The following is a 144179-nucleotide window of genomic DNA, read 5'->3' as shown; positions in this document are numbered from 1 at the left end:
TGTGATGCTGAGCTCAGTGGCACTGCCCTTTTGATCCTCCCAGCAGTGGCCCCAGGTAAGTGTGAGGGCTTCTTGTTACAGGAACGCTGGACACAATGTGACTTTGGTTAATTCCCCATAATACTTACTTGATAATATATACAATAAAATACAATACTTCAAAAATGTGTCTCATTTGTGATGTTCATGGGGTTTTATGAACTCAAATGAACATTAAAATGTACCAAGTTTGTGGTAAGGCCCACACTTGACAATTTTCATCTAAGAGTTGAAATCTATATGCAAGCACTTGGTGTGTGTCCAGGACTCAGATTTAGCATCTAAGTGAATGGGAAGGGAGGAAAGTCCCATGATTCAGGATTTCACATGTTAGAACAGCATGTGAATGAGCTACAGCTCACGAATGCTGTAGCCACAAATATGTTTCCTGAGCACCTATAAATAAATAAAGGAATTTTTAAAATCTCTCTATATATTCTTCCTCTTCAGACCCACAGAATTGAAACAAACAGGATGAAGTCCAGCTGCCTAAGCATCAGTCCAGAGCCATCTGAGACGTTTACAGGTGTCCAAGATATCTGGTTCAGGCTGGCATATATGACATAATACTTATTAAAGTCTCATTTTTTTTCTAGCTGCTAGATGCCAGGGGAAGTAATCCACAGCACCTAAAATAGCACTGAGCCCTGTCAGTAAAGTCACTCCCTCTGGTGAGTACTGCAGGAGAGGCTTAGGTTTGTCCATTTATATCCATTACCATTTATATCTGCCTAATTATGTGAAGAGAGGAAGAAATTGTTTTGACATTAGGAAACTGCAGAAGACAAAGGCAAATCTAGTGATACTGAGACATGCTAGAAAAAAAAATCTACTTGAAAACATTTTCTGAGCTGCTGTCCAGAAAGTCATCAAAAGAATAATTATCCAGTCTGCAAGCTACATTGAAAAATCATTCAAGTCAATTAATTTGTCATGAATGACATAAAAACAGAGAGGCAGTCTCTTCTGCCAGGTAACAAATGACAGAATGAGAGGAAATGGCCTCAAACTGTGCCAGGAGTGGTTCAGATTGGATATCAGGAAAAACTTCTTCCCTGAAAGGATTGTCAAGCACTGAAACAGGCTGCCCAGGTAATGGTGAAGTCACCATCCCTAGAGGTATTTAAAAGATGTGTAGATGGGACACTTAGGGACATGGTTTAGTGGTGCCAGATTAATAGCTGGACTCAATGATCTTAGAGGTCTTTTCCAACCTAAATAATTCTAAAATTTTATTATTTTAAGAGGGGTTTCTTTGCAATTGTTTTTTTTTCCCCTTTACTTTGCTCTTGAGGTGAGGTCATGGACAGGTTCCCTAGTGCCATTTACACCAAGACACAAGGTACTTCCCAGTAGTACCTGATTTTTTCTTGTTGTGAATTGTATTAAACAGGACATATTCCACAGAGTTAAGTCAAGTTTTCCTTTAAGCTAACACCCTCTACTGTTCACTCCTGCATATTATTCATAAACAAAACATAGCCACAATTAAAGGGACTACTGACTTTGGTGTGGTACAGCAATTTCCAAAGTACTGCCCTAATTTTAGTTTTGTTATTCTTTGAAATGAGTGCAGCAGTGACTTAGTCACCTGACCTCCCTACATCTTTCAGAAAAAGAAACAGGCTGCAATGTCCCTTTTCAATAGTTTTGATGTAGTACACATATTTGTGATTTATTTTTGAAAATAACTGTGAGTCTGCAGTGCCAAGAACAGCCTGATCACAATTTGATGTTGTTGAATGCTGGGGCTTTACTTTAGCAATCAGAAGTTTCTGAAGTTGACTTCTGTCATTTTTATGGTGTATTTTTGACATAGTTATGAAAATTGAATGGAGTTTCCTTGTGAATGATGATAACTCACATTTCAAGGTTTTGATTTTGGAGAGGACAGTCCTCTTCTGTCTTTAGAGTCCATGTGAAGGAGTTATCTGACTCAGAATTGCCATGCAAACCAGATATCTGGCTTGCCTATCTCTCAATAGCAGCCACATGTCAGTCACCAGCTGTTTCTATACTGATCAGTCCCAGAATTAAATATTATTTGTCACTCAAAGAAGGGTTCTAATGCCAAAAGGACTCTTAGCTCTTCTCTAGAAAAGACAGTTGCATGGCAATGGAAGGGGCAGAAGAAACTGCAGAGCTCTCCTTGCCAGTCTCTCAGTAGCGTGACACAAGTGTCTGAAGCTCAGTTTTAATCTCCTTCTTTCTGTATAAAACACCTAGCACATCATGCTTTCTAACAATCCCCACCTCTCTTGGCAAGAAAAGGGTTTAAGGATAAACTTTAGGAATGCTGCTTGCTAAGCTCATGAAACTCGTCCTTCAGGCTATTCTTTATATGTAAGGCAATAAATGGGAAGCAAATCTTAATGAATATATTCAGTGAAATCATTCCTTCCCCTCTAACCATTATCAGCATCAAATCAGCCCCTATCTGTTGTTCTGTGCATGGGAAAGTGCAAGCATTGTTAAGTCTTATTAGCCACTCAGGATTTTAGCAGTGTTAATCTCATAAATTCTTCTGTTTTACTGCCAGCCTCTGAAGCTTTTCCCAAAAACTCTCTGGGTCTGTCTATAGCCCTCAGGAAAACCACTCAGAGTATTCCTTGAGTTTCCTCTGTGCTGAAAAGAAGGCACCATTCTGGAAGATCCCAATGGCAGATGTGCTGCCATGTCTCATTTGACTTTCAAGTGACATCAGAAGATTAGTTGCAATCTCTTTGCAGGCTGCTAATCCAGACTGCTGCATTACACTGCCTTGATGTCCCTCTGAACATGACATTATTTGACAAGAAACAGAATAGTGTTCATAGGTGCTACAGAGATATTGGCAAAGACATCTTGATACACCTGAGGCCTCAAAAAATTAGCTGTAACACCCCCCAGGCAATTCCACAGGTCTGCCTGGGCAAAGAGGCACAACTTGAGGCTGTTGAGGCTGTTTTGTCTTGTTCTGTCACTGGCTGCCTGGGAGAAGAGGCCACCCCCCCACCTGGCTGCACCATCCCCTCAAGTGGCTGTAGACACCAATAAGGTGCCCCCCGAGCTTCCTCTTCTCCAGGATAAACAACTCCAGCTCCCTCAGCTCCTCCTCAAAAGTCCTCCTCATTCCTCATGCACAGGCAGCACCAACTTTGAAACTTAGGTTTTGCTGGTAGTTACTGCATGGAAGGTCTTTGAGCACTGTAACAGTGCTTTCAAGTGTGTTATTAGTTTGCTGAAATAAAAGTCCTGTTGATGTGGAACTAGGACAAGCTGGCTTGGAACCAAGATGATTTCACTGTCTGGAGGAATATCTGCATTCTGGTCATCTCTGATGGGCTGTGCCAGGTCATGGTAAGCTATCATGCTGTAGCCGTGTGTGTGTGTAAGCCAAAAGGGGACAGGGCATGGATAGCCTGGCACTCACTCTACAAAAGAAGGCATCTCCCCCAAAGACAGACAAGAGTATCCAGCAGGAACCTGTCTCTGCTGCCAGGATTAGAGTGAGAGCCAGTAACCTGCTCAGATCAGGTACATCAGCAGGGCAGCACAGCAGTCACTGACCCCAGCCTTCAGACAGCTTGTTTGTTTAAGCAAAGCCTGTATACAGAACGTTCCCATTGGCAAAGATTTCCTGAGTCTTTGCCTTTGTTGTCTGTGGTTGTTTCCACTTCATAAGACAACAGTTCTCACCTGTCCCAGCCAGTGATATTTGCTCTTTAAAAGCGATTTTTATTTCAGCATTTCACCTTTGCCTTATCTAACTTGTATGAGGTGGACTGCTCCTGCCCTGCTTTAATCTCTGGTCCACAGAAACCTTAGAGAGACATTTAACAGTGCCAGATAAATATTCAGCAGAACTCAGCACTCTACTGCAACATTGAACTTTCTGTCACATTTTCAAATGCTTGCTTTTTATGACTATGAAGACATATCTTACACCTTGAGCCTTGTATACAGCAGATGGAAATAAAGGGTGTTGCCTAAAAAACTCCAAGACCAATCATAGAATCATAGAATAGCTTGGGTTGAACCTTACAGATCATTTAGTTGCAACCCCTAAAATGAAGTTTGGATAGGATAGGATTGTCACTGATATCTGCAAGACAGCAAGAGGCATTTGACTACTCAAACTGCTGTTGAAATGAAGGTCAGAACAATGAGGGTCGGAACAAGGACACTTGGAGCTGTTAGTTCCCAGTAGCCCTCCTATACATATTTTTTAGTTCTTTCATTTCTGTAGTTCTAAGTTTACAACTTGACACAGTGCTTACAGACAGCAGTCAGAGATCTACCACTCATCATTTGTATCCTCTATCTCAGAACAATCCATCACAAAGCCTGTGCAGGCTGCTGTTAGATCCAAGTAAAGATATTTCTGTGTTCATGAAAGAGAGGTCTTTAATCTGTGATTACCAACATTTGGCTGCAGACTTGTCAGCTGGCTTTCCTCAGACTCATTAGTGAGGCCCAGCAATGGCAGTGACTGCCATCATACAGCACAATGGGAAAGGTTTTTAAGCCCTAATTTATATTTCACATAAGTGTCTCTCTTTCCTGTGTTTGCTGCTAATGGACCACCATTATGTGAAATGGAATTCACAAAAATGGAAATGTCAATTCATTCTGTTTGCAGGAGCTGGGCTGTCTCCCAGCCTGTGCCTCAGGCCTGACTAGCATTTTGCTGAAATTCCCCTGAGAGACAGCAGGATAGTTTTATTTTCATTAAGTGATAGGATTGTCCTGAGAACCATAATAACAAAAGAAGTGCTATTGTGTATACTTATTATCTGCAGCTAGCCACCTGGGGAACACTAACAAGGCTGCATGTGCAAAGGGGTTTGTTTAAATAAAGGAGCATGAAACTCCACGGGAGAATTCCACAGCTCCCTCCTTGTCTGCGGGAGCCGGTGTCTTCAGGCAGTGTGATTCACACAGGATGGTGAGGGAGCTCACAGGTCGGCTTGCAGTCAGCAGGAATTTCCACACCTCTCCTGGGCCAGGAGCCAGTGTCCCTGCTGACAGGTGACCCTGTGCTCCCCATCCCTCGGGGCTCTCTTGTGACAGAGAGCGGGCTTGGGCACCTGGGAAACGCTGTGTGACAAAACTGCTCCAGCTGAGCAGCGCTGCTGGGACGGCAGGGGGGAAGGATCCTCACCTGACCCTGCCCTGCTCTGCTCTTGGGCAATGCCTCCGTTTACTGTGGCAGGAACACCAAGCAAAGTTAGAGGGTGACCATTCATTCCTTGCAGAGATTGTACTGTGATTTTGCTTGAAAAAATGACTGGTTTTAGGTGGATGCTCAGGCTTTTGTGTGTGTAACAAGGACCCAACCCTGTTACACCAAAACCTGGGGGATGCTTTTCATTGATTTCACAGGGACACAGCAGCTACTTGCATTCCGCATTTTTTTTTACTCAAGCCCGGTAAAAGCTCATTAATTTTGGTTAAAAAAGAATACCAGACTCCTATCTTGCCCCCTTACCGTACCTCACCCCAGTGGTGCAGAGTAAGGTAGAATAAACAGAGCTTGTTCACTTATACTTAGGACAACATGGAGATTCCAGCGTAGGACACTACACAGGTATGTGTGACCATTTCCCTTTATTTATCAGGACATCCTTGGCTCTGGTGAGGCTAGTCTGTGAAAGAGGCTTGGCTATGTTCAGTTTTCTACAGTAGTTAGTTCCTCACAGGATCAGGCTGTTCAAAAACTGTGAAAATACCTATGATGTGGATTTCACATGCCTCATTTGGATGTTTCTATTGTTTGTTTCTATTTATTCTGTCTTTTGAATCTTTTTGTCTTGCATTTGCACATGTTGATGTCACAGTTTTGTTCACTGGAGCTCCAATCCTGCAGGCTCTCTCCGAATCATAACTCACATTGTTCAAATGAGAATGGCTTTCTAAGGCAGATCTAATCAGTGTTTCTCTTGGGAACAAAACCAAATGAGCTTTTCTAAGGTTGGCAATTCAGTCCAATTATTTCACAGATCTTTGTTCATTTAATTCCTCTGAAGTGGAACAATCAGGAGAAACAGGGCAGAGCTGCAATGCAAACAGGAAATTATGGTTTCTCAATTTGAAGAAAATGAGATTTTATAACACATTCCTCTATTTATTTATTTATTTATTACACCTTACTCTTTTGTCATGCATCCTGGCAGCGCTTCACTGCAGAGCACAGCGGTCTTGAGAGAACTACCAGAGTAATGCCAGCGCTCCTCAAAATGGAGCTGTGTAGACAAAGCCACAGGTACTGTAAATAAACTCAACTCCATTGATTACCTGGGACCTATATCAGTTTACAGCAACTGAGAACTTGCAGTTTACTGCAGTGAAAGGATGCTTTTTTCACTCCTTTCTATCATTATACACAATCATAAAATATCCTGAGCTGGAAGGGACCCACAAGGATCACTGAAGTCCAACTGTGCTGGAACTCCAGATTTTCCTTTTCTTATTAATTATAATTTCCAGTCACAAGCTATCATGGAGGCTTTGCTTAATTGCATACACCATGGTACAAAATTAATCTTTAGTTTGCATATAAAACTGAAAAATGCTTTGTTGAAATTAGACATGGTAATTCATGGTTGTGTTTTAAAGAAGTGTCTATCTAAGACCAATAACTTTAGGCCACTGAGATAAATCATCAGTAGTGCCTTGATGAACATAATAATTTTGATGGATGATACCTCACAGCTGTCAGCAGGCTGAACATACTTGTTGATGGCTCTCAGGGGACTGGCTTAATGATTCTACAAATGAAGCAAGAACTAAACTTGGAAAGAAAATTTCATGGAAATTATGAATATGTTGGAAAGAAGCAACATTTTCTCCCTGAATAGGCATGTTTTAATTTATACTTAACAACTCAGAAAATGGTAAAGGAAAACAGAATTTTTTATTCCTGTCATCTTCAATTCCCAGGCAACTGCTTTAGAGGTACCGTGAAGATGTATTACAACTTTAACACAATCTTTTCTCCAGAATTCCCTTGCAGCAGTACTACTGAATACAACAAAAACACACTTTGGACAGTGATGCCATTCTGGATGTGGACATTCATTTTTGTTGGTTCAGCCTGATCCTCTTAATGTCCATATCTGGGACCTTCTGGAAGTCTCCATAGCTTTTCCTGTGCTCTACTCACAGGCTTTCTTCATGTAGCAACCAGAACATAAGAGCAAGATGTAAAACCTTGTCTAAGGAGGAAGCCAGGCCCTGCACGGATCTACATGGAACACCTGGGAAGTGCAACCAGTGTTTGAGCCTTCAGAGGGACAACAGCAGCCAGGCACTTGGTGCACACCTGGCTGGTTAGATGCATTCCCAGTGCTTCCAAAATGCTGCCTGGAGAACTCCTGAGGAGTCAGCCCAGCAGCACAAGACATGAAAAAGGATGCTCTTCAAATGCTTCCTGCCTTCTGCTTTTCTGCCTAGGGTTTATGTTCTAATCCTTAAAAACCCTGTTACTCTGAAGACTGGTGTGACAGCTATAGGAGACAGACACCTCGAGATTCTGATGGGATTTTAAGAGTTTTAGCCATGGTCTTTTCCTCTCCTCAGTCCTTTCTGTGTGATGTGGTTCATCTTTCTTGACAAGCACGATAATAACCCGAGCACTCAGAATGCTTTTCTAATGTCCCGTTGTGTTCAATGTAGCTCAATTGACATGCAGCAAAGTGCAGCAGCCTTTCAGTTAGGAATGACATGGCTTCTGCTGACATTTCCCAGCTGAAGAATCATTTTATGAATCATACACACTCTTTGTTTCCAGCTCTTCTGAACCCTGTGAAAAGCAGAATCAGAACTAAACAGATGGAGTTCGGGGGAGTGTGAAAGCCTGGAGGTAACTCCAGCACAGGAAAATGAGGGTCAGCACCCTCAAGGAGGTCAGGCAGCGAGGGCCAGAGAGCTGCAGAAGAAACCTATCCATCGGTGCGGCGAGGAGAAGCGCCTCTCACGATGGAGAGGGTGTCGGTACCAGCAGCAGTGCCGGGAGCGGCTGTGGGGCTCCATCCGTCCCCTCGTGGCTCCCCTCGGGCAGGACCCAGAGGGACAGTGGAGGCAGAGCCCGGAAAATGCACTCCCCGATGGCTGCCGACGGGGAAGCGCTTCGAGCGGCAGCGGCACGTCCCCAGCCGCCCTCCTGAGCACCCCCGCTGCCTCCGGCCCCTCCGCCGGCGGCAGATGCAGGAGCCGCGGGCGGTGTGTGCGAGGGGAGGGCGGCGGGGAGCTGGCTCTCCGTGCCGGCCCCGAGCTCTCCTGCCTCCCGCTCCGCACGGGCTCTCCCGGCAGCACGGCCCGCGGCGGCTGAGGCGCGGCAGGGGCGGATGGCGGCAGCCGGACCCTGCCCGGCCCAGGGGCGCTGGGGCCGCGGCCCCCGCCCCGGCGAGCAGGGGTGAGGGCCGGCCGGGCACGGGGAACAGGGGTGAGGGCCGGCCCGGCACGGCTCCGCCCCGCCGGGGCACAGCGGCTGCCGCGGGCAGGGGCGTGTGGCCGCCCTTCACGGCCTCGCCGCTCCTCGTCTCGCCGCCCGGGGCTGCGGCTCCTCGCTCCGCCGGCGGCCCCGGGCCGGCCCTGCCCTGCCCTGCCCTGCCCGCGCCGGGCTCCCAACTTTCCTCGGCGTGGCACGAAATGTGCCGGGGCGCCGCCGAGCCCCTTTGACGTCTTGATCCTCTCCGAGAACTTAACAGGATCGCAAAGCCCTTCGAGCGGCTTTTCCCGGTGAGCCGAGCTTAGGCGCTCGGGCTGCGGCCGTAATCCGCCCGCGCCGCGCGGAGGGGCGGCTCGGCGGGCCCTGCCCTGCCCCGGCGGGCCCTGCCCTGCGCCGCTGCCCCCGCCGGGCCGGGCGGGCTGCGCTGCCCTGCGCGGCTCCCGGCGCGGCCCCAGCGCGTCCGGGCCGGCCAGGACGGCGCTGCCCGCAGCGAGAGCGCCCCGGGGCCCGCATCCAGGCACGCGGACCGACAGACGGACGGACGGACGGACGGACGGAGGGAGCTGCAGAGTTCGGGTGCTGCGGAGGAGAGCGTGGGCAGGTGAGTGTGAAGCAGGGGACAGTAAGCCTTCTGTCATGCCTGTGAGAGTGGCATCATGTCCTGCACTAGACTTCAAGCCTTAGCTCAAAAGCTTGAAATGGAAACGTAAACTTTGTTTATTTATTTAATTGTAAAGAAACGTGTTGATTTGATTAATTGATGCAGTGATTTGCGTAGTTACAATTAAATTGGGTTCAGGACACAAATCTGAACAGAAGTGGGGCTGATGGGACTTATTCCGCTCCTGCTGACTGATAATTATACTAGCTTGATCCATGTGTCTCTTCACTTTTCCAGTGTCTGGTGCCTGTGGTTTCAGCATGAGGCTATCAAACCCTGTATTAAAAAAATGCTTGCAAATACTACAAGCAGTGAAAGAGAATAATTTTCCAGTGATTCCTGGTGCTTCCCATAAATTGACCTTGGTTCTAGAAATATGACATCTCTTGCAAAAATCCTGTACTGTAATTCAGGCCGTAGTCTGCCTAAGAATGTGGAAGATGCAGTAATAATCAGTGTCTTTCTGTCGTGCAAGGTCCCCTCACTTGCCAAGAGGAAAAGCCTAAAGAAGATAAGAATAAGGGAAAATGACGTGAACATTACTTTAGATCTCTGAAGAAATTATGTTGGTACCTGTTGATCTACCTGTTTTAACTATATTTTGTTTTCCAGATTCATAGTTGCTGCATTCAAAGCAAATAGTTAAAGGATTGTTGTATTTAAAATGTGTAATTTTCATTTTTACTACTGAGTAAAACTACATCTGCAGTTTCAGATGTTACAGATTTTGGAATAGCATAACTGTGTGTCTTCAGTCAGCACAGTCTTTGGTTTTTTCCCTCTGGTATTTTTCATGTTGTTTTTCTTGAGTATGCATGCTAAAACCATCTGATTAGAAAAATACACGTTTCAAATGAAAGTGGGACTGTCGGGATGTTGAATCAGCAAGGGTAATCATGGTAAACAAGTAGTGAATGACTTGAGGGAAGAACACATCAGCTTTAAAAAATTATACCTCATCCTTCCATATCAGCATGTGTCAGCTTTGCCTTCTGTGTGTCCCAGCCTTGCCATCCAATCTGCACCCAAGCTCAGTCATTTCGGTTCAGCACGTTGTCCGGCAGCCTTCTCCAGAGCTGCCATCTCTTTTCATTAGCATCTCTGAAATCCTCTTCGGTAGGATGCCTCCTTACGGCTTGTGAAACGTGACACGATTTACCAACCCCTCGTGTTTCCCTTCCCCAGGCAAATGGGGTGGCTCCGATGGTTTGCATAAAGTGGGCAGGGAGGGAATTTAAGTGGGTGACAGTCACACGTATGCAAACATACAGATTTATTTTATACATTCAGGACTGCAAACCTGCTGTGTTCATGCTGCATTCATGCCCCTGCTATGCTCACTTTTAAGAGTTACCTTGAAATATGAATGCACTGACAGGAGACATTGGCAGAACCGGTGAATTTTAGGCAGTGGCTTCAGAAGCCTTGCACAGAGCTTATTTGCTGTATAGAAATATGGACACCTGTGCTGTGTTAACCATAGTGGCAGCAGAAACAACATGATGTGACTTGCTTGTCCAGCTGTACTTTTCAATTTTCTGTTTTAATTTACAATATTAAATTCAATGTCCGCAGCTAGTTTCTCCTGAAAATCTTCCAGTCTAAAAAAGAATTCATCTGCAGAAAATGGTCTGCAGATGAATTCTTTTTTAGGCTGGAAGATTTTAAAGAAAACTTTAGTAAATCTTAGAAAATTGAACTATATTGCCAGTAGTTCATAGTTACAGAAGGAAAACTCTGTCCCAATAATTCAGTTTATTTGAATGATTATTTTGGTACTAAAAGGTGCCAGAGACTCAGCCATCAAATGGATCAAAGGTAATCATGTGCATTTCATTGTAAAACTATAAATTATCCATACATGAATAATGCAATGCTTTATGAAGTGCATGCACATTTAAAGTACCTGTGAAAGGTAGAGTATTTGAAATCCTTGGTTGGTCCTGAGGCTACTGGGCTATGCATATAAATTATGTGCATTCTCAGGAGATGTCAGTGCTCATAGACTGTAGAAAATGCAATATGATGTAGCAGAGAGTAATAAATTTTGAAAAGTGAGCTTTTAAAAGAGGCCCTAGAATTTAAGAATTGTTGATTTAAACTGTAATGAATTCATGAGGGTACGTTGGTACTGCTGATTGTTTTTTCCAACTCCCTGAGTTTGATCTAATAGCCTTCATGCAAAGCTGATTTCCAGATGAGTGTGCCAGAGTCCAGTGTGCAGGTGAATTTGCAAACCTCCAAATCCTTGAAGAAAAGGATTTTGTGCCTTGTCTTCAAACCATGTTGTGATTTAGAAGTTCCAGTGTGCAGTGTTTGATGTCCTTTTGTTGCCATTAGGGGTTGCATCACTGGAGCTGCAGCCTGTCACACAGAACACACACAAGATACATAATGCACAGCTGAGCCACAACTATTAGCAAGTGATATAACAAGGATCATGTAGGTGGAGGTCAAATCCCAGAATAAATCCCAAAAGCTTATCAGGGTTGGACCTGAGAGGCTGTGTGAGGATTTGGAATGTGTCTTAACTAAAATGATGTTAGTGATCCTATGCAGCTTATCACTGCTTCTACAGCAATAACATGCTGAAAGCTTCAAGAACAACAGTGTTTTAACTACACAAACACACAGGATGCATTATAAAATCATATGTAAAGTCATCTTTTACTTTGTGGCGGTGATACATATTTCACCTTGAAAAACTCTTTTTTGAATTCTGCCATATTTTCTTTCTGTAGTCCTTTTACTCTAAACAAATAAGCATTAAGAATACTAAGTGGTGGTATAAATAGCTTGATCTGTCATTATTACTTGATGAACAAATACATTTAGTTTGTATCAGGTGTATTCATTCTTGGTTGGTTAACAATTTTGGATTAAGTTAGGTTGGGTTGGCATATTCTGCCCCAGAAGGGAACTGCTGGAGTAGCCCAAACATGAACTCTCAGTGCTCTTGAGAGGGAGACTACAGTCATTCAAAGATCCTTCACAGATATTAGACAGGCTGCAGAGCTTTCTTTGATGGCTTAGTGGATAGCTATCAACTTCCTAAATTTGTTATAATTTGTAATATTAAAGTGTGTGCCTGTGTGTTGGATTTTCTTTCCTGCTGAGATGGTGCAAAATTGTCTGAAACTCAGGCCACAAAGCTGCTCAGAGGCCTTGACTGTGTCCAGATTGCAGTGGGTGCTGAAAACAGGTACTGCTGCTGCCATAGGTGTTCTAGAGTGCTGAAAACCCATAAGAAAGCTATTTGGAGCCCTTAATCTACAGGTAGCAGGCTCAGGAAAAAGGAGGAAAATTGGTTTTTTTCTTGCTTAATTTGAAGCAGACTTGCAAAGGTTTCTCATTTTTTGAGGTGCAGCTGCTCAGCACAATGCCATTTGCTGCCAGCAGTTGAATTGACTTGAGAAATAGGGGAGTTGTGGCTGTGAATTGGGTGCCAGTGCTTTGGGCCTGGAGTTAGAAGTCCAGTTATTCTCCATATCCCAGTTTGGTTTCAGTCATTTCACATAGGTAGCTTCCTTCTTAGTGCCATGTTCCTGCTCACCTGCATTTCTGCATTCCTACTTCAGGAAATTCACTGGATGGCAGAGCTCCTAAAATTTAGATATACTGCAGCCTTCGTAGCTCTACTTCTAGGTCTTTCATGATGTAGCCCTGAAGAGACAAGTAGAACTTGATATTCAAAACTAGGAAATACGTAAGTGAATCCAAAATTTTCATATGTTACTTGAACTCATACTTGTTGCAAAAACAACTGGCTGTCTTGTTAAAAATGCTTCTTTTATACCAGAGAGTGTCTTTAAAATAGTTTGACACAAAACCTCAGTTGCTATTGAATCCAAAAGGAAGAGGATAAAAGACCCTGACAATTTACATTTCGAGTAGGGAGTGCTATCATGTATGTAATAATTACATGTATGTAAATTGTTACATTTATTGGATAATACATCTGTTTAGCTGTTGTTTCAGTCTCAGTGATTTAGGCACTGAAAAGCAATATTCTTGAGTGTGGGGTTATTAATCTCTTTCAGTCCTACCCAATAGGTGGCAAGGAAGAAAAGACTAGGTGAGAAAGCATGTTAAAATTCTGCTTAAGGCATTGGTAAGGGTGCCAATCTTTCATGAGCTAGGAGAGATTCAAGTTTTATTTTGCTGGGTGAGGCTGACTGAGGCTCAGAGGACAATGTGTCTGTCTGTCTATCTATGTTTTTGTTAAATGACTTGTAAGCTAAATACCTAAGTGCCTAACATGGATTTACCAGACTTGTCAGCCTTTAGTTAATCAAGTTTTACCCTCAGTGTAATTATTAGCATTAAATATTCAGAGCAGAGAGTGTAGTTCCCAGGTAGTTGTTATTTATAAAAGGCAGGTACCAGGGTGGGTGCAGTGCCAGGGGCTGGCAGGGGTTGAGGGGCTGATGTGAGCAGCAGCCAGGGCTGCCTGTGCTGGACCCAAATGGCTCCAGCCAGCTCCAGCTCATCCCCTGTGGCCAAGAGGGTGGCACTTCAGGGAAAAAGCACTTAAATAAGGGTAGGATGCCACAAAGGCAGTGTGAGGGGACTGAGGAGAAAAAATGGGTGAAAACCATCTCTGCAGAAAGTAAGGTCAGAGAAGAAGGAGCAGAGGTGGTGTTGTGGGCACTGGAGCAGGATTGCCTTGCAAGTCTTGGAGGGCTCCATAATGGAGCAGACATCCACTGTGGAGCACCCTTTGGTGGAGCCATTCCTGAAGCAGACTGCAGCCAGTGAAGAGGAGCCTGTGCAGGAGCAGGCTCTCCTGACAAGCACTGTGGTCCATGGAGGATCCACAGTGAAGCAGGTTTGTCCTGCAGGACTGCAGCCTGTGGAGCAGGTTGTGAAGGACTGCAGCCTGCAGCAAGGACCCAGCCTGGCTCAGGGACACGGTGTGAGGAGGCAGGAGTGGCAGGGAGGGAACAGGGACTGACTGCAGCCTCCCATTCCCAGCCCCTGTGCTGCTGGGTAGGGTAGAGGAGCTGGAGGAGTTGGGAATGTAGGGGTAAAATTGAATCTGGGGAAAATAAGTGGTAGAGAGAGTGTTTTGCCTTTGTTTCCTGCCATCCAACTCCATTTTAATTTGCACTAAATTGAGTTTTCTCCAGTTTGAGCCCATTTTCCTGTGATGACAATTGGTCTTCCAATGTCCTTTTTCTTAATGTTTTTTCCTCTTGACCCATGGTGAGCTTCCTCCCACTGGGCTGCTGAAGAGGAAAAGTGCAATAGCAGCTGTGTGGGCATCTGGCAGCCAGCCAAGGCCAACCCATCATTCCACCTGGTTTTAAATATGAAACTGAGCTCTACTCACTTCTTAAAACTGCCTTGTGAGAACCAGTGTTTAGTGGCAGTTTTGGGATTGCAGGTCCCAGATGGTTGGAGCTGTCTCTCTGTGTCCTTGCAAAAGGTGTTTGTGGAGCCTCCTGACTCTTCAGGACTTTCCTGCTGGCTGACTCCTGTTAAGCTGCTCCTCAGTTAATTACTTGCCATATTTTGGATCCAATGCTGAAATGTCAATCTCCTCCCTAGACTAGTAAAAACATTTGTCATTAGGGTTCTTAGAGGCCTGTAAGGAACAAATATTTCTTCTTCATCAGATAGTTAGTAATTTGTCAGAGCTTTATGGGCTTTATACAGTGCCAAAACATATTGCTTCAGGAGGTCTCAGCACCTGCACTGTACCCAAATTACCTCAGTGTTTATTTGTATCTGTCCTGTGTTCAGTCTCTCTCTGCCACAGCTGGGCACAGGTAACACACTTTCATCCACTCCTCCTACCTTCTTCCAAAAATATATTAATGTATTTTATTGCTTAGAGTTGTATTTCTGTGAAATTTCCCCCCCCCCCCCTTTCCTCCAGTATAGGGCAGAATAAGAGTTCAGACCCCACTGTATATTAAACATGAATTTTGCAGCTGAAATGATTGTAAGGGATCTGAAATGACCTGAAATTTTACCTACATATTTTTATTTTATAACTTTATAGTCTTCACCTTTTAGGGTGAGCAGGCCCCATTTTCCTTTCTCTCCCTTTTCCAGGTCTTTAATCATTCTTGCCATGCTGTTATTCTGCTTTATCTTTCTGATTAAGAGAAGGACTTGGAGTGCTCCAGATAAGTCTGCACTGTTGTTTATGGAGCAGTTTTAGTGGTTTTTGTGTCATTAACCTGTTCCATGTATACATTGTCAGTTGTGTCAGCAAGGCTGCCCTGCAGTGAGCACACTGTTTCTCTGAGCTGTACCTGTGTGTAAGCTCATAAATTGGTTTGGTTTGGAAGGGACCATAAGGACCATGTAATTCCAACTCCTCTTCCACCAAACCAGTTTGCTCAAAGCCTCATCCAACCTGGCCTTGGACACTTGCAGGGGTGGGGAATATCCAGCTTCTCCAGGCAAACATGGTCCAGTGTTTCAACACCATCATAGTGAAGAATTTCTCCCTCATATTTAATCCAAAACTAGCCTTTCATGTTCCCTTTCTGAGTGCATATGGTTCATTTGGAAGCATGTAGGGCATTAGTTTCACCTGCTTTTCACCTGTATTCATCTATTTCCATTTGCCTGTGTTGCACATCACTTACCATCAAATTGAGAAATTGCTGTAGTTGATGTTGGCCACCCTGAGGTTCCCTGCAGTCCTTTTCTTTCTCTTGCCTATACGATTTTTTGCCATCCTGAGATCTTACTGTATCACCACTTCATCTTTCCATCAGCATTACTAACAGCAGGTTTTCCAACAGAGCCCTGAGGAATACTGTTAATAAACATCTGCAGTGGTGAAGGTGACTATTTAGTCCTGTTCTTGCTTTCTGTCTTCTTGTTTTTTTTAATTCACTATAGTGTTTGGCTTCATTTGCCATTATTTTTTCTTTTTTAGTGGCATAGCTTTTGAAAGTATGAATAAGGTTTCCTGTATTCAGTGCTCCACTGGCATACTCAAGCCTTTCAGGAGGTTTGGAGTATTTAATTCCAATATCTGTTAAAAGTGTTTAATTCCAGATTAGTAATATGCAATTTCAGCCATTTCAGTTTTAAGTGTAAAGAAATGCTGTACTTCATGTTTTTTAACCAAACTTTTGGTAACTGATGCACAAATGCACCTGGAAATCCATGTGCCACACCTACAGCATTTGAAACGTAGAAAGGCATTGTTCACTCTTCTCCAGTTTCAGAAGCAATGTGCCTTATCAGTGAGGGAATCCCTGGTGTTAGCAGCAAATTATCCACATCACCCCAAGACTTCAGAAGGGTTTCATTATCTCGTGCTTTTATTGTTTTAACAGTTTTACTTTTTTAACAGAGTTGCTTACTTTGTTGGAGGTTATAAACCAGGTGACCCTTGTTTTTAAGAACTGCTGTAGGTAGACATCAATCTGATTGTGAATCACCAGAACTGATAAGTGGAACTAAGTGTCAGAACTAGTCAAGAGCTTCACTCAGTGCTAAATTTGCTCTGAAATTACAACTTTAGAAAAAAGGTTAATGCTTTGTTACTTATGAATAATTCTTCCCACTATCAAGCTTTTAAAACTGAGTTTTGTTTTTTAACATAAATTATCTGCACTTTAGAAGTTAATTCTTCTGAGTGAGCATTCCAATCTGAGAGTGGGTTGAAAGAGTTGAATTTTTTCATTTCAATGTGTAATAAAAATGCCCATTTTTTTCCCCAGTTAAACTTCAGTTAATCAGCAAGAACAAGGCTCAGTTTAAGGTGAGACACAGACAGTAACTGATTTAAATTAAGGCAAAATTAGGGATGAGGAGTACTAATAAAATTTTTGAATATTAAGTGATGCCCAAGGCTGTTTCTAGAGTAATTTCATTATTTCTGGATTTAAAAAAAAAACACTTTAAAATATATGAAATAATTTTTGAAGTTATGTATTACTTTCTTTAATTGTCTGGGAATTGAGTGGAGGGTAAGTCAGGTATGTTGTTTTCAAGAAAGTGGGTGCATAATATTCTAACCATGGGTAATAACCTGAATTATTCAGGTCACAAAGTTTCTGAAAGATCTGTATTTCATTTGGTGTTGAAGGTAGATCTTGTGTGGTCAGTGACACAGAGGATTCCAGGTGAAAAATGGGCACAACCTAGTGTGAGGGAGTTGATTGATCCTGAGGGAATTTCATTCTAGTCATATTTCAAACAAAAAAGGTTCCTGAATGGAGTTTCTAAATCTTTTTTTTTCTTGTTGAAAAATTCAAAGCTTTCACTGAAATTCTTTCAGTCCTTCATTTGTAAGACACTTGTCTTGAGTCTTAAAACTCATTTTGTAAGTAGTAGATGTGATATGAATTTGGAAAGGCATTGAAGATCCAATCTGGAAAGGAATTTAGACAAATCTTTTAAAACTTGTAGGAGATAAGCTGCTAAATATCTTAACAGAGACTGTTTTGAAGCATTGTGATAAAACCCCCTAGTGTGTGTTTACTGCAGAATTTTAATAATACAGAATTATAGCATGGCCTGCATTAAACTAAGGGGTAAATGTCATTAATTATCTGCTTGGTTAATATGGATTTTTGGAATAAAAGTCTTAATCATAAAATAGATAAATGAGCACAGGGAAATCAATCTAAAGTGGAATAGGTTGTTCTAGCACATGTATTACCTGGCTTTTTTTAGTTAACTTTCTTACTAACCTTCTTTTAATGAGATTTTAAATGCAATTTCAGTATGGATAATAGGTATGACAGTGTAGGTAGTCCATAAAGCCCAGAGACTAAAAGAATATGATGTCATGTAACCCTTTTGCTTTGGTCATGATGAATTTTTACTAACACTTTTTCTTCTGTCTACTGCAAATAAATTGAGAAACACATGTCATATGTGTGTGTAAATATCACAGACTGTCCTTCAGATGGTTGAAATTGCTTTTTGCTGTTCCACTGTTTTAATAAAGAACTCTTTTTGAGTACTGAGCACGTTCCTTTTGAAGCCTTCATAATTTTTTTCCCATTTCAGCTGTCATTTAGATGTTGATATGTAAAGCAAAATGGCAAAAATCAACACCCAGCACTCCTACCCTGGTGTACACAGCCTGTCTGTCAGAACTGCTGATGAAGATATCGAAAGGATTGAAAATGGCTATATCAGGTAATATTTTCCTTTCATCACAGCCAAGAGAACAGGTTGCTGCATAGTTTGTGGAACTTCTGTAGCTCTGGGAATGGCATGGAATATTATGGGAATATTGTGTTGTGGTATTGTTGGCCCAGTGCACTTTACAGACTTGACAACATCTATCCAAAGCATTGAAGAGACAGACACAGGGAGGTTGCACTAACTCATCAAAGACAAACCTCTTTCTCAAGTCACCACACAGATAGCACACAGGGTCTATGCTTTCAACAAGGTATGTAGGATATGGGCAAGAAAAAGATCCTTTGAGCACCATGCAGTGAGAAGCCTTGGGAACGTTTGGTTTTCTTAAAGCAGCCTCTGCAAATTGCCTAATTCCAGTGATAGGGAAAATCTGTAGTGTATAAAGAGTATCAGCATTTTTGTGCTGGATTTTTGGAGTGTCCCACTGTACAGAGGAAATGTAATAGTTTCTTTACATTCACCTTTCTCTAGTTTTGATAGTTTTAAAGTGGCTGTTTGAAACATGCCAGGGGGCTTGCACTTAACCTGTTGCACAGTAGGAGTCATTCCTCTAGACTGGGCAAAGCCTGCTGGGCCTGTGGAAAGATGCCTGATGATCCATAGCATCTCTAGAGGCTGGAAGTTGTTTTCTGCTTTTGGCTTGTTATGGCCAACCACCTCCTCTATTCGGATCTTGTCTGGCTGTCTCTTGCTGTTCAAGTGCACACCCAGACCAGAGCACCCAGAATCCTGATGGGCTGATGGGACTCCCTTTGTTATGGTGATTTTTGGATTGCATGTCACTAGCAGCTGCTATGGATGCTCTGTTTGAATTGGTCCTTTATTTCTTCTTGCTTTGCTTTCACGGTACCTTCTGTCACATAGATGTACCTACAGTAGTGAAAATGGATCTGATTTGTTCTGCACAGTAAGGCTTGCTTGCTGTTGTTGCACTACCTCATGGTCTCCTTAGGGAGATTTAAAAAAGCCCTGTCCCTTTCCCTCCATTAACAGTGATGTGTTAGAAAAAGTGAAAACACAGATTGAAATGAGCCTCTTCCTTTCCTTTTTTTAGTGTCCTATTTGTAGTGGATGTCAGTGATTGGCAGCTCACAGAAGGGAATTACTGGCTGGGATGTGAGGGGGGGTTATAAGGGTTTAAATGTAGAATTAAATCCCTACAGTCATCTGCAATTTCAGAGGTAATGACTTTGACAGATAGAGGGACTGAAATATGAATTGCACTTTATCATCATGGTGATGGTCTTGAAGAGTCATTTTTTTAAAAGAACATTCGATATTATCAACATTAATTGCAGGACTTCATAGATGGGTAGGAAGATACAGTCTTGCTCTGTAAAAGAGATCTCCTATTTAAGATTTTTGGATTCTTGAAATGAGTGCTGCTAAGTATATACAATAATTTTATAATACCATTAAAAATTTTGTTGGTTTTTTATTTAATTTTTTTAGAATTTTTTTAAAACTCTATTACTGGAAGATGAATTTAAATTCAGATTTGCTTTAGAATATGTCTGTACCCAAAGATAAAAGCCATCCATGATTTTAGGTTTTCTCTCTCTTACATCAGAATACGCAACTATAGATGTTGGGAAGAAAAGCACGTTTGCTAGAGCAGCAGCATTTCTTCTTTGCCTTTGCTTTCCTCCAGCTCCTATTTGCTGTAGTTCAACAGAGCAATTAAACACATTACTTAGTTCTTAATAAAGTCTGTGGGTGTTAAATTTATGGTTAATGCTAAGGATGTGCTTAAGCACTTTTCTGCTGTGGAATGAGGTGTCACCAAAAAAAAGCATTCATTGCAACACTTAACAGAAAGAAAGTTTTGCTACTGATCTTTAAAATGCTGTGCTCATTTTTGCTGCAGTGATTCATGTTCCCATAGTCTTACTCTGTAGTGTGTTATAAAGTTGGTTCATTTTGTTAAAACAAAAATCAAAAAAACTTCAAAAATAACAAATTAATCTCAATTTTTAAAACCCAGTCTGTATAGAAACAGCTCAAATAGGAGAGGCAGCCCATCAGCTTATATACACAGGTTGGCTATCTAAAGTTGAAAGTAGGATTCAGCTGTGCCCTGTAGACATCTGGATTTCAATGTCTCTGTGTGAGCAGGTGCCTGCATTCCTGCTGTCCTGAGTGGAGATGTAGTCAGTACTGGTGGTCAGCAGCACCCAGGGAACTGCTCAGCTTACCCTCAAACTCAGAAACTCTCCAGCCTCCTTTGGCTCTCTTGATTATGAGAGGTATTTAGTTGCCTGAAATAGGCATCTAATGCTATTTGAGATACTACAGAGTATTTGAAGCGTTTAGCTGGCACTAGTGGATGTGAGGAGAGAGCTATGTGCTCTAGAGAAGTCCAGTAAAGTATTCTGAGGTGTTACAGATTGTACCAGACTCAATTCTGAAGCAGCTGAATCAAGCCCTGAGATGGCCATTGGTTGTAATGGGAACTTAGATACTTCTTAGGCATTGCCATTAACAATATTAGAATTTATTGCTAAGATCACACAAAATGTACATTACTCGGTAGACGGGAATAAAATACTTAAAGGCAGCCATGGTAGTGCAGTCTAAAACACTAACTAGTCCAGTATCCTTTCTCCAGCAGGTCTGTAGGCAATTTCTCCAGGAAATAGTAAAAAAGGTGGACAAACTCTACTATTCTCTCAGCATTCAGCTCAAGAGAGTTCTTGGGCTGAGTGTGGGCTCTGTGAATCTGGTAATCTGTGATGAATGCCTGTGCCATGAGTTTGTTAATTGTCCCTTAGAAGGACGTTAACTTTGGCAACCACAATATTCTCAGCACTGGCAACATAAACTAGGTTATAAAAATTTTTCAATACTAAATGGTGTTTTGTTAATGGAGAAGAAGTAGAAAACAGTTAACAAGTTGAGAATCCTGGGACTGTCAGGATCTATTTTAGCTTTGTTCTTTGGGTAGAAATAATAATGTTTTAATTCTTTGTTTGTTAGTTTCTGAGCTGTGAGTGCACATAAAATTGAGCTGCTGATTATCCTTTTGTGGGCATTCACAATGCTGCTGCCAACTCTTATGAAGATACTACAAGTATCATTTTTGTCAGTGTTTTCCTGGCATATAGATTAGCAGACCCATATTAGAATTCTTGTTTCCATTACAAGGGGGGAAGAAAGTGATTCTTAATGGATGTAAAAAAGTCTTGTAAAAGTGAATGCTAAAGACTGAAAAACACAGAGAAAACCAAGGAGTACTATAAAAAAATCTGGAGTGAACCCTCATAAAGTCCAGCTTCCAGTGAAATCAGTTTCAAAACTCTGTTTCTGAAAGATGAGGCTAAAATTTAATCTTTTTTTTCCTCAAATAATAATTTTTAAAGTGCTAATAAGTCGTCTTTAGTTTCTGAGCTTGCTGGAATGTATGGCAGAGCCTCCACTGACTTCAGTTCATATTGGAAGGCCCCAGAAGAATAGGAGCCCAGGCTTAGCAACAAGGTTATCAAATGCTGTATTACTAGGGAGAGGGCAATGTGCTGGACTGTTTCCTGATGCAGTGGTGGAGAGAACCAGGTTGGGGAAAGTCTGGTGAAGGCTGCATGGAATTCTTTAAAAAAAAAAATGTTTTTGCAGAGCCCATTCATTGCATGAGGATGCATCTTCAGAACTTCAGGGAGTCATTTCTGTGGAGGGAGGACATGTACCCGAGTCCCAGACGAGCTCCTTCACTGGCAGGGGAGCAATGGCAAGGTAACATAATAACTAATAGAATGTTAACTAACTAATAGAATTTCCAGTATTAATTCAATTTGCTGGAAAAGAATGGTCACAATTTGGAGGTAAAGAAAGAAGAGCCATCACTTTCCAAAGAAAGTGGATGGAGTCCAGCTGAAGAATGTCTCTAAGAAGCAACAGAAGTTGCATTTGACCTTGATTCATCACTTACTAATAGAAGTCTTAGAATCTGAGAGAGGCTGACTAAGCCCAAAGAAATTTTTCAAATATAAAAGAATAAATAATTTTTACGTAACTGTATCTGAAAATACATTGAATGCCTGGGAAATGCATGAAGTGAGGCCAGGCTGTAAAATAAATGGGTAAGTGTTTGGCTCAGGCTGATAGCTGATGCAGTGTTTGTTTCCTATCAAATAAAACATAATTATTGTCTCCTTTTGGTAGATGGCTCTGGAAAAGGAGGAGACAGGGAGTCTTTGTGTTCTGAGTGCAAGAATTTCTCTCACTTTTTAGAATCCAGTTATGTTTATAATGGATTTGGAGCCCTAGTCAGCAAGATTGAAGCTGAACATTGTCTTAAGTTGTTTATATTACTGGGACTTAAGTGAAAACCTGAAGTGGAGGTTCAAAACTTTATTGTGTCTGCTTTGTGTCTGAGACAGTCGAGCTCTGCCTTCAGATACCATTGTTCCACGTAACACAGACCACAGTTTCTTTAAGCACAGTGTATTTCAAAGAGCAAAGAAAAAAATTACTGTAAAACTATTGTAATTTAAAGAGTATTGTTCACATTTCATCATTTTGGATAGTGGAGAATAAACTGGGATTTTCCTGCTTGGTTTTCAGATAATGACATCACCAAATGTAGATGACAAAGTCTTCAAGAAGTTGAGTTTAGATGAGGAAAGATTATAGTTGTGTGTTTTGTGTAAACATAATGCACATGAATATATAAATTCATACTGAGAGCTTCCTTTTTAATCTTTGTTTATAATTTCTTTACCTTTTTTCAGGATAGATTGGATGATGTATGTGTAGCTACAGTTATGTATGCTCTGAATATACAGGGAAGTTTGTGATGTAATGTAAACATGAATGCCTAGCAATTTAAATATTAGGGTAACACAGCGTGACTCTTGAATGGAAATTTTCAAGGATCTAAAAAACCTGCATCTGATGGACTTCACTGAGTATCTCACTTTGTAATGCAAAGGCCCCCACTCAGCAAGAATATTCTGTTGCTCCTGCAGTGGGGATACAGTAGAGTAGGAACTGATGTGTGAGGTATTTTCCTGATCCAGTGCAGAAGGTGATCTACAAAATTGTGGCAAGTGACTGGGTTCATACTGTTACTCCATCAAATTTAATTTCATCACAGGTGGAGGTGTGGAGGAGAATCCTGGCTGGTGTTTGTGGGGATGTTTTAAGGCACCTCCTGTTTCTGCCTGGTTCAGTCCATTTTGTGTGTGTGCTCCATGCAGGCTGTCACGGTTTGTGTTGTCCGTGAGGTCCTGGGCCACAAGGCACTCGCACCGTGAGGACCAAAGGCCTGACTCTTTCCTGGAGCGCATCCGGGGCCCGGAGCTCGTGGAGGTGTCCACCAGGCAGAGCAACATCCGCTCCTTCCTGGGTGCCCGCGAGCGGCCCGGGGCAGCCAGCAGGTAAGAGGACATGTTTGTACTTGAAATGGCTGAGGTTATCATGTTTTCTTGGTGATTAGGATGTAAGTTGTATTTTAAGTAGAGAGTAAGGAGCTTAGCGTGGAAGATGAGCAGAGTATCTAATGCTGCCCAGGAATCTTCACATAACTAAAGTATTGCACTTTCAACAGATTTTCTTCCTCAAACACGCTGTGACCAAAATCTTGAGGTAAAGGATTTTTGGTCATGCAGAGTGATTTCTCAGAACTGGAATTTTACAATATGCAACTTGACATTGCTAAACTGCTCTCTGCTGAGGAGAATGCAATTTCTATCTCAGGATTCTAAGATGTTTCTACTTTTGGCTTTTCAGGATCTTAATGTGCATAATCTGCAAGTGTTGGGAAACTCTAAAGAAGCAGTTGTGCAAAATTGCTTTGTTATATTTACTCAGAAGTCCATCTGATAACATTACAGAAAGCTTCTGAAATGACAAAGTCATTTGGATGCTGACTTCAGTTATTAGCACATACACAGTCTTTGGTATGGAAGGCAGGTTCAGTCTTAATTTTTTTCAGTAAAATGAAAGTGAAACCTTTATGTGTTTACAGTTCTTTGACTTGATGACTTATTATTACTCTATAAATGTATAATACAGTGTTTTAATTTTAACTCCATCTAAAATGGGAAAATGAAATCCCAAGACAAAAGCTGTCTTTCTGTTTGGCCTTAGGCTTTGAAACAGAGACTCCTATATTTTTTTGCATAATTAAAGACTGGTAGGTAAGCAAGTAATTAGTTTCAAAAATCTCAGTAAGCAATTCAGATTAAAGCAAGAACCTTTGAATATCTGTGCATTACACAGGTTGCTTTGATTTGTTGTAGTCCAGCACAGCCTTATTATCTTCACTTGATCTGCTTCTTAGATATTCATCTCAAGAGCACATTTTATTGAATTAGTGAGACTGTTGCCTGATTTCTCAGGTGTCTGGATCAGTAGCATCTGCAGATGGCAAGTAATTAGAGAGAAAAACATTGATCATAGGCCAACAAACCTCTCCATAAGGCTATTTGAAATTAATTTGAGGGCACCCATCCTTGCCTTCTCACTTCTATGCTGTTGGACAGGAACTCTAGTTGTTGGAACATGAAGGCTTAATTCTGCAGCAATGGGTAGGTATGCTCATTACTTATCCACAAGCCTTGACACTGCATCTGTGAAGAGGACTTGAAAGGATTGAAGAAAGCTTGAAATAGTAGCCCAATGAATACAGGGCTAAAAATAGTGAGGTGCATCTTGCCATGCACTAATACGCCTAAGAACTGGCTTCAGACATCAGATGTGGTCACAAATGTGTATGCCAGGCACATGACAGAAAGGATCTGGTGCCTTGAAGCAGTTATGCAAAGGGGCTTATCACAACAGTCAAAATTGACCTTGCTAATCTTATCAGTGCCTATGTGAGAAGCTCGTGAGTCCGTCTGTCGTGTCGGCAAACACGTGCGTGAAGCACCAGCAGCCTTTACTGACACTCTTTAATGTGTTTTATTTAACTTGCTTGCAGTCACTGGCCCTTGGCCAGGTTCAATGTCAACTTCAGCAACAACACTAATGAAGAGTAAGTACTGTTTACTCCAAAGACCTTTCTACTACCAGCACCTTCTCTTTTTCCCTATCCAGCTTAGTAACATTTGTAGTATAAACTCCTTAGTTCTTGCTAAGCCTTTCCTAGGAGCATAGTTTTATTATAGAGAAAGGTCTAGTTTTCTTAGTATGAAAAGCATCCTTTGTGCTCCCTGTGAACTTCTTTTTGTCTGAAGTTACCCCTTCCTCTCAAGGGGTAACTTCACTTGAGAGGAAGGGGTACTTCACTTGAGGAGTGAATTTGACTAAGCATTTAGTCCCTACCTTCTGTAGTTCAGCTGGCTGATTTTACTACATTACCAATTGATGCATTCATTTTTCAGTTTTTAAGTGAGATTCATGTGTAAATTTTCTAATAGTGGTTTCCCTCTTTTAACACACTGGTCCCTTTTTGCAAATCAAGTGTCCCAAAAATTTCAGGTTGTCACATTAGAAGTGGATACTGATGAGGGCACCAAAACCCATTTATATGTCTGTCTTTTAAAAGTGTGTGTTTCAGTTCAGCAGGTGCTGTTGTCTTAGAGAGAGTGACAGGCACCATAATAAGGCTGGTATTGCCACAGTGTCTGACAGAAGCTGTCCTTTTGAGTTTATTTCATATAATTGACAAGCTATTTCACAGTGTTGCACCAAAGAGAAATTTATTAAACAGTGTGTAGAGCTCCTGTAATTTAAAATCACCCAACATCAATGTTTTTTGCTTGTCTTAGACCACAGCAGTCTGAAGACATATCTGCTCTTTAGTATCCAGCAGCAGATATGTTCTCATGCATAATGATAGTAGGTTTTTTTCATTGCTTCCCAGATGAAAACAAAACAAATAAAAGTAATCAGTACATCTTTTGATTGTGTCAGAAAGTAATCAGTACATCTTTTGATTGTGTCAGAAATACTTCTAGAAAACTCTTGGTTTTTTTTTTTCTCCAAATAATTCCATCATAGGCAAGTTTGAACTGTACATTTTAAATGGTGCTGCAAAACCTTTTTGCACATAGCTGCACAAGAGATCTTCCTTCTCCTAAAGCAACTTTTTGGTTTGGTTTGCGTAACTTTTATTCAAAAGGAAAATCTGTGTGCAGTGAACAGTGACAGAAATATGCAGGTTTTTATTCAGACTGATATAAAAGAAGTGCTATAAGCTTGGAGCCAAGCCTGCTAGATGGAGCCCAAAGGACTGGTTAAGACAGAAATACTTCTGCCTTACTATGTTTCTGACAGTGACTCAGGTACCTTGGGCAAAACTTTCATCCTTTCACTGTTTCATTATTTTTAAATGGAGACAAGACCTGTCTGTCTACCTGCCCAACAGTCTGAAACATACTTGATTTGCAAAGTACTTGACAGATGAGAAATGCAAATATTTGAGTCACTCAAAGACTATGACAGTGTTTTTAGAAGGGTGATGAAGTAGATTTCTAAGTCTAAAGCTGCACACAGCTTAAAAACAGCATGGATTCTGCTGTGTTGGGGTCAAAGAGGACAGACACAAACTGTTTTACTAGTTACTGGATTCCAGTTGACTCAGTGTTACTGGTAAAGAAAAAGAAATGTGGACTTTTCGTTATGTTAAAGAGCTAAGTGTGCTGTGTCTTGGGGAACTGTACATGATGCTTTCAAGTCTTTGATTATGGCCAGCCTTTTGCTCTGAGCAACTTCCAGTCAGACTGCAAGTAGATGTGAGTATGATAAATTGGGAGTTACCATAACAGAAAAATAAACAGAGGTAACATGAATGGAAGAAACTCATTTACAAAAGGTACCTGTAGTTGACAGATGAGTTTGTAGGAGAACTCAGGCCAGGGAAAAATAGGTGCTATTTTTAAAAAATAGGGAAAAATTAGATACTCTGTGAAATTAAAGTTTCTTCATTTTTAAAAAATAAAACACAAACTTGGGAGGGAGTTGGAATTGTCAGAATTGTCAAATTGTCCCTCCAAAGTTCACCACCACTGAGACTTTTTGGCTGATTCTCAATCTCAGCCTACTTTTCCCTGCATAACAGGATCCAGAAATGTACAGGCAGCCCTACCCTTTGAAAATTCTACTTATTGGTAATTCTTCCTTTCTGGTGAGAATGCCAGGCATTTGAAGTATTGAGGATCTACATTAATGCTAACAACAGCAACTGAGCATTTCCCTTTAGATCAGACACCGTGCATGGTAATCTGAAGTGAAATCCTTACATGTTTTTTCAACAGGAAGGAGTTTTGGGGGCAGATTGGAAAATGAAGAGGTAAAGTTCTCGACAGTCAGTCCAGAGAAATAAATTCTTGAGAAGCAGTTCCCACTGCTGTGTAGGAATCTTCTTTGGTAAATGAAAAGCTCTTTCTTTGATTTGAGATGCAAGTAGAAATAGAAGATCAGTCAAGCCAAAGGTTCTTTTCCCCTCCAGTTCTGTTCCCTTTTACTGTGTAATTTTGAAGGTGTCAGTGGTGTTGATCAGCTTGGTAGGTATTTCCCTGGATGTGGCAGAGTGTGGGATCTTGGCATTTTTTAGCAAATGAGTCTTGGCTTTTCCAAAGTACACTGTGGTGGTGCATCACTGTGGAAATGTTTAAGTGTAAGGACTGGAACAGGTGCTCATTGCTGATTGGTGAAAGCTGCTACTGTCTTAAAATTGGTGGCTGTCATCTCCTTTGGAGCACTTCTTTCTCCCTGTATCAAGCACTTTCCTAGATGTGACTGCCATTCACAGCACAGAGCTTTCTGTCTGAGCAGTATGAGCTGGTGTGCACAGAAAGCACAAGTCCTGCAAGCAGCACTGTTATACACTCTGTCCTTGCTGTGGGGTGTTGCTGTCATTAAACTAATTTATCCTTTCTTGACACCAGTGCAAAGGGAGCCTCAGACCCACTCTTGGCAGTTCAGAGGAGAAAACAGAGCTCCCATGAGAGCAGGAATCCATGGCTTTCAATCAAACCAGACATTATGTGTGGGGAGTTTTGTGATCCACATACACTGCAGTGTGAGGAACACTCGTAGGCTTTTCTGTCTGGGGGGGATGTTTTCTGCTTCAAGGACTAGAAGTGTTCAAATAAAAAAGAAGGAGATCTTGGATCATGGATTTTCTGCTTGTGCAAGTGAGCACCAATCTTCACAACACATTGCATGATTGATGACCAAGGCATGTAGCAGATCTAGCTTTAGGTATTGTCAGAATCTTGTGAAAGATGTTAACTTCCTGTAGGTTTGAAAAGTATTTGTGGGCCTGTCTGCCTAAGTTAACATATTTCAGGACTCTTATGTTCAGACAAACCTAAGAATGGGGCAATTGAGATCCAGGGCAATTAATGAATTAAAATTTTTCTAGGTTTTAAAGAACCATGAGAGGAGATTCATCCTGATTTTTTATAATTACTATGAAAGCTTCAGACAGTCACATTGAGGTTTTAGCTGTGCAAAGAACGCTGACAGTTTGTTAAACCATTTCACATTCTGTCATCATTTGATAGGTTTCTTTTTAAGAAGCCTGGGTTCTTAAGAGTCAATCAAACTGAAAGCATTTACTTAAAATCAGCCTGGTACACTGATGTCTGAAAAGGTCAAGAAGCTGTGGGTGACTAATGCAGAGAATCAGCCAGCTGGTTACCTGATGTGATGGTGTGGTGGTGTCAGGGTGAGAGATCTCAGCCTGAGAACCCTTTTTTCCAATTGGATCCCTGTCCTATTCTGTCTGGAGTTTAGAATAGTTCCCAAACCTCCACCCTCTCCCTTTACTGTTCAGTAGTGGTAATACTGCTAAGCCTTGCATTATGTTGTACAGCAAAAAGGAAGAAAAGAAAGAGGTAAAAGAGGAGAAAAAAGAGGAAAAGAAGGAAGAGAAAAAAGAGGAAAAGAAAGATGACAAAAAAGATGACAAAAAAGATGATAAAAAAAAGGAAGAGTAAGTATAAAGAATGAATGTGTGATTGTAGCACGTCTCTTACACTACAAAACATGGTATAGCATTTCATTATAATGCTACAATTGTTCTGTAGACTGCAGATTCTTAGTCTGTCAAATCTTTAATACATTTTCCCCTTTGGGAAGGTTTCAGTTGCTCAGCAAAGTTGTATCTTAGAGACCTCTATTTAGGTCTTTGAGAAACAGCTGCCTATGTCAGTAAAAGGGAATTGAGCTACCTCTGGTCACTTTGAACTGAAGATCACTTTTCAATTATGACAACACTTTAGGACAGCAGCCTGCTTTGCAGAGCTGCAGACTTTTCATTGTTCCAGAATTTCCATAATGATTCAGAGCAGATGAACCAAAAGTCTGGTTCATCTTACCATGTAGAAATATCTTACATGAAGAAAATTAAAGATTTGCTAATAAGTTTACTTATTTCACTGACTAGTTATTTAATTACTTAATATAGTGCAGTTCATTGCTAGTGATCACTAAATTTGTTTCTGTTAGTTAAGGGATGGTGTATTTCTGCAACAAAATAAGATAATTTGAATGCTTTTGACATAAATGGATCGTGTTGTTGCTTTGTTCCCCTAAAGCTGACCCAAATACAGTGCAATTTACTATTACCAGTGATTAAAAGTAACAATGATGGCTGATAAAGAGAATGCATTTGAGTGCATTTCACAGTTAAGGAGTATGTTACAGGAATATACTCTAGGTTTATATGTATGTATGTGGTGCTATATAGACATGAGGGCATTCCAAATGGAATCTGATGGATTCCAAGATCTTTATTAATCAAAGCTTTTAATTTTTTTTCCAATTACAAAGCCTTTGTTCTAAACAGTCTCTTTTGTCTTTAATTACTATGTAGTGAAAGTGTGAGCTTTGCAGTAGCCAAGAGTGTTTTAATACATTTTCTCAAAGAAAATTGATGTTTTAATGTGTACAAGGTAGTACTGATGTATAATGGCCATATTTCATGGTCACCAGTTTTGAGGTGGTGATCAGTTTTCTAGAAGAAATGGTTTAAAATCAGTAGTGAAGATAGTAAAGTAAATACATTTTAGAATAAAGCTGCTTCCTTTACTCACATTCCTGGGTATTCAGCTGACAGCAATGGCAATGCCAGAAATACACACAGATTTGAAATAAATTACCATTATATTTTAATATATTTGCATTCTTGGAGATTAGGAAAAGTCCCACAAATACGTATTCAAGCATTGCCTTGCCACATATTCTGCACATTATTATACAGTCCACATATCACAGTTTTACAGTTGAATTAATTTTGCAGCTGTGGACCTCAAATCCACTGATTACAAGCCTAATTGCTCTCTATTCCATATTAACCTTTCTCATGCTGGAGGTGGGCACTTCTGAGCATATCCTGTGCCATTAGCCATGCTGTTCTTCAAATCTTTACATTCCAGGCCTGTATGCTTCCTTTAGCATCACTTCCTTGTTGTGAGGCTGAGCCAGGACTGTGAATGTTTGAAATTTGCCTTTGACAAAGACATATTTCAGCTCTAGTCACACACACTGTATGTGCATATGCACACAGAGTTTCTTACTTGTACAGACATGTATTTGAATACATACATGTTTTACTTGTTCAAATGCGTGCTTATACAGTCATTTCCATAATAGAATTTGCTAAAAATCAATAATTAGCCTGCAAAGGAAGGCTCTTTCTCTAGCAATGAAATGTAACCTTCTAATCTGAGTGACAATAAGAAATATTTAACAATTAAGGGGTTTTTTTTTCAGTGTGGGGCTTAATACAGAAGGCTGTGGGTTTCAGCCTGGGAGATATGAATGTCTGTGTTTTCTTTCCACTCTTACTTTTTCCAAAGCTGTGTCAAACAAAGTAAAGCTTGTCAGATGGGATGCCTGGTATCTCATCTGCACTGCCTGCATGGATACATTCTCTTCTTGGGCAGCTGTGAGTTCATGGTGAAATGAGCAGCCTCAAGAAGAGGGAAATCCAGCAGGTTGCTTTCTTAAATTTCCACAGTAAATCTGCATGTTTTACTTTCCAGGCAGAAAAAGGAGGTATTTGTGATAGATCCTTCAAGCAATCTGTACTACAACTGGCTGACTGTAATTGCAGCACCCGTGTTCTATAACTGGTGTATGCTAGTGTGCAGGTATGGATTGAAGTTAATAACAATTTTACATTTCAATCATTATCTTTCCTATGTAAATCACCCTCTTACCTCCCTGCAGTATCTTTTGAGTGACTTGCCTAGAAGATTTACAGTTCATACCCCATTAGGGATGTATAATATGCCTACCACTGGGAATAGATTGCCAGTGTTTGGTTTTTTTTCCTTTTTGTCTAAAAGCAGGTGGATGTAGCTTGCAGTGAGTGTCCCCACGAGCGCTGGTGTGGCCTTTGTGTGCCACCTGCCGGCTGAGCTGTGTCCTGGCCGCTGCATCCCAGGGCACTGCCAGGGATGAGGGCTTCCCACCTCCCAGGAGAGAACAGAAAGGAGGGATGTGGGCAGTGGTGGGGCCTCTCAAATTCATATAATACATCTTTTGGATGCTCGAAGGCCAGGAAGATGTAACTCAAGTATTTATTTTCCATGGTAGAATATAGAAATCAGTTTCAGTGAAAGTGATGGTGAGCTGAAGAAAGAAAGGGTTTCCTTACACTGTGTAAGATGGTAGGGAGAGATGAGGATGGCTTGCCACTGAGAAACAAATCTTTTATTTGGGAATTATCTTCATGGAGATATGTATCCCATGAAATCTGGTGCACTTTTAATTGGAGGGATATGTGTAATCCTGCATAACTGGGGCATTTATGTGTTTGAGTTTATTCCTGTCCAGAACACCTTTGAATTCTGAAAGATCTTGGTGTCTGTTTGGACATAGCTCTAGTATGCAGATGTCTGCACAGGGAGATATTCTGTAATATTTTGGGAACAGAAATGTGCACTAACATGCTGCTAGGGCATGTAATGCAAGTACTCTGCTTATGCAGTTGGTGTAATTATTTTTTTAAATTTTTGTTTCTTTAGAGCCTGCTTTGATGAGCTACAAATGGACCATATTAAAATGTGGCTGTTCTTGGATTATCTCTCTGACATTATCTATGTTATTGACATGTTTGTCAGGTTCAGAACAGGTGAGTCTTTCTGGGATTTGTTTTCTAATACTGCATGTATTTAAAGGCTGGAAACAAAATTCCCCTGTGGGGTGTTTCCACTGTAATGTCCTGTCAGAGTGCAACAGTGGAGGCTTTTGGAAGATGAGGTGTCTGATCAGCTTGGATTTTTGAAGGCCATACATTCCAACACTTGCTCTTCACTTGTCTCTGAATTCAGTTCTGTCAGTAATAGGCATGCCAGATACTGAGTGCATAGCTGTGTGGGGAAGGGACAATAGGGCACCTGGGGCTGGAAACCAACTGCACCCCACAAATGCTGTTTTCTTTACTAAGCAGTGCAGCATCCTGCTCAGAAGTAGTTATTGAGTTGGTCAAGTGCAAGACCTGGCACCTGTCCCAGCCTTCAGTCTGTGCTCCTATGCCTGGAACAGGCAGTGTGGTCCCTCTGCCACCATCTGCCACCCTCTGTGCTTCCTGCAGGCTCTGCGAGGTCCTGCCAGGGTTTCCCACTGCCTGGTGACGGGACAGGGTTAACCCAGGAACCCATGCTTAGGTCCTGCCTTCCTGGAGGAAGTGTGAGCCCAGAGGATTTGTGAGGGCTGTGCCATGCTATGTGTGAAGTGATTCTCTTCAACTTCTTGTAGTGTTCCTGTAATCCAGCAGGCTGAGATTCCAGCCTTAAAATGGTATCTGTTTTAAACTGAGCAAGGTCATAATATAATATAATATAATATAATATAATATAATATAATATAATATAATATAAGCCTAAGCAATGGCATACAGTGATCCATGTCACCAAGCTACTGAATAGTCCTCAATGCACTTTGGTGCTTGCACTTTGGTCCATGCCAGAGAGCCCCCAGTGTCTGGGGACAGCGAGGAGGACAGCAGAGGTTGGGTGTTTTTGGAGGGGCCTGGGAAAACTTACATGTGAATAGAAGCTGTCATGATAGCTGGTCTGGGGCCACAAAACATCTCCTGTCTCATTCTCTTCACTGGTACAGACACAGCTTCAAAATGTCCCTTCAAAGGGTCCAAAACAACACTGATAATTTAAAAGTGAGAGTAATTTTAGATCTTTCATTTTAACATCTTACCCATTTTTATCTATTTATTTATTTAAAGTTGTGCTGACAGCTTGATGTTAATTATGGCCTATGAGAAGTTGTAAACATAATTACAAGATGGGCTAAAAATGCTCTCATGTGGGAAGCACACAACCCATGGCAAGCCAAATTCTTAAACTTAGCAAGTACTTTGTTCAACAGGAAAGTCAGTTTCAGGTACCAGCCAAAATCACAAGAGTGCTGTATTTGGGGCAGGATGGGCAGGGGTGTTCATCTTCTTTATGCAGTTAAAACGTCAGCTATGCCAACTAAATTTACTTTCTGCAGTTATGTCTGTTAATGTAATGGGAAAGAACAGAGCAGAAATTATGCATGTCCAGGCAAAGCAAGTTATAAATTTCCATGGGCTGTCCTGATAATGATTATATGGCTGTTAAAACCTGACTGGAATTCGAATTTTCAGGCCTGGCTTGCAACTGCAGAATTGCTGGAGCTGTCTCCCAAATGCTTCAGTGCAGGTGTCAGCTGTAGTTCCAGGCACTCCAAGAAAGAAGTTGCTTCTTTTAGGTGGCAAAATCTTTGTCAGCTCTCTTAACAGTTCCTTCTGGCTCTGCCTTTGCCTGCTGCCTTTTCATGTGGGTCCACAAGGCCCATCTTCCCTGGGGATGGAGGTCCTGGACGCCTTTGGGGAAGAGTGAGACTTTGCTGTCTGAGGGCAGGGTCTGCCTTGGAACTGAGATCTAGGTAGCCTCACAACTACTCTGATCAGCAGCTTCTCCATGGTGCATTTCTGTCTAGCTGCAGAGCCAGTTGGGCTGCATTTCACCTGTTTGGTGACTGTGCATTGTGAAACAGAAAAGATTCATGTCTCAGCAGCTGGTTGTGTTTAGCATACCCTGTGTTCTAATGCTTTCAGAAGATTTTACTGTAAGACTTCAGTTCTATAAGAGAACAAAAAGCCAAGAGATTTTATCTCCTTTCAGGAGGAAGGTGTTTTCAAAGTTATTTTTCATCACTGTGTATCAGAAATTGATCAGTCTGGCCAGCTTTTCTGTTTAGTTGTACAACCAAAGGGCATATTTGACCTGCTTTTTCAGCAGTGTTCTGGGAGGCAGCACATGCATGGCACAGGAACTACTTCCATTAGTAATCGCTGTTAGTTTGCAGATCCAAAGCCAGATACACACAAATAGATGTGGCATTTTCAGATGAGCCACACATTCCAGAAATACCGTGCTGTGTAGGGCACAAAGAAATGCAGCTTGGTGTTCCTCAGCAGAGGCTTCCCTGAGAAAGCTATAGGTGCCTTGTAGATTGCTAAGGGGTTAGTAAAATGTGATAATCCAGGATACACCGGGAATGTTTTGTTTTTGCCTCAGTGGACATTTTCTCCGGAGTGGCCCAGTGGGCCGACAGTTGGATATCTTCAATTGCAGCAAGTATTTGATATCTATCAATTATATAGGCTGTTCCTTGTGGAACATTTTTAATGCTCTCAGAGGTACAAAAGAGCTGTGCTCTTGTCTCTCACTGCAGTTTATATCTATTTGTAATTTTTTTAAATCTAATACTTTTCAAAGTCTTTGGAATGAAGAAATTTTGATGTGTGAAAGTCTGCTTAGTAGCTCTCTCACTAGAAATGCAAAGTGCAAACCAAGGAAAATCACGTCAGCTTTAACACTGGACACAAGAAGAAAAGCATGACTTAGGGAGGGGGATGACTGCATTTCTTTATCTCAGGGGTATCTATATTGTTTGAAAAAGGTTTCCAACAATCTATTATGCCTGCTTATTCTTGGTATTTATTTTAAAATATTCCACTGCTATTTTATATACACTTGCTTAACTTTAGTTATGACTCATGCCAATGATTCATGAAAAATTAGACACTTGAATATCCCTCTTTTTTTTGCAAAGATACTTAAAAGAAAAAGATACAGCTGTCGCAGGAAGGAGTAGAAGGCCTCAGGGAGCACTGTGGTGATAATAGAATCATTGTTCTTAGCCATTATATATCAGCTTTGAAAGCTGATTGAAATATTTAAATATGCAATTAAATGACCTCAGTATCTGTAGGCATAACAGTAAAAATTTTAACTTCCTTAAGCCTGAAATGTTAAGTTACTCACTACTGTTGATGGTATTTTTATTCTAATGTAAAATCTTTTTATTCTCTGAAGGCTTCCTTGAACAAGGCTTGCTAGTTCAGGATGAGAAGAAGTTACGAGAACATTATACCAAAACTGTGCAGTTCAAACTGGACGTGCTGTCTCTTGTGCCAACAGACCTGGCATATTTCAAGCTTGGTTTGAACTACCCCGAGCTCCGGTTTAACCGCCTGCTGAGGATCGCTCGGCTCTTTGAGTTTTTTGATCGTACCGAGACCAGGACAAATTATCCAAACATGTTCCGCATTGGCAATCTGGTGTTGTACATTCTCATCATCATCCACTGGAACGCCTGCATCTACTTTGCCATATCGAAGGTGATCGGGTTCGGAACCGACACCTGGGTGTATCCCAACGTGTCCGTGCCGGAGTACGCGCGCCTGTCCCGGAAGTACATTTACAGCCTGTACTGGTCGACGCTCACGCTGACCACCATCGGGGAGACACCGCCCCCGGTGAAGGATGAGGAGTATCTCTTCGTGGTCATCGACTTCCTGGTGGGCGTGCTCATCTTTGCCACCATTGTCGGGAACGTCGGCTCCATGATTTCCAACATGAATGCTTCCAGGGCAGAGTTCCAGGCCAAAGTGGATTCCATTAAACAGTACATGCAGTTCCGAAAGGTGACTAAGGATTTGGAAGCCAGGGTTATTAAGTGGTTTGATTACCTCTGGACCAACAAGAAAACGGTAGATGAGAAGGAAGTTCTCAAAAATCTGCCTGACAAGTTGAAGGCTGAAATTGCCATCAACGTCCATTTGGACACACTGAGGAAGGTGCGTATATTCCAGGATTGTGAAGCTGGACTTCTCATTGAGCTGGTGCTGAAACTGAAACCTACGGTCTTCAGTCCTGGTGACTACATTTGCAAAAAAGGAGATATTGGAAGAGAAATGTACATTATTAAAGAGGGAAAATTGGCTGTGGTGGCGGATGACGGCATAACCCAATTTGTAGTCCTAAGCGATGGCAGCTACTTCGGTGAAATCAGCATCCTAAACATCAAAGGTAGCAAATCTGGCAACAGGAGGACAGCCAACATTAGGAGTATTGGTTATTCTGATTTGTTCTGCTTGTCTAAGGATGATTTAATGGAAGCCCTCACAGAATATCCAGAAGCCAAAAAGGCTCTGGAAGAGAAAGGACGTCAAATTCTGATGAAAGACAATTTAATAGATGAGGAGGCAGCAAAAGCGGGAGCTGACCCAAAAGACTTGGAAGAAAAAATAGGACGACTTGAAGTAGCTCTGGATACGCTGCAGACTAGGTTTGCAAGGCTCATGGCAGAATACACTGCATCTCAACAAAAGGTGAAACAGAGACTTGCCAGAGTAGAAACCCGAGTAAAAAAATACGGTAGTGGCAGCTTATCAATTGCAGAAGCAGAGGCTGAAAAACCTGAGGAGGAGAAAAAGTAATGGAGTATTTGTATTTCCTCATTTATTGGAGAAGGTTGAAGCACTGAAAGCCATAAATGTATGTAAATATGTGTGTGCATACATAGACATAATTATTTTTATATGAACTCAAGAGAATGGTTTTTAGCATTTTTAACTGAAGCAGTATTTTCTTGTAAACAGAACACTGTCACCTTCTTCTTGGGGGGAGATTTGGTCCAACACTTGGTACTTTTTTGTACTGAGAGTGGGCTTCTTACAAGTCATGCTCAGAATGTCTGCTGTGTTTGGTACCTGTAGGTCTTGACACATTGTCTCTTCCTGCACCTCATGCGTTAAGAAGGCATTGTACTTGAAGTAGAAGAGATTAAATTTTTCCTTTTTAAGAGCTTAAAAAATGTTCATAGGGTACCCTGCTCTAACTTGCTACTTTTCGTAGCTGATTAAATGCATGGATGGATGTCTGGGTTTCTCAAAATTTTTGTTCTTTCACAGTCTGTGCAGACAGTTGGACGACAGCTAAGCAGTGTCAGGTACCTGGCCTTTGCGGTGCACCCTGCACGTGTCTGAAACAGCCGTGTGCTCGATGCTTTAGTGTGATTCTCTCTAATGAGCTGGGCTCTGCACAAAGGACCATGCTGACAGAGTAGCAGTGCTCATTCATGTCCCTTCTGGCAGGGTCTGTGACAGCCTTTGCTGCTCTGCAACTGCTTCACCAGGGGAGAGAGCAGGGGATGCTCCCTTCTGATTTTTAGCCCAGTTCCATCAGCACTGCTAAAACTCTCGCTTGGAAAGGAGTCCCCCTAAGGGTAATACAGTTTCACCAAACCTGGGAGGAGAAAAGAGGGCTCTGGTGTGTGCAGCTCCCCTGTGTAGGGTGCTGAGTGAACTCCCTGGCAAGTGGGCAGTCCCGAGGGACTGCCTGAGCTACTGAGAAATCGCATGGGCTGGCAGGGCAGGCTGTCACTGCCTGCCAGGCAGCTTGCTCCCACAACAGGTTTTCTGCAAGGCAAGGATAACAAGCCCTGTGTTGCAAAGTCATTCTGGTCACTTAGGCCTATGTTTTCTTCCTTTTTATTTTTTCTGAGGATGTCTACTCCATCTCCCTCTGCTGTTTGCTGCCATCTTTTCTCCAAAGTAGTTGTCACACTACCTTGTTTCTATTAGTTAGGGAGAATGCAGAAGGTACTAGCTTTCATTTTTTGCTGTACAGTATTTTGCTGTCATGCAACTTCCCCAATGTTACTTTAATCCTCCTGTATCTCACCGGCTTTTGGAAAGTGTGGAATAGCAGAGGCTGTTCAGCATGTATGGCGTGGGATCCTCCAGTGGCATTAGGTATTACTATGGGCAGTGCTCTGACTTTAGTTGTCCTCAGGCCTGAGTTATGACAGCATCTGGGATCAATGGCCTGTTGGAAGATTGGTGAGGAGCCCGCTGAGAAGAGGATGGTTTAACTGGATGACAGCGGAATGAAAAGTGACAGTTTTGCTAAACTGAGTACAACTGCTCAGAGTAAGTCCCCGTCTCCAGGCAAGCAGCTGTTCCCTTCTATTGACACTTTTGAGCCTGGTGAGGGAGACAAATCTGTCAGTGATTAAGGAATGGAGCTTTGCCAGCAACTCTGGCAAAGGGACAACTGGGTGGTAATGTCCACACATGGCCCTTGTCTAAACTCCTGTTAGTGTTAGCCTAGAAGCCAGCTATGCTTATGGATCTTCCCTAGATTGGGTTTAACCTCTATTATCAATATATCCACTGATTGTAATAAGTAGTTTGGAAAATAGTCAGTATCTCTTTGTGGCCAGTGGCACTCAGGAGTATTGGTTCATCAGCTGAATCTTGGCCTTATCTTCTTTAAGGGCTTGAGAGAAATGGGGGAGCTCTGAGAGGCTGGTTTTGGCAGGGTGTAGTGCCCTTGGTCCCAGCCAGGGGCAGGCAGGGCTGAAATGGAGCTGGGCTCACTGCAGGGTGCCCCTGTGAGCACAGACAGGGCTGTCACAGGCTGCTCAACTTCCCCCTTGTGACAGAGCCGGGTACCACACTCGCCTTGGCTGACATTCGCTGGTGTGACTCAAACCCACTGTATGTGGTAGGGGTTTCATGCATATTGACGTGTTCTCCATCATTCTCTGTAAATACCCAACAGAGCACAGCTGTTCCAGCCCACTAGGTATGCATGAGTAAAACTGTTCAAAGTACCCTTTATACCAAATTTATACCTGTTTAAAAACCCTAAAAACCACAGGACTGCATCTTTACCTGGTGGATCAGAACAGCCTCATCTATCAGTTAAATACATGTTTGCTCTTCCCTTTCCGTGCCTCTTGATCTGGTTTTCATACACCAGAAAAAGAGCATTTTGATGCTATTGGCTTCAGTCACTCTGAAACATACAGCTTCTGGCATGATGAAATCACATCCTTTGGCATCTTTCATCTCTGTAAGATGTTTTTTTCCTCTTCTTTAATGTGGCTAAAGCATGTACATTAAAATATTTTGAGTAATGTTCAAGCAAATCTGTGTTTTCTCTTACCCATATCCCTCTAGATTTTAGTGTTTCAGACAGACTTTGATCACATCACCATTACATGGCCTGGAAAATTGCTAGCTGGAACAGAGATCTGAAGTGACAGAAAGCTGTGTGGGAATGGTGTCTCCCCTAACTGCAGGGCAGCTGGCACACAGCTTTGGTCCTGGGCCCAGTTTTGACACCATCCCTGTGTTTGCAGGTACCACACAGGCACAAGAGCCTGACCATTATGCCACTGCCCAAGGGGTTCCATCTCCATGGGGCACAGAGCCTGCCAGGCTGCTGCCACCTGTCTCCTGCCTTCCCTTCCCAGCTCCAGGCAGGGTGGCACAGCAGGGACAGTGGCTTGTCTAGCAGAAATTGTGTGCAGCTTTCTGCAGCTTGCACACAGGTCACACAGGTACCAAAAATTGCCTGGCACAGGCTGGGCTGGTTCTTTAACCCTGCCACAAGAGAAAGCAAGGCGCAGGGCAGTGCTTACAGAGCATTTGAACATCGGCCTGAATCTAGAAATAGATTTAATGGCCACAGCACTCACTTCACATGGGCCTAGGCAGGTAGCCATGGGTGGCACTGCTGCTCCAAACTGCCTGTGCTGAGTGAGACATCAGATGGGCAAGTCTGAGAGGTTTGAACATCTGCTCCACATGCAAAAGGAGAGGAGAGGTGGTGGAGTGGCACACCATGCTCCAGCTGCTGCTTGGAGCAAGCTTTTCCAGGGAAAGGGCCTGAAGCTGTGGACCCTGTATCCTGACAGCAAATGATTTCAGCCTTGCTCCTCTCTGAAGTTCTCTCAGGGCTTTCCCCATCCTTTTACCCTCATCCCCTATTATTTTAATTTACAGTTTTTACAGCAGAAAACTGCCCTGGCAAATTCAATGAACTGGACTTCAGAAGCAGAAGTAACAGCAAAACAGGTCATGTATTTGTACAGCCAAGGATTGGGGTTTTCTTTACAGTGCAGTTCTTTCTTCAAAAACAGCCCAGGGAAAGTACAATCATGCTTTTAAAACTCTTTTCTCCAAGGCATTGGCCTCAGAGTTTCCTGCCAAATATTTATTAACATACACTAAGGGCTCTACTTTACATTAGAAACCAAACTGCTCGTTGTCCTTGCCCCCACAAAAGCATTGGTGCTTTCTCTGAGCTGCTCCGTGTGTTGGTGGCTTTGAAAGACACACTTGTGTCTGTATCACTGCTGGCACCAAGGATGAGACATTCACAGGCCAAACCTGGCCAGGCTGTCCAGTGAGGTGACACAGGCAGACTAAAGGAGAGCTACTCTTCACCCTCAAGACTTGCAAGGTGACAGCATTTGCACTTGGCTTCAAGGTCCCCCAGCTCTTCTGTTAATGTTTCCAACCTGGAACAAACAGAATGAATCAAACCCTTCTCTACATAATTCATTATTTGCAAAAACATCTCATGTATCCCTGAGAGCAAAACGAATTGTGCACTAAATGGATCTGGCAACTGTACAGGCAGTTAAAGCACAAGATTTCAGCTGTGGCAGCTTTCCTGAGGGAAGCCATCAATCTGGGACTCCCCTCTCCTCCCCAGTCCCATTCATAGCCCAGAGCATGAGAAGGATGCCTGAGGGGGGAAAACCACACAAGCTCTAAGGAACAAGCTCTAGGGTGAAGATGGTCAGGTCTTTTGTTTCTGAAATTCAGATTTTGCAATCATTTCCAGCTCACGAGTGCTGAGGCTTGCTGCTGCCAGCTGCTGTTGCAGCCTCACTGCAGCAGATACAGTTCTGCTGGTCTGTGTTGGCAATCCTCCCCCTTCCACACCCTAGGAGCAAAGGGAGGAGGAAAGGCTTGCACTCTTTAAGCAGTTATTTAAGGATAAACACAAACAGTAGCTTTACTCCAGAAGCAGCAGCAGTTCTCACAGATTTCCTTCATCAGAAGCTGGGAGATCACCTGGGCTCCTGCTGGGAGAGTGCAGGTTGCAGTGCCAATGGCTCAGCTTCCATGGGCTGTCTTCCCAAGAGGCTGAGGACACTGGCCAGCTCTAACAGACACCTCTCTTATTTGTACAGGTAAATCAGGGGTAGAGTACTAAAACCAGAAGTGCAGAAATATGGAAGGAATTTACTAATGGATGCTATTCCATTTTTCTTTCCTTAGCATTTGTGGTGCCTGGTACCAGCCTTCGTGTAAGAGGGCAACTGAAGAACACTAACATGGAAAATCAGGGAAAGCATGGCTGTATTCTAAAACAATGGGCAGCTTGATAAAGAACTTATAATTTCTCAGCTTTTTAATACGTAATTTCTTTAGCTTTCTGACAAGTAAAAAACCCCACACCATTCTGTTCTTACAGCCAACAGTAACAGCCCCTCATTGTCCTGGAAGGGGAACCACCTCCACGTGGTCACACGAGCAGCCCCTTCAGGTGAGTAGCATGGCAAGAACCCATGGGCACTACTTGCTTTTCCAGAGAAGACAGAGAAGCACAAAACCTTTTTTTTTTTGTGTGTAGCCTGCTGCCAGGTCTGATGAATCAATCCAACCATGCTGTAAAGATCTACTCTTTTTAGGAGAACCAATTGCCAGTTCCTCATCAAAGTACAAATATTTCACTTGCAGAGTAGTGCAGATAATTAACCCAGCTTCCTGCAGTGGGATTCCCACTGTTATCAGATTATTGTAGATTTAGGCTGTTTTAAGCAAGTCCTTAGGCTGCTTGTTTACAGGTCCAATGTTTGGCATAGGAAACCTTCTCTTACAGCAGCAGCTTTGGGTACTATCAGTGAAGGAAATTATCCAGAGGTGTGAATTTTAAGTTCTGACTACTGAAAACCCAATGCCTCATCTCCTAGCAATAAAAACTGCCTCTGACCACACTTGGATCGAGGTTAAGAGAAAAGCTTATGTCTGGCAGCACAAAGCTGCAGAGCTTTTCTAGCAAAGCACCTCATGCCTTTCCAAACACATTGGTTGCCTCCACAGCTCATTTAGCCTGTCAGTCAAAGCCAGGCTTGGTTCACAGATGCATGGTTCAGTCTGAGCAGTGACAGCACAAGGAAGGCTCATGGCTCAAGGCAGATTGACAAAGGAGCTGTCCCAGGCAGAAACACTTTCAATTCAAGGCTTCAAGGCTGGCAGCTTCATTGCCATAACCTGGCAGCACCAGCTGTGAGCACCGGCAGCCCAAGAAGGGTAAGGGTGGTGAGGAAGAAGAGGAGCAAGAGCAGAGCCAAGCAGCACCTCCGGCAGCTGGTGGCAGTCCAAAGCTGCAGCCAGCCTGGAGCAGGGGTGACAGATGTGCTGGACAAGGGAGACACCCCAAGCTGCTCAGCTTCCTGCCACCAGGGAAGGGAGGTTAGTACAGAAGGGATGCTGCAATCTGGAGCCAGAGAGAGAAAGCAGACAGAGGAGCAGAGTTTTCTAAACTGATTTACACTTAGGTGGCCAGAAGGGGCCCAAGCCAGACCAATGGGTGACAGGAATGACTCCAGAAGGGCAGGTTCCCCCTCTCCAGCCACTGCCACTGCTGAGGGCAAACCTGCTGTGCAGCATAGCAGTGCTGCCTGCTCCATATAGGGTTCAGTCCTACACAGCTTCACTCTGACTTAGGGCAAAGGGAAAATTTCAGAACAAACTCAGGAGGTGCTGAGACCAATTGATGTTACCAGCAGCCACTAGGAGACTCCAGAGGCTGCAATCATCCTCAGGACCCAAGGTTCCCAGAGGAAAGGTAAAAACCAGCAGAGTATGGCTGCTGGAGGCCCCCACCTTGCAGACACTGGGAAGAAACTGCTGGAAGAGCCTGTTTTTACCACCCACAGCCCTGCAGCAGTGGCTTGGAAGCAGCAGGCAAATCATTGCCACCAACTGCCCCAAGGGTCACTGCTGGGCTGCAGCAGGACATGGTGTCCAAAAGCACTGGCTCCAGGCCAGCCCTTGTTCTGGAGAAGCCAAGAGCACCAAAGAGAAAGAAGGGACTAAACCATCCTCTGAAGGTGGCAACAGAGGGCAGGTCCCATAGAGAGTCCCAAACCCAGGAAATTTTTCCTAAGGCTTACACACTGAGAAATCCTCTCCTCCAAAATCAAAGCTAGCACGCAAGCTGTTTGGGATGACAAAACTTCTTGTCCAAAGTGCTGCAAGTCTGAAGCGGGATTGCTTCTGAAAGGCCTGAGGATGTTGTCTGGAACAACTCCTGGCACAGGAGCAATGCTCTCACCCAGGCTGGCTGCTGGCTACTACAGCTAGGGCAGAAAGCAGAGGCTGGGCTCCAGCCCTTACACCACATGAGCCAGACAAGAATTTTGTTAGAAGGGATATCCTCTTGGGGATTTTAGTTTGGGAATGAGACACTCTCCAGAGAGAGTCAAGGTGTAAAACAAACAGTGCAAGAGCAACCCTTATCAGATGCTCACAAAGAGGTCTGTGTTGTGCTTTTGAAGGAAATACCCATATTGGAGAAACAAAATGTCATGTTTTATTTCAGGTGCCTTGCTAAAAAATTCATAGTATTCTTCATGCATAGATGACAAAAATTAAAATTCTGTGTGCATGGCTCACTGATTTTTCTTTTGGAAACACCCTTTCATCTAGAAAATATTCTTGTGCTGCATTTCCAATTTTTATTAAAATCAGTTATATTAGGAAACAAAACCCCTTCAATAGTAATATATTGGCTTACCTGATCTTTATCCCTTGCTGCTCAAACACAGAGTGCTTGAAAAGGGAAATATTAAATCAAAGGTAGCAACACAGGATGTGTGGCAGCTCAACAGGGAAGTTCAGCTAGTTGCCATTCCATGGCCACTTAGTTTTGAGCACTGTTACTCCCTCTGCTGTCCTATACAGGTCTGGAAGCAGGAGGTTGCAGTGGGAAGACAGCTCTAAAGGAATTTCTCTGTACATGACCCCAGTGGTTCAGAAGATAGACCAGAACCTTTGGTGATATTAAGAAAGGCTTCACATCAGCTTTGCATGCAGTAGTTGAGCCACAAATCTCTGCAGTTTTCATCTTCACTTGACATTGGTCAGTCCAAGCTGTGAGCCAAGGCTGCAGGAGCAGCAGGATCCCTGCACATGCAGTTGTTTGCTTTGAGCCGTGCTGCCTGTCCTTCAAAGGGCAGAAGTCTAACTCCAGCAATTGGCTGGCTGACTTTCACAGTCACCACACTCTCGTCTCAATTTTGAAGTCTCAAAACTATGCACTGACCCACCCAGCAAAATAATGTAGGAGTTCCTAATGCAATCTCATTGTCCTAAAACAGAATAATGATTCCCACCCTCCACTTACATCTCCAATGTCTTTGTCTCTTAGACATTTCCCCACACACAAATCCCAACACAGGATCTATATCGAGCAAGACATCCATGAACACAAGCACACTAGGGAAACTTCAGCTATTTATCAGAATCACTCTACTGATGTATCCTACAACTATATTTGTATATTTGCAATTAAAACCAACTTTCCACACACTTTTTAATTGGGTTAATGAAGAAGAACAATAAGAACCAACAGCTGAAGACATCTTCAGATGGAGCACTAGAGAAAAATACTGACATTTCATGGTTTTCCAAATGAATTCATCTGGGTAGGAAATGACCTTAAGACTAAGGCGAGTGTCAGCTCTTATTTCCAAAGCAGCATCCCTTCCATGATTCAGTATAAATCTGAATTTTTAAAAATTAATTTTATTAATGGTCTTATGAATTTTATGATACTTTTATTAAACTTTCAACTATGAACAAGAACTGTAACTTATTACAAACCCTTGTGACTCAGACTAAGCACTATAAACTCAGCTCTTGTTAGGAAAGGCTTGATTTTGAATAGCTTAACTTGGAAGAAATTGGAAGAATTGCTGCTCCATCTTGCAAGTAGAAATGATGGAGTTTTTCTGCATAATAAATAAAGCATAGCTCAAACATTCCACCTGATTCATAAAAACTCTTGAGGGAACCAGGAAATTCTTAATCCTCTTGTGAGAATAAAAATTTACCTGGAGGTAACTGGCTACGACAGTGCGATGGAAACACCTTAAAGCTGATGATGTGGGGATTGTCCTCTTCCAGAACACCAGCATGGAAACCTGTGTCCTGGAAACATCCAGCAGCATGGAAACCTGTGTCCAACGCCCTGCTTCACAGAGCAGAAGCCCAGGCAGGCACCTGGGCAGCTCCCTGGAGGCTGAGCCCACCAGGTCCATGACACCTGTGTGGTGTCAGATGGGACAGGAAACTCCTGCTTCAGCAGTGAAGCCACTGTTGGATGAGTGGACTGACTGCTGTAACACAGAGTTCCTTGGAGCCCTGGGCCCATTTCAGCATCAGCCCTCCTCAGAATGCAGGGTTGGAGGGGGTCCCCTTGGCTGCCATCATCCTGTCTCAGCCTGCTGCCTGCCAAATGGAAGACAAGCCCAGTGAGAAGTTCACAAAACTATTCCTTAGTTAACTGAACTATCTCACTGCTGACAGCTGTTCCTGAAATCTCTTTAGCAAGAAGCAAAAGCTTTGATCTTTCAAAAGGTGATGCTCTGTTTATGCAGCATTATGTGCTAACATACTTCCAGAGCTAAACAAAACCATTTCTTCACTCCTAATTAAATCTGAACCAGTGCCACATTAAGATGATTCTCTTCAGGGCATTACTTCTCTTGCACTACTATCATTTTTGAAGCACGTGATGGTACAATACACAGAAGCCTGATGGCCCCTTTGCACTGAGGTTGGAAACATTCAGGCAGTCTGTTAGGGTGCAGAAGGAGATATTTGAAGAGGTATTTTTCATTTGCCAAATGACGCAGTGTTGAGATGACCGAAATATTTTCTTGTCAACATATCCTGAAGGCACCCTGTGGAGAGAACACCACCACACTGGCATCAGACTACTGCCTTGGAAGAGGGATCTTCGATCTCACTGAAGAGAGGTATTTCCATGGCACATAAGTACATTTAAATCTCCAAGTTTTGTAGATCTAAACTTTGTTAGACACTGTGAAAGACATTCCAGGTGTGCCAGGAGCCCAAGAAAAAACCCCAAACCAAGCCCAACTTAAAATGATATTTTCCCCTTCAAACAGAATACTGGCTGAAACTTCTGCAGGACAGGAATGCAGCCTGCAGCTATAAGACTTCAAGATTTATTTCTTTTAAACCTTATCAACTGGTGCTGCTGAACAACTAGTGCACTTACACCAGTCCTAAGGAGATAAGGTTTCAATGGAGTGGTATTTGGGGAGGCAGTATATATTTACATGAGAAATCAGTCAAATATTAAGCACTTATATCTTACCTGAAAAGGATTCCTTGAAAAACAACTTATGCTTTTGAAGGCCAATGCCATTATGTATTATTTTAATCTTAATGCTAAAGGAAAACAGAAAGAGCATATTTACAATGTCAACAGTTAAGAGAACTTTGTATTGCTATCCAGTTATGCTGTCTGCAGTTTTTAGACCCATATAAAAAAAACCCCAACATGAATCACATACATCTGCCAGCTGGGTGCAACTACAAACCACAGCTAAATTAGTGTAAGAAGAGTTACAGGGAGAGAGCTTAACACACCAGACTGTGAACACAGTACATACCACACAGCAGTGTCACGATGTGTTCATGCTTGCAGTGAATAACCTTAAGGCACTTGGCAAACGTTCTTACCACCTACAGTAAGAGTTGCTCCAGACTTGAAGGGCTCAGCAGGCACTGTTGTCACTCTACACTGAGAGGTATCTTGTGTTTTCCTCCTCTGGGACATACAGCAGGGTGGACACAAGCGGGCCACCTCTGAGATCACAGGCCAGAAGACAGGCAGCACCTTTCCCTCCCCAGTACATTTCAGTCCCGTGTGTCCGGGCCATCTGGCCTTGGCTTGAATTTGAGAGGGGAACATGGCTGGACCCACATCACTACAGTTCACTTGTGGAGAGCTTTCCATACCTGCAACCTTCAAATTATTCAGTACTACAACAACGTCTAATCAAACCATTTAATATCTAATTTATCAAAGTAAGAAAGTAACTTGTTTTCTTTTTCACTGAACCATGGTGAAAAAAGGTCATTGTTTTATTCATCAGCATCATAGTTACATAACAGTTGTCTGTTTCTATTACTAGAAAGAATTTATTAAAATAGTCCTGAAAGACATCTTTTCTTTTTCCAATGATTTCAAAACTAAGCCTTTTAATGCCAATTCCACACAGTCACGGGTTTGATCGGTAGTAGCCAGTTATAGCAACTGTCAAGGCACAAGCTCAGCTCTGCACACCCGCTGCAGCTTGTATTGGGAAAGAGATATGCCAGTTCCATCTGCACTCACAAATGCAGAATCCCTTCATCACATATTGCAACAGGAGAAATTAACATTAAACACAGACTAAGAAAGGCAAAGGATTTATTTCTGATATGATTTGTAGAGTTAAATTAAAAACCTACTGAATACTTTATGTAGTAGATGAACATAACCTTAGTACTTACTTTCTAACAGTTTATTTAATGGTTGGAAGTGTACAACATGAAGTAGGCCTCACGTTTAATATTGTTCAATTTTGCTTATTGTTAGATGAGATTAAAATACAGTAGCCATCCCTTTAGACTATGGTGCAACACTGATCATGTGCCTTGATAGGTAGGAAAAATGATTCATTAAATAAATGATGACATAACATGTAGGGAAGACTTTGGATTGTCTATTTTAAATGTCAACATAATAGGCAATTAAGAATAGAACTTCATTTTAAGTGCACTTCCACATGCTTTGTTTATAATATAGCAAAAACTTCCTATCTTTTTTTCCAGACACTTCACTCCCTACTCTAAAGCTGTTCAGTTGAAAATGCACTTTCCCCAGTAAACTTCTTTTTTTAAAAAAGTAACTAAAATTTCTACCCTTTCATATGCTAAGAAATGTTTCCTAATTAAAAACACAGTTTATTACAAGACATGTGAAGACAACATATAGTGAAATGAATTTTAATTGTTGTGCTGTGACTAAAGTAAAGTTCTCAAGGCTGCAATTTAACATTCCAAGTTCTCCCTTCCATCTTTATTGATTCTTAAGATTTTGCACAGAAACTCTTTGGGGGCTAGAACAGCAGTAATTGCATCACACTGTTTTTCAAGACTTCAAGTTTCAAAAGCAAACTCTTCAAAAAGTACAGTTCTTGATTTGATTAGATACAGGGACAAAAATATAGCACATACTTGAAGGTTACATGGTCTACAAATGATGGCAATATTTTCCTTGGGAGAGTACAGTTTGTTTTCTTGTAAATACTCAAAAAGGCTCAACTTCAAGCAGTAATAAACACAAGCAAAAGTGATTTAACCCTTAAAATAAATATTCAGGAAAACCTCTCTGTACATACAAGTGAAAGAATATGTAACACTTTCACGCTAAAAGAAAAAATAAAGATTTTGTTCATATAAGCAGCTGAAATCTGCTGTTCCAGCCCAATGTCCCCAGTAAAGAAGGGAGGCACAAACACAGGTGACTACTGTAGCTCACTATCTTATGGCCTTTTTGGACAGGGACATCATCACCATCATTTTTAAATCCCTTTTGTTATACTTATTACAGCATGCCAAATCCTTTGGCATATGTGATGGCCTTCAATAATCTTTCTTTAAGCTTTTCTTTGCTTGAGTACTCCGGAAGCAAAAGTACATTAAAGCATGTGTGAGATGTAGGTAACCTGTGGGACAAAAAATACAAGAATTCAGATCTTGGAACATGCAAAAGAAATACATCTCTATTTTACAAGTCGAAAAATAATGAATTTGAAGAAAATAAACTTTCCTTATAGATTCAACTTTCAGATTTAACAAGGTTAATAATGTAAAAGCACATAATTAATTTCCATTTATAAAAAAACAAGCAAAATGTAGAATTTATTTTTTTTACCTCTCTGTATCTGGGCCATTTTTGGCTATGATCATCTTTAACTTTCCAAGTCCTCCCACAGGGGCTCTGTCTGTGCCTGTTGTAAACTGTAAGAAGAGTCTTTTCTGTTCATCTGTAAATGAATGGACTATTTCCCAGAATTCCCTATTAAAGAAGAAATTAAAAGATAAATAAACTGTAAACTTTCTTTGGTATAAATAAGAACTTCAAAAGTAATTGAGCTTTGAAGGTATAATAATTCTAATCAGTCTTAACATCAAGTTTACAAGTTGCATTCATTAACCAAAACTCTCAGAATGTATTTACCAATAAATGAGATTCAGAAATAGAAATCAGAACTATTACTAAACACTGCAGTTTAACTGTCTTTAAACATTATATGGCTGTGTCCTGCAGCTATTTTATTATTCCTATTTCCTAAGGAATTGTACTGATTCAACAATGCTTATACCATCTCCTCTTCTGTAATGACAATACTTGAGAAAAGTGAAATTCCACATAAGACATTTGCATCTCCAGTACTACAAAAATACTAAATCTTACAATATTAAAATCATTATGAAGAAACAAGCAGATGAAGTACTTTTATCTTTACAAGATTAGAAAGAATTACCTAATAATAAGAGAGTCTCTTGTATAGCCACCATCATATTCTGTAGTTTCTTCTAGTGCTTGAAAATCTAAATTCTGTAAGAAGATGATATTTTTAAAAATGACCACTAATTATACACTCAGTTTCAAAAAAAGCTCCACTCTTCTAGTGTATATTGAAAATTCTTACCCTACTTCCACAAATAAGTAATTCAATTTCCTCTGGTCTAAATAAATATTTCAAAGGAGATTCATTGGTCACCATGTGGAATCCTCTCCGAAAGGCCTTGAACTGCTTTTCTACTGATTTATTGAGTATATAGTCAGCATACAGATTGACAAATTCCTGCAAGGAAATAAACCACAAAAAACCTTAGTGTTTCAACACATGCCACTTGAAGTACCTCCCAAAAAACAAGACCCCAAAATACATGTAATTCTATGTAAATTATCTGAGCTCAGTTTTTATTCAGCAACACAAAAGAACAAGTCTCAAATACTACTCAAACAGGTCAAACATCCCCCCCAGTAGCTATGTATCCATGTACAAATGCTTTCTTTAAGATAAACCTTTTCTGTTCACAACCACACTGTGCTATTTTAAAAGCCTTTTAAACTTAAAAATTATAAATGAGACCAAACCTTTGTAGGGTTCTACATAATTCTACACACAGTATATTAAAGAACTCCAGATGCTGTTTAAAAAGCTGAATGTACCTTTCTGTTCTCATTTGTAATAGGAATTTTATCACCGTTTTCCTTTAAATCATGCATCATTGGATTGCCAAAGAGATCCGTGTGAGATATTTGAAACGTTATCATCATATCATCTTCCACACTTCCTTCATACTCCAGTAAGTCTCTCAAACTCTGATACAGAACCTAACAGAATAAGAAATACATGTCTGTCAAAAATAAGCTTTGAAAAATTCCACTGAGTAATACATGAAGACATGAAACCACCCTTCTCAAAAAAGGGTTGTTATATTCTATGACACAAGTCACCTAAACATCTCTCCAAACAATCACTTATTAAGCTCAGTATCTGTAAAGAGAAACAACAGAAGATATTAAGGTAAAAAAGATAAAAAAGAAACATGGTAATCAGTGATAACTCCCTTAAAAGAGCCTTTTAGTACCTACAAATCTTCCAAAATGCAACGGTCAAACTTGCAGCTTAAGAGCCTTTAATAACATCTCAAGTCTTTTGAATCTGTCTTTACTTTAGGCATCTAGAATATGTTACACGAGTAAGGGGAACATTTATGAGTTAAAAATCAAAGAAACCCCAGTATTTTGTATCAGATAAAATTCAGACAGCAGGCTTTTATCTTCTTATTTAAAACTGAAACCAACTAGGAAGTAATCCTGACGCAACACAGATTGGGCACTTTTAACATAAGGACATTTATGAACCAAAAAATCACAGGTTTGATCAGAATTTACCAAGTGGAATCTGAAATAACCTGTAGGAGTTTGCTCTATGTTAAGGAGCAACCAGGTTTCCTCGCTGCTATGCCTTAGGAAAAGCCCAAGACTCTCTTGGAAACCAAAGCCTATGCAGCAAAGGAACAATTATTTGGCTGTAATAGAGGCAAAGGGGCTAAAGAATACAAAGCAAAGGTGGAAGCGACAACTGTGCACAACTGTATTTTTATAGTGAAGTAGAAAAATTAATTTCCCCCAAATGTTCAAACTGAAATATGAAAGTTTACATGTAAGCCTCAACCTCTCACTATCTGTGTGTTTTTGATTCTTCCACAGAACCTTTAAAAAGGATCTTGCACTGAAAAATCACTGGACTTGGAACCATTGGTGATGATGGCTGGTGAACATCCTATTCTCCATGCTTTACAGCATTAGTAAAAACACTGGGAGAAATTCACTATTGTGAATTTTATTTCAGGCTTGAGAAGCTCTGAAGTTTGAGTCATATGAGAATACAAAGAGTTAAAAAAGGATTATTTTAAAATAAATCACCATAGGTATTAGAGGAGAAACATAAGAACAGGGGAGAAAAATTAGGAAAAACACTGACTGCCCTGTTCCATAGAAATAGATTCACTTTTTTTTTGGTCACAAAAAGTTTTGAGTATGTAATAAAAGTTAGAGGAAACTCAGGGCACTATTTCTCAACATTATACAGAGAAACTGGTCAAATCTGGCATGCTGTTGTATGTAGCTATCCAAAGCAGACAAGATAACATATTGATTAGACACACCTCATTTTCAAACATGAAAGCCAAGTTCTTCTTAGACACTATCATTTTACTAATCTTTTTTTAAAAGATGAAGATTTTGTATAACTGCTTATAATAGGGAAGCATCCATGGTTTGAAACTAATGAAGCTTGCTAACAATTCCTACCAGCACCATGAGGAGAAGCCACTGGTGATCTCTGATTGCAGGTGGAGCAGGGCCAAGACATCCTGCACACACACATGTGTGCTCTATCTAAAAAAGCACATGCACAGCTCAGTGCTTGTGTACAGCCACTGGCTGTGTGAAAATGGAGACTGATCACTGGATATTCATTAACTATAGGGATATTCATAAACTGCCTCATCTGTCTCTTGCTTTAGACAAAAACCAGTAAGAACATCACACCTTTGCATATTTATTCTTACTTGCACTTTTTTTTGGATAGAAATTTATTTCTACAAATAGCTATAAACAGCCTAATTTTACTAGTCTCTTTGGGAAGAGACATGCTTGTTTATGCTGAATGATTCTTAGTAACATTTGGAAGTTTATGTAGCAAAAAACCCCAAACTTTATTGATACTGAGCCCTATTCATTGATGTTACAATTTTGCCTCCTCCAAACCAAAGGTAGCAAGAAGTTTTCTTGCTTATGAATTTATTTTAACAAATACAGACTGGGAATGCAAGTCACTGGTTATTTCACTTTCATTTCTGAGAGTGATCCCGTGTTTAAATGAAATACAGATTAAATTATTGCATGGAAAATGCACTATTTAACTCGAAGAACAGAAGGAACTTACAGGATGAGAGTCCGCCAGATCACGGAAAGTTCCTTTTTTGCCCATTAGCTTCCTGTAGACAACCATGGGGAAATGTACATCCAGTATACAGTTGTTGTAAATAGCCAGGCCCAGTACTATGCCAATCAGGGTAAACTGACCCTCAGTTTCAAAAGAGGACGGATTAAACCAAAACAGTTTTGTAGACTCATCATATGTGAACATCCCTGTTAAAAAAAAATAAATTAAAAACAATTATGGTTACAATTCAATAAAAATGGCACATAAAACATACCATTATAAACCCATTTGCACTAGTCTTTAAGCAATATTTAACTTAACATTATACTGAATTGAATGGCAAAGAGAAATTACTTAGGGTAAGGGGAGCTGCTCAAAATACTGTTACATGACCACTAAAAGCCCACAAGAGACCTGTGATACAGTATCTGCAACACTCACTGGAGCTGCATGTACACAAGCTTTCATCCCCTCCTCTACTGAGGAACCAGCAGCACACTGATAACAGTGATTCTGACTTTGATAAATACAGCAGTACAAGAAAAGAACACAGTTAAAGACATGTGGATGAAACAATCCCGAAGGACTCTAATTACTAAGAAGTGAGAGCCTTTCCTCAAAGGCCAGTTCCAGCAAAGGAACAGGACTAGATGCAGCCCTACTACTTCATTGGAAGCTATGATGATGGAGCAGGGATTGACCATCACCCATGATTTTAGAGTTAGATGCCTGAGAGATTTGTTTGCTTGTTTCAAGGACCGTTGTTACTGCAGCTATTAAACACATCTTAACTTGAGAGGAAAATGGACCTTGGCCTCACAGAAGGATCTGCAGTTTTAGCAGCTTGTGACTGTCTAAAGAGAGTGGTTTTGCTTCTCTCATTCACTTCACTATTTCAGGAGACCGATTTCCTGCCTAGCTCATGAGCTGAGCACTGAAGACTTCAACAAACAGTTGAACTGGCACATGCCAGAAGTTGCAGGGAGAAAATGTGAAGACAAGAGACAGGCAGAGTGTCTTACCCTTTTGGCTGTAGCAAGACACAAGATAGCTCTTGTTTATGAAACTGGAGCGCACAGGCTATAAATTATTTATATAAATATTATTTATATATGAGTAACATCCACAAAATCTTTGGCTGTAGCAGGACACAAGATAGCTCTTGTTTATGAAACTGGATGCACAGGCTATAAATTATTTATATAAATATTATTTATATGTAAATAACATCCACAATAAAATCCATAGCTTACCTGACCAGATACTGAGACAAAATAAATGCAAACCCCATAGACTTCAGGTGAGAGAGAGACCACCCTGGACAGGCACAGTCGCAATAACCTGTTGCTTGTACAGCTGTCACAATTTTCTGGCAGAGCCTAAGAAAAACTGCCCCAGGCTCCTTACTCTTAACACACCATGTCAGATCCATGTGAAGAATATCAACTACATTTGCCACAAGGATTTATCTTGTCAGCTCTTAAAAGATACTCTTGTTTACAACCTATGCAGATGTACAAACTGATTACAAAGCCACATGAACACAAAATTATTCTGAAGACTGAAAATATTATCTTCAGCTGAGAGATAAAGACTCTTTCCTCATTCCATGTAAGGCAATAAACTGCAAGCTCATTCAGTCTCTGGGTCCCCAGAATGGATTATGTATCTCAGTAAGTGACATAGCCTGGGTCAGCCATTAGAGGAGCACACAAATAGCAGACTGACCCACCAGATAAGGCAACTGGAAACCAGAAATGGATGAGCAACCCAGGCATATACACGCCAAACATTATATAGAATCCTGTATGCCATTTTCTGAACCAACTGAAGTAACTTCTAGATTACTGGTACATAAAGCAATGACTTGAACCTTTTGGAATATGATGGAAAAGTTAAACTGTCAAAACCAACAACTCCAGCAAATGTCTAATAAGGAAGCATCAACAATTTACTCAGATCTGGATACCCTTTCAGGTGCAATACAGTATTTTACTCCCTTACCAAAATGAAGACTACAGTACATTAAAATCATAATGAAACACCAGAAGAAACTGGAATCTGCAAGAAGGGTAAAAACAATTTCCCTTGAAGTTATAGGAAGTTATCACTTATTCCTTTACCAGTACTCTTCTGAGTTATTGCCTCCTTTGAGTAAAATTTTAAGGTAGTTTATTATCAAAATACTCAAAAAGTCAAAGAAACTATAATAACAATACACATCTCTCCAAATATACCTATTGAAGACAGACATTTTAAATTCCACTTAAAGGATCCCCTCTGTTTTCTCAGGCAAAGAAAGCATTTATAATCAACAAAAGTCACTCATGGTATATCTGGTGCATACATGAACTGCTATACTGCACACATTTCTGCCAAAAGCCACTAAAAAGCTCCCCCCCCCCTCCCCAAATTACTATAAATACAAAATATGTGCATACTTTCATACTTTTTTACATTTTTAATACAGAAGTGAAACTTAACACATGCATACATTTCTAATATATTACCTACCTTTAAATGCAAGGAGTATATACACACTGCTTGGATCTTAGCTTAAGCACACTTTAGCACTACTAAATAAAGAGTAATTCAAAACACCCACACAACTTCTGTTTAGATAAACTCAAGTTGAAAATGTATTTATTTTGTGTTGAAAATAAAATTTCATCAATCAAAGTACTAAAAGTTCTTTATTTTATCACACTTCAAAGTAAGCTAATTCAGATTACAAATCTCTAAGTTAGCATTTTTCAGAGGGAGTAAGACTTGTCTATGATTCTGTACCACTTGTTATAAGAACTGGTTTGCATATGGCAAAGAGCAAGTGCCAAGGTTCAGATTTTTGCTACTGATTCTGGGTACTTGATACTGATACCTCCTTTCTAATCCAGTCAAAATAGATTTCTGTGTATTTTCATCAATCTTCTAAGCTACAAAGCCAAGAACAGCAGCTTTATCTTTTAAAATAGTACAGTGAAACCAAATTAACAGCCATGAGCTGTTAGGCTTCTTTAATGGAACCCATTACAGGAAATACAATGTAACATCATATTTCACATAAAATGCAGAATTAGTATAGGAACCTGGCAGGTCTCATTGCTGTTCTAACATGAATATAACATTTTCATCTTTTCAGAGTAGCAGACAAGTTGCACACTAAAAGAGGCATGTCCTTGCATAAATGATTGGTACAGGGAGCAAGAATATGATGGAAGTATGACTGCCAAAACACAAATGTAAAATTTTGGCTCTAAAATATCAAATTACTGTTGGTTCTTTAACTACAATCAAATTTGACACTGCTGTGACACTTTGGATCTGCAGAACTGAGACTATGAGATTTATTAAGCTGGAGGAAGTGAAGGAAGTAACTCAAAAACTCCCACAGTCCGACTCTTGCTTTATTGCAGAAGCTCTTCCTTTTTCACTTGATTACTAATTCTAGAAGCTAATTACAAAGCAAAGGGAGGAGAAATGTGAGAGAACAAACAAAGGAGCCCAGCAAAGAAACCCTGTACTACTGATTTGTATCCAAACAAGTAATGATGGTTCCCCATTAACTATACACAGTTACTGCTTCCATCATTCCTCCTTTAGAAGGATGACTGCTGCCAACACAGTGAGCCTCAATGTCTAGCAAATACTCTGCTGACCATCAATGAACCTGGAGAGCTTCAGAGAGAAACAGCAGTGGACATAAAAAGCATAAACATAGAACAATCCAGTCTGGAAGATCATTCAGGTCAACCTTTTGTGAGAAAAATCTATTAAACCAGAAAATTATTAAAACACATACCGATATCTGGATTGAAGATTTCTTCCACAACCAGTTGGAAAAATTCTTTGGAAACACCTCCTTCATCTACCCCTTGCTCTCCTTCAAATTCAACATACAATTGCTTCTTCAAGTCTGCAGGATTTTCCATGGCAATCATCTCTAGCTATTGAGTGAAGAGACAGAAAAATTTAATTAGTAAATCTGTTTACTAGAATAGTTTAGTAACAAATAATGAAACCAAAAGTACCCGCCAAATTTAAGAAGAAAGCGAGCACAAATCTCAACAGTAAAATAAGAGAAATCAATAGTAACCCTAAACCACTCTAAACATGTTTTACAATCTAGGGATAAACAGCAAGAAACTTACCACAGAACTGATCTGTCAGCCCATTAAAGCTCACTGGCTGTTAGCATTCTCTATTTCTATTCTTTTAAGCAGTTATTTAAAACAAGCTATCATTGTGTTGCACACAATTCACAGAAAAAAGAAGAAAAGAAGACGTATTACTGGGATAATTAAATTCATCTGACAATGAAGATTCTGCAATATGATCTACATGTTTGACAATAAACGGCTTTGTGAAGGGATTACACAGATATGTTTTCAGAGGGGGAGACAGAAAACAAGCCTTTGATGAGTACTTGCATCTCTCAAACAAAGAGCTGGGGAAAAAAACTAAGAACAAAAAGGACACTAGTATTACAGTCAAATCAACTCCCTCTTCTTGATCCTAATGAAGTCTCAAAACTCTCTTGCTCTTATTTCTTCAGCGCCTTTAAACAGGTCTACTGCACTGCTGCTGTGAAATTGAAAATTCAGTTCAGACCAAATTGAAAGTCTGACATTTTACAAGGGTTTCAAGTCTATATAAAGGCCATTAGAGGCCACAGAATCACAAAATAGTTTGGGTTGGAAGGGACCTGGAAAGATCATTAGTTGCAACCCTTCTGCCATGGGCTGGGACACATTCCAGTAAACCAGCTTGCTCAAAGCCCCATCTAGCATGGCCATAAATAGTTCCAGGGATGGGACATTGCCAACCTTCCTGGGCAAGCTGCTGCAGTGCCTCTCCACCTTCGCAGCAAGGAATTTCTTCTGAATATCTAATCTAAACCTCTCCTCTATCATACGAGGTCATTTGCCATTGTCCCATCACTACATGCCTTTGTAAAACTTCCTCTCCAGTTCTCATCAGCACCTTTAGGTGCTGGAAGTTTCTACAGGGTCTCCCAGGAGCCTTCTCTTTGGCTGAGCAACCCCAACTCTCCCAGCCTGTCTCTATAGGAGAGGTGCTCCAGCCCTCTGATCATTTTTGCATCCCTCCTCTGGACTCAACCCAACAGGTCCACATCCTTCTTATGCTGAGGACCCAGAGCTGGATGCAGCACTCCACGGGGGAGTCTCACAAGGGTAGAGCAGAAGGGAACAGTCACCTCCCTTGACCTGCTGGCCATGCTGCTTTTGATGCAGCCCAGGGTATGGCTGGATTTCTGGGCTGTAAGTGCATATTGCCAGGTCCTTCACTTGTTTACACCAGAAATGTATCCTTTCAGTAAATCAGAAGTTAAGCAAGGATATTTTGCATCTGGTAAGAAATATGCTACTTAAAAGCATAACCTCACTGGTTACACATATGCGGCACAATTAGCCTAAACATGCCTATGTGGTAAAGAAAACTCAACAGCAGTAAATTAAGGCACAGATGGACCTGTATACTCCTCTTATCAAGACCATACTACTTGTGAGATTTGCCTCTGATAGGGGCTACTGCAAATTGGACTTATCAGTAGGTGTCCTTAACATGATAAACTTTACTTTTTAATTTCACTCCCCTACCTTATCCACACATGCCAACTCTCTTTACAGCCCAGCATTTTACTACAGAAGTGTAAAGTAAAAAAGGAACAGAACAGAGAAGGTAAAGGCAGCAGCAATGACACTATGGACTCCACAAAATCACACCAAAGCAAGACACATTTTCTCCTGCTAGCTACCAAGTCAGCCAGACATGATCCAAGCAGCGCAGCAGGGCAGGATGGTACAGATTTAGGGGGGTTATCATAATGGGCTTGAAGACTTTGAAGCACCCCATGCAAAAGGAGTATGTGGAGAAAAAATTCCACTGCCTGGTATTGACAACTGAATTTGGAAAGAGAGGGAGTGTAACTTCATAGCATATAAATCTCAGTTAAAAAACCACAAAGGCAAGCTATGAAGACCCCAATAATGACAGCAAGTGAGATTAATCTATATTTCAATCAGTAAACCACAACATCTTCAGAAAAACTTAGTTATGTGCCACCTGAGCCATTTGTACAAAAATTTCTTTTCCTAAGGCAACTGGAGCTCAATCCACGTTCCAAGTAAAACTTGCAACTTTTGAAAAACAGAGAACCAGCATTTCTTTTAAAACTGTAAATACAGGTTAAATGTTCAAGCTGGACAGACAGAAATTCTCTTATTTGGATCCCTTCCACTTACAACCAACAGCAATAAAGCTGTGGTTTTTTTCCTCCCCAGCCAAGACTTTGTTGGCTTTGTAGTCTTTACCACCAGTAATTTAATATATTGCATGATTTATGAATTTTCATGAGTTCTGAGAAAGCATATGCTGTCTCTGCATTTCTTCTGGGACAGCAAAACTATGTCATAGTGTGAAGGCTCTATCATGTCATGGAAATTACACTAAGGAAGGTGTTCATAATTATACATATACAGCAGTTAAAGAAATTTCAAAATTATTTCTTGGCTGACAAAAACAGCCTATAAAAAGAGGAAGGAAACAGTCTTAGTTGAGCAATGCTAGCTAGGCAGATTAAAACAGTGCACTGGATGTCTGCAAGGGAGTCAGATAAAGGATTATCAAAAATCCAGTATTTTGAGCAAAGCCTGATGCTCCTTGAAGTAGATTCTATAAGCAGGAAAATGCTGCTAAGCTGCTCAACTCAAAGTTGTGGGTTTAGCTGCTCCTTTGAGTATCTGTGTCAACACTGATGCTTCACAATAAAAACTGGATGCAGTGGGAAACAGCAGCAAACACAACTGTAAGGAGGCACTGGATTTAAGCAGAACTGCAGCAGTGTTTCTATAGGAGGGAATTATGAACTTCAGTTATTGCTCTCTGGTTCCTAGATGTTTTGGGGCCTGCCTTTGTTTGTTTTTAATAATCATAACTATCTCAACCTTGTCAAGATAGATGCTGTGAGGGAAACACAATCATCTGTGTGGATTACTGAAGTTTTAGAAGTTGTTTTCTGTCATGATGGTTTGATTGGCCACGTCATTGAAATAATCACGACATTTTCCAGGGACTTCCTAAAAAGCAGGGACTGCCTAAAATTCCTAAAAATGTCAAAAGCAGCAGAAGAATGTATGACCTGAAAAGCTGAAAGCTGAGAGATGACGTTATAAAGAGTATCGGTATTTTTGTTTGCTGAAACACAACAATGTTCCACAACTTAAGACACTGGGTGATTTTACTTTGTTTACAGAATTACACTGCTTTCCTGAAAGACAGGAATGTGACAGGAATGACAGAAATATGAAATTTAAAAAGTTAATGTAACACCTGTGTGCAGTGTTTGGCAATCTGCTTAAAATTGACAGCAATGGAACTAATTTCTATTCAGTTAAAAATGATCACAAACCACCTTAAGATCTATCATAACATAAAGGTGCTCTTTAAGGCAGAGACAGGAATGCTTGCCACCCTAGACAGAAAAATGACAGAACACAGCTAATTTAAGCTTGAAAGTACCAGTGACACATCATGACACAAGTCGGTCAACACATTTTTCCAAAAAGCAGCATGGAAAGTAATAGTTACAGTGACAAAGCAGCCTTTGCTCCAGCTGGTTTTTTTTACAGTTCATGCATATGGCGTCTGCACACATCAACAGCCACATGCTCTGCACCCAACCAGTGCATACCAGGGCTCACATTTTCATCTGAACACACAAACTTCAATGTGGTCTGAAACGTCAAATCTCCTGAAGTACTTTGCTGCTAATACAGGAGAGAATCTGCCTACTGGGTTCAGGTGTCACAGAAGAGTTTTGGTCATCAAAACACTCAGCAGAGACATTTTCAAGCAGGAGAGGGTTGCTGCCCACTAGCTGTCTGCATTCCATGTGCAATTTGTCAAAGTGAGTTTCTAATTTGCAAGCCAAGTACAAGCCTGATTCTGCTGAAGGAATCCACCACGTTTTCACTTGCAGAAGTTGTGTGTCATAACTCACACCCTTTAAATTACTGCTACCTGAGAAGAATGCCACATTTAACCTGGGCCATGGGGGTGGGAGAAAGAGCAAACTCTGAAGAAAAGGACAGAAGGAATAGTTCTTGGGGAATGAAAAGGCAGAAGAGAAGATTTAAGGAGGTATTTCCTTTCATTGCTACCACACTCACACAAGGTGACTCAGCAGTGCAGCTAACCTATTAAATCTGCTAGACAGTAAAAAGAATGCTAACTACCTTCAGGAACTGCAAACTGACCTACCAAGTCCCAAATACCAGACTTCCTTAAAAAAAGTGGGGACTAAAGTGTTACAAATTCTAACATTCCACCCCTGTCCCCAGGTGACTTTTCAGACTAACATACATACAAGTAAGTATACAATAAGTATATACTACAAAGAAAGAGGTTTCATTAAATCATTTCCAATAAAAAAGAAAAAATAAATTTCTGAGGCAAGTTTCATATATGCAAAGAAACTGAACAAGAAATTTGTAAGTAAAATTTTTCCTTAGATGTATGTGTTTTAGGGAACTAAGGTTCTCTCAACAAGCAACTTTAAACAAGATAATGCCTTCAAGGTATTTAAAAAGTATTGCTTCAAATACTTAGTAGAAGGAAAAAAGTCCTATGTTGTTAACAGTAACAATAAAATCACTTACCAGTGCTCCTATTTGCCTTACTGAAGTCCAAGAAGTGAGAATATATACATATTGAATTCTAAAAGCTAAAATATTAAGTATTGATAGGAGAAAAATAGCTTGGTAATGACTTTATCAGCTCAACTGATCAGCAGAAAGCCAGTATTTAGTGTGTTTGCAAGAAATTGCAAAGGCTGATCAAAGTATTTGTTTGAAAAATATTCAACATCAATAAGGAAAATATGAATAAAACTATCTCAACCTCATTTTCATCAATATTTTTGAAAATGCTTTTATCAGGAAGTTAGCAGTTATTCCATAGATACTCAAAAAAGTTTCACTGACTTTTCTGTCAAGACACAGGTCTAGTGACACAAATAGTAGTTACAAGTCTGTAAATATTCAAACCTTTGACGTTCAAAACATATTAAATTCGAGGGTAAATATGTTGGTACTCGTAATTAATTACCTGTATGTTAAGCATGTTCAGAAATATTTGTCACTGAACAGATATAAGAACATACTTTCACTAAAGAATATTATTATCTTTGAAAGATCTTTCTGGTATTTTTCAGTGAGACTCATCCTAAGGTCAATACTGTACACCCAAAACAGCAGCCAACCCTGATGCAAAGTGATCCAGTGCAGCTTTCACTTAGATTTGATGCTGTCAGTACTGCTACAGAAGCCCATGGTACCCATCTCAGATTCCCATCAGAGCCAGAGCAAACTGTTTTAAGGCTTAGGACATAAGACTGAAGAGCCTCCTCCAGAGCTATTTCAGACCAATTAGGAAGTAATTGTGAAAATTACTAAAATCACTTCTGAACCAATTGCAAAGACTCCCAGTAACAACAGCATGGAATTCTTGAACAGATTGGCACTTTCTGACAAAAGACAACAGTGTGGAGCAGTATCTCCCCTGGAATAACTTTCCAGCTACCAGCACAATTGCAGCTTAGAGATTTCCTGAGGTTTGTGTGGGGCTCACACCAAAATGCCCATAATGTCCATTAGCTTTTGATGGATCTTTCTTTCATGAAGAGTTACAAGTCCTGGGCAAAAACACCCACCCTTTTGAGGTACACAGTGGGGAAAACAAAATGTCGTTTTGCTTATGTTAAGCCTGATTCCTGATAATAAAACTAGGGGCTACCAGTTGTAAAAACCAGTATTTCTCATTCAACTCCATCATTGTTTTTACCCTTAAGAGGATTTCACATTTTCTTTGAAGAGACTCTGAGCTTTCCAAAATGTATTTCTACTGCATCTTTTCTGATATTAAAATGAGAAGAAACAAATGAAAGAGAATAGGCACACTGTGGCAAACAGCAACATTAGAGCATTCCATTCACTAACACTTCCTGGGGAATATTTAAAATATATTCACTGAGCTGTGATACTTTGTATCATCAGTTAAAACATATCAGTAGTTAAAAGGTGGATTCTGTATCCACTTCATACAATACAATAAAATTTTCCCTACTTCCACATCATCCCACAACAGCTACCTTGTAACATCTCTGAAACAGCACAAACTCCCTTCCTCCACTTTGGATGGCACCTCTGTGCTTCATCTCCATTTTACGGAATATAACCCATTTTCCACTTCTGAGAAATGCCTGGGCTGCACTTGGTCTTTTTGGCTCCCACTACAGTTTAGTTCAGACTACCTGAATTTAGAACAATTTTATCTTTTCCCTTTATTTTCTGTCCCCAAATAAACGGTTTAAAATCCTTACTGTCCTTGTGGCTCTGACAGTCAGGTCACCATAATTTAGCATGCTCTGACAGCTTAAATTAACAGCCATAGGAGGATCCACGGCAACTGCCCAGGCATGCAACTCAGGCTGCTAGGCTGAGCAAGAGCTGCTGCAAGTGCATCATAATTTAGATTAGTATGTTTGAGCTTAATCTAATTTAAATTTTCTGAACTTCCTACAGGCCAAGAATGTGCACAGCAGTGACTGCTGTGGCCTTGCTGCAACTTGATGTTGCCCACAAACTTTTTAACCTAAACATATATTTTTTTGTCCTCAAAGATTTCCACTTCTACAACAAGCAATATGTAAAAGAATGCCTTTTCTCATATTTATGGATTTTCTTTCTTATTATCGGATAAAGAGGAAGGTTTGCTCTTGCTCTGCTTAAATTGACATTGAAAAGAACATACTAAAACTAGCTTATATGCTCTTTTACCTCTTCATTTCCTAAAGAGAATGAATTATCCCTCCCTTTTTTCCAGAATTTATGTGTCCAAAGCTGAACATCCAAGGAATAAACTCCATTGCAGTAATATGACAAAATTTAACTGGACAGAACTTTAAGTCTGATAGGTAGAGAAACTACAGAGAGTATTCTTATAAAAAAAAAAAACCTGGTACACAGTATTTTTATATTTATTTGCCTAATAGAAAGTTGAGTTTACAGACAGAAGCCACTTCTACACTGCAATTTCATTTTTTCTTCTGGTACAGAAGACAAATGTTTTCCCTGACAAATCATAATATCAGCAATTCCCATGAAGCAGCTAACTGAGGTGGAAATTCCTAGGCATACAGAAAAATCAAGGTAGGAGTTCATTTAGGGTTCTCACAATTGACTTTCACTGGCAGTTACACCCATTCAATTTAAGTACAAGTAACAGCTGGGCTGAGAGGCAAAATGAGGTAATTTCCCCAAACTCTCTCTAAACACCTCTCTAGGTCTTCAGTAACAAGTTTTAAAGCTGTTGGTAAATTTAAAAATTTTCAAACCTTGTGCTTTTATAACAAAACACAGGAAAATGAGTTTTTGAAAATTACCAGCTTTAACAAAAAAAAAAAAAAAAGGTCCTAAAATAAAGAACATATTAAGGTTCCTATATGGACCTATTTACTGTAAAATAGTTTGTATCCTGTATGATTCCCCTCTTCAAAAAATGCATAAACAAATGGCATTAAGTTTTAATTGAAGAAGTCAGCAGATTCAAAAACAGGCTGCTCTCACACTTCCTTGGTATTAACAGGTCTCTCTACCTTCATCAGTCATATCAGTATTTGCACCAAATTAAAATAATGCTTTATTTCTAGGAATTTTTATGTCCACAAGAAGATTACACAACTAAAATGTTTTAATTTTAACTTCCATCTGAAAATCCCTACCCATCAGAAGACCATTCAGGACAGTGCAGAGGACAAGGAGACAGAAGCTGGTTACTCTCACCATCAAGATCTGTGCAGGATCTGATAATGGGGAATAAGAGCTATTTGATACTTTACGACATCTAAATCTGCAGAAGTAGTTCTGACGAATATAAAAATCTCCAACATCATGCTTAGAATTCAAACAATAAAGCTACCTGAGATTCTTCTGGAGGAAATCTAGTCTATGTGCACTCACAGAGTCCTTTCCAGTGACTCCAAGCCCACGCAGTTTGCACGGTCAGAGCCAAGAAGCCCCGTTGCTGCTGACTTACCCGCACGAGCGCGTCGTCGATGATGTGATCGCGCCGCACCTTGAGCCGCAGGTAGGGGTTGAGCTGCTGCCCCTGAACCAAGCTGTAGAGCACAGTTATGCGTCTCTCACTGTACATCCGGATCCTATTGTCATAATACAATCCCAGGTTCTTGGTAACAGCATTCAATATGAAGGGACAGGTCATAAATGAGAATTTATTCTCTGTTTCTACTTTGAAGAAAGTGTAGTCTTTGTCCATTTCTAGAACATCATTCAGTGGTTCATTAATAAATTCTTCAAAAGGGATAAGTGGTTTTCTGCAATCTATAGTTTTAACACCAAGTTCAGTTTCCAGGGGGTCTACTCGAGGACCTTTTTTATTTCTTCTTTCCTCACCCAAAAGCTCTTGAAGAGTTAGTTCACTTGATTCTGGGATGGGTTCTTCATCCTCCTCTTCGTTATGATCTGTATCCACATCCCCTCCCACTACATTTGCATAGTAAACCATTTTCAAGCACTTCGAAGCAGCAACAACAGCATCATCATCATTCACTAGGTTACGACTATTGAACTCGTTGCTTATGACTTTGTAAGTAATAAGCTGCTGAAATGTTTCCATCATTCTCCGAATTTGATCTGCTCTGTACTTAGACCACAATCTGACCAGTTTTGCTTGAGCTGCAAGGGGCAGTTTGCTCATTGCTTTGCAAAACAATGGTAGAGCCATTTCCAGATACTCTGGGCTATGAAGATTGCCATTCTCCATAACGATAATAAACAAATTCAGATAGTTAGGATCCCGAGAGTACACATTATGGTAAGTCAAGTCACATTCCACATTAGGTGACAAGTACACAAGTGCATTTAAAAAGGCAGTTTCTATTTTTTCATTAGAAAGTAACCTATCATAGACCCGCCTGACTGCTTCAATATCTACAGACACTTCATCTGGGCCTAGTTTTTGGAGGTTATTATCTCCCTGTGTGCTATCACCTATTCTTGATGATGAAGATGATGAAGCACCAGAATCCTCTTCCATAGCAGCAGCCGAGCAGGCAGCTTTTTCCTTTTCATCTTCATCTTTGTCTTCATCCTTTCCTTGAAGAGACTTGAGCTCCTCCTTGGTGTGCTGCTTGGTTTTTCGGAAACTCTGTACCAGTGCTTCAGCACTAGAAAACACTCTCCCAATCACCCGGATTAAAGGGGAATAATCCTCTTTTTCTCGACATAGTTCAAGAATTTCATATATCTTGTCTTCTGTTAGGAAGGTCACATCTATAAAAAGATAAAGATATTAGTTTTACTAATATAAAAATTAAAAAGATAATATACTTCTGGTTTGCCCAATCTAAGAAACCTGTGTGTCATATCATCACTAAAACTGCAAAAACAGTGTCAGTGCTGAATAAATTCAAGACAGATACTTTCTAATTTCATTAGCATGAAAGATCATTACTTCATTCACTGACTTAGTAAAATATTTTATTCATGGATGTCAATCAGAATGTGCACAATAGTGAAACTGTTTTGTAGCAAATTAACTACATTAGGTAGTTAACAGTACTGTATTGTCTAAACAAGTGCAATCAGTAAGAGGCTTAAACTTTAAAAGCCTTAATGAATAAGGCTGTGACAATACAGTCTTCTGGTAAATCTGCATAGTTAATGTGTAAGTCATTAAACTAAACAAACTAGACTGTATCAACCTCTTTTTTCAAAGCAGACTTGAAGAAAAGACTCAATCACTTGTTTTGTTGTATGTTAATGGGAATATAAGATTTCTTATTTCTCTTTTTAATGCTCTCTGCAACTGGTTTTAGACTAAATTGATGCCTGAAAACCCTCCCAAATCCCTCAATATATGCTCTGAAATTTATGCTGCCTTCTAAATTACACATACAGCGTGGCATGTAGATTATGTCTTTGTACATTAGGCCGCACTAAGATAAGCAACTTGGGTATATTAATCAACATGTTATTCAGAGGAACAAGATGGTTTACACACATCATCTGCTCCAAATACCTCTCTGTTCTCCCTCTCCCCAAACTCCTGATACAAAATAAGTCATTCGAAGAGTCCATTTGTTATTTGAAATCTTCCTTTCTCTTTAGAAAAAAGAAAGAAAATATTATTTATAGCTTTCTGTGTTACTTCTCAAACAGAACCCACAGATGCTTTCACATCAGGTGATGATTTACAGTAGAATTACTGTAAACATGATCACACCCTAAAAAGATATTCTAGTTTAAGCAGATTCTTCTGAACTGACACATAATTTAGAACTAAAACAGAATCAGTTTAATAGCATCTCTAGAGAAAACATCTCAAAATTGTATTCACCGACCGTGCTAGAACTACCTACCTTTGCAGAAAGAAGTGTATCATTTTAATAGAAACCTTTAATAAACATGTTGTACATCAAAATATTTTGAAATGTGATTACCTACACTGGTACTCATTCCAAGAAGTCACTAAATTAAAAATACAAATTAGATGATGCAAAGACAGACAACCTATTGACTTCCACAGAACTCCAAGCCACTCTCAGAGCACATGTAACACAGGAAAGGTTAGGCTTATGTCTTAAGCTTAGATTGACTTCCAATCTGAAGACCCTGACAAATCTCAGAACATCTGTCCTGTTAAAAAACCAGCTCCACTGAAAACATTTTGAAAGGACTTTACAACATCTATTTTTATCTGCTGCGGTGCATGCTCAGGAAGCAAAACTTGTCCTAAAAGAAGTCTTAATTTTCTTGTGTTAAGACAAATTTACCTGCTGATACAGATGATATTCCATGACATGGCTCCTCAAAATGAGGACCAGAGTCTCAAGTTCATTGACTCTGGACCACAGACATTATTCATAGCATAAAAATTATCAGCACACACTGACAATTCAACAATATTATAAATTTCAGATTTCCATACTTTAACAGGAATTTCCTCATTCACTCTTTCAAAGGTTTTAGTATTTCAGGAACTCCAGAAAAGTAATTTAATTATTTCTGAAGCATATTTCTTTCAATTTATTAAGAACTTTTAATTCCATGTCAAGCATAAAAGCAAGCTGCACATCCTTTTCCTTGGCTTTGCTAAACTTTGCTGCAGATTTTCCAGTAACTGTTGTAGCAGACCTTAAAAAAAATCAGAGTGCTAGATTCCTTAGACATCACCCAATTCCAAAGGTAACTAAGCCTCAGATGAGCTTTAAGAATGCATTAAAAGCTCTCTGTCTATACAGCTACAAAGGAATGTTAATACTTGTGATGCTCCAAGAGAGGAAGTCTGAGTCACTGCTGTAGCCAACAGACTGTCTCTGGAGGTAGGTTCAGAAGACTCTTAGGCATCTGCCTTGGGGAGAGGGGATGGTTAGATAGAATAAGGAAAATTCTGTATCTGAAAATCTCCATTAATAATACAAAAAAATCAAGAGAAAAAACACAAAACAGCCTTAATGTGCCTCTTGCTCATCTAATGCTACATTTCCTTCCCTTTCCCCTTCCTAATGTTTGCCTCTCTGCTTATTCAGATCATAAGTAATTTGGGTACAAATTTATCCTTGCATCAGATAAAGAAGAAACTGGTGCTGGAATATCTTGGGTTGCTTATAACACAGTACTATGTTTTATTGCTAATTCTGTAGGGTTTTTTAAATCTTTGCTGTAGATTAGTAAAAAAATTCAGCTTTAGCTAAAATAAATGAATCTGGACTTGTGTTTCTATCACTTTTTGCCACAACACTCAAAGGTGGTCTGCTCAAAGGTTAATGGCTTTAAAAACCATTTGGCCTGGTTTGTGGACGTGTTGGCATCACGGGTTAAGGTGACAACTAACATTATTCTATTAGTATGTATTTACTATTACAGATTGCTTGAAAAGCTAAACAGAAGTTAGAAAACATATGCACAGAACAGTATTTCATTTTACACTGGCTTAATAATAACTGTTCTCAAACATTTTTTAGCTCGGTGAATGTATTGCCTATCACTTACTGCATTATTTATTTGATCTGTTAAGCTTCTCAACATAGGATCTGAAATTAGCTCAAGCATAACTTTTATAATTTATTAACTGCAGAATAACTATGAAACTAGCAAAACTAAAAGAGTCATACAACAGCACTTAAAACTTTTCCATATTTGCAAAAATCACTATTCTTGTAAGACAACAAATACATGTTTATTTTAACAGAGATGTAGTCAAGATCTAGATTTGGAATCAGTGTTCAGCCTTAATACATGCATTTTTCTGAATCCATAGGAAAATACTCAATTGTCTAATATTCTATTTTACTAAAGTCAGCAGAACACCACCAGAATGAATTCTGTTGGCTTGTACTTGTGCATATGAAATGTGTTTTATTTTATGAAAATTGTAAACATCTTACCTTTAAAGTCATCTCTCGGGCCTTGTATTTCCTTCTTGTTCATTTTTCTGTCAGTGCAGGAATTGTTATGGGCACCTTTGGAATTGTTTTCTAGGTAAGCTGAGCTCGTTCCTTTCTTGGAGGGATGAGGATCACAGAGTTTTGCATTAATCTTATAAAGCTCGAGGGCCTTAATGGCTGCTGCATTGTTATCCATTCGGAGAAAAGTTGGACAGGAAGCACAAAATTCATTCGTGCAGGCTTCATTTCCACAGCCCTCGGTTAACTGGTGGTAGTAGCGCTCTATTAGATGCTTTGCAGCTGCTCGCTTCCTGTAGCAAACATTCAAACAGTAAGTACAAGGATTAGTGGAGCTTTCACATACAAAGCTCATTCAATAGCATCAGCAAGGCAGAGATTAGTCAGGCACTGAAACACAAGATTTCTGTCAGAGAGAGCACATCGGAAGATTTTTTTAAATGCAGGATTCTCATCTTGAAAAATGCAAATATATTCAACGCACAATTTAATTTTTGGGTTCTATGTAAGTAAAAGATAAATCCTGTTTATGCAGTTTTCAGCTTTACATGGTAGTGCTACAGTGGAGACAATCTTGTACAGTTCTGAACAATCTCAACTGTTGCTAAAAAAGAGAGCAATTTGGATGCAAAACAAGGCTGCAACTGAAACAAAACTGAAAGTTGCACAGGTGTTGAATCTAATATATAGTACTGAGGCATGGCTGCCACTGACAGATGAAAAAGGCATGAAACACAAACAATTCAGACATTTATTTAGCAATACAATCAATACTATACTATTTTACCCATTTTAAGAAGATTCCAGTTGACTAAATTATCATATTTAGTCTATTTAAATCTGAACAAAAAATATTCCTTGATTAATTAAACTGATGCTAAAAACACAATTACAGATAACCTCAAGGCTGGATATATCTATCCTCAGCTTAAATAAATTATATGGTTGTCCAAATAAAACAAAAAAAACAATCCCAAAAAGTGCTATCTCCCAAATCCTTCTGTTTCTCCTGCCATTATAGTGTCAAGTATGTATTCTGAAAAATCATAGCTGTATTGCTGTACAAGTCCAGTGCTCAGTACTATATATATGCACAAAAGAAAATGTAACTGCCTTATTAATAAGGCCACAGATTTCAACAGAAACATGCACATAGTAAAGAAATCACTGGAAAGCTGCAGGTAACCAGGACAGAAGCAGCTGCATGCAGCATCAAGAGCACCATGTTTGACTGCATTTCAGAAAGAAACCCCTAAACTTTGACTGCATTTAAAATAATAAGTTATTAATGAAAACTACCAACTATGAAAGATTTCAAACATTCTGACTAGGTTTTACATACAAGCTTTTTATGGAACTTCAGTGATACAGTACTACTAAGATTAGAGGAGCAGAAATTGTGATATTAACTTAAAATTGCCTTTCCTGATGTCGATGAATGCACAGATTCTACATAGAACAAGTACTTCAGAACTGAAGTGCTAGACCCACTGGCACTACTCAGCATTTGCTGCACCTTGCTGTTAATAATGGCTGGTTAAATAGCAGTTTCAAGGCAGTTACTTCAAAAGGGAAAATGTTCTGAGAGTGACTACTGATTACTCAGCAATAAAACCTCTGCTTCTTTCTCTTCACTCTTCAAGATCTCATAATCCCAGAGAAGAAAATACATCTTACAAGGAAAACAATTACTTTGATGCCTACCTGAGCTTTCATTGCCTGGAATGATTTTGTTCCAGGGAACAGAAAACAAACAAAAATCCAACTGAGGTGAAATGTTTCCATGGCACTTTGACATGGATGTGGAAAGAAAAAGCAGCATGAGCAGTATCATTAAACCATTACTGTGTAACAGGGAATAGCTATACCCTAATCTAAGGGAAGTGTTCTAGTCTCACATTTTTATATCTAGACTTATGAAAATCTGCCTCTCTCCATGTACATCTAAAAATAAGTGGGTTTTTTTAATCTTGTCTTTCATACTTCAGCCAATAGTATAGAGGCTTTAAGAAAAACCACCCAAATCCCCTCAAAGCAACAGCGTTTTAGTACAACTTGGAACAACAAATTATTTCAGAGACAACTCTTTCTGAATGCAAAATTTCGTGCTTCGATCATTCCTGACCTTCAATCATTCCAGACCTCCAGATTTAGTGTGAAATATTGTAATTTGCAAGCAGGTTAAGTATTTATATATGAAAAAGCTCAATTTTTACACCTGAGATGTGGCCACCAACATGCACACCTTTCCAGCTCACATATCTAGTTTGAATAAAGTTATATCTATGTATAAACACCGATACATTAACAACACATTTTATCATGTTAAACAACACTTCACTTTAACCAGGTTATGTCTGAGATGCCAGTAAATAACGCTAAGCTTAGACTTGTCTCTAACAGTTAACTTCTGAAGGACTCAACATTTTTTTTGCTTTTAGTTTTTAGCTACTGATTACTTCTCAAACTTTGTCATGCCTACAAACACTTTTATTTTAACTTGTGGCTGGCAACTCACTGACTCAAGTTCTCTGAAAGTCTATTAGAGACAGAAGGTTGTATTTTTAATTTTTCTTTTTTAAATCAAGTATGGAAGCAAACAATATGGTGTACAACAGTACTAGAATACAGCAGTGTTAGAATTTCATAGAATATCCTTAGTTGGAAGTGACCCACAAGGATCATCAAAGTTCAATTTCTGGCCCTGCACAGAACCATCACCAAGAATCACACCATGTGCCTAACAAACAATTCTTGATCTTAGGCCTGGCACTTTGACCACTTCCTTGGGGAGCCTGTTCCAGTGCCCAACCACTCTCTGAGTGAAGAACTTTTTCCTAATATCCAACTTCCCTGACAGTTTCATGCCATTCCCTCAGATCCTGTCACCACAGAGAAGAGATCAGTGTCTGCTCCCTGCTTCCCCTCACCAGGAAGCTGTAGACCACTATGAGGTCTCCCCTCACTGTCCCTCTCCAGGCTGACTGGCCCAAGTGGACTCAGCCACTCCTCATATGGCTTCTCCTCAAGGTGCTTCATCTTTGTAGCATCCTTAAGATGCTCTCCAACAGCTTTGTATCTTCCTCATATTGCAATATCCAAAACTGCACACAATATTCAAGGTGAGGCTACCCCAGTGCAGAGCAGTGGGACAATTCCCTACCTTGCCCAGCTGGCCATGCTGTGCCTGATGCCCCCCAGGGCATGGCTGGCCATCCTGGCTGCCAGGGCACTGCTGGCTCATGTTCAACTTGCCACTGACCAGGTCCCCAGGGGCCTTTCTGTGATGCAGGTCCTAGGAGCACTTGTATTTGCTGAACTTCATGTGGTTGGTGGTTGCCCAACCCTCTAATTTGATGAGGTCTCTCTGCACAACCTGGCTGCCTTCCAGGGAGTCAACAGCCCCTCCCAATTTCGTATCACTGGCAAACCTGCTCTGTATACCTTGGAGACCTGCCTCCAAGTCATTGATGAAGATGTTGAGGAGGGGCAAGGATGGAGCTCTGTGGAACTCCACTAGTGACAGGTCACCAGTCTGACGTCACCCCATTTACTGAAACCCTGTGTGCCTGACCTGTGAGCCAGCTGCTCACCCCTCAAATGATGTATTTATCCAGCTGTGTTCTGGACATTGGATCCAGAAGGATACTGTAAAATGACAGTATTGAAAGCTTTACGGAAATCCAAAAGGATTATATCAACTGGCTTCCCTTGCTCAATGAGATGGGTCACCTTATCATAAAAAGAAATTAGGTTTGACATGAACCAGCGGTGGCTATGACTGATATCTGTGGTGTTCTTCAGGTGTTTTTCAGTAACTCCCAGAATAATCTTCTCCATAATTTTACCAGGCACTGATGTGAGAGTGACAGTCCTGTAGTTTGGAGGGTCATTCTTCCTGCCCTTCCTGAATATTGGGCCAACATCAGCCAGTCTCCAGCTGACTGAGAAGTCTCCAGATTCCCAAGATCACTGAAAAATCCTTGAGAGAGGCCTTGTGATGACATCAGCCATCTCTGAGTATTCTTGTAAGAATTCTGTAAGTTCCCATAAACTTACAGGGATCCAGCTGGATCCTTCCTCTCTCCCTGGCAGCCACTCCACAGACTTTTCACATTACCTCAGACAAATTTAGGTAAATAAATAAAATAAATTTCAGTGAGGATTCAGAAGGTAGAAGGGAATTTACCAATCCTTCCACAAGAGCTACCCTTACTGAGGTTCATCAACAAAAAGACTTACAGAAAATGCAGTTCTGAGTAAGTCAGTGTGAGATTTTCAGACATTCCATACCACATTCCCACTGGTGTACTTCAGGTATTAGTATCACTGTCCATGGCCAAAAGCCCACATTTCTTATTTCTACATTATTCAGCAAAAGAACTTGTAGCATACTCTCTGTATTGTCCACAAGTGAAAACTTGATCTCTTTCTACATTCCCCTGCTCATTTAGTATGCTGAAAATGAAAGTTCTTGGCTTGAGGCATTAAAACGGGTTCATCAAGCACAGTAACATAAAACCACTCTCTATTCTTAGCTCATGCTACACTCGTGAAGAGCACAGCTCTCTTCAAAATCCTATAAAGGGATCCGGTCAAGAGCAGCTGGTCCCTTACAAAACTCAAGGCCTGGCTCACTGCTGCCCATGAGCACACACAGTTACTACTGTAGCTCAGGCTGTAGTGACTGACCTGCATAAACATTTCCAAATATCCATTGTTGTTGCACATCCAACTGTGAAACTGCACTGGTGTGGCTGAAGTTGTAAACATTTCACAGGCATATCCTTATGACTGAAAGAAAACTTCCCACTCAGTGGGCCTTGTATAACTTCCCCAAGCAATGCTTCAGTGAGGAGGAGAGGCACCTAAAATAGACACTCAACTTCCTTTCTTAAAGTTCAACAATTTCACAAGCACACTTTTCTGTTTAAAACGAAATTAGCATTCATTAGTTTGTAGTAGTTACAGAAAAATAATTGCTTTTAGGCTTTCCATGTGTTCTTTAGCTAATAAAAAGCCAGATAGTAAGTACTTTGCATTTGTAATTTAAATGGTGCCAAAATTGTGGAGTATCATGAGACACATGTATAACCAAGACAAAGTGAACTGGGCTGCATTTTCTGTAGTAATTTTGCAATGTCTAAAACCTGTAAAAAACAGGGATTGAGTGTACTGGTTCAAAAGTTCCTATGAAACAGAATGTAATTTGCATTTCTCAAATACCTTAAACTAAATACTGGAGAAATATTATGTAATGGAATCTCTTGCCATAGAGAAAATTAGAAGTTTAAACATTAATGGAATTTTTGAAAGATTTGAAGCATGTAATAATTTAAAATTCACCTACAAAGCACTTACATTCAAGTTTACATTTACATTCAAAATGTGCCTGAAGTTTAAAATATCTGCATAACTGCATCATTTTTGCTTGTAAGTTTACCTAAATTTTAGAAATACAAATGAATGTTTCATACTTGTCTGGAAATAGCAGCACGAAATAACACACTTCTGAATGGGTTTTGCTTAGGATACAATAACTATTATATTATTTTTACAAACAAATCTCTCATTGGACAGGGGTGCTGGAGGGCAGGAAGGGATCAGGATAGGATGGATTGATAGGGCCAACAGCATGAAGTTTAACAGGGTGAAGTGTCAGGCCTTGCACTTGGGCTACAACAACCCTGTGCAGCGCCACAGGCTGGAGCAGAGAGGCTGGGAAGCTGCCCAGTGGAAAAGGACCTGGGGGTGCTGGTCACAGCAGCTGAACATGAGCCGCAGTGCCAGAAGGCCAATGGTGACCTGGTCTGTATCAGCAATAGTGTGGCCAGCAGGATGAGGCTGTGATCTCCCTGTCCTTGGACCCTGAATCCCATCTCCAGTTTTGGGCCACTTAGTGCAAGCAAGTAATTGAGGTGCTGGAGTGTGTCCAGAATAGGACAATGGAGCTAATGAAGAGTTTGGAGCACAAGTCTTAGGAAGACCAGCTGAGGGAGCTAGGGGTGTTTAGCCTGGACAAAAGGAGGGCGAAAAGTGACCTAATCACTCTCTACAACGACCTGAAAGGAGGCTGTAGCCAGGTGAGGGCTGGTCTCTTTTCCCAGGCAACCAGTGACAGGACAAGAGGAAAATGGCATCAAGCTGTACCAGGGGAAGTTCAGGTTGGACATCAGAAAAAAATTCTTCACTGAAAGAGCTGTCAAGCTTTGGAATGGGCAGTTCACAGAGGTAGTGGAGTCACCATCCCTGCCTGGAATTGTTCAAGAAACGCCTGGAGGTGGAATGTAATGCAATGGTCTAGTTGATAAGGTGGTCATTGGCCAAGGACTGGACTCTGTGACCTTGAAGTTCCTTTTCAGTCTTGATGATTCTATGATTGCTTCAAGATAGCTAATTTCATTAAATGGAAATCTACAACAGCCTGTTTTACAATGGCTATTAGGAACTTACAAGTGCCAAAATGTTCATAAGCAATTTTCTTAATAGAAAAAAATAAAAGCATTAATATGCATAGAAACCCAGGAAACAGTTTTTTTAGTACTAATAGCAAAATAACTTTCAATAGATGTGTTTGTGGAATAAAGAGACACATCTGCAGCAGTTATACTACACTTTGGAAAGAAGACGACCAGAATGCCAAAAACTGTTAAAGAAGGTGTTGTAGATGGTCATCTTTGTGAAGTTAAATATTGCTTTGTGCAAGTTTCAGCTTCAAACCTTGCATGCTGATTTTCCTGCTTCTGTTTAGTTAGAGTAAGAAGAGCAGTGCTAGAAAAGACAGGCTTCCAGTAATAGCACTGCCCACACAGAGCCTTTAGAAGAGCCCTGCACACCAAACTGCCAAAGAGTCCACCCACAGCTGGAGCCCAGCCCTTTGTTCCAGCAGTGCTGTAACACCTTTTGCCTGCCTCAGCCTCTGGCCTCACAGCAAATGTGGGTCTGGCAAAAGTGCCTGTGTATGGAGCTCACATTTTCCAAACCCCATTCTTTCCAGTGTGGTGTATCCCAATAGGGTTGTAGGGGTGGATTGTGAGCTCTGCTTGGACCATACTGGTTTAACCCAAGGGACCTTCCTTCCCACTGTGTATTCTAGATCCAGTGTGCTTCTGGGAATATCATGTGCTGACAAAAGCGTGGCATTTCCTCAGAAAGGGCAACCCTGAGAACAGAAGGTCTGTCCTGGCTATATGGAGCAATGCAGGAAGACAGGGAAAGGGAGCAAAGAACACAGTCAGCATCTATCTCGCAATCTTGTCTCAGAAAAATTGTCTTGCTACAGTCATATTAAAAAACAGATAAGGGTTTCAAAATTGCAAAGAATCCCATCCTCAAAAGCAGAGAGAAGGAAAGATGAAAGCACAGAAAGCTGTATGAAGACAGTCATACCTTTGCTTGATAAAAAAAGTCAGAAAACACATGAACATAAAAGAAGTTACTGTTAAATAATCAAATTATGTGATTTAGTGCTAAATCACACAGGTTTTAAGAAAGTTATATGAATCGAAAGGGAAAGTCAATGGAGATGTGTGACAGGAGCAGCCAGAAAATAGTGACCTTAACAATTCTAAGATAAAAGACTTGTAAATTTGAATCAGCACCAAGATGTTCATGTTCATGTTCATCACATGCAGACCCAGAATTTGAAAAGCCTGGGATAAGCAAGACTTACATATGGAAGATTTTGCTGTGTAAGAATCTGAATATTTTCTTTAAATTTCTTTTCATGCAAACATGTGAAACATATATGACTATGCTCTTGGTATGAAGCTTTGCAATTCAAAACATGGAAATAAATAAAGCAATTACATCAGCCAGCCAGAGCAAAACCAACCATTCATTGTGCAAACAAAAATCCACTTGCTTTAGTCTCTGCATTTACTAATGAATTTTAGGCATGTAAATAACACAGTAACTATTTTTAGCAACACAGCAGGCTTGCAGGTCACAACTCTACCATTCAACCTGCCATTCCACCTTATGTGGCAAGAGCAGCTATGCAGAAGGATTGCAAACATTCTCTGTAACTGGTGTAGTCCATATCACATTGTGATACACTTCAAAAAACATTTAGTTTTGCAAATATACTGTATAACTACTCATCAAATATGTCAATTCCTACAGCTTGACTAGCTCATATTTATTTTAGACAGATAGCTAAAATTTATGAAGTCAGGGCCACTCTGATCACTGGTGTACATAGAAAAAGTATTCAGCTATAACACAGAAAAGCTTACTACTGTAATTTTTTTTTGTTCGGCTCTTCTTGAAGGCTTCTTGAAGGAAGATAATTCACACACACACAAGAATTGTCAAACTTCTAAAAAGAAAAAAAACTTTACTGCCTGTTCCTTCTGATTTATGCTAGGTTGTTAAAGTCTTTGTTTCACACCAGTCTAGGTGAGTGCTGCTGATACATCTTTGCTTAAAATACATAAAAACCATTAATCCAACTGGTAACATCCACAGTGGACTATAGCCAGCCTGCAGCCTTATTTCCTCTGTTTGGCTAAGACAGGGAAACTAAAGGACATAACTTGCTGCAGGAACAATAAACCACAATGCAGCATGGGCCACTACTGGTGCAGGAATAAGAGAATATGGCAGGGCTTTTACCCTGTGATCTCTAACACAGCAACACGCAGAGTCCACACACCAACAGGCAGTCACCTTTCAGGTCAGGCTCCCTGCAATCTTCACTGCATTCCTAAGAAAGCAGCTGGACAGCACTTCTGTAGCAGATGGTATGAGTGAGGGAAAAAAAAATCTGTCATACCAGGAGAATTGCTTCTCCTAGTGCAAGAAAAGGCTTCACTGCAGTGAATTGCTCAGAAAAGCCTTCACTGTTTCCTCCTCCTCATTTTTTAGGTATGCAGTCCAACATACAGGGGGGGCTCACTGCAGTTTTGCTCCTCCTTAAGTTGGGCAGCTGCAGCTGAGAAGTCCTGAGTAGTGAGCAATTCACACTATGCCACTAGGCTGCAAAACATCCTGAAAATGGCATCCAGCTCACGGCATGTACAACGCCAGACCGCTTGGGGGAAGGCGTGAAGGAGACAGTTTAAGGTCAGAGAAGAAGTTCATGGCAGAAGAGAAATGAACCCAGATCCTTTGAAGCCTCAGACAGCACACCAACCACTGGGCTACATTCCCTCTATTATTTTGGAACTTGTGCTGTTATCCAGAAGAGCAGTTTGTGGTTTCCCTGTTTGAGTTCTATGACAGGACAGTCTGAATAGCTAGAAAAGAATTTTGTTTGCTAACTCACAGAAGAATAAAGTCTCAAAAAACTTTTTTTGTTTTTAAATAGTCCTCTAAATTCCAGCAACTCCTTTGAATTTTGAATTCAAATGAACGTTTCAATCTACCACAATCTTGGTTTTAGTTCATCCTGGCTTCTAACCTAATGAAGATAGATAAAAAGGTTCAGACCTGTCACCAAGATGTTCTGTGGTTTAGTAAAAGAGAGCTAGTTTTCTGTTTCTAGAAGTAACTGACATATAAATTCACCAAATTAACTCACAATTTCTTTTTCTTAGTTCAACAATCCATCTGCCACAAGAGATACCAGCAGGTGTTGTGCCTTAATACTGAAGTGTCTTCAAAGCCATGCAAGATGTTAGTGAATGGCAGGTAGCAATTACATCCCTTGTGTGAAGTCTGAATATAGGCTGTAAGATTTTTGACACTGTATTATGCTACCATCTACTGGTTCACGTTAAATTAAACCTCTGAACTTTCCCTCCAACTCATGCACTCTCCAAACAAAAAAAAAAAATTAAAAATCAGTTTCTACAGAGGCTTAAAACTGCAAAATATTAATTTGAAATTTGCTAAGGTAATTTCACAGTTCTACTCAGCTTTTGTCTTCTTTTTACTAAGCAGATGCAAGAGTGACTGTTATACATGTTCAGAACATTTTTATCAAGACAAACCAAACTCATCCAGTCACTTACATTCGGCTAGTTTCAATGTTCTCAGAGTGTGGTTCTCCTGGTGATCTGCAAAACCAGACAGAAAACCTTAAGTACAGCTTGTTATTTTAAGTCATTACAATATGAAGTTATGAAAGATGGAATGCGATGAGTGTATAATTGCCACTAAAAGCATCAACATTTTCATACTTGCAGATTTAACTTCTCAAACTCTAGAATACAGTTTATCACATAAAACATGATAGTATAATTAAGCTAAATTTCCCTAAGCAGGAGAGCACCTTCTCCCCGTGCTTACGCAACAGGAGCCATTAGGGGAGAGCTCTGCTGGCAGTACTTCTGCATTCAGGCTGCACAGTGCTCCAGTTCCGGGCTAATTCTCCATAACCACTTCTGTAACCAAACGTGTACTCAAAGATTATCAGTGATCAACTGCAACCAACAAATTCTCTACAGAGCTGGACTCTAAGTAGTAGCAGGTCAGAAACAAGGTCTAAAAGGATATCAAAACAAATCTCTTATCTCTCTCCACCTGAATTCATGGAGCTAATCTCACAGATTTCTGTTTTATTCAATCCAGCCAAATCGAGAATTAAGTGTTATTGCCTAGCACAAGCAGCACCTGTGTTTAGCTTGGCAACCCCACTGACTTAATTTATAGACTAATTCAATGGGTATAGCTCCATACCAACTTAAAGTAGACTAAATTATAGTTATTTAGCTCCTCCTTATTCCCATCTTCCTTAAGACAGCACTGATCCAACTGTTAATTTTTTTCAGACAGCATTTTTTTTCTCTCTTTGAGGCAGAACTTCCCCGTAGCCAGTGAGTTTGTAGCCAGACAAGCCAGAAGACAAGGCAGTACAAATGCAGCAATTTTGTTTCCCATCATCTTAGGATGCCTTGAAATCAGACCTTATGGAACCTTTGCTTGGGAACAACCTTTGGTACAGTTGCCCAGTACTGCCATGCTGGAAATACTGTGCAAGGAGTGGAAACAAAGCACAGCCATTACAGTAAAACTCTGCAGCTTAGATGAACAAAAATGTCTTTCATGACAGCTCTCTAAAAACAGAAGTGAGCTAAAATCTGCAAACAGAACTAACTTTTTAGGTTTCACCAGTCTGCCGAGAGACTTCAGTTAGGACAGCTAAGCAGATTTTCCCACAGCTTTACAGGAAAAAAAAAATCAATATTTATAGGAATGCAATTTCTAAATTTTTCTATTTATTATAAAACTGTCTATAACATTCTAAATGCTATTGGAAATCTCCACATGTAGTCTGATGCATTCCTTTTTTCCTGCTTCATTGTGCTATTTTACTGGATGGTGTCTCCTACTAAAGTTTAGACTGCTCTCCAAACACACTACTAAAATTTTAGTTACTTTTCTGAAATACCAGATCTTAACAACTTTTTGGATTCTACTAAACAGACCCAGTGCCTAGAAGGCATTTCTGGCAGACAACTTATAATTCCCAGGTTAGTTGGATACTGTGTGGTGACAGATGATGCAAAACACAGGAAATTATTTGTTTGTATTTCACGAACTTATAAAATTTAACAGACACTAGGGACAGAATTCTGAACTTCCTATCCAACTAACATTATACTCATGCTTAAAATGTAAATACTCTTTAACTGGAAAATAACATAAAAACTGCCCAATCTCTAAATTTGGCCTCTATTTATTACCTCCAAATTACATTTCCCTTACTCATTAAATTCAGGACTGACAAGGCAGTTGCTGACAAAAATACTGCTCAGCAGCAAAACAAGTAAGAATTTCCTTTTAACTCCAGTGACCAAAGCAAGCCTCTAAATGCTTAGTGAAAAGAATCTCAATTTTTTCCCACTCATTCACCAGAGCATTTAAGTGTTAGAAGCTGCAACAGAAGAAAGACACATGTTTATATTCATACTGGTTAGCTCCTCTATTTACTTCCAGGACTTTAGAAAATGGTAACAAAATGTCTGGACATTTAAGGCTTTGCTTTCTTAATTCCAGTATTAGGGCAAACAACACATTGAGGATTTGGGAAAGAGTAGTGCTTTTAGTTGCTACGAAAATACAAAGGAAATAATGGTGTTAAAAAAACCCATCAAGAATACCTAAAGCCTTTCAGCCTTTAAAATAAACACCAGCATGAAGAATTACAGAAAAAGAGCAGACTGGCATCTAAACTCTGAATATAAAAAAGCAGCCTGGTGATCTGCAGTACAGACATGAAAAGAGCTAGCAGTATATTCAAAATCTTTTCCTATCCTAACTATTTGTGAGAATATTATTAGGTCTGTAAAGAGACAATACAGTTCAGTATATGTTACTCAGAAAAAAAAGGTTGTGTCTATAAGATAAACAATAAGAAAAAAATACCATCTAGCTGGGTCAAAAAAGGTCTAGTCCTCTAAGGTAAGTGGTTCTGCAGAACACAGGATGAAAATTCCTTCAGCTTATTGTTTTCTAAAACATGAACAGACCTACTATAACTATGATTTGCAGAACATTTAATGGATATATTAATTCGATTTTAAAAGGTTTCAAATGACAACATAAGCACCTAATAAAATGAGCTTTCAATACTCAGTAAAATGAAGTGGAAGATCAATCTCATTACAGGAATTGTACTTGTTTGCTGAGAAGCTATTTATTTTGCAATACCCAATTGTTTACAAACAAGATACCTTGTTATTTCCTGTGAGCAGGCAACAGTATTGAAAAACAACTATATAGTACGGCAAGACGTCCTTTCATCATGCTTAAAATCTGAAACAAGAGTTCTGTTCAGAGAAAATCTCAGAGCAAATGCTCTTAAAAATTTCAGCTTTCAATTAGATTGTAGATACTGATCACAAGACAACAACTAATCTGAATACTGCAGTATGAGCTCACAAATTCAAATGGTGGCTCATTTCCAATAACACAGGGAGCAACTTCTCCATTCTACAAGCCACTCCTTTAATTTCCAGTGTACCTCTCCAGATGAGAAAAGTAATGGTATGCAAGCTCACACACACTTTAACATCATCAAGCCATCTGGATAAATACTTCAAAACAAAAACTGCACACATGCTTGGATAAGTATGCTAAACAGTTTATACAGAAATTCAGTATGACAGCAAAATCTACCAGGGACTTTTAAATGATAGCATTGTTCTTAAGAGGGATATCATGGAGCACCACAGCGTTTGCTTGTATTTTAAAAAGCAGGCAAGGGCAAACTGAGCGAGCGTTGAAATCCCTGTCAGCAAGAGTGTAACTCAACTTTGCCAGCTGACTTATCTAAAACAAACAATGTAACTTAATATTATTTATAAAACTAACTTCAGGCCATACAAATTAAATACCTTAAAATAAACATTATAGTAGAAAAAACTCCTGAGAAACAACCTGATATGCTTTTTGCTTACCTTTTACAAGCTGTGGCCATTCGGTGACATCAGGGTGATCACAATTTTGAGTCACTGATCAAAACCGAGTTGTCGCACCAGTCCTGTATCACGCTGAGCTAAGCATAAGCTTAACAATTCTAAATAAGCAAAAATAATGTAGTTAAAAGTTCTTAAAAATTATTTTAGCCAATTCTCTAAATAAAAAAAATAATAAAAAGAAGAAAAATATTGATGCTAAGCATTGTTTTATCAGCGAGATTAAGACGTCCTTACATTCATTTATTGTTTGGCATTTGAACTTCTAGAGTAACTCACTACAGTACAATCAACTGATAAACTTGAAAATTCAGCAACATATTTTTAGCCTAAAAAACCAAAAGCCATACCCATCTCTTGGACCAGTGCAAAACATCCAATGTCAAGACAACAAGGATTCAAGGATCTGGAAATGTGTGCATAAATATGAACTGTAATTTGTAACTACAATAAAATTCTGGTAGAAGTGTTGCTGCTACAACTTGATTAACATTGTTTCTTAGCAAGCAAGGCTCTGTTGCCAGGGGAGCCACACAGTAACCTGAACTTTGTTGTGTGCTTCTCCACAAAAAGAATTAAGCTATAGATAAGTAAAAGTTTTAGAGGAGCAACCTTTGCTGTCTGTGGTAAATCTTTCAGCCTCTTTGCTCCATTTTTATCATGTGGCCTCTCTCCTCTCCCTTAAATTTTCAAAAGTATATTTTACCTGTCACTTGTTTCCCGTGATCTGGCTCCACTGGTATAAATGGAAGGGTTGGTCCTTTACTTTGTCACGCAGGTGGCAGCCAATGATCACTCAGCAATACTCGTGCCCAGAGCGCCCTGGGACCACCCCAGCTGATTACTTCCATGGCTGAAAAGGAACCAGTTAGTCTCTTACCTACTGCTATTATCTACTCTAAACTAAAGTTAACGGATAAAATATTTCCAAACATAATCCTCAACACTCAATTCATCCCATTCTCTCTCCCCCCCAGGCTCCTAAGTGCACTGGAGAAAGCCAGAAAAGAAAAAAGGTCTCTGAAGGAGAATCAGATGACAAACAGCATTCTGTTTTATCTGCTAATATAAAGTTTTGATAAAAATTGCAATGTTAATATTGTATTTAGTAAATAAAAAGTCATCTTTCTCTTTAAAGCAGTAGCTACGAAGACAGACCTCTATTTAGTATACTGAGAAGTTTATTCCTGTGGTAACCCAGATGAAACCCCACATTTGCAGGTTGCCATGCAGCAAAAGCCTCACACAGAATGAAGGTGCACAAAGCTATTGATGGCACAACCACAGCTCTCTGCAACACCTGCAGACGTAACAATCTGGTGCAAATACTAAGAGAGCACATCAGACAGCTTGAAATATTTAGTAAAAAACATTTATTTCTTTACTGCACCTTCTTTTGTGCTTCAGTCCAATGTATTACAAGAGTATTACAGTAAGATCTTAGCAAGGCTCATGATTTTCTAAAGTTTGTCAGAAAAGCTGCCCAGTTTTGCCAATCTACAATTTGCCATTCTGCCACAAACTCTGACCAGAACAAAATTTGCCTTAGTTTCAGAATTATGCTTATTAGTTTTATCATTCATTGAGATAGGTAAAGTGGCATCTGTTGAATTTAACATCAGCAATATTTAAGTGTTCTCATTGTAACACAAGTGCAGTTGACACAAGGAAAGTAAAAAAAAATAGGCTACCAAAAATCTCCAAAACAAAACAGAGGTTCTCCAGTACCTATGTTTCATGGGTGTAAATTGTCAAAGTTCAACTGAGTCAATTCCAGGAACACAGAACAATGATTAAAAGTCAGTTGGAAAGGTTCCTCATCTGTCAACATTACAGAGCAGGGTAAAGACTTTCCATTTAATGTTTGTGACCATCAGCTGTACAGAAGGGCAACAACCCAAGATGCTGATGCAAAACTACGAAGCTGTAAAACACTACTCTGCTTATGACATTCTGATTAAGATCTGAAAACTTCCACTTTTAGGCAAGCCTTATTTTTGAGGAACCAGATGCTTATTCTAACACTGCTTCGAGCACTTTGCCCAAGTAACTTTTAGTACACTGGTCAGAGGACAGTGGTATAATCACTAAAGCCTCATTGGTTGGGAAAGCTGCTTTCTGACTACTCTTAAGTATCACCTCACACTCTGGAGTGTGCCTGGCCAATGACTCCCTACATAGACTTGGTCCTACACCACCCAGACTATTGACAAAAATGTATTACTGTAGTCTTCCATCAAATGGAAGCATGCTGGAACACCAGGCTGCCATCAACCTTAGTAAAACAAAGTTTTACTGAGGCTCTTTCATATGGGAGAAGTCATGAACATGACTGACAACAGTGACAGGGCACATGAAGTGCTGGTGCTGGATTCAAACACCACTAGATTTTGGAATGTTAAAAAATATACTGGCAGCTCCACAGTCATAGTCAAGACAAGCTTATGCCAAGGCCTGATCCAGATCCAACTCTGTTAGTCTCATTTACCACACCACCAAACATAGTATCCAACAGCAGTTCTGTGGTGGGATGCAGGGTCTGAACTGCTGCAAATCTCACTGAGCTGAAGTAAACTCATCTAAGTTTTGTTGTGAAACTTGTACCTACAAACTGAATTTGTCATGGGTCAGAGCTTTGAGTCAGGTAGTTTCAGCATTTCTGATTTGTTGCACAATACCTTAAACCTAGACTTACTGAATTGTGATCTAAAATTCTCAAGCTCCTCTTCAACAGTCTAGATGCAAAAAACCTTAATGAATCATTTTTCTCTTTTATCTCCTTCTCATCCTACCTTTCCCACCTATCCTTGCCTTCACTCCTGTGGGACAGAATGTGATTGGCAAAGATTCCCTAGCACAGATGAAAGAACTAATTTTTCTAAAACCTTACTCATTCATGCATCAGCAGAGTAGTGTCTGCTGGCAAAGAGACCAGCATGCTGGAACACAAAGTGGGTGGTGAAGGGGACTGCCATCAAAGATTTATTTTGAATATATTTCAAAGGACATTTGGCTGCTTGATACAAACAAGGCCACAAAAACCTCCAACCTGGTTAAGAGAGTCAAAAGATGCTACTTGATTAGGAAAGGAAAACTACACTAATGAATACACTAAGATCCTGGAAAATGGTATTAAGAGTTGTGAATTGGTCTAAATCAATGGCTTTTCTGTCACAGGAATTTCTCTACAAAAAACCTCCTCTGTTTGCAACTTATCTTACAGAAGATAGAAACAGCAGCCCCAGAGCAGATATTTATTCATATTACTCAAACAAATTTCTCTGGTCCTAACTGTTATGATCAGCATGGCTTACAGCTTAGGCTTTTACAGACACACTGAGCAGCTGAAGATATGAAAGGAAGTTTGTGCTGATGGAGTACGCCCAAAAAACCCAAGATGGCTGCCACGCCCTTCGGGACTGGCACATCTGTGTCTGCCTAGTGACTATTTGCTAGAAGGAGAATCAACTAAGGCTGCAACTACACCTATTACAGATAGCAAGACATGAAGATATGTCTTCATGAAATTATGTATCTGAAGAACTTTGTGACTTCAACTAGCCCTCATCAAAAAGGAACGGGATAAATAATGTTTATGCAGTGATTTAGAACAACATCTATTTCTCCAAGATGGCACAGGTGAATATTTTCTTAAAAGTATGTTCCTCTCAACTCAAGGAGTTAAACAGTGAGTGAAAGAACAAGATGTCAGAAAGCAAGTTCAGAAGCATCAAAAGGGGCTAAAAGCAACTTTCTTCCATAGTTTGATGAAAGGTATTGGCACATGTCCATAAACCTTGAAAGTCTACAAGCATGAGCAAGAACAGGTTCCCAACTTCAACATACAGAACCTAAAGCCACACCCTGGAGATTTTAATTACTTATTTTTCAGCAACCAAAAAAAAGCAAATAACTTCCAGGTTGGAATAATTTATTTGAACATTGTTACCTATATGGTTTCCCTAAATCTGCTACTATCCTTGAGTTATTTGATGGTCACCTTCTGTGAGAGCAATGCAGTCTGGCAGTTGACACACAGTATCTGAGGCCTAGGAAGATCCCCTAGAGGATGAACACTTTCCATATTTAAACTATAACTTCTGATTGCCTCATTGAAAGAGTGGCAATTGTAAGAATTTAAGTTTCCTTTACAAAGGAATTTTAACTATCTACCCAAGTAATCTTTGATCCAAATCTAAAATTCTCTTTTGCTCTATGATGAAAATAGGGGTAATCCACTGTACAATGAAGTACCACAATCTACCTTATCTTTCAGTACCAGAATTTTAGCTGCTTAATTAAATATAACCATCTCTCTCAAGAATATGCCACTAAAGACAGCTTTCCAAAGTCTTCTGAAGAGTCCTTATGAATGCTCCAAGAATGACTTTGAGTACCACAACAAAACAATCATCTATACAGTAAGAAACTGACACCTAATAGGAGAGTGGGCCTTTTATAACTTGAGATTGAGTCAAATGTCCTGGAGAATATTCACCAAAACCCTAAATTCAATCTTAATTGTCATATACAGAAAAGAAAAAAAAAAGTAATGCAATAGGCATGTTTGAGCCTATATTTCTTCATAAAGTTGGAAGTACAAATTACTTTTCTTGCCTGTATGCTGCTTCCAATGCAGAAAACATAAAACATAAGTTTTCTTCATCTAATTAGTAGGAAAAACTATTACTGATTCTACAGTAAATAAAACAGCCACTAATACAACCTGATCATATAAATCCTAATGGGGCCAAAAAAAGTCCCAACCAAACACTAATAAGGCCTCTATATGATTTTTTTTTTCCCACTGCCTGGTAAGCTAAGCAATTCAACTAGTAAAAATTAATGCAAAATCACATGAGTTAGAAAACCAAAAGAATTGGGTTGTATCCTGGAAAATGCCAACCTAAAGTGACTAAAGCAGTCACAACTGATGTACAAGTGTACACATGCTCCCATGTATTACAAAAAGAATGACAGATATGGCTCATGAAGAGTCCCTGGCACAAAGCACTTCACACATCTTCCAAACTTAAACCCAGTTCTCCAATTATTCAGTACTCCTCAAAAGTGTTCCAGAAGTAGTAGAAAAGAGCCACAAAAACATCATGAAGATAGAAGAAAATGCCTTGTGATTAGACAATGAAAAGAGTTCAAAGTTAATTAAGCCTATCAATATAGATATTGGAAGAAACTAAGTCTTCTCATAGCACAAAAAGAATACATAAAGATCTTCTAACTGAAAGAATGCATATAAAATCGTCATTAATAGAAACTGAAGGCCCATAAATTCAATTAGAGCAGGAACATAAGTATGAGAATAATTAACACGAATAAATTATTTGGGATGGGAATCTGAATTTGTTACTATCTTCAAATTAAAGTTAGTGCTACCCTGCAATTTAGATTTCAATAAAATCACAAGTTACTGAATTTCATAAAGGCAGAATTTTGTGCAGAGATCAAACATAGATTTACATAAAAGCTCCATCCTATAATATCTGTGTACTTACTTTGCCTTGATTTCAATACTCCCCACTGTACTGGTTTTGGCTGGAATAGAGGTAATTTTCTTTATAGTAGCTAGTGTGGGGCTGTGTTTTGGATTTGTGTTAACACAGGGTTGCTTTTGTTATTGCTGTTTGTGTTACAGCTTTCATAGTCAGGGCCTTTTCTGCTCCTCACCCCACCAGGGAGGAGGCTGGGGGTGCACAGGGAGTGAGGAGGGTTCACAGCTGGGACAGCTGACCCCAGCTGACCACAGAGACATTCCATATTATAAGGCATCATGCTCAGTGTATAAAGCTGGGGGAAGAAGGAAAAAGGGGGAATGTTCAGAGTTATGGCATTTGTCTTCCCAAGTCACTGCTACCTATGATGGAGCCCTGCTTTTCTGGAGAGGACAGAACATGTGGCTGTCCATGAGAAGTGGTGAATGAATTCCTTGTTTCGCTTTGCTTCGTGCACAGCTTTTGCTTTACCTATTAAATTATCTTTATCTCAACCCACGAGTTTTCTCACTTTTACTCCTCCAATTCTCTTCCACATCCCACTGTGTGGGTAGGTGAGAGAGTAGCTGTTGGGTGTTTAGTTGCCAGCTGGGGTTAAACTATGATATCCATAAATCAGAGAGTAACAGAAAAATACCTAATGTTTGCTCCCATTCCCTCCCCTCAGGCCAAAACCTAGAGGCCTGCATGTTATTTCTACTTTCTAAAGCTGCTCCTGCAACTTTGGACTTTAGATTTCGCCTTCAATATCTGGTTTTGGTTTAATATTTCAGTGAGATCATATACATATTTTGTTCACCTTTGTAAAAGTAGGAAAGATCCAAAAACCTTCTGTGCTTTACACTTAAACCACAGATGATTATTTTCTTTCCACTACACACACCCCCCTTTGATTTTTTTTTTTTTTTTTTTTTTTTTGCAGCAGAACCGTTTGTTTCTATTTCAGTTACATTATACCTGTTACTTCAAGCTCCCTCCAAAATGATACACAGCCACGAACAAAAAGCCCTTTTTACACCAGCAGGTGAAAATCCAATCACCTATTTAAATGTCTTTTACTAATTCTTTTATTGACTACTCATCATGTTAAGTTATTTTGCAGGTAAGTTTTACAGCTTCACTTCAGCTTTACTACTTAAACTTTTATTCCATCTATCCTTTTGCTTATCCTCTGTTTTGATTTCCTTTGCCACCCTTCTTTCATGCTGCCTTCCATGTAAAGCATCTTCCTGCTCACCAAGTTCTTCAGCACGTTTGTTTAAATATAATTGATATTAAAACTGAGCAACCATGCAGTTCTGTAGTACGACATTCAGCTTTTCTGATGTTCCATTAGTATTTATCACTCACAATTTGTGGGGATTAGAGGGCAATTCTTCATCAACTTATGAAGCACATACTACTACAAAGACTCTATGCATACATACAGTGGCAAGCAGCTAAACATCCAGAAGAAAAGCAGCCAGCAGGCATAATGGCAATAAAGAAATAATGGCTTAGGTTTGAAGAAAAGCCATCATACACAGAACTGGTATTGACACTGGAGAGCAAGAAGCAGGTGGGTGGTCCCAGTGGTGCTGTGGGTGCAAAAATGAATATACACTACCTGCCAGATGCCTGCTAGAGTAAAGGACCAATCTATACAATTCTCTCAGGAACATCTGGATTGTGACAATGTAACATTGTAGCTTTTTGAGAGACTTACAATTTTTAATCAGTACATACTATAGCTAAAGTTTCAGCTTAGAATTAACAGTTTTATTAGAGCCTGTCTATAGTTTCCTATGAAACAGAACTTAAAAACAACTGTTTTGCAAATCTGAGATTTCAAAACTTTAAGTATATTTCTAAGTTAATTATCTTGAAAAGAAAAATCCAGACATAAACCCATGGCACAGAAAACTTGGATCAGCTTCCCCACAATTTAAGTGGTTGAAAGAGAAAGTACACACATGGCTTAGGAACTGTTATTGAAATAACTATATACAATATGCATATGCATTAACAGACCTATTTAATATGGCAGAAAATTTAACTCAATTGTTGTTTTTCTCAATGTAGTGGTGCTAAAAGTTTCAAAAACTCTCAATGTACCAAGTTGCAGAATTACAGAACTTAAAAAAACACTACAAAGTAGTGCAGTAATACCAGGTATTACTAGAGGACTACACCAAAATTCAGTTAGGAAATGGCAAATAAAATAACTACAAGCTCAAGTCCCAATCTTGCCACATTACACGTACTTTTTACGTGGCTGGACATTTTAAGAGCCTAGACAAAAAAGAGACACCATGTGCCATGGGTTTATGTTAACACTGCTAAAAAAGATTGTATTTCTGTATTTCCCAGCATTCCTATTTGTAAACTTGACTTACACTGATGATTGCATAAATTTTCTGCGAGTTCTAAACTTATTTTTCAAGTCATAGCCTCACTATAAATATGTTCAGTAGCGAATTAAAAAAACCACAGATCTTTCAGAAACACATCAGTTCTTATCCAATCCATGGAGAAATAAATGGATGGTAGCAGCATGATGATGAGCTTGTTAAATCAAAAGGGAATTCACCAGTGTTATATCATAAGTATTTCTTTTCCCCAAGAAAAATCAAATAAGTCAGTTTTCTAGAGAATTATGATTAAGTAATAAATATCATAGTTAAAAAGGGAAAATTTAATGTGTGCTTCTTCCTGAATTAATTTTCAATCTTTTTTTAAATCTCGGTGAAGAAAAGTGTAATTATTTGTTATAACAATTATTAGCATACAAACAATGTAAGTGGAAACATAAACATACCATATCTTTCCAGAGCTGCAGAATCTTGTTCTTTCAAACTCTAAAATGGACTTCTACAGTTCTTGTACCTATAATGCAAAACATTACAATTCAGTTCCTGCACTATGCTTCACACTAATCTGAAGCTCCATACAATTTCAAGACAGTACATTCAAAAGTGCCTATTTGATTAGTCACAAATATGTAATTAAAGGAAACACAGAATCATAGAATATGTCTAGTCAGAAGGGGCCTACAAGGATCATCATATCAAACTCTCCACTTCTCACAGGACTACCTAAACCATGTAAAAATAAATCACACCTCTCATAGAAAAGCACAACAGAAAATAATTATTATGTTAGATAAGCTACAAAAGTGTGAAGTTCAAACACACATTTTTCCCCTGTAGTGATGCAACAGTTTTACAATTGCATTCATCCAGTTCATTATAAATACCAATTTCCTTTCTCCTTCCCGCCCCTTATTTTGTCCTTTTTTTTTTTTTCCTTTTCTTTAAGAACTGGCATTTATAGTAAGAAAAAACCCCAAACATTCAGGAGAAGTCACAGATAGAACCAAATCTTTGTTCTGGGTGCATACAACTGCTGGAGTTCAGTATGCTTTTCTGAATCTTAAATTCATTTTCAGAGAAGTCATATTTAACAAGGGACTAAAACATACTTGAAATATTTTCAACAAACACCTAAAAGCACAACCAGCCTCGAGGGAAAAGGTGATAGAAACAGACACATATGCATATAACTAAAGAAAGATAGGGGTCATGGACTCCCCATCACTGAAGTTGCTCAAAACCAAGCTGGATGGGGCTCTCAGTAACCTGGTCTAGTGAAAGGTGTCCCTGCCCATGGATGAGGCTTGTAGTTAGATTTTTTTTTAAGGTTCCCTACCAACTCAAACCATTCCCTGATTCCATGAAATCTACTAACTACTTTCTAAAAAAGTTAGTAATTTGGCACAGAATATCACATTTTCAGCACTCTGAAGATTTAATACATAATTTCTTGGCTTAAAACTCTATTAAGAACAACCAATTTCAATGCAGCTGATTTAGGCTGATCTCCAATATAGATCAGGGTTCCCACACAGGAAACCTCAATATGGTTACCTTAATTACATTTTATTTTAGAAGATGCCAAACCAGCAAGAAATCATTTGGTGTCAGGGGCCAAATTCTTTATCAGGGAACTGTAATGGGGTGATCCTGGACCAGTTTTGCCACTAAAGCTCCAAGAGCACACTCTTTTGTATTTTAAAAAAGTTAGTTATACAGGGCAGCCTACAAGTTTTGTGAAAAAGGACTGCTATTTCAACAAGCAATTCTACTAATTATGTAGCTTTCTGTACAGTTAGGATTACTGTGTTAACAATATGCAACTGTGTCAATAAAACTTTCCTACCATTCAGAAAAAAACAGAAGAAAAATTCATCTAAACAACATGAGACAGTAACTGATGATTTTCCTATTTGTAAGCAGCACTTCCACTCCATATCCACAGCAGAAATCCAAAATACCTTATATTCTACCAAAGAATAATTCTTCATTCACTGTGGTGCCATTAGACAAACTCAGTTAGAAGTATTCTGACAAATGCAACCAATATTTTCACACCTTGTGTTGCAGGACTTCCAGATTCAATGTATGTATTTGTTCCTCTACAGACATAGAGCAGTGTCATCTGTATAAAATTCTCTCATTCTCCTCTAAGACACAGAAGCACCAATTTTCAGTATGCACAGAGTAGGAGGAGAGCACCAAGTACAGCTTGAAAAAGTATTGCAAATACATCTACCAGGGTTCTTATGATTATTGCCCAGCAACAGAGACAAAAAAAAAAAAAAAGGATTCCCAAAAGAACTGAAGCTATGGAGTAAGGTAGGACTGTACAACTGATAGAGGAAACAAGACCACAAAGGAGGAGATGTAGACAGGTTATTTGCATAATAATACACAGAACAGAAGAGCAAATCCAGCAACACAAAACTGACGTTCCTGGACTTCCAGTTCTTCTCCTTCAGTTTCTCCCCAACAGCTACCACTAAGGCAGAACAGAGTTCAGCAGTCTGCTAAGTCTAAAGTCTACATTCAAAGGCTACATGACAACACAAAAGGAAATAAGGCTAATAAGTCTCTGTAATGCTTGTCTAAAAGGAATGAAAATTATTTCATGAATAATGTACTTCAACATTCACCTCCAGTGTACTTAATTAGCACTAAGCCACATCTGCCTAAAAAAATGCAAATGACAATATGACTTAAAGCTTGGCCAACCATATTGTTTCCACTCCACATTAAAAAAATCTCAATCCATCATATGACCAGAACCAAAAAAGCTGCTTGTTTACAACTATGTCATGCATTTTCAATAAGGAGACTTCAAGGCACACTGAATTATATTAAGACAGTAAAACACTGAATTAACCACACTGTTGCATACAGAATAACAAAGTATTTAAGAAATTAATTATAAAATACAAAAAATATTTTGCAACTCTCATGTCTGGCCCAGTAAAAAATATCATGAAATCATCCCTATCAGGTGCTTAGATTATGTTTTATGTTTATGTCCTTCTTTCAATCGGATATTCAGGTTAGAGGAATCATGCAAATGGAGTATTTTTCTCATGGAAAGGACTCAATCTTTGCAAGCAAGAAATACCAGTGTTTCACAGAAGTGTTACATTCTCTCAGGAGCTCCCTTGTCCTTGAAATCTGATGGGATTCACAGGTTGTGGGGACTCTTAAGTATGTATTTCTATTGGCTACAATAAGCAATTTTTGCTACACCAGCTGAAACACAAGGTGTTGCTACTCAGTCAGTGTACACTAGTATACCTTGGACTTTCTAAAAATAAACCTGGGTGTACACACATAGTAAAACACAACATTCATCATCAAGACTTTGGACATGAGATTTCACTATGAAATAATAAGCAATCATTATCTGAGTATAGCTACACAAATAAGAAAAATGAAAGTTTGTATTGGAAACAGAAATTCTGAGGTAGTGACAGACCTCTTCAGGATTATCTAGCTTCACAGAAGTTTTTTATTCCTTTTGAGAAAAAGGCAAGTAACACATTGTAAAATAAAAATATTTAAAGTATTAGCTCAAACATACAACTAACCATGAAGCAAAAGCAAAACTCTTCTACAGCTATGATAGCCATTCTTGAAGTATGCTGACCTACGTCCCATTTGAGAAGTTGAGTTCCTTTAAGAGCCACTCCACCACCCTGTAACAGCCCAAGCCTGCAGAGCTGCAGCTGCTGCAGCCTGGGTCCCTGGGAGCATACCAGAGCAGGAGCACACAAGCAGTGCCAGAGCCTGGCTGCCTGGACAAGCCTGGCATCTCAGCGCCCTGCAAGCTTGGCAACACAAGAGAGATCACTCTTGTGCCTCCCCTGCACAAAGCTCCAAAGGGTAAGGGAGAGGGTGTCTGTCATGCAGATCACCTCATTTTATCGATTTCTTAGGTAGAATGATTATCAAGGAAGTAATAAAAAGTCCTAAAAGCAAAAGGAAGCTATGAACATGGTCTTCTCTATGGAGAGATGAACTAGCTTCACACCTAGAACTCTAGCTTGGTCAGAAGTCCTGTCACAGTCCTCAAACAACACCAAAATGAAACACAAACTATGTGGACTAATCATTGCCAGACAATTATGCAACAGCCACCAAACCCAAACAGAGGTTCTGTAATTTTTTTGCTTGTGATCCTACTGATCCATAGGCCACCAAGATCAAATTTCCTTTGGGTTTCAAACCACTCTTTAGTTTTTGATACTTAAATTTTGTCTTTAGGTCACAGCTTTGATATTCTGTCACATAAGGAAGAAACATGAAGGCACATGGAGGACAGGAAGATTTGAAGCAACCAGCATGGCTTCACTAAGGGCAAGTCTGGCTGGACTAACCTAATGGACTCCTATGACAGAGTGACTGCATCAATGGACAAGGGAACAGCTACTGATGTCATCTATTCGAACTTCTGAGGCCTTTGATACGGCCCCCCACAGCACCCTTCATCCCAAGTTGGAGAGATAATAGATGGGACTCTTTGGTGGATGAGGAATTGGTTGGATGGCTGCACACAGAGGGTAGTGGTCATTGGCTTAATGCTCAGATGGACATCAATGACAAGAGGTGTCCCTCAGGGGTCCATAGTGAGACCAGTTCATCAATGACAGACAGTGGCACCTAATGCACCCTCAGGAAATCTGCAAACAATACTAAGCTGTGTGGTGTGGCTGATATGCCTGAGGAATGGAATGCTATCCAGAGGGACCTGGACAACACTGAAAAGCAGGCTCATGAGAACCTCACCCAATGAGTCCAAGTGCAAAGTCCTGAACCTGGACTGGCAACACCTGATATCAACACAGGCCAGGGGACATGGGAATTGGCAGCAGAATTAATTACAGAAGAACTTGGAGATCCTGGCTGTTGGAAGGCCAGCCTTGTCCCAGCAATGTGTCCAGAATGTATCCTTGCAGTCCAGAATGTATCCTTGGCTGCATCAAGAGCAGCATGGCCAGCAGGCCAAGGGATATCAGTCTGCCCTTCTACTCCTCTGAGACCCCACCTGCAGTGCTGCATCCAGGTCTGGAATCCGCAGCACACAACAGGCATGGACCTGTTGGAGAAAGTCCAGAGGAGGGCCACAAAAATTATCAGAGGGCTGGAGCAGCTCTCCTATGAAAAAAGGCTGAAAGAGTTAGCATTGTTCACCCTGGAGAAGAGAAGGATCTGAAAAGACCCACTGGCTTTTGTTTAGTACTGAAGAGGAACTTACACGACAGAGAAGGACAAACTTTTTACAAGGGCCTGCTATGACAGGATAAGAGGTAATGGCTTTTAACTAAAAGAGAGCAGATTAATATGATATCAGAAAGTAATTTTTTACAGTGAGGGTGGTAAAGCACTGGAACAGATTGCCCAGGGACAGGAGATGCCCCATCCCTGTAAATATACACAGTTAAGCTGGATAGGGCTCTGAGCAACCTGATCTATTTGAAAATGTCCCTGCTTAGTGCAGAGGAATTTGGAGTAGATGACATTTAAAGTCCAACCCAAACTATTCCAAGTCTGTGGGAAAAAAAAAGTCATGCACTCTATATCAAGCAGTCAATGGTACATGAGTTAAAGTTGTCCTATATCCACCAGCACTGTAATCCACCTCTGAGTGACAGTCCCACTTCCATCATGCTACATAAGATAAATGTGATTCTCAGGAGCAAGTTATGTTAGTACACAGAGCATGTTTTTAAAGTTATTTGAATGGATGCAAACAGCAATGCTTTTCAATGAAAAGCACTGGGACAGCTACATACTGTGAATGGCCTTTTCAAGCCACCAGATCAGAAAAAAAAAAAAGAATTCAAAGCTCTGCTTCACTAACTAGAAGTTTCTCTAAAAAACCCATATATACTTCTGTCCTAAGGAAATTCAAGTAGCTTCAAAAGAAGCAGATCACCCCTCTTACCTAAGACAGTGAAGTGAGGGTCCAGAAGGAAGCCACCCATTTAGCTCCACTCAGCAGAACAACTGCAGCTTCTCCTAATTCTTCAGCACTCTGTAAAACATGGGTAAAGAACCATGCAGGACGGTAATGGAAAGAGTATCGGTAAAGACTGACTTCCACCCCCTTCCTCCATTCAGCAGTTTGCATAATACAGGGAAGCAGGCTCAACCTATTAAAGTACGTAAGAAGTAGTTAATGCTTCCTTTAAGAGATTCATTCATAAGAGTATTTGTTAGACAGAACTATAATAATATTTGATTCATAATGTAATTTTGCACCCAGCAAGTTATTTTGTCAATAAGCTCTATCCCTCCTAACCACAGGAAGGTGCAGCTATTCAAAAATAGCAATTTAAAATGCTATTTAGTCAGATGTTACATTGCCAAACCTGAATCCTGAATCTCAACATTATTTGATTTTCACATTCTTCCTATGAGGTGATTTTCCTGAAGAAATGTGTCACCAGCTGCTGTAGTTACTGAAGTGTTGCTTCATTGCAAAATGTTACCTTTAGACTGTATTTGCTGACTTTCTGCTAACCAACCAGATATGTTACACACATTACTATTCTTGTCAACCAGCTTTTTTCCAAACTTTAATTCATGGGCAACACAGCTTTATGAGTCCAGCAGGCACTGCCTGCTAATACAAGAAGTTACAGCAGTAAATGTTAAGGTCAAAATATTTAAGGTGACAAAATTCACTTCAAACACAAGACTTGCCCACTGTTGTTGTCTCTGGGAACGAGCTATTGAGCACAGCTTATAGAACTTCTGGGAGGGGGTATTTTTTTTTTTAAAGTAAACAACATAGTCTAGATTTTTTTCATTACAGACCCTGATAGCAAATGTATTACTCCCCTCCTTCCAGGTACAAATCAGAATTTGATTAGTGACAGAAAACCTTTTAACACTGCTCATCTAAAAAATTCGCAGCTACCTTAAATACACTGGATATTTCAGAAAACTTGTAAAACACACCTCCTTTGTTTAAAAATCAATAGATATTCATTAATTAGAGTGAAGACTTGGCCCACACTACCAGAAAGGAAGATTGATGCTGGAAATGAGATCTGTGCCTAGATACTTTATGAATTATATTCCTTTTTCCCTCAACTGCATGTTCTATTTTTAAGAATTAGTGGCTTTCATCTTCAGGTGTATGAGAACACTGGTGCAGGGAGGGAGAAAGAAATTTCCTGCATTTAAAAGAAGATGAATTCTCTATGGACATTCACTAAGTAAACTAAAAGTAAAGGGGGGGGGGGGGGAAAATCATTCCTGCGCAGCAAAAATTAGGATGATGCATATTTACAAAAACATAAAAACTGATTAAATTCCATGGTAAGTGTCATATCACGTACTATGCTAATTACTGTTCATAGAAAATGTTCTATGTTTAAACATGTTTACAATTAAACATGTTTATAACTTAAAACTCAACTCTGGTTAAGCAGAACCTGTGAATTCTGAGAACTAGTGAAGAATATGTCAACAAAGGACAATCACAGTGAAACAAACATGATTTTATATTGTGTGTGCTGGGTCCTGGTGGTACACACGACATTCTATACTTTCAAAAGAGAAGCTAAATTATATGAAAAAGAACCAGGTTTATTTTCTCATGTTGATTAAAACAACTGGGGACAATTTCCAGGTGCTCTAACAGGGACTCCAACAGACTGAGAACAACTCTAGGCGTGTTCAACATATACACACAGTTTTCAATTCCATTCATAAAAGAATCATCCTTCCCATGTTTTTAAGCAACAGCAGCAATTACAAAAAAGGAAAAGACCATAAGTCTTGTTTGTTATTTAAAAAAAAGGATCAAACTCACACAACTTTAGAGCTCTGAAGAGGACTTGGACTGAAAAATTTAGGCTTTAAAACACACTGCTGTTCAAGCCTGACTTTTTTTACCAAGTCACAGAAAGATACGCTGAAATAACCTCGAACAAATTAAATACTCATTTTGGTACCTAGCTTGGGGCTTTTGTTTCTATATTCTTGGGAGATGCTCAGGACACTCCAATGAGGAGAAACAGTAAACACCTCTGATAAAAAAAGTGAACTTCTTAATTCCAGCAGGAAAGATGCTACATTAAATAGCAAACACTTAGAGTGGAATGGAAGGTATTTGTAAAAGAGAGATGAAGCATCTGTAACATTGTACAGAAATAATTTCAATTAAAAGTATCAGCTCTGTAAATGTAACTAGTGGACTAGTCTTTCTTTCACTACTTTTCTGCACTGAGTTGACAGAATGATACTGCACTACAAAGTGCATCTGTTTTAAAAGACAAACACGTGTGATAGTTTTCTCTGCATATCCATATCAATTTAGCAATACACATTTCATACTTTCAATTCAACACACTCAATTAAACTGAGTTTTGCCATATTTTCAAATTTCTAAAAAGTACCTTCAACTGTTTTCACAATGAAAGGGCACAGGTATTCAGAGCCAACATCTAAACCAAGCAGTTTGGGAGAACTGTAAGCCCATTTTCCAACAATTTTCATTCTTATCAAGTAGTACACCTCTCTCCCCCCACTGTAAGTGCCTAACAACACAGTACAACTCAGAGCTGGCTTCTCCTCAGCAGGTAATCTGTCTAACTGGATGCTATTTGCATGAATTAGGAACTTAATCTTATCTTTTAGACCTCTCCCTTTTAAACCAGTCAGCTAGTCAAAAAAAAAAAAAAAAAAAAAAAAAAAAAAGAAGAAAAAGAGAAAGAAGATAAATTGACAATACAATCACGCAGGTCCTACTTTGTTAAGAAATCAAAGCTAAAATCGGGTACAATTTTCCACTGAGAAACTTTCTGCTAGACATGCAAGAAGCATGGTAAAACCCCTCTGAGAAGCCGATTTCTCTCAGGGCTTCAGGTTTGCAGATTCTTACTGAAGCAGGTAAGTTCCACGCAGACAGAAGGACCATTCCTGAAGTGATGTGTAGAACACACGCTTAGTGCCAGAATTAGACCAACACATTACACAGAAGGAAATATAAACAAGTAATTCCATTAATTGCAGAAAAAAGAAAAGGAATAACTATAAGCCTATAAATTACAGGTTCTTGTCACTTAAAGGAGAATTGTGAAACATGTTTTGTTTCTTAAGCAGTAGTAACTGCTGAATGACCACAACACATCAGCTTAGACATCTGACTTACAAATCAGCGGTAAAGTGTAACATCTCCTAACAGAAATACTGTAGGTATGCTTAAAAACTGAAGCCCAAAAAGTCCTGCCGTCAGGAGCGACAGATCACATGCATCAACAAGGCAGCCTGCTCACAGGTTCAGATCCCACTCTTCAGAGGGTAACACGAGCAAAGTGATCAGACCCACTTTGTAAGCGGGCCTTGGCCACTGGTTAAGAGACCCTCGCAGCACTTCCCATTCCCACTGCGACAGCACCGAGCCGTCCCATGCCCACGGCAGCCCCGAAGAGTAGGGACCGAACCGGGGAACAGAGGCAGGGGCAGGCTGGGTTCACCCAAGGTCGCCCAGCGAGCCGGGTCTCACGGGGGGCGGCAGAGGCTCGGAGCCGCCCGCCCGTCCGGCCTTCCCGGCGGCCCCGCACCCGTGGAAGGCGCGGAAGGCGAGGACCCCCGGGGCTGCCGCTTTCCCCTCCCCGGCGCGGGGGAGCTGCCAGGGCCGCCTCCCTCCACTCCAGGGCCAGCGTGAGCCGGACGCCATCCCCGCTCCCGGCCCTGCGCAGCGCTCACACCGACCTGGGCGCCTCGGCTGCTGCTCCCGGGCGCTCCCGCCGCCGCTGCCGCCCGGGCTCATGCGGGGGCCGCGCCGCACTCGGGGCCGGGCCGCGGGCGAGAAGGAGGCGCTGCTGCTGCCGGTGCGGCCGGAGCCGCGGCCTGGCGGGGCGGGGAAGGCGAGGCGGGCGGTCGGGCCGGGCCGGGCGGGCGCGTCTCCTCCTCCTGCTCCTGTGTCGGCCGGGCCGCGCTCAGCGCGAGCCCCGCTCCTCCATCTTGGGACAACGCGGATGTCGGCGCGGCGCAGGCTCGGGGCGCGCGGGGGGGCGCGCGGGAAGGAGGGAGGGAGAGAAGGAGGGAGGACCGGCCGCGTCCCGGCGTGCAGCGCGGGCGGGGGCGAGGCGAGGCGGCGGCGGCGGCGCGCTACCCGCCGCGGGCAACCATAGAGAGCAGCCGGGCCGCGCCTTCCGGCCGTGTGCACTCGCGGCGGGGCCCGGCGGAAGAGCGGAGCCGCGGCGGCGCCTGCGCGCCCGCGCGCGCGAGGCGGGGGCCGCCATGTTGGAAGAGGGCAGCGCGGGGCCGCGGGGTGGGGGCGCCGGCTCCGCGGGCGCGTGGGGCGGGGCGGGGCTGGGCTCGGGGCTGCGCGTGCGCTCGCGTAGGGTGCGGGGCGTGCGGCGCGGGTGGGGCGGTGTGAGGGAGCGGGGGGGCGTCCGTCGGGTGCGGCTGGGCACACGCACATATACTACCTACACGTACACACACATACACGCGCGTACATATACGTGTACACAAGCATCTGCAAATATTAACACATACACGTGGGTGCACACGCACTGACGCACACACGGACACACACAGCTGCCTATGGAGGCCGGCGGGCAGTGCAGGGACTGGTGGCACAGCAAGGAGCCATCGCTGCCGTGGGCAAGGAGAGTGGCCGCCACCAGCTCTGACTCCCTGGGCAGATCTCCACCGAGCCCCACCGGAGTCCAGCCTGTCCGGCAAGGCCCCATGGCAGCCCGCCCAGGGTTTATCGGGTTTAATCTGGGCAGGGAGCCGTGCCCGGCTGGCAGAAGGGAGCAGTGGAAGGGGACCGGCCGGTGGGTGACCTCTGGAGGGGAGCCCATGCTGGAGCCATGAGTGAGCCCAGGCCCGAGAGGACAGGCGGTGCCAGGCCTGGCCAGCCCTGCCGTATCTGGTCCCTCCCAGGCAGGGGAGGCGAGGACGGGGACACCGAGGGCTCGGTGACCCAGAGGTGGCAAAGAGTGGGGACAGCCTTGCTGTGCTAGCCTGCCGCGCTGGGCAGAGAGCCAGCACGGTGTAAATTTAGGTCATCAAATGCCTGGTGTTATTCAAACCTAGCAGCCTGGGGGGCACAGAGGGCAGAGCTGGCTGGTGGGGCTGGAAGGGTCAGGGACTGTCAGGGATGGAACCCGAAGGGTGGGCAACACACCCTATGGTCCTGTGCAGCCCTGCCTGACACCTGGCTCTACCCTCTGCCCTGGGCATAATTTGTGTCCTTTTCGGTCATTCTTGCTCCTTCCCCTACCTACACCCGGGACTATGCATTGCAAGTACACTTTTCGTGTGATGTTAAAAGCGCGAGTAAAAGTTGTGTCTTGGCAAGTGAATGTTAAAAGCAGTTTGATTAAATAGTTTTAAAATGGGACAATGCCTGGAAAATTTTACTTTTTTTTTGGACATTTACTTTTTAAAGCATTAAATATATGGAGCTACAAGCATAGAAGGGGGAAGGAGTAAGTAGAAAAGGAAACTACATCAGACTCTTTTCTACATTATCCCTTAATAAAGGCAATTAAATAGAGATGCTTCTATCCTCTATTCTTTTTGGTTTTGTTTTGTTTTGTTTTGGAAAGCATAAACTAGAAATATGAGTAGTTCTCAAATGCCAGAATAAGCTGTTAAAACCATAAACACAAATTCTCAAAAATATGATACTAAAGCCAAGTTCTGGGCTAGGAAATAGGTGTTTAAGAGGACATGTCTTCTTGGGCACAATTTTGTAAGACCTATTGTGTTTGTTGCAGGGTAATAGCTGGTAAGACCAGTGGACTCAAATGACATTATTACAAACCAGTGCAGAGAGTCCTGGTGCTTGCAGAGGACATGGTGGGCAGATGTATAATTGAAATACTAAGACTGAATGACGTATTCTTATACTTGAGTGTGGTCAGAAAGCAGGGTAGATTGCTGTGTTCAGATGGGCATTGGTAACCATCTAAAAATAATCACTGGCATGAACACAGCCTTCTGCATCTGGAGGCTCTCTCCCACATAGTAGCAAAACCTGCCAACTTTCATGTATTAAAATTTCAGATTTAGGCCAAAGTTTATTGTGCCATGATTTTTCCTGTTACCTCAGAAGCAGTAATATTGAAAAAACCTGCATCTGGAAAATGCCCTGTCTTGCTACTTCTGCCTTGCTCTGTTGCAGAGCCCACATGTCCAGTCCTTACCTCCTGCTTAACTGTAAGGATGCTATGGGGCAGCATGTCACAAGCTGAGTCCAAGTAAACTTCTGCTCACTTTTTATCTACAGAACTTTCTCTTCTCAACTCAGGCTGGTCAGGCATTATTTGCTTTTGGTATATCCATGCTGGTTGTTCCCAGCTGGGAAGTTCTTGATCTTACTGTGTTTGGAAATACTCTCCCAGACTTTCAGGTGAAGCTGCTCAGCTGTATCCTCCTTGATGTCCATACCTCAGATCTTCTTGGCTGCAGCCCTTGGGGACCTCTCACAGACACTGTGATTATTGAGAGATGGCAGAAGGTGGCCTCACAGTGACATTGGCCAGCTCTGTTTGTGTCATCACTTGCCATCTGATCCCATGAGCTTACATATATCCAGTTTAAGCAGTTTCTAACTTCATGCTCCTTATCCAAGAACAGCATCTTTCTCCCTCAAGCTTTGCTGCTCTCCATAAGGATCTGGGAGCTCCAAGACTACGCTGCCATGCCAGCAGTGATGGCACTGATGTACTCTTTTCTGTATACCTTACCAGCAGTGCTTTGTTCCATTTAGGAGCAGTGCCACAATTTCCTTAGTCCTTTTTTTGCTGCTGAGGTACCTACTGATGCTCTTACATGTCCTTCACATCCCTCACCTGTTTCAACTTCAGTTTAACTCTGGCCTTCACAATTTTATCCCTGCATACTGAGGTGATAGTCCTAACGACCTTCCTGGAATTTATGGCAATTGATCATTACATGGGAGCTGTCTCCATAACTTTTATCAGGATATTGGGGCACCTTCTTGTTTCCTTATAGCAGAAAAGACCAGTGTCCAAGATAGGACACAATTGATTTATCAATGATGGTGTTTTTCAACCCTCAGTGTTTCCAAATAGTAGCTGACACTTGTTTAGCTTTTTGCCCATTGGAGATCATCAATTGCATTTTTTTCCATGGATTGCAATCCTGAGATCTTGTCCCATGTTAGTAATGAGAAGTTCATAACCCATCTCTGCTCTGAGGTAATATAGTGTAGGTGGTTCACACATCTATTCTTCTGAAGAAACCAACGCAGCTATGAAGAAGGGGCAGATGACAGCGGATGGAGGAAATGTGCAGGATGGAACAAGCTGCTGTGGATGCTGGTGGTTATTTATTGCACTGGCTAGATGCAGAGGTAAGGGAAGGAGAGTTTTCTGAAAAGGATGCAGGTGTGGAAAGATTCACCTTCTGTTTTGAGATGTGGGACAAATCACACTGGCAGTGGACAGGCGAAAAATGATACATTAAGGAACATACCCCAAACTAATTGCAGTACAGCAGTGTTGCACGGATGACCAAGCTGCATGATGGATTTCGTTTTGATTCTGCCGGGGACAAGTTGCCATTTTGGGGGAAATACTAGATCACTTTTAGGTTTTGTAGCACGTGTTTGGGGCTTCTTTTTGTTACTTTGAGGTAGTGTGATTAGCAGCAGACTAATTGTGGCCATTGATGCACCTAAGTTGCTTGTGTTACAATGGGGATGATTGTACTTTCCTGCCTCATTTAAGTGTGTTACATATTCTGAAGTGGTGAGATACTAGGGCACAGAAATGCTTTTGCTGCCACGAGTGCTTTCAGCTACTTTACATTGGTATAGCCAGCTGCTGGAAAGCAACTGGATCTGCCTAGCTGAACAGGCTCTGAATTTGTAGAAATGTGACTGGAACTTCCAGTGGAAAGGCCACCACTCCCTCCCTGCTTCCTTGCTAATCCCTGCAACTCTAGGACCTGGGTATGGACTGCAGCTGAAGGGAACAAATGGTGTGACTGCCTTTTGCCGTGATCCCTTCACAGAGCAGGCTCTGGTGAGATGCTTCAATTACATTATTGAAGTAATTACATTATTGAAGCTTGGTAAAAAAGCAAAAATCAACTATTATGGCTAATTACTTGGTCATGTAGTGGAAGTCCTGCAGAAAATCTAGTTTTAACATCTGAATATTTGGAAACAAACAGGTTTTTTTTAACTGCTGAAGGAAACAAATACAACTTGTCTCATAGACAGGTTGTATGGAATAGGCAGTGGTTCCCAGCAGGAGGAAAAAGGCTTTAAAAATAGAATCCCAAGCCTCATCCACAATTTACTTATGATGCTGGAGAAATGCCATTGTGAACCAATTCTACTGCATATTAATTTTAGTAATGTTGATATCTCACTTCAGAACTTTGTAGCAAATAATTTCCTGTGTTTGTAAACACGCACAGAGTGCTGTGTGTGTTCTGTTCTCATTTAATTTGAAAACCCCAATATAAATGGTTTGATAATACTTTTTTTGGCATTAATTTCAAATAGTTGTGTGAGTGAAAATTAGATAGTGAAGCTCTGTGAGTGTAACCCCTTAGGAGATAGGTGTGCGCTGAAGCATACAGAGACTTTGTGAGTCAAACCAAATGCTTCAGCATCCCTTTGCAGATAAAAAGATAAGGGATGGGAAAAGGTCATCAGTGATGGAATAAAATACTGAAGTTTTGAGTTAGGGCTTAGCCTGGGCAACTGGAAGATTCAAGAAATCCTCTTTATGCAGGTATTTCTGAAGGGCCATGCATACTTCTGATTCCTGAAAAGCATACTTGTTCTCCCTTTTCTCCACACAAATAGATGATTTGGTTAAGCTGTGATGTGAAGGTTCGTGTCATCTTGAAGTGGCTCCCGTTTCTGAAGCCTTATCTCAATTGAGTGAGGTTGTTTCAGGTCCTCCCTGTAAGCTGAGGGAGGTTTCACAATTCATTTGCTGAAATAAGCTTGTCAGGGAGAGTCTTGTTTCCCTGAATGCTTTGCCCAGCCCAGTAGCCTCTGGAAGGAAATAGGGTGAAAGGAGAAGGAGCTCACATGCACCTCTTTTTCTCCAAGTCCAATGTATCATCTTTCTGCAAGCCTTGCACTTAGGTTCTCCAGTCTTCTTGTAGATGGAGCAGAATACAGGCAATTTCAGTTCTTTCCGGGGGCTGAGAGGTTTGTGGTTTGCTGCAGGTTTTCATTAAATTTCCATTGGTCACCTGCGCACATGAACTGGAAATGCTCTTTTTTTGACCATTCTGTGGGTTTTGGTGAGGTTTTTTTTCCTTTTTACTTGCTGCTGTGCTGTTTTACATATTTTTCTACATTCACAGTCTGGCCCTGGTTCCTGATATACCTGTTTTCAGAAAGAAGCCTTGAGTAGTTGTAGCTGTGAAAGATGCTTAGGAGCAACGCTTTTGTTTCCTCAGAGATTTTGTGGGGACACCTTGGTATGCTTTGCAGCGCTCAACACAGCTGAAGCTGCCTTACATTACATAGCTGCGCAGGTTTGGGCCAGCCATTGTTTTGGTTGTAGAAGAGGAGCCTGACTGACAGCTGTTTTTCTGACCACATGCCTATTTTTTTTTTCCAAGATATATATAGAAGTCTGATTTGCTGAGCAGAGCAAAATGGCTTTGTGCAATTAATGTGACATGCTTAATAATGCTTGGAAGGATGCAGGCAACTGCATTTATAAACCTGCCATGGCTAAAAAAAATATAAAAATGTCACAAGCAATCCCAGTGCAAATACATGTTTTCCTAAAAAAGGGACCATGTGGTGCCTAGTTGTAGTGTTGCTTTTGAGACAAAACACTCTATTTTTCCAAGAGAACTTGTGTCGTGCCACAAACTCACTTTATCCTTGGATTATCCTACACATGAATTGACGAATTCAATTTATGACTTTTTTTTCTTCTTTGGAATTTTAATGTCATTATTACTTTCCTATTTAAACAGCTCATTCCTTGAATACTGAGTATGGTTTGGTTATTAGTACTGCAGTGGCACCTTGGTGAAATCAGGTTCAACCAGCTCTCCATATTTTTTCCAGTCTATAAATGATTTTTAAAAGGTCATCATGACATAATTGAAAAGCTGAAGGCTCAGGTAATTAGCATCAATATTCAGCTTTCTCCACCCAGTATTTTATAAGCTGCTTTACTATTACTGTTTTCTGGGGAGATTTTAATTTGAAAAGGGCATTCACAGGGGGTGTCTGCATGAAGATGCAACCTTATTTAGCTTGAGAAGAAATAGCACCAGCCACAGCTCAAACATCTCTTGTCTTAGGTGAGAGAGGATGTTAGAAGACAAGCCTATCTCCCCTCCTTTCTTCAGCAGCAGTACTCATTTTACTGTAGATGCTGCCACTGCAGATCACACCAGCTACAGCCACATACCAGGCTCAACCTCCTGTAGCTACAAGGACCTACCCTGCAGTATGACCTTACTCTAAAGGCAGAATGTGCAACTCACAGCATTTTTTCAACCATGTATAAACATCAGATGCTTGGCTGGCTGCCCCTTTCAGGAAAAAAAGAGTGATGGGGCAGAAGATGGAGAGCTGAAGCTGCTTCATGTGCCTTGTCACAGTGAATTGCCTGGATTTAGTATCAGGTGGAAGTTTAATTCCTGTACTTTGTGTCTTGCTGCCTGTCTTACTTCCGAGGAACATCAGAGGAGGAGGAAGAAGGACAAGGGTCTAGGAGGCATTGATCATTGAAGAGTGTAGCTGGAGAGAAGAGGATGAAAATGTTAATTTATTATCAAAGAGGGTATGAACTGTGTTTGAACCCAGAGGTTAAAAGTAGTATAATTTGTTTGTGTCCTGAGGCAACCACTATCCCCAGTGCTGAGCTCTCCACAGAAGCATAGGATTGATAAAGTTTTATGTTTGGGATCCCACTACAGTGTGTTGGAGGCTGAATCTGACCCGTGTGAACTTGGCATGTGACCCTGTCACACCTCTTAACCCCAGAACTGGAACTTATTCTGGACTGGTAATACTATATTGCAGAAGAGATCACCCAGGCTATTTTGTACCCAGCAAAAGCATTCAATATGTGTTTGATCTGGCAGAGCATTGAACTTCTATCCCATTCATATTGATCCAACTACTGCCCAAACACAGATCTATGGTAAGGGGTCTTGTTTGCATTTGTTCTTTTGCTTTCAGTTTTGCTTTCTTAATTTTGAATTTTGTAAGATTAGAAAATAAATCTTTCTGTCTGGCATACTAAAGAAATATAGTTATTTTCACTGAGAAGGTAAAATTCTATGTGACAGAGGAAAAATGGCTTGAAATATGTGTGAGTTTTTCCTCGAATAAGCACTGAAATGTTTCGCCCTTGGGATGGACACAGACCTTGGAGTTTTACCAAGGTGCTTTAGAGATCCCTGCTCCCACTGCTTTTCTCTTTCAATTATGATGACTGGAGCTGTCTGGATGCAGACCTCATTTGAACTAAAAATAAATATCTTTTAAAACAGGATCCTCTTTCTCTGGTCTCTCAGAAAAGTATGTTACAGTAATTTTTTAGCCTGTGTAAACTGTGAAATGCTGATTTTATTTTATTTACATGGAAAAGACCAAGGTTGTGAGTAAATTATTGTGTACTAAAGATCTGATAGGCTTTTTAGTACTACTTCTTTCCTAACCTTCCGTAGTCATTTATTGCAGGTACTTTAAATATAACAAGCTACTTCACTTTGTTTGGAGACATTGAAGAACAAATATAGAGCTTTTTATGCACAAGGGAATCAGATTCAAACAGATACAATGAATGTTAATTGTGACTTCTTGTCATGTTTTCCTTTGTAAACCTAAAAGTTCCTTGACAGCCTTGCAATTGTGGAAAGAAATATTTTTAAAAGCCACAGAGCAGATGTGATTCTGTGCCCTGAAAGGCTGAACTGACACCACTTTGCAGAAGGGAGCAATGGGGGAGCGCTTCTATGATTCTTCACAAGTAACATCTGATTTAAGAAGTATCCCTCACCATTCCAGACAGGATATTGAAAATTAATATAATCTCATGTTTCTAAAGTGATCAAAATTGATGTCATCGCAGACTTAAAGGCGTAGTAAAGTTGGATGAGCACTCACAAGGCAAGGAAGGGTAAAACACTTAAACAATGCAGGTCCTGTAATGGTGGACATCACAGCATGGTCTGTTGGGTTGGAGCTTCTTTCATTTGTTGCATGAACAAGACTGGAAGTTTGCCTGTTATTTAGGGTTTCTTACCTGTATTGAGCATAAAGGAGGTGAAAATGAAAAGTTAATTTTCCACTGGTTTGCTGTTGGACCCAAAGTACTTAGAATTGCATCTTTGAAACACAGTCACAAACTCCTGTGTTGGAATGGAAAATTTTCCTTCAAAGCACAGATTACCCTCTCCATCTTGGAGTGAACAGCTGAAAATTGCTGAAGAATCTATCCCTTGGAATAAATGGACATGTGGCAAGATGCATTGTGTAGGATGGGAAGGTTTCCTTTTATTAAAATACCCACATTGAACCGATGTTACTAAGACTTGCATGTTACATTCCAGAAGGAATATCCTTCAGTTTCCAATTTTGGTTCATTCCATGCTTACAAATACTGTTAAGCTCTTCACTCTTAAACCAAATTAATGAGCCCCTAAATGTAGTAAGTAACACCATAGTACTTTTTTTTTTCCTTATCCATAAAGATACTCCTACTGAACTCAAAAGCAAGATTTGCATGAGAAAGTCTTTCCCTAAGAGTTGATGAAATGCAGCTTGATTTCCCTGTCAAAGCTGCAGATTTTTCAAAAGCTTGTTTGTAGGGTCCTCAGCTAAGAATTATATTTATTAATAATTTATGAACTGGAATCAAAGTTGTAGAGTTATTTCTAATACTATAATGCTTGTAATGCTGGAAATAGTATTTTTGTACAGCATGTCATATGCTTCAAAACTAATTAAGATATAACTAACTATCATGTTTAAGTAATCTTTATTTTTTTATCCTTTTTTATTTTTATTGTCTTTCAGAAAAATTATGCCAAGTCTGTGAACTAAAAATATATGAAAATAATATCAAAATTAGTGTAAAAACACTCAGGGTTAGACATAATCTCTGAAGTTTAATAGTAAGTGAAGTTCTGATCCACAGTTTTATTGTGATCAAATGGGATACATTATAATCCAATATAATACATGGGATACATCAAATATGGGATACATAAGGAACAATGGCTTTCTTTGTTATATTGAACTTTCCTTATGTACTGGTTTTATCTGGGGGAGAGTTAATTTTCTTCACAGTGGCTGATATGGGGCTATGTTTTCAATTTGTGCTAAACACAGAATTGTTAATATAGAGATGTTTTTGTTATTGGTGAGCAGAGCTTACACAGAGCCAAGGTCTTTTCTGCTTTTCCTACTGCCAGGCTGGTGTGAAGACTGCGAGTCCATGGAAAATTTAGGAAAGACATAGCTGTGACAGATGACCCAAACTGACCAAAGGCATATTCCACTCAATACGACATCCTTCCTTGTAGGTAAAGTGGAGGGAAGAAAGAGGAACAGAAAAATATTTGGATTGATGACATATGCCTTGCCAAGTCACCATTGTGCATGATGGACCCCTGCTGTCCTGGAGATGGCTGAACACCTGCCTGCCTGTGGGAAGCAGTGAACTAATTTCTCCTTTTGTTTTGCTTTCATGCATGGCTTTTGCTTTCCCTATTAAACTGTCTTTATCTCAGCCTGTGAGGTTTCTAGCTTTTACACTTCTGATTCTCTCCCCAGTCCTGCTGGTGGGGGAGTGAGCAAATAGCTGTGTAGGGTTTGGCTGCTGGCTGGGGTTAAACCATGACACCTTAGAAGAAGAAAAGACCTGTCATGCTGTCCCCCAGAGGAGATGGTGAGATGTCATCAGAGACACAGAGGGCATGTGTGCCTTATCTTCCTTGCACAGACACACATTTATGGTGAGTGAGAACTGGAGAGGCCACCTCCCAGACTGACACCCATTAACAATTCCTTTGTGCTCATATTTCAGTTTCCACTCCCTTAAATTGTAAATAAATAAATATAAATCTAGCACAAGAGAAGACCTCTTTTCGTGGTGTTTATATTACAGACTACATGTAAGTCATGTGAATGATGAAGTATTTGAACTGCAAGGTCTTTTATATTACATTTACATCAAAAAAACCTTTCCTGCCCTACTTGAGCAAAGAATTCTCTTGTGTACAGAGATCATGACTTGTCTCATTTTCAAATGTATTTTGCTGGCAGTGGTTGGTCTATAAAGTATTTTGTTTTCCCTAGCTTTTTTGGTTTTATGTATCTGAGGGGGGCACACTGATGCAGGAAAAAAGAAGGAAAATGTATGATAAAGGCTAACATTCAAAAAGGTTGCTTTGGAGTATTAGAGCATACCTGTATTGGGATATCATGCATCTATGGGAAGGAAAATTTTTATTTTTATCCTGATGTTTATTTTTAATTTTTTTTTAAGCAAAGGGTCTGAATGAATCCATATACTGTTGAAGTGAAATGAGGAAAACTGTAATAAATTGCTAAATGTTTATATAGAGACATTGTCAATCTAAATGAGTATTCATAAGAAATTACCCGACTGATAAGACTCTTAAATCATGTAGATTCTACATCAGTGGTTATCACTATCTAGTCTGCTGTTTTACAATTATTTTTTTTCACCATTTGGTGTTGACTTGATATTTGAAAAGATGTGATATTGTTAGCTTTGTGGCTGTGAAAATGTTTTCAGTCAAGGCAGCATAGATAAAAGGGCAGCAGGGGAAGCATCAGGGAGGGATGTCTTTGCTCTGCAGGTGCTGACAGAAGTTGATTATTGAAAGAGAGTTGTTCCCTGGACATTTGTGCCAGGTTCTGGTAGCTGAAAATAGTAGCGATTGCTGTAGGGCTGTCTATGAGGAACTAAATTTTATCTGCAGATAAAGCAATTATAAAGGTACTGTATGTACTGCTATCACAATACTATTTTTTACTCACTTGGGAAAATAATGTGAGCAGTTTGGATAGCCTCTGTTGATCTGTAAGCATCAGGGTCCTCAAGCTGATGAATTACCAGGCTGAAAATGCCTTGTACTGGATGTGGACCAGGGAAGTGGATTTGGAAGCCAGTGGAGTTAATGCAGCACTGGAGTCGTGTGGCCCCAGGGGACAAACCTGGATGTGCAGCTGCCTGAGATCTGAGTTAAGCACTTGTGGAATTGTAGCAAAGTCCACACCTCCAAGAGGGGCTTCTAATACCTCAGTGAACTGGACAGGCAGAAACATCCCTAACTACTGCTGCTAGCAATTGTATTGCAACAGTGTGGGATCCAAGCAGGAGATTTTACATTCGGGGTTCAGATTCCTGAGGGAGCGCAAAATGGCCCCCTCACATTTTCTGTACTGGGTAACAGATGAGTCATCCTCTCTGCAGAGTTTTGCACTGACTAGGGATGGAATTTTTCAGTACTGACCTAATAACTTTCTCATTGGTGTTGTGGAGAACAGAAGTGGGCCAAAGCTAAACTTTTAGTGCAGCTATTTAAGTAAATGGTGCAAGTAACACCTCGTGAGTGAAACTTGCAGGAAGTCCCAGGGTGTCTAGGTGGATGTCTGAGACACACTGAGGGGGTGTCACAGAAAAGGAGTTTCCTTCTCAGCTCTCCTGGCTTTTCTTCTCAAAGATTTATGACAGGTTTTGTCAGGATAAACCAAGTGGCTTTTCCCAACTGCATCCTGTAGGTCTGTGGTGCCCAAACTGAATGGCCTTTAACATTAGTCTTTAAATCTTTTAATGTAGTGATTAAACATGACAGGGATTAAGTCCCTGCCCAATAGAAGCTCACCTGGGTACGTTGTTGGTTAGATGCAAAGCACAAAGCCAAATGCTCTTAAGCACCCAAGCATAAGACGGTTTGGAAATGTAGCAAGACCCATCATGTCTTGTGATTAGGAAGCATTTCTTCTTTATTGAATATAGAGTGGAACAAAAAAGGTGGCAAAAAGAAAGCCTTTCAGAGCAAAAGAAATAGATTGTGAACAAAGGTTGGAACAAAAATTGAAAGGCTTTATCCTAAGTGTTTTTAAAATATATGTATATAGTATGGTTTAGATATATTTATGAGGTACCTACTGTAATGGAAAAAGAACTTAAAATTTCATAATTTCCTCAAGTATCCAGGCAAGAGACTAAATTACTCATTTAAAGCAAATTAAATAGAGTTTGACACACAAACCATTAACTAATAAAAGCATTCTTCTGTTTGCCAAGTCACTTAAAAATCTCTCAGGAAATGTCAGAAAGGAGGCATATGTGTGAGCCATAGAGCCTTTAATTATGCCAATGCATGTTATATTTATTCTTGCAGGCTTTTTGCCTCAGTATTTTTTATTTTCTCCTCATTGTTTTATGTGGATTTTATGGTTAACACACAGTTCATGTGTGATTTAAACCCTGTTCTGGAGACAAAGTCCTTTGTTTCCTTATTGGCCTTTTCCTATGATGCTAATTACTATAGCAACTGAATGCTTCCCATGGCTTTATTTTCATAACACCTCAAAATGTTGATGGGGTAGCATTTACTGTACTTTACAGATTAACAACAGAAAGTTTGAGGTAAAAAAATGAAGTAAGTTTACTCATTTATAGAGGAAAAGCACCATTTCAAGAAAATTAAATTGTGCATTGATGAGTTTTGTTTTTAGCTAGAAACTATTCTGGGAAGTGTGATGATGATTTTTTTTCCTCCAGAAGAATAAAATCAAAATATTTTCCTTCCATGTGCTTGAATTTCACAGGAACACATTTGTGTTGCACTGGCTCCAAATACTTAATTTGAAATCTCTTCTCCTAAAACAAAGTGAACTCGGACAGTGGAGCAGAGTCCTTGTCAGATTATGCCTCCTAATGCAGAGTCTCTGTACAGGGGTTACATGATGCTATGTGCTGCAGCAGATGGAAACACAATTGTTAGCCTGGGTATCTAAAAAGCAAAGAAAACATGTGGATTGAACATACTATTGATTTGTGTGAACATGCTAACAGCCAGGACAAAAATGTCGATTTCCCTGTGGAACAATCTCCCTGTGGTAGGTATGCAATGAAGAAGGTGGTAGAGAGCAGCTGCCAGCTGCCCTTTGTGGGTTGCCTGGGGGCTTTTGGGAGATCTGGGATGCTTTGTCAGAAACTTTCATAGGCATTTCTGGACAGAAAATTAAAAAAGGAAACCCTCAATGCCTCTCAGCTCCCAAAGCTTTTCCTTTAATCTTTCTACTTTTTCTTTGCATGCTGCTTTGCCTCTCTTACTCTCTTCTGATGCCACATGCTCGCCTTTCTCTGCATCCCTGGTTCTCCCCAGCCTTCTGTTCTTCTTGTACCATGTTTTATTTAAGCATCACTCTTCCTACTAACATCAGCACATGCTTTGCCCTTTCATGCTTTCACTACTCAGCCAGTCCCAGTTTTCCAGTTCCACTCCTCTGAATGTTATTTTCCTCATTGTCTTGACAGTGTCCAAACCCATGTTCCCTATTTTGTCCTCTTGATCATCTTTGCTTTTTCCTGGTGCAGTTGCTGGTCCTCATCTGCCCCCTGCCTCCCCCAAACTCTGCAGACGGATGATTCCCATCCACTCCAGGTCTGAATTCAGGTGTCTTTTACATGGTGTTTGGAGGAAATATTGCTATTCAGTTTCAGCCACTGCTCAGTCTGAAGTGTCCCAGAGTCATGGAAGTGCCCCTCCAGGCTCAAGGGAGCAGATGGAGCATGTGACAACACTATCAGTCACTTTGAGGAGCCTTTTCTGAGGCCAGAGAGGCTTTGGACATCAGAAAGGCTGCTCATGGACAAGCAAGATGTGTAAAACAGGATCCTTTGGCAGGTTGGGGGAGGATGTGGGGGCGGAGGGTATTGGGTAGGGGGCATTGGTGATGGGCAGGGGCCCGAGGTGGAGCCTGCCCCATCCCTCCAAGGCGGCCTTTTGGACAGCCTTGTTATTGCCAGCTCCTCTCAGGGCTTGCTTTTCCCATGCCCTCTGAGGCAGCAAGAGTTAACATAAAGGGAGGCAGCTGGGCATGGCTGAAGCCCTTGGCAGGCCTGCCTGATCCATCCCTGCCTCCTTCACTCTCTCTGACCAGCACCCTCCACACACAGGGCTGCCTCCTCCCTCAGCCAGGAGGACAGCATGTGGTGGGTGCTTTCTTTTTGATGCAGTGGCATGATCCAGCTAGGATTTTGTGAGGAAGAGCAAAGGATACTCTGACCCTTCACAAAATCCCATTGCATGAACTGCTGCTAGAGGGAAGCTGCCCCCACAGTGGGGAGAGATTTTTCAACAGAGGAGATTATTTGCAGCAAGGTGTGCAGGGATGGTCAGAGCAGTTTTCCAGTTTAGTTGCTACCTAACCCCAATTTTGAGATGGTTCAAGGAGGGCTGAAGAAATGGGGAAATAGTGCATAAACTGAGGACAAAGAATACTGAAACTGAAAAATTACACAAGGCAAGACATCATCCACATGGCAAAGAATCCACAGATTCCACAGATTCCACAGTGGTCTGTACTTACTGCTGGACTTATCTGTACCTTACTTCTGAAAATTGTTCATCTGTATGGGCAGCACAGCTGAGTTAAGTTTAAGGAAACAAAGACTTTGCCCAAAGGTATTCTCTGTCCCAGCAAATGAACTGAAAATATAAAACATATGGGGCAATCTCATTTTTAACAATGCTTAAAAAAAAAAAAAAAAAGTGAAAACACTTTCACTCTGTATTTTAGAATTTCAAGGACAGCAAAAAATCACTGGCATGATTAAGCTGTATCTGGAGAGCTGATGCAATCCTTATCAGTAGGGAGTTATTTAACAAATCTGGGCAGAGTTCCTGCTGGTGGCAGATATCTTTGCAGTGTAATACGCAATATATGGATGTTTTAGGGTCCCTGCTCTGGGTTCCTCTGTTAGAGCCTGTCAGTTCTGCTTGCTGACAGACTTTGGAGCTGGGCTGTCCTATCAATCACAGACATTTGGTCCAATGTGCCTTGGACCCCCAGAAAGTACAGGTAGAAATGATAGAGGCCTTTCTGATAGCTTAAATTGGGGTATTTTGCCATCACTTGTATTTCTTTTGAGCTGAGAGGCTCACGGAAGAGGGTTTAGATACCCTTGCATTGAGTTTCACAGGCAGAATAATCATGAGCATTGACAATAAAAGTGCCTGTGTTATACCTTTGTGGAGAGAAGCAGGAGGTAAAGACAGCAGGTGTCTTGAACATTGCCACAATGATGGCCACTGTGGCAAGCAGAGGTCCCAGGAAGCTGTTCAGCTGTTCCAGCTAAAATAAACCACTGCAGATTCCCTCTCACAGCAGACCAGAGATTTAGGCATTTTGCACTCAGTTTAGGATCCTCCCAAAGCTCTTGCAGCCTCTTCTGAACTCCTGCACACACATAATCCCCAGCTCCTGCTAAGTGTCCAGGCAGTCCAGAAATACTTTATGTCTGTATGCTTTCAAGTATCATTGTTGCTGAGGGGAAATCCCTGCTGTTTCCTCCTCATCTGTCCCTTTGCTTCTCTCCCCGTTGCCAGTGAGGATTAGGCTTGACTGCAGCTGACTTTGCTGCCTCATTTCCTGCCATGGGGTGCCAAGTGTTCCACAGTGATACAGCAGTTTTTCCTCTGTTCCCTCCATCTCCCCTGGCTGCCCCACTCATTCAGAGCCACAGGGCTGATGGTTTTACCTGGTTCAGGGATGTCACCAGGCTCTGAACTTTTGCTGGGAGCTGGCTTGCTACAGTGGGTCTGAAAAGTGCAGCAAGGTGAAGGAGCAAGTGAGGACCCACGGGATTTTCATGATTTTCACTTTACCAGGAATGAACCAATTCAGAGTTTACAAATAGTTCGCATTGGCAAAACAACACAACCTCTTTTTAATTTTTTTTTTTTTCTTTTGTGGGAGGAAGGAAACCATTATGAAAAAGTTGTAAGTTGTATCCATGCATGAATGTGCGCACACATGCTTGTTTGGATTCAGAACTGGAATTGATAACAACTAACATTGAAAAAAATGCAAGAACATTTTTAAATTTCTGTCAGACATTTTCATGAGCCTAAAGCATTGTCACAGGACTTGACTGGTTGCTGATTTTAAAAGTTCAATGAATCTCACTGTGATCTCTCTGAAATTACTATGAGTTTTAATAAGTACAAGTTATTAAGACAGTGAATAAAACCTATAAGACCTAGTTTTTCTCTTGATTTTGAAATATGGTGATTTATTATTATTGTTGTCATTCTTGCTGCCCGTCTGGGGTGTAGAGGCTAAATTTCAGTATCTTTGAAGACACTCCTGGAAAACAAATGAGAAAAAAAATCTGCATTAGCATGGATGGCTCACATTCTGCTTTACTTGGTACATTATAATTTTCCCCGTTCTTATTTTCCTTCTGATTGTCAAAAGTAGTTTTTAATTTCTTCAAATCACTCTGTAAATTTACATTCTGGCTTAGCTGGCCTATTTTTCTATTTTAGAAAAGTCAAATTGAGTTGGATTGGCAAAGTAAATTACTTTTCTTCAGATGAGAGGGGTTTCACTCAAGTGTTGGTTCACAAGATGCACAGTTCCCTGACTGCCAAGCTGGATTTATTGACACAGATGCAAAGTTGTCCAGCTGAAGTTATTGCTACTTGTAAAGGCTTGAGTAGGAAGTTGTTCCTTTTCCCTCCCTGCCCTGTGTGACCTGTACATCCAAGGCCAGGTCCAAGTCTTTGGGTGTAGTGCCAGCAGTGCCTGCTGAGGATGAGCAGCAGCAGAAGGGATCTTTCCTCTGCTTTTTGTTTCAGGTTTCATACACATGCTCATTCTCTGCCGCAATCACTTTGGTCTTCACTGGGTTACGTTTTTAACTCAAGCTGCCCATCTCAACTGGACTTCAGTACACCTAGGACAGCACGTTATCAGTTTACAGGGAGAGGGATGCAGAACCAGGTGATATGAGAGCACCTGATGCCAGTGAAGAGGCTGAAGATATCATACTTACTAAGTTTTTTGGTTTTCTATTTAGACTTTACCCTGCTGTTGTCTTGAGGGGAGTTTGAGCTGTAGATGGTTGTGTAGACAAGGTTGTGTTTTCTGTCTCATTGATGTTCATCATCTGTTCAAAAAGTTTTATACATTCTAAGCTGCTTGAAGTCTTTTGGCTGTACTTTTATTTTTCCCCCACTGAAATCCTTGTACCTATCTCTGAGTTGAGAAGTCTTATGCAGACTGAGAACCTAATTGTGAAAGGTCTGTGAATAAATATTTCTGCTAGTTAATATTCTGGCCTGATGCTGGAGAGCAAAATATTTCTGTCTGTATTAAAATGCTAACCATTCTAAGTACTGGTTCAAAGCTTGTATTGATTATGGCAAAACCTCATCATCTTTCTGATCATTATCTGTGTACTGGAACAGTCCCTCTATACAAAAATTAAAAATCAAAGAGCAGATCAGATGGATGGTGTTCTCATTCGTATTTCTTTCTGCCAGTGTGTGTCTAGGGACTGAAGGAAAGAGGTGTCTGAATTTTCCCAAGCTGTTCTTGGCTGGTTTTCCCTGCTGCTCTGCCTGGCTCTCCCCTCTGGCTGAGAATGGAGGATGAACTCTCGTGCAGAAATGGGGAAAATCTCAGGGCGACTGCACAACCCTCAAAAAAAAGCAGCTTATCCTCCATAGAAGAAAGAACTTTTAGCAATGTTTTATTCCCTTCTTTAAGGGAAAGGAATACTACTTGCAAATAACTGAGTTTTTATGTCATGGAATTTCAAGTCACTAAGCAAAAAGAAACACACATAATGCATGAATAGAGGTGTCAAGGGAATCTTTTCATCTGGACTTCTGGAAAATGCTACCATTAGCATTGTGTAAAAGCTTATGTTATGTTCACCTCTTCAAGCAGGGTGGCTGCATAATTCACCATGCTACCTGGGGAGGATGCTGCATTAGAAGATCACGTGAGAGAAGTGAAGTAAAAATAGCACAACAATAAAAACCATGGAGCAGAACTGATGCTTGAAACAGCCATTCACAATGTAGTAGCAGTTGCATTTCAGAACCTCTGCTGCTTGTGAAGTGACTGAACATCTCTGAAAACATGCTGAAACAAGGAAGAGGGTGGGCATTTCTGAAATACTGAGTATTGTGTATGTGTTACACCACCTCTTTCTGCTCTCAAATCTTTGTTTGTAGGCCAGGTGTTTGGCCCACCCTGAGTTTCTGAATGGGCAGCAGAGAGAGAGGGACTCCTGGCTGGAATCTCCAAAAGTGGTGAAACATCCCTGTTTGTCCATGTAATGCCTGAGAGCAGCACAGTGGGCCTTAATGAAAATTTAAACACAGAGCTGAAAAAAGTGGAATACAGCAGCTATGCCAAAATTGGTCCTATTTCTCTATTTCATATCTTCAAAAAAAGCCAAAAAACATTTAGTTTTAACCAAGTCACTAAGAAAAAAAATGAAATTAATGTATCTGTTCTTACAGTGTGTTTCAATGATTGCAAAACCACAGGAAAGCTGTCAATTAATTATGAGTTAGTGTGTGTGAGTGCCAGGGGTGAAAGTGAGACCAGTTAGCAAAACACAGGATGTCTTTGTTCCTCTCTAGAGCAAAGACACCATCTCCAGTCTTCACTTGACACAGCAGCTTGTGTCAGTTTATTAATCTCTCCTTGTCCTAGGGTGACTTTATGATGCTTGTATCCCAAATTGTGTATTGTGCTTATGCTGGATGTTAAGTTCTGCACCTTCAAGAGTGGTTCTGAGAGCAAGGGGATGTTATAGATGACAATGAGATGACTGGCTCTCGCAATTAAGGGATGACCATTGTGTGAATATTAAGAAAAGCTGTAGTGATGTACAGTTATGTTATTGTAGTTTAGATGTTCTCTGTTCTCCACATAGTTCCCTTCCCCCCTGTATTGTGACCATCAGACAGCCGGGGTTGTCTAGGACAGGTAGAGAGAAGGCTGCACATGTGTCCTTTGCATGGGCCAGTTGGGAATGGAAAAGCTTGGTGCTTTGGGGGTGCAGCATGGCAACACCTGAACTCCAATGAAGTTACAAGAAAGCTGATATATGGCAAAGAAGAGCTGACTGACAGACTTTGGGAGGAGCCAGTGTTGGCTGATGCAACTCCCAGGGGTATAAAAGACTGACCATCCATCTTGAAGATGAACTGGCCACATGATATCCACAAGGGCAGTTCCCAGCGCTGCAAATTTTTCCTTATGTAGTCCTTTTGTTGTATTTCTGTCAAGGTTTAATAAAGCTTTTTAAATTTTCAAAGTGAGCAGTTGTTTCTCACAGGGGGAGAAGAAGCATGCAGTTTGTTTGCAGAAACTGCACTTGGCTCCCCCGCTTTCCTTCTCATAGACTGTGGTGTCTGCAGCACAGGCAGTGGGACAGAGCTCTCCTTTGCTCTTAGTCAGGTTTTTTCTAGTTGGCTGAGGCCAGAAGGCCTTTGGAACTGTTCAGCTATTGTTCAGTCTGGAACACCAGGACTGTGGTCTGGGGGCCCCCAGGCTGCACTGTGGCCGGGACACCCGACCCAAACCCCGGAAAGAAAGACCCAAGCTCTGGAAAATGGAGTGAGCTGAGCTACAGCCCATGGAAAGGATTCTGTCTCTTCAGAACAAGGGAAAATTCCATTATTTAATATTTTTTTTCCTGTTTGTGAGTACTTTGCTTGTTAAATAAACAGTTTTGTCCACTTCTCTCGAAAAATGTTTGTGTCTCCTAAACCAATGAGGAAAAGGGCAGCTTAAGTTTGCTTTCCAGAGGAACCCCATTCAGAAGTTTGCTCCCAAATTTGCCCTAAACCAGGACACTCCTGAAGACCATATTGCCCAGAGCTTGTCTCTGTTTTCCCCTGCTGGTTTCCAAGTGGGAGTATTATTCTCTCAAAGTCTGGATGTTTGAGAACTGAGCTGAACTGTGGGTCTGGTTTTAATTTTTGCACTCCTGCAAGCTCTGTCTCTTTTTGTCTCCCTGTGGCCACGTTTAGTCTCTTCCAGATTTTTCCTGTTTGCTGGTACAGTAGAACAGGACCTGTTGCTCCATAATCAGCCACTCCTTCATCTGTTCCAGCATCCTCTCTAGGACAGTGGAAAGGTTTGTCACTGAAAAGGTCTGAGAAATTCTCAAGCATGATAGTTAAATAGAACTTCCTTGGAGGGGAAAAAGTTTGCTCTTGCCCACCTTCAAAGATCACTTTTATGCTGCAGCCTACACAGAAAGATAGCCTCCATTAAAATCAAATCACATCTTTACTTTTAGAGCTTGACATATTCTTTTATTTTTCCATGAAAATGTCCATTTCTTTTTATATTGTAAAAATTAACTCCTGGAATCAGTTGTCTCTGGTGGAGAGAAATAGCATCAGGCAGTTGCTGTGGGAAAGGATTGTTCTTCATCCTATGTCTTTCATTTTCAACAGATGCCCTTCTGCTCCTTTATGATGGGAAATGATGAGCAGAACCCACTTTCTTTGGTGCCATTCATTAATTTTGAACACCTTTATCTTTTTCCTTCTCTGAAGTGAACAGGTTTGAATTTATTATTCATCTAGAAGATTTTCATGCCTCTAATTGTTTTCATTGTCATTTCTAAACTCATTTCATGTCTCTTTTGTCCTTCTCAAGGACAAAAGATCATGATGTGCTCAGTTTGGGTAATAAAAAGTATTTTCAGTATTGCTTCTCTGTTCCGTTCTTTTCCCTTCCAAACTGTTCCTGTTTTTAGCACTACGAGACATCTCTGACAAAATGCCAGTGACACCCAAGTGTTTTTCTTACTCTTCACAGTTAAAATTAGAAGCCAGAAGATGTAGTTTATATTCTTCCTCTCAAAAAGCACCATCTTCTGTTTGAAAATGCTGCATTCATCTGTGATGGCATCTTGCTTTATTGGTATCTCACCCAAATTCCTCTTTGATTTACTTAAATTTTTTTTGCTTTCCACCTTCTTCACTCTCCCATTTCTTTGCTCATTTTCAAACTTTCTCAGCAAAAAATCTTTTGCACTTGGCTGCCCAAGAGTGTTTTGTATCCACATTTTATTCCTCTCCCTTCCCAGAGCCTGAGTTTGTAACAAGATAACTTGAGTAATCTTCTACATTTAGTATTGTACATATTTAAAATGCTTTTAATCCAGGTCAGATCAAGGTATTACCATGGTTTATTAGTGGGTCTAAAAAAGCTTGGCTTGTCTATTCTGTACTTATAGCAAAAACACTTCATCAACCAAGACAAATCACTCAAGTTCACTCAGAAGCACAGGTGCCCATCAGCTCATCAGTCAAACAGGCTGCAGAAGGCCATGGGGCAGCAAACAGTTATACCTAATGACAAATTAATTATTTGCTTTTTGTTTTTCTCCCTGAGATATACTGACCTACAAACAAGGAGAACAATGTAGCTGGATATTTCATGATTACATCAGCCATCAAAGAGGCATATTGGCAGATCAGAAAAGAAGATGACAAATTTTCTTTTTAAATAAAAATGCTTGCTTGGGAATTGATAAATATTTTCTCATTACTGTAAAATAGTATTGATTCAAAAAATATAATTATGTATTTAAAAAAATAATCTAAAAAACCTGCCCACAAATGCCTGTTTCTTTCTCAATTGCTATTTTCTGACTTGAGGACTGTTTCCAGGGCAACATAACAAACACTGAAGGAAGTGCATGAGAGAATTCCCTCTTCTATTTTAGGTGAGAGTTATGTCCCTCCATTATTGCTAAGGAAATGAGGAGTATTTTGCACTGAAAAGCACTTGTCATGCATCTCTGCCTGAAGTACACAGAGCCTGTGCAGTCTGTTTTGTACCTGATATTTGCCAAGAGATGGAGCTGCAGAGTAAGGCACCTCCCAAGCCTGACCCTGTAAATCAGGAGAGATATAATAAAACCCTTGGCAGCAAAAACCTGTAGCTTCTCATACTGATGCCTGCTACTCTTCCCCAAGTGGCAGCGAGGCCTGTGCTGGGCACTTAGCCAACTCTGTTCAATCTAGTCCAATTTATTTCATTAAGCTGTGGCTCAGAAAAGCCAAGAAACAAGTTATTATTAATCTTGCTGGATATCCTGGCCCCTGCTCAGATAATGTTATAAAGAATGCTCAGCAGCCCCACAGCTGAGCAGTAACAGGATGAAAACAGCCGCTCTTTTGGACTTGCCTTAAAACCTGTGTTCCTTGCAAACACTCCAGTGAAATCTTGGTTGCTCTGTATTGTTGTTGCTCAGCTGATAATTTTCTGGGGCTACCTTCACAATTGAGGCATTATGCAAAACCTGTTTCAGTATCCAGGCACCTGCAGTGTGAGACAGAAGACAGCAAAAGGATTCCCAAACTGCCAGAGAGCTGAGTTTGTCAATCTGTGAAGTGTCCCTCCCCGTATGGATTTACAGGCTTAGCTCTGGGAAGCTGTAAACCTGTGTTAGCACTGAGCAAAGCCAAGTATTTTTGGAGCAGGGCTCGGGTTCAACGCTGGGTTAATGCAGTGATCTGGCATGACTGAGCCAGCTGCCATCCACACCGCGCTCCTGTCCTTCCTGTCCCAGCACTCTGGCCTGTAGAACAAGTCCAGGTTTGTCTGTACCTGCCCATAATATCCCAGGATTGCCTGGAGCTACTTCGGGATTAGGTACAGCATGGAGAGCCTTCTGAACTAATCAGGCTCCCACCCCTCTCCAGGCCCCAGGGCTTTCTCAGAGCAGACATTCCTGCAAACCAAGTCACTCCGGTTTCTGGGTCTCCCCAACATCTGCCACATCAGTTCTCACAGGAAAAAAAAAAAGAGCTGTGAAAGGGCAAGGATTGACTTACCCAAGTACCCTCTTGTACCCATGAGCAGTCAGGGCATTTCTTTGTTTTCAAATCTGTGTTCTGCTTCATTTGCTTAATTCAAAATCCTTGTGCCTACTGATTCTTTGGGTGAGAATCAGCAGATTAACATGGGATAAATTCTGCCTCTGTTGTGGTCCCAGGTGAGGGAGGAAGGGAGAGAGGAAGGTGAGCAAAGAGAAGTCAGTCTACCTCTGCCTTTGGATTGCAGTGCAAACCTTGGAGCTGTGTCAACTAGTTTTGAGCCCTTCTTCTAATGAAGATTTCATAGATTTCATCCTTTGTGTTATGCAAATAAGGAAGAGACTCAAAGCGAAATCAAATAGAAGAAAAGCCACTTGTATATTTGCTAAACAAGGTTGAGAATAGTTTTTTTCCTCCTTATTTTTTTCATGGGAAGAGGCTGCCCTGGGTTATAAGCATAACTTCAGCAGGAAAATCATGTCTGGGAATACTGATCAGACTGAGTGGTTCAAATACTTTTTGGGATGAGGATTCAGCAGCCTGTGTCTAGTTGGTGTTTCCCTTTGGGTGTCCAAGACAGCTCTTTGCTTACTATTTTCTGTTCTTTTCCCTAATTTTGGGCTATGATTTGCCCCAGCTGTCAGATGCTCAGAAAATTTTGCATGGTATCCCCAAGGTTGCTTTGGAATTTTAAACTGCACAGAGTTGGTGAAATATTTTCTAATCTGATTTCCCAGGGAAAAGTCTGTTTGTCAATCAGTCTGCTGTTTCATAGTATGGCAGGGAAGAAAATACAAAAATAGTACAGGAGAGAAATGGACTATTGGTCATACTATTAAGTGAGGTGTGTCTGGTCAAAATATGTGTACATTTCAGGCATGTGTAGGTCCAAAATAGCGTAACACACACTGTGCCTTGATATAGTGTCAAAAGAGAGAAGATTTTGAGTTGTGGGGAAAAAAACCTACCTCACTTCAGATGCTAACTTTTTCAAATACCTGTGGGGCTTTAATGTGGTAAATAAATTATGGGGGTTTTTAAAACCAAAAGGATCCCTTTAGACTTCAGGTCTTCTGATACAATGACTTCCAGGTCCATACACTTCACTGGAGCAGTGTTGGAGAGATGCCAGTATATTTATGTGCCTGTATCAGCTGGTTACAATACAGCTTGTTGGGAGCTTTTGCTCTGAAAGACCCGAGGCAATTTGATCCTGTCTCCTGTGCATACTTATCTTGGTTTTCAGGGAGTAGTTTCATGCACTAGAGAGCAGACAAACCACATGCATGGAGCTGAGTTGTGTTTGAAAAAAGCAATTGAGAGCAATATTTTTGCACTGCACAGGTAGTTGATATTTTAAATTATGTAATTGCATGCACATGCTTTGTTTATTAGAGATAAAGCATCTCTTTTAAAGTGCTGTAATTAAATAACCACCTCTTGTTGGAGCAGCTCTATTTTCTACATTGTAAAACCACATTCCTTCAGCACAGAATTTGTGCCAGCATTCAGCTGCCCTCTGAGCCTGTGAGGACATTGCTCTGCTCTGCCTTAGCCAGGAGCTGGTTGTGTCTGGTGCTCACAGCCTGCCAGCTTTCAACAGAAGATATAGACCTTGGTGGTTACTTCTGGATTTAATTCTTGGGACCAGACAAACCTTTAAACACTATTTAAACAACAGCTCTTTTCAGCCTCCAGCTGAAGTTCTATGATGTTAGATACATTAAGAGTGTGTCAGATAAAGCAGACATCTCTTGGACATTCCAGTTTTGCTCCTCTGGTAAGCCATGGTGTAGTAGTGATTCAGACTTTAGGACTTTTAAAAGTCACGGGATACCAAGGACTATTTGAGCCTCTGCTTCTTCCTGTGCTTACCTGTTTGTAGAGCAGTGATTCAGTGTCAGTTATAATGACATCATAATGGGATCAGTATACACCCCATTATTTCAAAACTAACTAATATGTGTATTGTTGGTTGATATCATACATAAGATTGAAGAGAGGGAAAAGAAAAACATCACATTTGGGCTTTTTAGATGGAAATACTGATGGAGGAGCTTGGAGTAATTGTACAACAGAAGGCATTGGTCCATGTGCTTCTCTTTAGCTAGATAGGTGTTTGGTTTGGCTTTTTGGGCATTTCTTTGGGTCAACGTGAATAATGTTTTCTAGGGTGATGTTTAAGAGTAGTTTGGCCTTTGAGAGGCTTGGGATGAACGTACAGTTTTTGGAAAATTTATGTCCAGGTTTGTTATTTTCACATGTTGGAATGAGCAGCTTCAAAGACCAGCAGGGATTGCTTTTTTCTCAGACCTTTTTCTTAACCTCAATGCTATTTGGTTCCAGACTTATCGCAGTTATGAGTTCCACAGAGTTCTCTTTATTTATGAGGGTGGGTGGGCTGTACAACATATCTCCCAGTGTAACCAGTGCCAGGTAGTGGAAAAGAGAGGTAAAGCCCTTTGACTTTTGGAGTTTTCAGTCCTGGTGCTTTTCACAAGCAGCACATTCAACCTTTCTTCTTTGCTGGTGGCTCAAGCTGTTCCTTCTGAGCCTCCTGCACTGTACTGGTACAGGAACAGGCTGACAGATTTTACATCAAGAGCAGTGTCACAGCACTTCGTCCTAACAATTTAGGGTGGTCAGTTCAGGTTATCTGGAAAACTTTCCGTGCTGCTTCCCTTACCTCCCTGGACCTTCAAATTCAAACCTATTTTTCTTCCCACAGAGATGTCAGATTATTTCCTTTCCTGTTGCATTCCCTTCTGGAGCACTCTCTCCACTGGAACATACAGTTCTGTGGAGAGGTATAGCCAATGTCTGGCTATTTTTGATATATACTTTAGCAATGCCAAGTGCTTGAAATTCCTGGACCATTAAACTGCTGGAAAGCATAGTTCCAGAGGAAATCTGCTTAGTTTCCCACCAGCTCACAAGCTCAGACTTCTGGCCAATGGTCCAGAGGCAGCCCTGTCTTTCTGACAGCTTTTGATTTGTATACTTTATAAAGTCAAAAATGTGTCTGAGGCTCCCTGGCAAATTGGATCAGGGGACTCTGCAGGTTGTGACCATTAACTGGACCTCTGAGCTACATCTGTGGTTCATAAGTGTCGGGGCAGGTGTTTGAGTGCTGCTCTGTGGTTCCCACACTGCTTGGCTGGGTTATCCTGGCTGCTGCCATGGGTTTGTGGCACTGATTACCAGCTGCAGATACTGGGCACTGTGAGGAGAGCAGCATACCCTTCCTGCCAAGCACTCTGAACATGGTCACCCTAATTTTGGGAGGAGAGGGGTTTGCCACACACAGGGGAGAGATGAGTTGTGCCTTTTGTCCTGAGGGTCACGGCACAGCCCATTTTACTAGTCCAGACAAACCAGTGGGTGACTGCTGAGGGATTAATTGTGCCCTGGCTACTCCAGGGCAGTATGCTCCCCCAGCAGTATGAAGGGCTGTGTAAAACAGTCCTGTTCAGATGGCTTGAGGGCTGGCTGGAGCCAGCCCATGGCACAGCTGGGCATCATGTGCTGCCCTCTGCCTCTGGGACTGTCCTTGCTGCTGCTATTGCTGCCATTGATATTGTGATGAGGATGATGGAGTGTGACTTTCTGGGCTTCCTACCTTCAAAGTGACTTGAAGACTCTTCTCTGACCAACCACAGCAACACTTGAATGTCAGGAAATTGGAGCTGGGGCATAAAAGCCTCCAGGAGCACATGGAGGTGAAGTATGGGCTGGGGTCATGCTGGATGGTGGTGATGGGCAGACCCCAAGCTGGTGTCACCACTGCCCAGTTGGATCTGCTCCAGGAGCCTGCTGTCACCCAAAGCTGAGGGCAAAAGCCACTCATCCACAGCATAAGATCATCCAAGGCCAGGGCTTAACAAGGAACTTTGTGTTATTTGAGAACAGACATACCACAATAGTTTGAACTAGTAATTATGAAGCCCCAGCTATGCAAGTTGTTATGGGCTGCCACCCAGGGGCACATCACTGTGCTGGCTGTCCCCAGCACTTGTCCCAGGTGTGCTGGAGACTTCCTCAAAGACTGACAGCTGCCCTGACACGCCTTTCAGTGGCTCCTCAGGAGTGATGGGGCTCTGAGTATCAGTAAACAGGGACAGCAGCAAGCAGATGTTTCCCAGTTTCCCCCCCTAGACTGAGGGGTGTTGTGTCTCTGAGTATTTTCTCTTCCTGCAGGATGTCAAAAATGGCATTTGTGAAAGCTCAGTGAGTTCTTCTGATCCACTGTGCAGGAAACAAGTGAAAATTCCTTTTCCCCAAAAGAACCTAACAGTTTTCAAATAATTTGACAATATAAAGAAATTATTTATATTAGTTTAAGGGATAAAGAAAAAAATTTTGGGAATATAACAGAGTCATCTGGGTTCAGTGAAGCAAAACTTCAGAGATGTTATTTTAGGATGACTAGTTTTACAGTCCTGGTGGAATTTCTCCTTTTAATTAAAACCAAGGAGTTTTCAAAACATGTTACATGCATCTTGAATAAGAACTATTCTGGGAGCTTGCAAAACTAAATCTGAAGTAGTTCTCCTTAAGCTTCAATAACTGATCCATTCAAAAGAGGGATAAATCTTTCCACTGTGAATCTTAAGTGCAACATCCTTGCTAATCTTCTTTTAATTGATGGCAAAGACAGTTCTTGTGCTTTACACATCAGTACTTTCCAGTTGGTGCCATGCTGAATGACTAGGCCTTAAGGTGAAAAAGGAATTCAGGCCTGGAAATACTCCACTGCTTCCTAGGATATTGTTATCACTCTGATATAATTTAGAATAAAAAAGCATGGGTACAACAGCTGCTTCTTCCTTGCCATTGTGATCCCACACATATCCTCTGTTTTATACCTGTGCTAACACATCCTCTCACACTCCTGATGTTTCTGCTTTAGCCAAACCCATGAACTATGTCATGGCTAGCTTCATTTCCACATTTGAAGAACTGGAGCTCATGAGAGCCAATTATTAACAATATTGCTGAATGTCCTAGTATTTTTTGCTGCTTAAGTGATACACTTGTTCTTCTGGATTGTCTAAAAAGGATGAAAATGTGTTTTAATAACATGTTGAATATGTTAGCTAAGAAGTTTAAATGTATTGACCAGGCAGGAATACCTGAACCTAGTGTCAGGTTAATTGGTTGGCTTGGAGTCTGCTGTTAAAAATGCTTCCTCAAGAAAAGATCAGGCTCTAAATATTGTGATGCCAATATATTTTTAAAACATCTTAGAAGTTTTTCTTGGTTTTTAAAGAGACAATAACTTTTTTTGTGATTCATAAAAATAATATTTCTTGAAAGACATGGTAAAACCACCTACACTGTCATTAAAAGAGACATATAGTTGCATTAATTGCAAAACTGATAAGAGGTCATGGAGCTTGCAAGGAGTTATATATCCAAACAAGAATAGACATATCAAGGTAACTCCTGCTATGGAACTCCAGGGTGAAAAATATATCACCTGAATAACAGGTGACATATTTTTGGTATATTTTACACAAGGATGGGCTTTATTTTTCTACTGTCAGGGCATGGTTAACAGTTTTTAAAAGGGTTTATCCCAGAATCAGCTGTAGTCAAAGAAACAGGAATTGCTTTACTGAAGGTGAAGTAGTTGGCTCAACTACCGAAAAGCACAATATAATGAATAGACTGGATTTTCCATCTGTCCCATTGAAAGTGCACTTGAAATGTAATCTTCCTGCATTTTGATTTTTTCAGGTTATTTTTAAAAGTAATCACTGACTGCTAACAAGTGGCAAGCTCTTAGTATGTATATTTCTAGTTATGATGAGTTTATATTTCATTACTTGAGTGTGAAAACAATAGCAATATTCTTAAGGAATGTTTGCTGGTTGTTTCTCACTCCTTTCCCAGCTGTGGTAGGGATTTGCATTAATCATACCCAGGTATGATTCCTCAAGAGCTGAGAAGCCATGAGAACACACAGCGTATGTGGCTGTGCTCGGACACCTGAGTGGGAGAGCAGGAAGAGAGAGGCTAACAGCCCATGTTGTTTCCCTGCACACAGATAGCCACAACTCACACTTACACATATGCTCTTGCCTTTAGCTTGGAGTGGTTTTCCCGTGCAGCTCCGTGCCACGCTGCATCACACAGCACGAAAGCTGTTGAAAAGCCCATAGGCTGTTAGCACAGGAATGCTTCTCCACCTAAGCACCATCTGCTCACCAGAGCTGGAAGCTGAACCCACCAGTTGAACTGTTTGGAGGCAGCTGAAACACGATGCAGACACATGATCAGAGAGCACTGCTCCATGCTTTTGCTTCTTTCTGGTCCTCTGGTGAATCCATGCCATCCCCCTGGCCTAAGGGAAACAGGGGTCAGTCTTTTGTTGGTTGTTTTTATAAGGAATGTTTGGTCTTCTTTGAAGGTGCTACAGTTTAAGGGGAATAAAAGGCATCTTGGGTGATGAAAGCAGAGGAACTTCACTTTGAAAAAGAGAAGAAAGCTGGCCCAGTCAGACCATTGCCTTATGAAGGGAGACTGCAGAAGAGAGAAGAGGGAGAAAATGAACTTGTTAGTGCAAAAGCCAGGCTTGACTTCATGCCTTACCATTACTTACCTTTTTTCATTTTTTCCAGTCTCTCAGGCAGGCTTACCATTCCTAACAGCAGTTGTTGCAGTAGGAGTAAATCACTGTAAGAGTTAATCTCATTTTCTAACCTCTCCTAGTGGGAAGGATTGCATGCCTGTATTTAAAAAGACTGCAGTGCCAAGTGCAGTACACTGAGAGGCAGTGCTGAGGTAGATTGCAGAAAGAATCGTCATGTCTGTCTCTGATAGCTGGGTTTGCTGGGAAGCTTTTTTTTTTTTTTTTTTTTTTTTTTTTTGCTACTTTTAAGGCTTTTTTTCCCAGTATTTATATTTTTGGCGATCTGGGAGAATGCAATACCTTGGGAACAACAGAGGTGTCACGGCATGACTCACGTTTAAGCCACTAGTAGGGACAATACTCAAGGGACAAGGTATTCTTGGTGCAGTGAACTGTGATAAGGAGACTTGGAGTCTCACAAATTTAAAACAAGTTTCGAGCCTCATTTCAACCAGGCAGTCTCCTGAGTGCATGTTAACAGTAGGGTAGCTCTGAAATTTTAAGTAGAGAGCAAGCCTGTTACAACCCCTGCACATTCACTTCTAGTCCTACTTTCTGGACTTCAAACACACTGAAGTAGTGCTGGAAGTTAGATGTAATTGTGATTCTGCAGAGAGCACAGCTGCCTCACAGAAATCCTTAGAGGTTTTTTCTTTTACAACAGAGCCTGGAAAGGCTGGCCAGGGTGTCCTCTGCAGGAGATGCTAATTAAGACAAAAGAGTAGAGAGACATTTAATCCCTGTTTCACACCATGTTTCAGAGGTGCAGCATTTTACCCTTCAACTTCACTTTCTCATGATGTTGCTTTGGGTTTTCCTCTTGTCCCTGAGCAGAGGATGCTGTTTATTGCTTTTGTGTCTCTCTGGTCCTTTGCTGAAATTACTTGTGCATTAAGAAGGGGTAAAGGCCTGCCATTTCTTACTCTCTGGTCACCAGCTTACAGTTCTCAGTCTTTATAAAGGTGATGGAATCAAAGGAAACAGCAGAACATCTCTTGTTTCAGTGTAAGAAGGTGAGCTGACCCTGTCTAGCTTGATGGGGAAAGCTTGGAAACATGAAGAAGGTATAAACTGTGTTGGCACAAAGAGAAGAAAGACTCCTCAGCCTATTTTTTGAACCTCATTCTTTTGGTGCTAACTCCAAGATTTTGACTGCTTTGCAGAAGTGCTGTTGCCAATATGCTAAATTTGAATGCACACCCAAACACATGCATATATGTGCAGCTCTTTGGGGCTCAGTTACTCAGCCTCCTCTTGGTGCAGGTTTGTTTAGCAATCCTTCTGCCTGCTTTAAGCACCAGCTTTTGCCTAGCAGATGCATGTTGATTGCTTCACAGCAAGAGAAGCTAGTCCTGCCTATGCAGAAATATGTATTTTCTGGTGCTGCCTTAAGTGCTTTGTTCAGTTGTCTTTTGCTTGTGAGATCCCATCAGATCTCCCCCTGCATCAGAGCATGAGTCTGAAAGGGCTTCCTGACACCTGCTGTGTCATCCCCAGCTCTGTGGTCTAAATCAAGCAAGGCTGTGGCTCTGGCTGTCCCAGCTTTCCTTCTCAGTGCTGTGAGCTGAGTGTTGACTCTTCTGAGTAAACTGGTGATTCATATGAAAATGTTCAGCTATGTGGGAAGAGTCACAGAGCAGTAATATGAAAATGAAGGTTTCTTTTTCCAAAGAATCTTCTGCAAGATTTTACTTTTGAAAATAATTTTTTCCCTTCTTCAGATCACAAACAGAAAGAAAGATGTGTTTATTATTTTTTCCCTAGCTTAAAAATTATAGTTTTAAGTGTAATTGCAGGTGAAAATCCCCCTGCCACGTTAAGAAAGTAGAAAAAGAGCTTTAAGACTGGCCCCTGTTTCAGTATTCCTTTCCTTCACAATCTCTCTCCTCCAGTGTCTCTCCCCTTTGTCTCTCTGCCTCTCCCAAATTTGGGGAAAGTCTCCCAAATTCTCCACTTGCTTCTCATCTGTTTCCTCCTGGTTCTGAACATTTCACCCCACCTTGTGGTGTTTTTCTCATTGCAGATGTTTCTCAGTAGCTTCTCTGAGGATATTTCTCACCTTTCTCGAGACATCTCCATGTCTTTCTCTAGGTCAGGTTGTGATAAACAAAGCAAGAAAGTAGGTTATGTGATGATGTCTTCAAGTCAGGAGGCATTTGGGCTGCAGTGGGCAGAGTCATTCAGAGCTGCCTTCCTCATAAAACTCCTATTTAAATTTGTGTTTCCCTTTATCCTCCACAAGGCCGGAGCCTTACAAGCAGCACCATATGGCAAGGAGCATGGGAAGGACCTGGACACCAGCATGGAGGCAGAGCATCATTCTGGATGGGCTTGTAGCCACACACCTCTCTCCTTGGGCACTTGGGGAATTAAAGGGGAAACTAGAAAACAGAGCTCTTGCAAAATCACCTACACCAGCACCATACAGTCAGAGGGCTGCTGACCCTAATGAAGGCCCTAGATGGTGTCTGAATCCTGCCATTATGCATTTTAATGTCTTAATGTTTTTGAAAAGTATATTTCTAATGCCCCAAAGGAGCATGAAAGTGCACAGCTTGCTGCATGGCAGGCCCAGTGCTTCACTCAGATTGTACTTTTCCTAATGTAAAGATTTTTTTTTTTAATGGGAGGCAAAGTGTAATATTGTGTCATTTATACAAGACATTAGAGATGTGCTGCACTCTGGCTGAAAAGACACCCCAGTGCCTAGAGTAACTTAGTCCTTGCTGTCAGTTTTTGCTGGCAATCCTGCCATGCAATTTCACTTTTAGGTAAGTCCTGCTGTAAATGTAGTATAATATAATAAAAGGGGAGGCAGTGGGGGAGTCAGAGTAGCACAGGTGGGAGAGACATGAAGGACCATAATGCTCAGAGAGACTTGTGGATAGAAGCTCCTGCCACTCAGCCACTGTGTGCCATGACCCCATGCCCCACACACACATGGAACCTCCAGCACTTGGAAAAACAGTAAGAAAATAGATTAAATCCTAGTGAATTTTATCAACTGCTCCTTAATACAGGCAGGTAATTGTTGCACAGGCTTAATTGTTCCTATCTGGAATGAATGGTGTGCAGCTAATGAGCCCTGTGGGCAGAGGAAAAGCCCTGTCTGCCCTGCTGGCAGAGGGAAGGAGGGGAGGGAGGGATGCAGGGATGGAGGCACAGGGGATGGAGGTGTGCAGGGATGCTGGACGCCCCGAGAACACAGTCCACCTCCCGGGGATTTTTCCCAGCAGATGTCACTGTTCACCCACCAAATCAAACACTCCTAGGCAGTAAAAGGCCTTTGGAAAAAGGCACCGCAGGCTATTACTTAAAAATGAAATACGCTGCCTCAGAGGAGCATTTCCACTCGGGGATGAGAGGGAGAGTAGTTTATTTTTATAAAGATGGCATGGGATGGAAATTGGCTGTAAACCTGGAGGAGAGCTGTGCCTGCAGCAGCCCCCTGGCCTGGCACTGCCTTACCTGGCACACAGCTTTAAGGTGGGCAACGTGGGATTGATGGGAGCCTCTGAGGGTAGAGGAGGAAAGCTTGAGCTGCTCTCACTAATGTTCCTGCACTGCAGGGTTTAGTAGGATTTAATCATGACTAACCATTTAGTGATTCAATCATGACATAATTTTGTGGTATTAAATCATGACTAGCCCTACCCATGCTTTATTTATTCAATATGTAGGCCCTTATGATGTTATATAGACACAAAATTAATATTCAATATTGAAAGAGCTGAACTATCTTTCCCTCAGTACATAAATTAGCTATGAGTGTTTTGTAACTAGTCAATTTACACTAGAAGCAACTTACATTCTTATTCCCTTTTAAAGATTTTTAGGGATACTCTTCAGTCCTCTTCTCTAGGAGGGCTTTGTTTTCCATGCAGTATGACAGAGCTGTTCCTGGCATGCAAGCAAAGTATCACTGCAGAGATATGCAGATACAGCGATAAGGCAGCGCAGACACCCGAGTGACAGACGAGCAGAAATGCTGCACTGCACACAGGAGACAAGGCAAGCTGGGGTCCTGATGCCCTAATGATGGGGCTGTAAATGGGATAATGGGCATGTTCAACGTGGGACATCAGAAATGCCCACAGTGGTGTAGTTGCAAATCTCATCATCAGTGATTTTGCATTTTAAAACAGGAGAGAAGGCGTGCGTCAAGAGAGAAGCAATCATCTTACTGCTGGGACATCATTAGCCTGGAGCATGCTGACACTGATAGGGGCATGCAGCACAGAGCAGCAAAGGGCAAAACTGTGTGCTGCACACTGCTTATCTCACGCCCCCTGGGTGCAGAGCCCTCCTGGTGCTACAAAATCCCTGGAAGAAGCACTTCTCCACCTGAAAACATGTTCACTTTTTTCCATTTCAGAATCCTGTATTTTCCTGCCAGCCTAAGCTCCCTTGTTTGCTCACCCCACTGACACACTTGTGCTTTCATAAGCACAGGAGGCTCCAGTCAGGAAGAAATTTAGACTCTTTTCCCCATTGTCCTACACAAACCCCTCCTCTCATCTGAATTTCCTAACTGAATTATTCATAATCATTTAAACTTGTGCCAGCATTGTCTTTTGAGGTGAGGAGCTTCTCTGCCCCCCAGCAGGCATTTCTAGAAAAGCAATTGCATCCCCCTCTGTCTCTCCTCCACAGGATAAACAACTCAGGCTCTCTGGGTCTCTGCTTGTTGGACTGGCCCTCCTAGCAGGCCCACCTGGTGTCTGGGCATTTAATGTTCCTCCTTGTAAGGGAGGTGAGCAGAAGTGAAATGCTGTGCTGTGTGAGCCCCACTTGTGCCTTGTACATTTGTTTTACCAGGCATTTTTCATTTCTTTAAAGAGCTCAACAGGGAAAAGTTTGAGCTGCCAGTGATGTCTGAAAGCAAGTGTCTGTGTTCAGACTGAAAGCTATTGCTAAGGCACTCCCTGAGATTGCTCCAAACATGATGTCCTTGAGGAACCTCACCAGTGATTTCTTGTTAGTTCGAGAGCTCTCCATGTGGGGCTGATTCAGTCTCGTCTCCAAATAGTTCTTCACCTCCTTGTCATGTCCTGACAGTAAACTCAATATCCAGCACTATGAAAGAGTGGTGAAGGTGTCTGTGTGGAACATGAGATATGTATAAATCCATGCCATGGATGGGCTCAACCATTGCTGTTGTTTTCATTGCTCGTGAAGCCCCAACAGAAAAAAAATTGGTTTAAGCAAAAGGGTCATTGAGTACCCAAACCCTGTAATGACTGAGTTCACTCATGGGGCTGGGTTCCTGGCATGGTCTCTGACCTTCTCTCTAACTCATGAGAGGTTTCCATCAACTTTGGCAGGATTGGGAAGAGTTTGTTACAGAAAACATTGGAGGCAGATCATTCTGGGGTCAGGGAGGAGATGCCTGTGAGATACTGATAAAAAAAGAAGAAGCCAAAGCAGGGCAGGAGGCCAGAGCTGGGTTTCTGCAAGGCAGTGGCAGTGGCACAATCTGCAGTGGCAGAAGGAGGAGCAGGTTATGCCTCAGGTGCTTTTGGGGCCCAGGGTGACTCCCCTCCTGCATGTGCCTGTCTGGATTGTGGGACCAGCTGTGTCCAGGAGCGAGGAGCCCAAGTCAGCTGTCTGGGTGAGCCACTTCAAAGCTCCTTTGCTCAGACAGTGGGTGAGCATTTTGCTAAGGCTGTAGAGTGACAAGGCACTCCCTCAGCAGCTGAGTCTTACCCTGCCTGAAATCAGATTGCCTCGCTTGCCGGCTTGGCTCAGCCAAGAACCATTATAAATTTGCCCTCATGAAATGCAAAATGCTTGTCTGGCAGAGTTAGAGAAGACATATTCCATTCCTTGGGTTTTGCTGTGACTGAATAACACTGCAGTGAATGGATAAGACTCTGGAGAGCCCCTTGTTTGGGAGAGGAATTTATCAGTGTCGGAGGTGTAAATTAAATGCAGCGCAGACCTGGAGTCAGTGAAGAGGGGAAGCTCGGTGTCTGCACATCATGCTGGTGCAGTGGGTGCTCCTCTGACAGCACCAGGAAGAGTCTGGCTCACCCAAAATAGAGCATTGCAAACATGGGCATGAGCAGAGTGGGTCTAAATGGCATCAGACTAAAGATATAGTATGGGCCTCAGTTCTAGAGCTCAGCACTTTGTAGTCAGATGTGTGCACATGGACTCCCAGCCATAAACCAGGTATCTAAATCTTCTGCTCAGTCCAAGGGCTTGATTCAGGCCTCTCAGCACAGGTGGTGGGACCAGTGGGAAACCCAGGTCCTTCTGGAGTGGCAGCTGAAGACATCTCAAGTGGCCCTGGCTGGCAGTGACACTAACCCCTAATTCATATTTATGCACCTGTGTGGAAGAATCTCACTCACAGTGTAATCAAAATACAATGAAAAAAGGCCACTGCTGCATCTTAAAAAAAACACTTTGTAGATACCAACTCAATTAAAGTAAGTGGTGGTGGGCTGACTTGCTGCAGGCTGTGGGTTAAGCTGGAAACAGTCTGTCAGCACATGCCTGAGGCTCCTGTGCATCCTGAGGATGACCCCAGGAAAAGGGTTTGGGACTAGCAAACTGTGTAAAAAATGTATATAAGCTGTTCTTGATGGAAAGCTTGTGCTTTGCTAAATTATAGTATTTCATGAAAAATGCCACCTCCTCACAGCAAGATGCAGATTTTTGTTGTCAAAAGGCAGGTTATAGAAAATGAGCACAGAGCCAGGGTACAAGGATTTCTTCATGTGGGATGCTGGGTTGTCTTGTGGGATGGATCATCTCAGCTAGCTGCTCACACCATAGCAGCAGCAGGAAAATGAGGCTCCTGAATCAGTGCTGTTGTGAAACACAGCAATACTCACAGCCAAACTTTCAGAGGAAAGCTCATATTTTGTCTGAAAGTTGGTAATTTCCATGGAAATATCCATAAAATCTCTCCACTTATTTACATTTTGGTTGTGAAAATAGTTTGCTTTCTGACCATCCCTAGGGGGAACCATCCTGAGAGAGGCAAGGGCTCCAGCTCAGGGGTGTTCAGCAAGGCAGAGGGCAGAAACAGCAGCGTGTTTCTGATGGCAGCAGTCATCAACATCCAATCTGGAGTTACAGGAGGAGTTTATGAACACAAGGCAGAAGGGGAAACCCTAAGATTCCTCTCACAGGGCAGGAAAGAGAGTATCTTTTATTAGGTGTCTCTAAGCAGAGCTAAAACATACTAATGATGGGAGAAGTGCTTTTGAGAGAGATGCTTGGAAATGTGAATTACAGGGTTCACAAAGAAACTTTCTTCCACAATACACACATTTCTTTAAAAGCTAGAGATGTGGAGACTGAGAAAAATCAAGGCAAAGCTACCAGGTGAAACAAAACCCAGCTTTACTCCTCCTGCCATTCCTCTGTAGGCTCATTAATAGGACTTATCTCCTGTTTTTTACCACCCTTCTCGATGAAATGTCTCTGAAGCCCAGCAGAGACTGCTGCTGCCTCAGTCCAGAGGAAATTGGTCAAGGTGTTCAGAAGCTGCTAAGAAAGAAATGGACACACAGGAGAACCCTGTGATCACATTAGGCTTGTTTCCTTCAATGCACAGGCTAATAGCAAACCTGTGATGTACACAGGAATTGGTGACCCTGCTGAGCCTCCCACTGGACTTGGATGGACCACAGCTTGTGTGGTCAATGCTAGGAAGTCAAACAAGGGCACAGCTTCTCAAGGTGATGGTTTAAAAGTCTCTTATACAAAGAGTGTGGTGAGGCAGAGAAAGGTCAAGCGTTGCTCATGGGCAGACTGAGGGAGTTAATCTCTCTTGTTCTCCTGCTATGACCATGGCATCACAGCACAAGAAGTATTTTTGGTGTGTGATACTCAGTTTCACAAACATGTGAATCCATAACTGGACCAAAAGAATCAGGCAGAGAAGCTTACCAAAAATACTTCAAATTGCACAGGGTTGTTACTAAAAATTTGCTTTTTAAAATTTTCAAAGTGACACAAAAGTCTTGCCCAGCACTTAACACCTGCAGATAGTAACAGCTGCATAATCTCAGTAATTATGCAAAAAACATTCTCTAAGCTCAATTTAACTTCCCCCATCCTTTCCCTCAGCTAGAATCTTGGTGCTAATAAAAAGGCCTATGTGTGTTTATTTAAAGAAAAGGGAGATGTTTACAACATCATTTCAACCAAATGAAGAAAATAGAACTGAAGACTGCCTTAGATCCTTCCTTGATGCTGTTAAAGGACTGTGCAGTAAAAATCTGGATTGATTTACTGAAAATGTGGGATTAATTAGTTTTCTTATCCAGGGGAATCCACACTAATATACAGTTCTTCACCACTCCATGTAAAGAATTTGATTTTGAAACACAAAAGATGTTAAATTCAATGCATGGCAGTAGAAAAAGTGGGAGTATGACCCTTTAACAAGGGCAACAAATTTGCCTGGAATCCACCTTCTTCCACAGTGTGGGGAAAACCTTCCCTTTCACTCTAGGCTCTAGAACACTATATATGTATCAAGATGTATCAAGATAAGAATGTTTAGGGCAGAAAACAGGAATTAGGCTTAGTCCAGTGCTTGTGGGACCACTGAACCAAAAGGCTAAGCTGTTCTAGGTAACTCGTCTTCAAATAAGAGGCTTACTGATGGTCCTGCATGTGAGAAGCATCTTCCTTCATGTGGGAAGTAACAAGCCTGAGAACAAACTTTAAGGTAGAAAAACTTGATTATTCAAATTAGTTTCTTAACATCTTAAATAGTCTGTATGGCAAAGATGTTTATGAAATTACTTCTGCAGCTTGGATAAACCCCAGCAGAACTCTGTGATGCGTAAGAAACTGTAAATATTGCACATGATCCAAAAAAGCTGGCCTGCATCTCTCCAGAGAACAGTAATTTCTGTCTTCTTTGCTAGGTTTGGACGGCACACTGACTGTGAGCACTCCTCCTGCAGTCCCATTGGAAGGATGGCAGGAAAACTTGGTTTGTGCCTTCCTCTCCCAACAGTCCCATGCCCTGGGAGGAGCTATGTCAGAGAGGGCTGCAGAGGGGAGCCTCTCCAGCATTTAACACCAGCAGCAGAAGGGAAAGGGAGGTTGGAGATGGTGGCCTTTGGGCACCTTGTCCCTGGGCTGCCACATCACAGTTTGCAGCACCTGCAAAAAAGGCACAGCTTGTCCTGAGAGCTGTGCATGGGGAGTGCTGTCTGCTTTTTACTGCCAGGAGGGGAAATTCCACATTAGGTAATTCTCACCCTGCACACCCAAAAATACTATAGGCACTTCTCAATGAGAGTGGCAAATTGCAGCTTCTTGTTGTTTGTGTCCACAGCTTGAGCCTGGTGCTTTCCAGCCAGAATATCCCCAGCTTGGTTTGCATTGGCTTTTGGGTTTTCTTTTGTTCACACAAGGGTAAGATTTCTCCTTTGCTTAGCACAGACTCTAAGCTCTCTGAATGGGTCTGCCTGATCCCATCCCTCCAAACCACTTTGGGCTTTGTCCTCCAGACTCTTTTACAATTGAGCAGAGAGGATGTTGATACACACTGTGGGCCAGATTCTGCCATTCTTCTCAGTTGGAGATGGTCATAATTCAAGTTTTGGTGACAGGATGCTGCCTTAGAAATACAAGATCATAATGTGGACTTCCAGTATTTGTTATTTCCCAGTTAGAGCTCTTAAAAAAAAAAACAAAACAAAACCAAAACCAAACCAAAAAACCAAACAAAAACCCAAACCACTCAGAGGTCCTTGTTGTCAAGCACTCTATAAATCTATGTGATGATATTTTCATTTACTTTTTATTTACTAGTTTAAAATGCCACCTTCTGTGATTTATGTCTTGCAGTGCTCACCAGCAGCCTTTAAATATATCATAGCAATGATTTATCAACAATTTTCAACAATTCCCTATTGGAAGTGAGGTTTTGTATGAAAAATTAGGAATTACAGCACTCTCTCTCACATCAGGCAATAGCTTTTGACTAATAAATTTTGCACCCAGACATTTACCACTTCTTTAGTTTGCAAATGATGATCATGATTCTTAATGGTGCAGTGTTAATAATAATTAGAAAAAAAAAGGAGATGGTTTTCCAGAATATGACTGAGTAGGGCTGAGTGCTTTGTTCCAGTACCCAGGACTTTGTCAGCTATTACCAGGCAGTGAATGAACATTTATTCAGCTTTGAGAGGACCACAAAAGATACATGATTAGGACAAATTTTAATTATTAGCTTCCAGTGTGTGAATGTTGTAGCAATGCAGTGTGCCCTCGGTGCAGTGCCCTCAATTTGAGAGACTGCTTTGCCTCTGCCCATCTGCACGTAATTTCTTTGCTCCACACAGAGCCCAGTGTTAGCCAAGTTCAAAGGAGAGTAGGGATAATTTATGACTCTTACACTTTCACTTGTTAGTCATCAAGATGAAATTAGGTCCAAGAGAAAAAAAGCTCAGAGGATTGGCTCCAGCTCTGCATGCCATAAAATTAGAGTGCCAGAGTGAGACAGACTCCATGGGCAGCTCTGCTGCCCTGCTGGACCGTTTCCATCACCAATGGAGAGTGACAGGCAAACCCAAAGGGAAATCAGCCAACGTGATGTTTGAATGCTTTCAGCAGTGCCTCTCTGGTGCAGCAGTGGGACCTGGGCATGCTGTGTGCTCAGCACGATGGTGCCAAGTGAGGTGAAACCATGCCTTGCTCACCCTGTTCATCCTTTTATTTTTCCTTGTTGTTGGTACTCCACCTGGCTTCAGCTAGACATTGCTATTTAGAAACTAGAGCCAGTCTTTGCTAAGTTTATACTAAGATCAAACTCCCCAGTGCTTATTATATCTAAAAGGAGATTTTATTTTTTTCTCTTTCCATGGGAAGGTGCTGGATTTTGTCCCACCTACGTCTTCCCAGTTCAAAATCACATCTGAGCATGCAGAGCAGAGTTAGTGCTCCTGAGGTCTCATTGAGAGCCAATGCCTCAATCCGATGGCCTTTAAAGCTCATCCAGCTCTGCAGGGACTCATGGCTCCAGAGTGAGAAAGGAGTCAGAGACAGTCTGTAGGATTTAAACCTTTTCATATCCCTTCTCCAACTGAACACCCTTTGCAAAATGAAAGAATCATCATCTCATAATTCTTGTTGCATAAGGAAATTACACGAAAACAATCCACCTTTTTTTGAATGTATTACATGAGCCTAGAAGAACCATCATCTCAGAGACAAATAAAATATCTTTGAACTTCCATGCATGAATGACAGAGAATGTATAAATCCAAATAATGGAGCTTGTTCTTCTTTGCTGCAAGTGAGCTACTTGGTGCTGGAAGTGTAGCCACCTATGAAATTGTAGAAATATAGTTGTCTGTATAGGCTACTGTCTATAGAAGAGGCAGGGTTTGGTTTGTTTCATTGGGTTGGTTTTTTTCCCTTTTTCTTTCATGATATAGGCATTTAGATTCTTTCAGGGTCTGACTGGGGTGCAGTTAGCTTTCTTCATACCAGCCTGTGTGGTGCTGGGCTTTGCATTTGTGGCCAAAACAGTACTGAGGAGATACCAGTGTTCCGGCTGTTGCTGAGCAGTGATTGCACAGCATCAAGGCTGTCCTGCCAATCCTCTCACCCCAAAAAAGACCAGGCTGGGAGTGGGCAGGAGCTGGGAGAGAGAAGTGGCCAAAGGAATATCCCATACTACATGATGTTGTACTCAGTAGTAAAGGCAGAGATAAAGGGAAGAGTGAGGAGACATCACAGCTGTGATGTTTGTATTCCCAAGCAATTGCTATATGTACTGAGGCCCTGCTTCCTAGGAGGTACCTGCTGATGGGAAATAGGGAATAAATTTCTCTTTTAGTTTTGCTTCCCTGCACAGTTTTTGGTTTTCTTACTCAACCCATGAGCTTTTCCATCTCATTTTCTCCCCCATTCTGCTGAGGAGAGGGAGTGAGAGTGTCTGGGTGGGTGTCTGGTAGCCAGCCAAGGTGAACCCACCACATCCTGCCAGCACAGCATCCTGCCAACAACTTCATAAGCCTTCAGCCTTTGTGTGACTTCACAGTTGGATGTTTGAGATTTTAATTTCTGTATTGCCAGTGACAAATTGAAAGGTTGAGTTTTACCATGAACTGAGCCTCAGAGGGGACCATCATGACAGTAAAAGTAGGATAGGCCTTAAAAAGGTATAAGGCAGGGAAAGCAAAACCAAAGGAAAATGCTGTTTGTGATTAAAAACAACAGGGAGCCAATTCAGAATAACTTTTTCTCCTTTTATCCAGTGTTAGTTATTCTGCATACCTATGCCAGACCCCCTGCTGAAGCTGCACAGCTCGAGGGTTCTTGGCTTGCCCAGCTGCCCATGCCAGAGTTTGGACATCTGGTGGGTGCCACTGTGTCAGCACTATCCTCGACCAAAATGTATATTCCTTACACAAAACCCAGAAATCTGAGGAGATCCTCCAGGAGGGGGCTGAGGAACAGAGCCTCAAGCTGGGGCTTTAATGACCGTCTATGAATAGCCTGAGAAACAAGATCATTAAACCTATTCTTGCAGGGATTTGCTGTTACATTTTTTTTTCCTTTCTTAGTTTTCATAGAATCTCAGTGATTCACCTGAAAATTTTCCTCCTCCAACATCACTTGTGTCTGACATCAGAAAGCTGATTTTCCTTGTCCCTTTCCAGGACAAGACCAGAGGCAGCTGGAATTGGGTGGGTGAACCTGTATTTGTCAGGTTTTCCTGTTGGGAATTTCAGATGTTAGGACAAAGAACACTCAGTAATGCTTAGCATGGTAATAGACATCATTCCTTTATGTAACTTGTGCAGACAGCAAGCCATCCTTACTCATTGATCTGACTAATAACATTGTTTAGGCATCTCAAGATACCCCCAGGTGCCTTTTGGGATTTATTAAAGTTCCTGAACAGGACAAGATCATAGGTACCCTACATCCAGACCACTGCTTCAATGGGCTGCACTCCAGGAGTGGCTCCTACAGGATCCAAGGGAGCCAGAGGAGCTGACAGTCATCACTGCCTAGCTGAGAGCAGCACCTGGCTGGGGGTGAGGATGTTCAGCACTGCAGGCAGAAGCCGCTATCCAGGCAGCTGGCTGAGAGCACTGTGGGTTGGAGGCCCTGCCCTTAGCATGGGGACCTGTGTTTTCCTGTGTCCTTCTTTCAGTGCTGTAGGTTTGGGGGTCCTGCCTGCCTCAAACACCCACCATAAACCTAGTCTGGCTCCACAGCTTAGGGCAAGGGATTCAGTGCAACACAAGGCACTTCTGCTCCCTTTATTTTAATGAACTTTCTGCATTTTGAGCTTTTAAGCAATGAGTGCCTAAAAACACACACACCGTTCTGCAGCAGTGTCACGTAGGTAGAAGGTGTGGTTTACAGTAACTCAGTTGCTCCCATAGTCATAATGATCACAGAACCATAGAACCATAGAACTTTGGAATGGTTTGTTTGGAAGGAACCTTAAAGATCATACTGTTGCAGCCCCCTGCCATGGGCAGGGACCCCTTCCCCTAGACCAGGCTGCTCAGCCCATCATGCAGCCTGCATTTAACACTTCCAGGGATGGGACAACCACAAGTTCTCTGGGCAATCTGTTCCAGTGGCTCACCACCCTTGCAGTGAAGGATTTCTTTCTAATATCTAATTTAAATCTGCCTCTTTCAGTCTGATTATGCACTGTCAGACTTAGTGGCAACCCAGGCTTCTACAGCCTCTAAAGCCTAAATGCTCAGGTGCTTATCTGGATTGCTTAAGCTAGGAAAAAAGAATTCCTATGTTAACTGCAGTATCTTATTTCAACTGAGATTTTCATAATTTCTTTTGGACTCTGCAGTTTTATCCATCATTGTATCTGATAAATCTGACTCTGCTAAACTGCAGAGGTTATAAGCCTGTAAAACAGTGTGGCCTCAGCAAAAGCACAGTAGTGAAGTCTGGGAGAACTGGATGTTTCAGAAACAAAATGGAATTTTACTGTGTATGCTAAAAATAATGTAAGTGCATTGGCTGGGACAAGGACTCCCAGATAAGCTGAAGCAGCAAAGCAGAAATCCTTCATTTGGTGATCAGAGACACACAG

The 144179-nt window shown here is 41.1% G+C and overlaps 2 protein-coding genes across 4 annotated transcripts; one reads left to right on the top strand and one right to left on the bottom strand.

Moving 5' to 3' along the window:
* Window positions 1–9008: 9008 nt before the first annotated feature.
* CNGA3 (cyclic nucleotide gated channel subunit alpha 3) lies at window positions 9009–39379 on the top strand. Its single transcript, XM_054271671.1, has 7 exons — window positions 9009–9071; window positions 18120–18251; window positions 21870–21986; window positions 23453–23632; window positions 31193–31300; window positions 32180–32286; window positions 35519–39379. Exons 2-7 carry the CDS (start codon window positions 18151–18153, stop codon window positions 36922–36924), a joined length of 2019 nt encoding a protein of 672 aa, XP_054127646.1. The 5' UTR covers window positions 9009–9071; window positions 18120–18150; the 3' UTR covers window positions 36925–39379.
* An 8005-nt stretch (window positions 39380–47384) lies between these two features.
* Window positions 47385–100444, bottom strand: UBE3A (ubiquitin protein ligase E3A). Of its 3 annotated transcripts, XM_054271608.1 has the most exons (15): window positions 100351–100444; window positions 96569–96658; window positions 91083–91150; window positions 83482–83628; window positions 82758–82876; window positions 79368–79412; window positions 69394–69704; window positions 65022–66277; window positions 56707–56851; window positions 52908–53113; window positions 50621–50785; window positions 50094–50249; window positions 49926–49999; window positions 49313–49456; window positions 47385–49103 (listed from the first exon to the last, which is right to left on the bottom strand). In XM_054271608.1, exons 5-15 carry the CDS (start codon window positions 82775–82777, stop codon window positions 48983–48985), a joined length of 2643 nt encoding a protein of 880 aa, XP_054127583.1. In that variant the 5' UTR covers window positions 82778–82876; window positions 83482–83628; window positions 91083–91150; window positions 96569–96658; window positions 100351–100444; the 3' UTR covers window positions 47385–48982. The 3 variants fall into 3 exon arrangements, with proteins under 3 accessions (XP_054127583.1, XP_054127585.1, XP_054127586.1); XM_054271610.1 differs by lacking the exon at window positions 83482–83628; XM_054271611.1 differs by lacking the exons at window positions 47385–49103; window positions 49313–49456 and having other exon boundaries at window positions 49922–49999.
* Between the last annotated feature and the right edge of the window lie 43735 nt (window positions 100445–144179).

The sequence above is a fragment of the Melozone crissalis genome, unplaced genomic scaffold, assembly GCF_028551555.1.
Source record: "Melozone crissalis strain CALT ecotype California unplaced genomic scaffold, PUWL_Pcris_2 ptg000013l_1, whole genome shotgun sequence".
In the NCBI taxonomy this organism is placed as follows: Eukaryota; Metazoa; Chordata; class Aves; order Passeriformes; family Passerellidae; genus Melozone; species Melozone crissalis.
This window is presented reverse-complemented; position numbering and strand designations above follow the sequence as displayed.

Bases quoted from the DNA above. Each gene is read 5' to 3' on its own strand.
- CNGA3 (XM_054271671.1), top strand. From the start codon at position 18,151: ATGGCAAAAATCAACACCCAGCACTCCTACCCTGGTGTACACAGCCTG. The intron at 23,633-31,192 runs GTAAGAGGACAT...TTTACTTTCCAG, and splicing joins CGGCCCGGGGCAGCCAGCAG to GCAGAAAAAGGAGGTATTTG. The intron at 32,287-35,518 runs GTGAGTCTTTCT...TATTCTCTGAAG, and splicing joins GTTTGTCAGGTTCAGAACAG to GCTTCCTTGAACAAGGCTTG.
- UBE3A (XM_054271608.1), bottom strand. From the start codon at position 82,777: ATGGCCACAGCTTGTAAAAG. The intron at 69,705-79,367 runs GTAAGTGACTGG...TGTTTGCTACAG, and splicing joins AACATTGAAACTAGCCGAAT to GAAGCGAGCAGCTGCAAAGC. The intron at 49,104-49,312 runs GTAAAAAAAATA...TTTGTCCCACAG, and splicing joins AATGGCCCAGATACAGAGAG to GTTACCTACATCTCACACAT.